This window comes from Loxodonta africana, chromosome 4, assembly GCF_030014295.1.
Source record: "Loxodonta africana isolate mLoxAfr1 chromosome 4, mLoxAfr1.hap2, whole genome shotgun sequence".
Classification (NCBI taxonomy): Eukaryota; Metazoa; Chordata; class Mammalia; order Proboscidea; family Elephantidae; genus Loxodonta; species Loxodonta africana.
In genome coordinates this window covers 191,422,058-191,566,236 of record NC_087345.1, presented here as the reverse complement: position 1 = coordinate 191,566,236, position 144,179 = coordinate 191,422,058, and the positions used below count along the sequence as shown (strand labels likewise).

General features: G+C 38.8%; 1 protein-coding gene across 7 annotated transcripts; it reads right to left on the bottom strand.

Annotated features, from left to right (window-relative positions):
• Positions 1-36,864: 36,864 nt before the first annotated feature.
• On the bottom strand, positions 36,865-142,608 carry EPC1 (enhancer of polycomb homolog 1). Of its 7 annotated transcripts, none has more exons than XM_023539796.2 (15): positions 142,320-142,608; positions 67,230-67,389; positions 55,618-55,763; positions 55,002-55,208; positions 54,632-54,780; positions 53,564-53,723; positions 50,720-50,896; positions 50,544-50,633; positions 50,313-50,461; positions 48,489-48,841; positions 40,840-40,958; positions 40,673-40,759; positions 39,568-39,709; positions 39,098-39,461; positions 36,865-37,374 (listed from the first exon to the last, which is right to left on the bottom strand). In XM_023539796.2, exons 1-15 carry the CDS (start codon positions 142,320-142,322, stop codon positions 37,302-37,304), a joined length of 2,379 nt encoding a protein of 792 aa, XP_023395564.1. In that variant the 5' UTR covers positions 142,323-142,608; the 3' UTR covers positions 36,865-37,301. The 7 variants fall into 7 exon arrangements, 3 of the variants coding, with proteins under 3 accessions (XP_023395564.1, XP_003420770.1, XP_003420769.1); XM_003420722.4 differs by lacking the exon at positions 142,320-142,608 and adding an exon at positions 112,849-113,310; XM_003420721.4 differs by lacking the exons at positions 40,673-40,759; positions 142,320-142,608 and adding an exon at positions 112,849-113,308.
• Between the last annotated feature and the right edge of the window lie 1,571 nt (positions 142,609-144,179).

Here is a 144,179-nt window from a genome sequence, read left to right as displayed (position 1 = left end):
TTGTGAATGTCCAGTTTTGAGAGAGAGTGCCACATTATACTCCAAATAGGCAGTGCATATTTAAATAAAACAGCAACAGCATGAGGCAACTAGCTGCTTTGAAGGAAGGTTGGAGACCAGGGGTCAGATCTCAGGCAGCCACTTTAAAATGCTGCAGAGCAAGAATCCATACTCCAGTAGGCAGGAGGAGGAAGGGTGTCCAGCAGAATTAGTTGACTGTCCTCTGGGATCTTTGAAGTCTTACACCTGTTCCATACCTTTATCACCTGCTCAGGCTTTACCTCCTGGGAATTTGCTTTTTCTTTACTGAGGCTGCTCTGCTCCACCAGGAAGGAAAAGGCAGGGGGTCTATCATGGGCAAGTCTAGGGGACTGAAGGGTCATCCAGTGGGCAGCACAGAAGGACTGGAGATGCTGATCACATCTCAGAGAAAGAATGATAGACTTCCCTCCTTTCATGATTCTGGCCTGGGATGAGTGATATGGTGGGACTTGGAGCTCTACGTCAGCATGTTCCCAAATGGGTGAGCCTTGACTCGAGTCTAAGGGGACATCTATGACCTTTCTGAAACCCTGGTTCTGCATGGTCATCCAAGGCTCAGGTGCTGCCTTTTCCACCACCTTGCTTTGCAACAGTGAAGAGGCCTTTCTACCGGAGCCTTTTGAATATACACAGTTCAGCAGATAATAAACTAGAGAACGTTTTAAGTTCTTTCTAAATGAGCTCTAGAGTTCTGCTGTCATTGAATCTGAAAGCCTTTCTCCCAAAAGGAAAGAAAAAATGGAGAAGAAAGAAAATGTTTGCAGCTGGAGCTTGAATTAGCAGTTTAGTCTGCAAAGACCAGAAAACACCTGGCACCAGCAGACTTTCTATTGAATTTTATACAGCTTTTGAAAGTAGGCCAACTCTTAGCTGGCTGGCAAGATCTAGTTATGTATGGTTGTCTTCAAATTTTTATCTAAGCTCAAGCAATCATGCAATATTCTATGTATTTTTTAGCAGAGAGAGGAATGTGCAAAATTACTGTTGTATCTTCCCCAGATCAAGCTGTAGTTTTGATAACTCAGGAAGCTTGTAGCAGATACTAGATAACACCTGAATCAGAGTCCACAGCTAAAAGGGACTTTAGACTATAGAGTCTTGCTACGCAGAATATAGTTCTTGGACTAGCCACACCTTCTAGGAGTTTGTTAGAAATGCTGAATCTTGGGCCCTACCCTAAGTCTACTAAACCAGAGCCCGCATTTTACCTAAACTTTTAGGAATGCTGACTAAAATTCGAGAAGCACTGCTATAGAGCATTGTTTGTCGGAGGGTGTTCTCTAGACCACACTTAGCAGAATCACTTGGGGAATATTTATTAAAAATACATATTTTGGGGTCCTGCTAGAGTTAGCCTAGACCTCCTAGAATTACCCCCACATGATTCTTGGCAAACTAGTTTGAGAACTAGTGCTGTAGGTGTATGTTTAAAAAGCTACACTGGATAGAGGAGACAACATAGTGGTGGAAGCAACCATACGTTCCCATCCTCCTACAATGAAACCAGAAAACACCAAGCAGAAATAGGTCTCAGAACTCAGTGATCTCAGAACTCTGGAAATTCATCAAATAATTACAGCCTCTAAGCTAGCAGTGAGTTTGGGTGGGAAGCTAAGGCTGGGTCAAGAAAGAGGTAGCTTTCAAAAAGTAGGGCACCTTTTCTTTCTCCCTTAGATGCCCTTCTCTCTCCCCACTTCTGTAGCAGCGGGTGCTGTGGGTTAGGCTGGTGAGGCTGTGGCTGAGGTGATGAACCATGAACCAGAGCTGTGCTCCCAGACAGGGATCTGCTCTGTGGCTTAAGGGTGTATGGAACAGACTTTGCTTTTGCTGGTGGAGTGTTGGGTCCACCTGTTCATATCTGAGAAGCTGCAGGCCTCCTGATTTGGCCAGCCTCTGCACTCCCACAGAACTGGGGGGAGGGGGCACTGAGCAATGCCCTCAGGCTGTGCTGTCCTTAATCACCTGAAATTAATTAGCGTGATCTATGCATACCTTAGGCTTCTAAGGGCCGAAGGAGACAGGCTGATATAGGAGTGTTTTGCAGGACTTAGAACTTTCAAAACCACTGTAAAATTACACAAAATGGTAGAGAATGGAATTCTAGAGGTCTGACCCTCTACCAAATGAACAGTCACACTTCAAAGGGCAATTGGAGACCGTTATTTTGAAACCCTGGAACTGGATCAGCCAGGGGAGTGCTTGATGAAGGGACAAAGTACTGATCTTTCCTAGCTGGACCAGGTGCACCAAGAGCTACCACCCCCATTCCTCTACTCCCCACAATGGCGGGGACAGCACCATGCTCTTTGAGCAGCTGGCTGGTGGCTGCACGTGCAGTGGGGACCTAGACTGCTGAGATTTGGGGTTGCACAGGTTCCATGGTTGAGTTGCTCCAGTGGTGCCGTGAGGGATGGATGTAGATCATCACACTGGCTTCAGCCCTATTGCAGAAGCTTTTTTCTCAGATGGCACATTCAAAGGGCCAGTGTGCCCTTTGGAGGAATTTGCCAGGCCATTAACCAGCTGGCTGTAGAGATGACAGAATTGGAACACAAATTAGCTTGGAAAAATCATTTAAAACAACAGTCGACTGCAGTCTTCATTACTTAATGACAGCAATCCCTGAAGAGTAGGAGAATCAGATCTTTCCTTTTTTTTTAGAAATTTTCTCTAGTTTTTTGGTTTTTATTTTTTCTCTGGAGTAAAAGGAAATATCCGTCAAAATACTAGTTGAGCATGGGCTCAGGAAAGGAGTCCTTAGTGTCCGTACACATTTTGGAGACAAAAGTGGTTAATGGAGATTTCTGAGCAGACAGATTATTACATCCTTTAACGATTAAAAGCAAACAACAAAACTGCAATCCCTGGAGAAGAGTAAGAATCTGAATTTCAGAATTGCCATATATCGTGGATTGAATTGTATCCCCCCAAAATATCTGTGGATTTGGCTAGGACATAATTCCCAGTATTGTGTGATTGTCCGCCATTTTGTTATCTGATATGATTTTCCTATGTGTTGTAAATCCTACCTCTATGATGTTAATGATGCAGGATTAGAGGCAGTTATGTTAATGAGGCAAGGCTCAATCTACAAGATTAGGTTGTGTCTTAAATCAATCTCTTTTGAGATATAAAAGAGAGAAGCAAACAGAGGGACAGGGGACCTCATACCACCAAAAAAGCAGCACTGAGGCCACAGCACATCCCTTGGACCCAGGGTCCCTGCGTTGAGAGGCTCCTAGACCAGGAGAAGATTGATAACAAGGACCTTCCTCCAGAGCTGACAGAGAGATAAAGCCTTCCCCTAGAGCCGGCACCCTGAATTCGAACTTCTAGATTGTGAGAGAATAAATTTCTCTTTGTTGAAGCCATCCATTTGTGGTATTTCTATTATAGCAGCACTAGATCACCAAGACACCATATTATAATATACAAATCCTCCAGTCTCAATAAAAGAATCACGAGGCTTAGAAAGAAACAGAAAAAGATGGCTACCTTGAAAGAACAATAGAGAGACAGAAATTGCCATATTGAAAGCCTCACATATTGGACAGATTAAGCATCCATTTTGGGAAGGAAGAAGTAAAACTATCTCTATTCACAGATGATGCCATCAAAATTAAAAGCTTCTGTGCATCAAAGTATTTTAACAACAATGTGAAGATATAACCTACGGAATGGGTGAAAGTATTTGGGAACCATGTATCTAATAAGGTCTTAATATCCAGAATATGTAAATAACTCCTACAACTCAACCACAAAAAGACAAACAACCCAATTAAAAAATGGCCAAAGGACTTGAATAGACATTTCACCAAGGGAGATATACAAATGGCCGATAAGCACATGAAAAAATCCTCAAAGTCATTAGTCATTAGGGAAATGAAAACCAAAACCACTTCACCCCCACTAGGAGGGCAATTATCAGAAAACAGAAACTAACAAGTGTTGGCAAGGATGTGGAGAAATGGGAATCCTCATCCATTGCTGGTTGGGTTTTAAAATGGTACAGCTGCTTTGACAAACAGTATGGCAGTTCCACAAAAACTTCAACATAGAATTATCTTGTGATGCAATTCCACTCCTAGGTGGAGTTGTTTCTTAAGATAGTTGGACTGAAACAGATACTTACACAACAATGTTCATTGCAGCAGTATTCACAAGAGCCAAAAGGTGGAAACAGCCCAAGCGTCCATCAACAGATGAATGGATAAATAAAATGTGGTATGTGTGTATATATATATTTTATATACATACATACAATGGAATATTATTTAGCCATATAAAGAAACAAAGTTCTGATACATGTTACATACAACATGAATAAACCTTGAAAACAGTATGCTGAGTGATATAAGTTAGCCACAAAAGAACAAATACTGTATGATCCCACATATATTAAATACCCAGAGTAGGCAAACGTATAAAACCAGAAAAACTTGTTGCTGTCAAGTCTATTCCAACTCATAGAAACCCTATGGGACACAGCTGAACTGCCCCATAGGGTTTCTAAGGAACTGCTGGTGGATTCTTACTGCCAACCTTTTGATTAGCAGCCGAGCTTTTAACCACTGGGCTACCAGAGCTCCAGACAAATGCATAGAGACAAAAATTATTAGTGGTTACCAGGGGTGGGTACAAGGAGACAACGAGGGAGGGTAATGCTTAAGGGTGATGAAAAGCCTTGGAAACGACAGTGGCGATATTTGTACAATTTTTGTCACTGAATTGTTGATGTAAAAATGGTTGAAGTGACAAATATTTTGCTATATATATTTCACTATAATAAAAATTAAAGAAAAAAACTATGCTGTTGATTCTGATACTCGACTACCCAAAACCCTTTCTACTGGGAATCACAATTCTAAGAATGTGAGGTTTCCCAATAATCACACAACACAAAAAGAGAAATAAGAGAAATGAAACTCTGGGCTAGTGGGATTTGAAGCGCCTTTAGCCCTGCATTTAAAGCAAATGGCTGCTAGCTGAAAGGTCAGCAATTCAAACCCACCAGCAGCTCCACGGGAGAAAGATGTGGCAGTCTGCTTCCACAGAGATTTACAGCCTAGGAAACCCTATGTGGCAGTTCTACTCTGTCCTACAGGGTCACTAAGAGTCAGAACTGACTCGATGGCAGGGGGTATAGCCCTGTCACCGAGTCAGAATGGATTTTTAAGGATGTTTCCATCATTCTCATTCCGTTCTCTCCATCTCAATTCCCCTCTCTCTCTCTCAAACACAATGAGGTTGAAAAAAGAAAGGGAGTGGACAGGGAAACAACCTTCTGAGGTGTGAACCCTAAGCTGACACGAAGCCCAGACATTTCACTGGCTTTATCTCTGAGCAACAGCTGAAGGACTCATCAGGTCTGGGTGTGGCTGTAACCGCCTGTCCATGCACCTCTTTATGCAGTAGTGTTAACAACCCTGGCCGCTTCTTCCTCAAACAGTTGGCATTGAGTAACTGAGGCACATGAGTGAAGAGACCTAAAGGGACTGGGGAGATTTTTCTGACCAGCTTGTCAGCTTCTTTCAGCCATGGCTGAGATGTTACCCTTTGAAAGCCACTTCTCTGTGTTTCCCACTGGGTCCTATAGACACCCTGCTGAGTCCATGGAGATACCCTGGGCACACCTCTTCAAAGGCTGTTGTCAGGTAACACTAGAAAGTGGATTTGTTGACCAAGGAATGGAGCCTAAGTAAGGTCAGGAGCCCTGAAAGACAGAGGCTTGAAGCGTCGGAATAAAGCGAGGGTATTTTTTTTTTTTTTTTTTTTTATGTGGAAAGGGGAAAATAGGACTTCAAAGTGGTTCAGTTCGGTTTGAACCTCTGCTGAGAATTTGCATTTCTACCCCAGATATACTGAAACAATCTACATTTAACAAGGTCCCCAGGTGATTCTTATGCATAATAACTTTTGAGTGCCACTGCTCTGCTAGTGGTTCTCAGAATTGGCCCCTAACCAGCGGCACTAGCATCTCCTGGGAACTTGGTAGAACCGCAAATTCTCAGCAGGGGTTCGAACTGGAACAGACTGGTTGGAAGCCCTGGGGGAAAAGAGACACCAATGACAGATGTCATTTATTTTGTGTCCTGAAGGCCATAAATGATAACACATAATAGAGAGCTACTCTCCCCTCCTCAAGCCAGCTGTGAGGCCTGGATAAAGGTGACCAAAGTTAGCTGACCTGGATGCTGGAGCTGGAGGAGACTGTACAGATGAGGACACTGAGGCCCAGAGAGATTAGATAATCTCAGCGAACCATAGGCAAGGCTGTGGCTAGAACTGCGTCTCTGGACTTTCTAACATATCTGCCTTCAGTCAGGAAGCCAAAAAGTACCATCTACAAGAGCTGAGTTCTAGTGTTGCAAATAATAATAAATTTTATATCTGTAGCCAGGTGACAGATGCATATTGACTGAGAGAATAAGCTTTAGTGTCTGACTGGGGTTGAAACCTGGACACTCTATTTATTTGTTTACGTGACAGGACAAGTAGTAATTCTCTGAGTTTGAGTTCATACATCGGTAAAATGGTGACAATACTGTCTGGACTGTAGAAGAGTTGTAAGGATTAAGTGAGGTCCAGGAGTACATCTGGTGTTTCTCAAACTTTAATGATCACCTGGGGATCTTGTAAAAACACAGATTCTGGTTCAGTGATTCTTGGAGGTGGCTGAGAGTGTGTTTCTAACAAGGCCCAGGTGATGCTGATGTAGTTGGTCCATGGACCACACTTTAAGTAGCAAGGACATAAAGTACTTACCAAATGGGAGTCTTAAAATATTTTTTAGTTTGTTACTTTTAAGTTAGAAATCATTTTATACCTACAAAAAAGTTGCAGAAAAAAAGTACAAAAAAAATTCTCCTAGACCCCAAAACCAAACCAGTTGCTATGAAGTGGATTCTGACTCACGGAGACCCCATGTGTGCCAGGGTAGAACTGTGCCCCACAGAGTTTTCAGTGGCTCATTTTTAAGAAACAGACCATCAGGGCTTTCTTCTAAGGCACCTCTGGGTGAGCTCAAACCTCCCACCTTTTGGTTAGCAGCCAAGCTCATTAACCCTTTACACCACTCAAGGGCTCCCAACCCGTCACCAGTTTCCCCAGGTGTTAACATTTTACATACAGCCACAACACAGTGATCACAACAAGGAAGTCGCCACTAAAACAATGTTATTAACTAATGTACAGATGTTTTTCAAATTTCAGTAATTTCTCCACTGCTGTCCTTATTCTGGGCCAGGATTCAATCCGGGATCACACATTGTATTTAAGTCACCGTGCCTCCTTTCATCTGGGACAGTTTACATGGGAAATTTCCCTGAGAGACAGAGATGGTAACAGTGGTATTTCACTTGAATCCCTTACACTTTGTTTTTATTCAGTGGTTCTTAAACATGGGTGTTCAGCAGAATCACTTGGGGAGCTTGTTTTACATGCTTACTTTCAGAGAAACTGATTGAGTAGGGCTTGGCTGCTTTTTGGGAATACACATTTTTACTAGCACACCATGTGATTGATGCAGACCAGACTTTGAGAAACAATCCCCAAGAGTGGCTGACTCAGTGTTCAGCAAACACTTGCCATGTGATCTCTCATTATACGGCAACTTTTCTAGAGACTGTCTATGTATAGACTTGCTTTCCTATCCCTACCTCTTGTGTAACACAAATGAAAGCACAATAACACACACTCTTTTGCACTTTGTTACCAACATGACCTCCCATTTTCCACATTTTCTGGGCTATGCAGGTTTGCGCCTTCCCAAATTCTGCCACAAGGGGGCACCAGTGACTTCCTTCTAGCACTTAACTGACGTTTCCAAAAGTGACCGGACAGGCCGATGAACAAGTACTTGGAGAAAGGGTCATCGAATGTTTTATCAGCCAGACTTTACCACATTTGGCCACAGAGATCTGGGCCTTTGTGCGTTAGGGAAATTCCCAGAACCACGGATCTCAGGCCATATCTCTGTCAGGAATAATTGAAGAGGTGTGTTTGCACTGAGATGTGGGCTGTGTAGGCTTAGCCCCAGCTCTGGGGACTGCTCCCTGAGAGGTTTGGCCTGAGCTGTCCTGAGCAGAAAGGACAGCTGTGAATAGTGCAGCAGCTATGCAGACGCTCGAACACAGAACTGCTGGCTCACACACTTTCCCCACGAGGGCCTTGTGATGCTTTTTACTTTCCTCTCCCCAGGCCTCTTGCTCCAAAAGAAGTCAGCGAACAGAAATAACATTCTCACATGGTCATCAATACTAGGGTAAAATCACCACAAAGTTATAGTAAAGCAAAAAGATACTATTCACCATATGTTCAAAGAGGCAAAAGTAGGAAAACAGACAAGCATGCTGCCAGAGCCATGTCTGTCTGAGTCCGAGGAACATTACAGAATCACCAGTACGTGTTAACGTTACAAATGGGTAAAATCGTTGAAAGCTTCACCTTTTCACTTTTAGATTGACTAAAAACTGCTAAATCACTGTGATTCTACATTTTGAATTGTCTTTGTTAATAATCATTGGTAAAAGTTTCAGTGAAAGACAGTCAGGAGGGTCTTCATTGGTCCAACAAATCCTACTATTTATTAACTGCTAACTGAAAAAAATGAGTGGAAAGTATGTAGGTCTTTTGTGCTCTGTTTGATTAGTTTATGTGAAAGATTCTCTGAAAGATGTTTTCCAAGGTTGTCCTAGCTGTTGTCTTTGTACCTCAGGGCCCAGGTGATGTGACCTTGTCAGTCCAGCTCCAGCTGAGTCACATTCTTTACACTCAAGGGCAGGGAATATGGCTCCAATTTTATCTCCTATGTCACTTCCTCCTTTGGATTGGAAGTTGGAGATACCACATTGATGATCAATACCTGAACTTAGTTGGGTTCCTAGATGGTGGCCATGGCAGGCACTTTAAACTCACGGTGCTGATTTTCTGCAGGATACCATCTGGTTCTCCACCAGGACCTTAAATAAGAGTGATGTTCTCATCAATCACATTGTCAAAATGAGCAGACTCAATGTATATCAACATTTTAGCGCAAGGCCTTCTTTTGCCTTTTAAGTGTGTAAGACAAAAGAAAATAAGTTTTATTATGCATAATACTGTCAGGATGCAACTAAGAGTATTACTATACCTTGCAATAGTGATCTAGCCCATGTACTTATTCTTGATGGTAACCAACCAAATAAGTCTGGTGTTTGTGAGTGTGTTATAACGTGTAACCAAGTGTTTGCTACAGCACAGACTACACCTTCTTGGGCAATAAAGAATCTAAGGCTATTCTGTTATCTCATGCCACCTTGGCTTAAAGAGGTCAGAGATTACCGTTGTGTTTCCATCCCATCAGCAACTTCATATTCTATTTTCCCATATAGTAATAGATAAATTTCTTAAAGATTTCTCCAGCTCAACTATACCAGAAGTAGGAACTAAAGCTCTTAGAAATAACCAACCCCACCCTGAGTGTTGGACCAATGGGTTTTCTTCTAACTCGTTTTACGATGTGTAACAAACTAACATTACCTTTCCTATATTTACTAGCATCATTATGAATATCTAAAGGTAATCCTAAAGTTCTTAAAGTGCATTGCCCACACATTCACCAGGACTCTAAAAAAGAGATTATACATGTGAAGTCACCGTCAGTGGAAAAAGACCATTTAAACTAGTATAATTGGATTTACCACACAAAAACAGTGCCAAATCAGGGATTCAGTGTTGGTCTCTGCTGCTGTCAGACTGGGCACTCAGCAGTAGTTGTACCCAAGTTGGCCTTGGTGAGTGAAAGTCTGTGCTGCTGAGTCCATGCATAAGCTCCATCCCTGCCACCACGGCCACTTTGTTCATGAGTCCATTGGGCAACAACAGGAGCGGCTGGGGAAAGAGGATGACTGGTATCCACAGAATGTGTCATTCTATCCTCCTGATCATTAAATTCCTCTGCTGAGGTCAATCTTTGGTGGGCATTCACATGAGACACACAAATCTTGAATCAGTGTACAATCACACATCTCGTAGAAGGGAAAAGTGATCACGGTCCTTGCAGACTAAATTATGACATATGGCTGAATAGTTGATACAGCTCTGAGGTGTATTGCAGGCCTTGCCAGCTGAAGGAAAACTGCTTCTTCTGGTCCTTCAAAACAGGTGTGGAGAAAAAGGCATTCGCCAGATCAACAGCTGCAGCCCAGGTACCAGGAGATGCATTAATTTGCTCAAGCCATGAAACTACATCTGGAACAGCAGCTGCAATTGGAGTTGCCACCTGGTTAAGTTTTGGGTAATTTGTCATTCTCCAAGATGCACCTGTTTTTTTTGCACAGCCAAATAGGCATGTTGAATGGGGGTGTGGTGGGAATCACCACCCTGCATGCTTCAAGTCCTGAGAGTGGGAGTAACCTCTGCAATCCCTCCAAGAATGTGGTATTTCTTTTGGTTTACTATTTTCCTATGTAGGGGCAGTTCTGATGGCTTCCACTTGTCTTTTCCTACCATAATAGCCCTTACTCCGTTTGTCAGGGATCCAGTATGAAGGTTCCCCCAGTTGCTGAGTATATCTATTACAACTATTCATTCTGGAACCAGGAAAATCACTGCAGGATGGGGTCAGGGATCCACTGGACATGAGCCAGGACTCCATTAATAACCTAACCTCCATATGTCCCACTCTCACTGGTGGGCCACTCTGACATTTCAGGGATCCTGGAATTAGTGTCAGTTCAGAGCCAGTATCGAGTAATCCCCCCAAAAGTCTGATTATTTCCATTTCCCCAATGAACAGTTACCCTCATAAAAAGCCATAGATCTCTTGGGGGAGGCTGGAAGAGAGATTAACAGTATAAAATTTTGGCAATGTAGTAAGGTCCTTCCTCAAGGGCACCCAGTCTCCCCTTCATTCGGGGGTCGTGGGTCTTTAAACTCTCTCAAAACTGGGTATTGATTGAGGGGCTGTGACTCTATATTCTGGCAATTTGAGTTAGACTGCTGTTCACTTGAGCTAGTATTCTTCTGCTTGTACAGATCAAGAAAACGTTCAGTAGATTTCCTACCTATTTTACTACTAGGGACACCATGACTAAGTAGCCAATGCCATAAGTCCATATGAGTAAGACTATCCTGATTACTGCTTTGACTCTGCTGTCCATTACAGTAACCACACCCACGTTGTCTTTGACAGTTGAGTGCCACCACTTGGTCCCTATTACCACGAGGTCCAATCAGCCCCATTGTATTAAGGTGTCTTAATTCAGTCGGGGAAGCTCTTACTGTCAAATCTGATTTAAGTAAAATAGCAATCATACCAGTCTTCACAAATTTTTTCCTCACCATTGTGGTAAAATGTGAGTCCTCTGGGCACTCCATGTGTGGGTCTGTGAGTCTAACCTGATGTCATTGATTGAATTGTATCCCCCCAAAATATATGTCAACTTGGTTAGGCCATGATTCCAAGTATTGTGTAGTTGTACTTCATTTCATGATTGTAATTTTACTTAAAGAAGATTAGGGTGGGATTGTAACACCCTTACTAAGGTCATATCACTGATCCAATGTAATGGGAGTTTCCTTGGGGTATGCCCTGCATACCTTTTTTATCTTACAAAAGATGAAAGGGAAGTAAGCAGAGAGTTGGGGACCTCACACCACCAAGAAAGCGGTGCCAGGAGCAGAGCACGTCCTTTGGACCCAGGGTTCCTGCCCAGAGGAGCTCCAAGTCCAGGGGAATATTTATGAAAAGGACCTTCCTCCAGAGCCAACAGAGAAAGTCTTCCCCTGGAGATGACGCCCTAGCTACTAGACTGTGAGAAAATAATTTGGACTTCTAGCTACTAGACTTTGAGAAAATAAATTTCTCTTTGTTAAAGTCATCCACTTGTGTATTTCTGTTATAGCAGCACTACATGACTAAGACAGCTGATAAGTCCACTCTAACACACCATTTTCCCTAAGCCTTTGGATACCTTCTTCTACAGTATACCAAGGCAGGCCTGGTACTTCAACCTGATTTAGCATTGGCCACCATGTAATCCATGCTTCAGGGACCCACTCAAATAAACTATTAGATCCTTTCCTAACCTCTCTAGCTGAAACACTGAATGAAGAATCTGTGCTTAGTGGGCCCATATCAATTAAACTCAGACTGATCCATCTTTATGTTCCTTGCACCATTATCCCACATCTGTAATAGCCATTCCCACACATATTTTAATATATTAGAAAAGTCAAGCAGTTCTTTTGGTGGGTAACATACCTCCTCCTGGGTCACACTTTGTACTTCACCTTTTGGGGCTCTCTGAGACTTAAATCTAGTTATAAGTTTAGAAGCCAAAATGGGTGGTGGAGATGTGTTTGAATACATTCAATGTTGTCTTGTAAGGCATCTGCCTCAGGCATTGCCCCAGGCAAAGACTCAGACAAAGTCTGTTTACACACAGCTGGGTTAATCTCATCAGATAGGGATGGAGGGGCTAATGGTTTTACTGGGGAAGGTGGCTTAGCAGACAAAGATGGAGTAATCTCTTCAGATGGTAGTGAGAGGGATGTTTTGGTTGACAGGAGTGAGTCAACAGAATTTAGGGGCTCAGTGTCCCAAGCTTCCTGGTTCTCTCTCCATATGTCCCCACCTAAGATTTAGGATCCCATTTCTTCCCAATCAAAGTCCTCACTTTGACTTCAGACACTACTTAAGGTTGGGAAGTCAGTTGGCTTTGTAATTCAGCCACTCTTACAATAAGACCCTGGGTTTGGTTTTCAGCAATATCAGTTCTGTTACCACAGGAAATAAGGCTTTCTTTCAAGACACAAGTGGAAATTTGAGGTTGTTGATGTGGTGCTTGAGCTTTGACTGTGATGTCCTGAGCTCATCTCTGTCTTTCTCCACTTTGTCTAATGAAAGTAGGACCAACCAACCAACTTTCTTATACTTCTCATTACAACAAAATTGTAGAAAGTTATTAAACATGCAATCACTGAGAGCCTCACCTTTCACCAATACCTGATCCATTGGTGGTGATATTTTGCGTATTTCTATTGCCACCTCATGCCATGGATTAGCAGTGCCCTCTTTACTATTGAAAGCAGAGTCACCAACATCTTTAAAACTAATCAGACTTGAGAACCACTTTAGAAAATTCATCCTTACAATTTTGTTTCTCTAGAACCACTCCCGGTACCAAATGTCTTAGGATGGGTTCTCCAGAGAAGTAAAACCAGTAAAGCATATACATATACGTAGAGAGAGATTTATGTCAAGGAAGTGGTTCATTCTATTGTATTGGCTGGACCATTCCAAGTCTGCGGATCAGGCTGGAGGCTTCTCCTGATTCATGTAGCTGCAGGGGCTGGTGAACTCAAGGTCGGCAGGTCAGACAGCAGGGCTGTGGCTCACAAGCTGTGAAGACCAATGTATCCCAACATCAGCAAGCAAGACCACAGGTAAGCTCCTAGTTGAAGTCCCAGGAACTAGAGGTCAGAAAAACAGGAGCCAGCTGCAGGACCCAGAGCAAGCAAAAGCCCAAGAACCTTGACAGAAAGTCCACCTGTATTGAATGCAGGCCACACTCCCAAGAAAACTCGCTTCCAGCTTATTGGCTACTCACAGCAGATCCCATCATGAAGGTGATCACATTATACCAAATCTCATCATGGAAGTCATCACATCATTATATGACTGTCAAACTATATGGTAACTGCCAAACCGCTGAAAATCATGGCCCAGCAAAGTTGACATACAACCTTAATGATCACAGGCCATGATTAATTAATAAAAATAAATACTCTTAAAAGTGAAAGACCTGATAGAAATTAATTATAAGGATAATGTAAAGCTAAATAATGTCAGTTTAAAAAAAAAAAAAACTTTAGACAAAAATATTTCTAAATGTAATGATTAAACTTATTTTCAAAAAGCTTCAGATATGATACATAGTAATCTTGAGACATAATATCATATAATCAGGATATTCCAAGAACAGAACAAGATTATCAAGTCTCTAAATACCTGAATAGTAATTAAAAAAAAAAAATTCATAGGTAAATGATTTGAACTTCCTAGTCAAACCATCGGTTTTATGATGCTAGATTCAAAAAAATAAATTGGAACCAAGTTAGCAATTAAAAAATAATAAAATCATGACATAATATTAAGTGTGTGTGTGCAAAAACATAAGAGGAAACACTGACATATACATTTTAACCCAAAGAGAATCAAGCACTTTTCTTGGTTAAGACAAGCTCCATGTAGTTTATTAAGTAAAACTTTTTAGCACTTTTCCTTCATAATTTTTTTTTTTTTTTTGGTGGCTTTCCATCAAGTTTCAAAGTTGTCAGGAGTTTATTACAGGTCATCAAGAAACAAAACTTATTTATCCAAAGGTCTTAAGAGTAAAAACCTTAGCTTTTTTTTTTTTTTTAAACCATGTGGCTTGGTTTTTGACTCAGGAATCTTATTCTAGTGAGGGACTGAACTTTTGCCTTCAAGGCGAATTACACAAAGAAAAAATTACCCCTTCAATTCAGTAATCAAAGAAAAGTTTGTTATTTTTAACAGTGAGAAGCCCAATTCTTTGTTTTATATGCTATTTAACATTAAATTTAAAATTTTAAAATTTAATTTTAATTCATCATTAAAGCTCCTAAAAATCTCATAAATTAAAAATTAAATTTTAGTGAGACAGATAAAACTTGACCATTATCAATTTCTTTTTAATAAACCTCTCAAACGTTGTCTTTGTTGCATATCTTTTATAGTACATCCCTTTAAATGGCAAAAATGAATACATTCGTTAACAAACCCAAATATATATATACATATATCCTTTCTTTATGGCATAAAAAGCAAAATTACATGAACTTAAATTATGATGAATATCTACTAACTCAATTTAATATCAATAAGTTACCCAAAAGGTCCTGGAAATTATTTTAAGCCTGTATAGCACACAACATATCTGTTGAAATAAAGTTTGTTTATATATTCTAAGTTTTCACTCAATTTTTACTCTTTCCCATCTTTTCCCCAGTCTAATTTTAGCCCTCAAAGATTTTATCGGCTGGCTTTGGAAACCACAAAGCCTCTGCTCAGCCTACCAATTCATTGATATAGATATAACCTTAAGCCTCTGGCTAGGGTTGGAAACATTTTTTTTCAAGCCATTTCAGGCATTTCATTGTGCTTTCTATTTCATGGCTTCTTAGAGTTCCCCTACAATAGATTTATGATTGAGATTCACCCAATTTCTGATAACTATAGTAAGACAGTACTTTTTTCTTATTTCTTTTATCTTAAAAAGTCTCCACCTAGTTGGAAGGGGGTCTTTCAATAGCTTCAGTGGAGTTATATGACCTCAGAGGCTGGGGACTCTGAGAGGCCTGATCTTGCCCCATCCTCCCTATTTTTGACTCACAAGATTGTCATTTCAATTAATTTACCTATGTCTAAGTTGGCCTAGGCATTTTTGAAAGGCAAAAGATAAATAATTTCTTTCTCTTCTACTATTCCCTTGGAGCCCTAACTATTCTTTGGTAAGCAGTTTTGCTTTCCTTTCTCTTTATCACAACTTTTTATCTACTCAGAAAATACCAAAGCTCTTGAGCAATCCACCCCCCGCCCCCCGCCAGGCTTGACCTGGAAACCCTGGTGGCATAGTGGTTAAGTGCTATGATTGCTAACCAGAGGGTCAGCAGTTTGAATCTGCCAGGCGCTCCTTGGAAACTCTATGGGGCAGTTCTATTCTGTCCTATAAGGGTTGTTGTGAGTCAAAATCGACTCGACGGCATGGGGTTTAGGATTGACCTATGCCGCCTCCTTTTTCCCACCTGGAACTACTAGTTTTACTTAAGACAAAATTACTCTTTTTCCTTAATTAAAACACATTTCATAATATCTAGTTTAAGTTACCTAGAAAGATTTTGATTTTAAGATTGGCATAGTACAGAACATAAAAATCTTAGTGTACTTTTCAAGTAGACCGATTTATATCAAAGTTTTTCCAAGTAGTTGCTAAAGTCTAAATCATAAGACAGTTTTTCTTGGATGAGGAAAGAACTGAGGCTTTAGGCCAGCTTTAAACAAAAAACAGCAACTGTCAGCCATAGCCTCCAACCTGATACAAGGCAGAAACTAAGATACAATGTTCTAGACCAGAAGCAAGTTTTCAGGACAAAGGGAGACAGAAAGACCAAATAAACTCACCAAACAATACCACAGAAAACAAGGATTTGAGAATCCTAGTTTCTTAAAATGTATACCGGAATTTTTGGTGAGATCAACTCAATTCAACAACAACAAAAAAAAGTTAATAAAACTTATTAACTTGCCAGAGCCTCAGATGAAGGAATATTAGACCTTTTGATAAAACCTGAGCATCAAACAGAAGTTCTCCAAAAAGGAAAGAAAGAAAAACACAAATGGAAGCTCACTTCCCCAAAGTGGTCACTGAAATTCCAAATTACTTCTAGTATGTTCAGTTTACAGCATTTTTGAATATGAACCATAAACCAGTGTCTCAGTAGAGGGGGGAAATCCAGGCTCATTTATCAAAGATGTTAAGCTCTACGATTCAAACTTTTGGTTTCCTTCTTTTCGAACATAATTCATTCCGTTGGGTCAAGACTTAGTCTCTTATTTTAGATCTTAAATATGCTAGTTCCTCCAATTGGAATGTACTTTAAAGTAGCTACTGATGATTTTAGTTTTATCATTGTGATTCTTTATTGAGAAACTATCATAAAACAGGTCAGGAGCTGCCACCTTCCCCTGTGAATTTGGCAAAACAGAGCACTATTTTCCAGATTTTCTCTAAGTCACAAAAAGAACCCTAATGAGGAAGGCTGTGGGGTTTGGACAGTGTTTTGTTTAGACCAGCGTGTACCTTTGTTCATGACAGTTTGCTTGTGGGTAGCAGGCAGCCTAGTGATCTAGTGTCTTGCGACCACCTTTTCCTATCATGGGAGCCTTTAACGCTCATGATGAACACCGGCTACCACCCTAATGGCTTTTACTGGTTGATCCATGCCTGAATTTTGTGGCTTATGGTGACCCAGAGCTCTTTGAAAATAGAATTACCTCTTTAATGTTTCAAGTGCCTGAATCCAGACACTGAACTGCAGTTCACCAAAAGAGTTATTAAATGTCACTCTTAACTAAAAAACTAACTAAATAAAAACTCTGAGATTCTCCTTAATGAAACAACCGGTTTTCAGACAAATATGTTGAACAAAAGAAAACATGAGAAAGGGAATAAAAAAGAATAAACAGTGACTCATTTTCTGAGCGTGCTTATGCCATTAGTGTCAAAGGGACACGGAGTGCGAATGTGTGGGGTCCAGAAGATAGGATCTCTCTTCGCCAGCTTCTGCTCCACAGTCTAGATCTTCTCGAGTTTGACTGGATTGATGGTTTCAGAAAATCCTGCCAGCTATACCATTGATATTCCTAGGGAAAAATCATCACGACGTTATAGTTAAGCAAAAAGATTTTATTTGGCATATGTTCAAAGAGGCAAAAGTAGGAAAACAGACAAGCATGCTGCCAGAGCCATGTCTGTCCAAGTCCAAGGAACATTACAGAATCACCAGTACATGTTAACATTACAAATGGGTAAAATCGTTGAAAGCTTCACCTTTTCACAGATTGTCTAAAAACTGCTAAATCACCGTGATTCTACATTTTGAATTGTCTTTGTTAATAATCATTGGTAAAAGTTTCAGTGGAAGACAAGTCAGGAGGGTCTTCATTGGTCCAATAAATCTTACTACTTACTAAACGCTAATAGAAAAAGATGTGGAAAGTATGCAGGTCTTTTGTGCTGTTTGATTAGTTTATGTCAAAGGTTCTCTGAAAGATGTTTTCTAAGATAGTCCTAGCTATTGTCTTTGTACCTCAGGGCCCAGGTGATGTGTCCTTGTGACCTCATTAGCGCAGCTCTGGCTGGGTCACATTCTTTATACTCAAGGACAGGGAATACAGTTCCAACTTTATCACCTAAATCAATATCCACTCTCATTGTTCCTCTAGCAGGGACTTAGCAAAGAAGGGCACCTCTGTACTGATGATTAGTTTATTTTCAATGGCAAAAAAATGGCCAAAATATAAATTTATGCTACACCCACTGGTATGCTGGTAGATGTTAAACAACCAGCTCTCCAGGAAAAAAGCCCAAACCTATTTGTAGTGTTTACCAGATTCAGTGGCATAAACTCTTACATCATGGCTGATTTCAAGTTACAATGTGATGGGGTGAATACGGAGTTAGCAAGAGATGTGGATAGCACACTTTTATGTAGTATTATTGCCATATAAATGCAATAGATGTCATAACCTCAAGAGCAAAGGTAATAGTAAAAGCAGTAAAATAACTAGAAGTGATGATTTTTCAATGTTTTTATATAATTTGTTTCATTGTAAGTTTATATAATTTAACTTTTTTAAAGTTTTTATTGTGCTTTAAGTGAAAGTTAACAAACCAAGTAAGTCTCTCATACAACAACTTATATACACCTTGCTATATAATCCTAGTTGCTCTCCCTCTAATGAGACGGCACGTTCCTTCCCTCCACTCTCTATTTTCATGTTCATTCGTCCAGCTTCTGGACCTCTCTGCCCTCTCATCTCCTCTCCAGACAGGAGCTGCCCACATAATCTTGTATGCCTACTTGATCTAAGAAGCTCAATCCTCACCAGTATCATTTTCTGTCCCATAGCCCAGTCCAATCCCTGTCTGAAGAGTTGGCTTTGGGAATGGTTCCTGTCTTGGGCTAAAAGAAGGTCTGGGGACCATGACCTCTGGGGTCCTTCTAGTCTCAGTCAGACCATTAACTCTGGTCTTTTTATGAGAATTTGAGGTCTCCATCCCACTGCTCTCCTGCTCCCTCAAGGGTTCTCTGTTGTCTTCCCTGTCAGGGCAGTCATCAGTTGTAGCTGGGCACCATCTAGTTCTTCTGATCTCAGGCTGATGTGGTCTCTGGTTTATGTGGTCCTTTCTATCTCTTGGGTTCATAATTACCTTGTGTCTTTGGAGTTCTTCATTCTCCTCTGCTCCAGGTGTGTTGAGGCCAATTGATACATCTTAGATAGCTGCTTGCTAGTGTTTAAGACCCCAGAAGTCACTCTCCAAAGTGGAATGCAGAATGTTTTCTTAGTAGATTTTATTATGCAAATTTGACTTAGATATCCCCTGAAACCATGGTCCCAAAACCCCTGCCCCTGTTGGGCTGGCCTTCAAAGCATTCAGTTTATTTAGGAAGCTGCTTTTGGTTTAGTCCAGTTGTGCTGACCTCTCCTTTATTGTTTATTGTCTTTCCCTGCACCTAAAATGGTTCTTATCTACTATCTAATTAGTGAAAACCCCACCCCCTCCTCCCCTCCCTACTCTTGTAACTATCAAAGAATATTTTCTTCTCTATTTAAACTATTTTTTGAGTTCTTATAGTAGTGGCCTCATTCAATATTTGTCCTTTTGCAACTGACTAATTTCACTCAGCGTAATGCCTTCCAGATTCCTCCAGGTTGTGAAATGTTTCATGGATTCATAATTGTTCCTTATCGACTCATAGTATTCCATTGTGTGAATATACCGTAATTTATTTATCCACTCATCCGTTGATGGGCACCTTGATTGTTTCCATCTTTTTGCTGTCGTAAACAATGCTGCAATGAACATGGGTGTGCATGTATCTGTTCGTGTAAAGGCTCTTATTGAGGATATATTCCAAGGAGTGGGATTGCTGGATCGTATGGTAGTTCTATTTCTAGCTTTTTAAGGAAGTGCCAAATTGATTTCCAAAGTAGTTGTACCATTTTACATTCCCACCAACAGTGTATAAGTGTTCCAATCTCTACACAACCTCTCCAAAATTTATTATTTTGTGTTTTTTTGGATTAACACCAGCCTTGTTGAAGTGAGAGGGAATCTCATTGTAGTTTTGATTTGCATTTCTCTAATGGCTAATGATAGTGAGCATGTCCTCATGTGTCTGTTAGCTACCTGAATGTCTTCTTTAGTGAAGTGCCTGTTAATATATTTTGCCCATTTTTTAATTGGGTTATTTGTCTTGTTGTAGTTGAGTTTTTGCAGTATCTTGTAGATTTTAGAGATCAGGTGCTGATCAGAAATGTCATACATAGCTAAAAACTTTTTCCCAGTCTGTAGGTAATCTTTTTACTCTTTTGGTGAAGTCCGTGGATGAGCATAGGTGTTTGATTTTTACAAAAACCAAAACCCGTTGCCGTCAAGTCAATTCCAACTCATAGCGACCCCATAGGACAGGGTAGAACTGCCCCGTAGAGTTTCCAAGGAGCACCTCGTGGATTTGAACTGCCGACCTTTTGGTTAGCACTCGCAGCACTTAACCACTAGGCAACCAGGGTTTCCGTTTCATTTTTAGGAGCTCCCAATTATCTAGTTTCTCTTCTGCATTGTTAGTAATGTTTTGTATACTGTTTATGCCATGTATTAGGGCTCCTAACATTGTCCCTATTTTTTCCTCCATGATCTTTATCATTTTTTATATTTAGCTCTTTGATCCATTTTGAGTTTGTTTCTGTGGATGGTGGAAACTATGGGTCTTGTTTCATTTTTTTGTAGGTGGATATCCAGTTATGCCAGCACCATTTGCTAAAAATACTGTCTTTTCTCCATTTAACTGTTTTGGCACCTTGTCAAATACCAACTGCTCATATGTGGATGGATTTATGTCTGGATTCTCAATTCTGTTCCATTGGTCTATGTATCTGTTGTTGTACCAGTACCAGGTTGTTTTGACTACTGTGGCAGTATAATAGGTTCTAAAATCAGGTAGAGTGAGGCCTCCCACTTTGCTCTTCTTTTCAGTAACGCTTTACTTATCCGGGGTCTCACTCCCTTCCATATGAAGTTGGTGATTTGTTTCTCCATCTCATTAGAAAATGTCGTTGGAATTTGAATGGGAATTGCATTATATCTACAGATCACTTTTGGCAGAATAGATATTTTTACAATGTTAAGTTTTCCAATCCATAAGCAAGGCACGTCTTTCCACTTACGTAGGTTTCTTTTGGTTTCTCACAGTAGCGTTTTGTACTTTTCTTTGTATAAGTCTTTTACATATCTGGTAAGATTTATTCCTAAGTATTTTATCTTCTTGGGGGCTACTGTAAATGGTATTGATTTGTGATTTCCTCTTTGATGTTCTTTTTGTTGGTGTAGAGGAATCCAACTGATTTTTGTGTTTATCTTTTATCCTGATACTCTGCTGAACTCTTCTATTAGTTTCAGTAGTTTTCTTGAGGATTCCTTAGGGTTTTCTGTGTATAAGATCATGTCATCTGAAAATAGAGATACTTTTACTTCTTGTCAATCTGGATGCCCTTTATTTCTTTATCTAGCCAAATTTCTCTGGCTAGGACCTCCAGCACAACGTTGAATAAGAATGGTGATAAAGGGCATCCTTGTCTGGTTCCTGATCTCAAGGGGAATGCTTTCAGGGTCTCTCCATTTAGGATGATGTTGGGTATTGGCTTTGTATAAATGCCCTTTATTATGTTGAGGAATTCTCCTTCTATTCCTATTTTGCTGAGACTTTTTATCATGAATGGGTGTTGAACTTTGTCAAATGCCTTTTCTGAATCAATTGATAAAATCATGTGGTTCTAATCTTTTGTTTTATTTATATGATGGATTATATTGTTTTTCTAATGTTGAACCATCCCTAATACCTGGTATGAATTCCACTTGGTCATGGTGAATTATTTTTTTGATATGTTTTCAAATTCTATTGGCTAGAATTTTGCTAAGGATTTTTACATCTAAGTTCATGAGGGAAATAAGCCTGTAATTTTCTTTTTTTGCAGTGTCTTAACCTGGTATTGGTATCAGGGATATACTGGCTTCATAGAATGAGTTTGGGAGTATTTCTGTCCTTTCGTATGGTCTGAAATACCTTTAGTAGTAGTGGTGTTAACTCTTCTCTGAAAGTTTGGTAGAACCCTGCAGTGAAGCCATCCAGGCCAGGCTTTTTTTTTGTTGGGAGTTTTTTGATTACCTCTTCAATCTCTTCTTTCGTTATGGGTCCATTTAGTTGTTCTACCTCTGTTTGTGTTAGTGTAGGTAGGTAGTGTGTTTCTTGGAATTCATCCATTTCTTCCAGGTTTTCAAATTTGTTAGAGTACAATTTTTCATAGTAATCTGATATGAGTCTTTTAATTTCAGTTGGTTCTGTTGTAATATCACTCATCTCATTTCTTATTCCTGTTATTTTCTTCCTCTCCTGTTTTTCTTTTGTCCGTTTGGGTAATGGTTTATGAATTTTCTTAATTTTTTCAAAGAAGCAGCTTTTGGTCTTGTTAATTCTTTCAATTGTTTTTCTATTTCATTTAATTCTGCTCTAATTTTTATTATGTGCTTTCTTCTGTTGCCTGAAGGTTTCTTTTGTATGCTCTCTTTCTATTTGTACAAGTCGTAGGGATAATTCTTTGATTTTGGCCATTTCTTCTTTTTGGATGTGTGCATTTATCGATATACATTGACCTCTGAGCACTTTGGCTGTGTCCCAATGGTTCTGATAGGAAGTGTTTTCATTCTCATTGGATTTTATGAATTTCTTTATTCAATCCTTAATGTCTTCTATAACCCAGTCTTTTTTGAGCAGGGTATTGTTCTGTTTCCAAGTGTTTGATTTCTTTTCCCTGCTTTTCTGTTATTGATTTCTACCTTTATGGCCTTAGGGTCAGAGAAGATGCTTTGTAATATTTCAATGTTTTGGATTCTGCTACAGCTTGCTTTATGACCTAATATGTGGTCTACTTTAGAGAATGTTCCACGTGTGCTAGAAAAGAAAGTATACTTGGCTGCTGTTGGGTGGAGTGGTCTGTCTATAAGGTCACGTTGGTTGACTGTGGCATTTAGATCTCCCGTGTCTTTATTGAGCTCCTTTCTGGATGTCCTGTCCTTCACCGAAAGTGGTGTGTTGAAGTCTCCCACTATACTTATGGAGCTGTCTATCTCACTTTCCTATGCTGTTACAGTTTGTTTTATGTACCTTGTAGCCCTGTCATTGGGTACATAAATATTTAATATGGTTATATGCTTCTGGTATATTGCCCATTTAATCATTATATAGGGTCCTAACTTATCCTTTGTGGTGGATTTAACTTTAAAGTCTATTTTTTTCAGAAATTAATATTGCCACTCCTGCTCTTTTTTGATTGTTGTTTGCTTGATATATTTTTTACACCCTTTGAGTTTTAGTTTGTTTGTGTCTCTAAGTGTAAGGTGTGTTTCTTGAAAGCTGCATATAGACAGATCCTTTATTTTAATCCATCCTGCCACTCTGTCTCTTTATTGGTTCATTTAGTTCATTTACATTCAGTGTAATTATGCATAGGGATGTATTTAGTGCTGTCATTTTGATGTCTTTTTTGTGTGTTGTTGATAGTTCCTTTTTTTCACTTAAGTTTTTGTGCTGAGTAGTTTATATATTTTCGTTTCCTCATATTTGTTGTTGTTGATTTTGTTTCTGCTGAGTCCCAATTTTTTTCTTGTATTTTATTTTGATGTGTAGGATAGCTTGTCTCCTTTGTGGTTACCTTAATATTTACTCCTCTTTTTCTAAATTTAAAACTAACTTTTATTTCTTTGTACTGCCTTGTCTACCTCTCCATAAGAAAGATCTACTACTACATTTCTTGTTGTTGTTATTAGGTACCGTTGAGGTGGTTCCTACCCATAGAGACCCTATGCACAACAGAACGAAACACTGCCTGGTCCTGCTCCATCCTTTCAATCGTCGTTATGCTTGAGCTCAATTCACCTCACTGAGGATCTTCTTCTTTTCCACTGACCCCGTACTTTGCCAAGCATGATGTCTTTCTCCAGGGACTGAGATCCTTGCTTCTAAGGAGCATTCTGGTTATACTTCTTCTAAGACAGATTTCTTCGTTCTTTTGGCAGTCCATGGCATATTCAATATTCTTCACCAACACCACAATTCAAAAGTGTCAGTTCTTCTTCGGTATTACTTATTAATTGTACAGCTTTCACATGCATATGATGCAATACAAAATACCACGGCTTGAGTCAGGCACACCTTAGTCTTCAAGGTAACATCTTTGCTCTTCAACACTTTAAAGAGGTCCTTTGCAGCAGATTTATCCAATGTAATGCATCTTATGATTTCTTGACTGCTGCTTCCATGGCTCTTGATTGTGGATCCAAGTAAATGAAATCCTTGGCAACTTCAATCTTTTCTCCATTTATCATGATGTTGCTCATTGTTCCAGTTGTGAGGATTTTTCTTTTCTTTATGCTGAGGTGCAATCCGTACTGAAGGCTGAGGTCTTTGATCTTCATTAATAAGTGCTTCAAGTCCTTTTCACTTTCAGCAAGGAAGGTTGTCATCTGCATAATGCAGATTGTTAATGAGTCTTCTTCCAACCCTGATGCCGTTGTTCTTTGTATAGTCCAGCTTCTCAGATTATTTGCTCAGCATACAGATTGAATAGGTATTGTGAAAGAATACAACCCTGACGCACACCTTTCCTGACTTTAAGCCAATCAGTATCCCCTTGTTCTGTCCTAACAACTGCCTCTTGATTTATGTAAAGGTTCCTCATGAGCACAATTAAGTGTTCTGGAACTCCCATTCTTCAAAATGTTATCCATAATTTGTTATAGTCCACACAGTCAAATGTCTTTGCATGGCCAATAAAACACAGGTAAACACCCTTCTCGTATTGTTTGCTTTCAGCCAGGATCCATCTGACATCAGCAATGAGACCCCTGATTTCCAGTTCTCTTCTGAAACTGGCCTGAATTTCTGGCAGTTCCCTGTCAATATAGTGCTGTAGCCATTTTTGAATGGTCTTCAGCAAAATTTTGCTTGCATGTGACATTAATGATATTGTTCTATAATTTCCACATTCAGTTGGATCACCTTTCTTAGGAATACGCATAAATATGGATCTCTTCCAGTCAGTTGACCAGGAAGCTGTCTTCCATATTTCTTTGCATAGATGAGTGAGCACCTCGAGCGCTGCATCTGTTTGTTGAAACATCTCAATTGATATTCCATCAATTCCTCAAGCCTTGTTTTTCACCAATGCCTTCAGAGCAGCTTGGATTTCTTCCTTCAGTACCATCGGTTCCTGATCATATAATACCTCTTGAAATGGCTGAACATCGACCAAATCTTTTTGGCATAATGACTCTGTGTATGCCTTCCAACTTCTTTTGATGCTTCCTGCGTCGTTTATTATTTTCCCCATAGAATCCTTCACTATTGCAACTCAAGCCTTGAATTTTTTCTTCAGTTCTTTCAGCTTGAGAAATGCCGAGCGTGTTCTTCCCGTTTGGTTTTCCAGCTCCAGCTCTTTGCACATGTCATTATAATACTTTGTCTTCTCCAGCCGCCCTTTGAAATCTTCTGTTCACTTCTCTCACTTCATTAATTCTTGTTTTTGCTTTAGCTGCTCGACACTCAAGAGCAAGTTTCAGAGTCTCCTCTGACATCCATCTTGGTCTTTTCTTTCTTTTCTGTCTTTTCAATGACCTCTTGCTTTCTTCATGTATGATGTCCTTCCACAACTCATCTGTTCTTTGGTCATGAGTGTTCAATGCGTCAAATCTGTTCTACAGATGGTATCTAAATTCAGGTGGGATATACTCAAGGTCATATTTTGGCTCTTGTGGACTTGCTCTGATTTTCTTCAGTTTCAGCTTGAACTTGCATATGAGCAGTTGATGGTCTGTTCCACAGCCCCTGGCCTTGTTCTGACTGATGATATTGAGCTTTTCCATGGTCTTTTTCCACAGATGTAGTCAATGTGATTTCTATGTGTTCCACCTGGCGAGGTCCATGTGTATAGCCGCCGTTTATGTTGATTTAAGAACATATTTGTGATGAAGAAGTCATTGGTCTTGCAAAATTCTGTCATTCGATCTCTGGCATCATTTCTATCACCAAGGCTATATTTTCCAACTGCTGATCCTTCTTCTTTGTTTCCAACTTTTGCATTCCAATCACCAGTAATTATCAATGTATCTTGATTGCATGTTGGATCAATTTCAGACTGCAGCAGCTGATAAAAATCTTCTGTTTCTTCTTCTTTGGCCCTAGTGGTAGGTGTGTAAATTTGAATAATAGTCGTATTAACTGGTCTTCCTTGTAGGCGTATGGATATTATCCTATCACTGACAGCATTGTACTTCTTCAGGATAGATCTTGAAATGTTCTTTTTGACTATGAATGCAACACCATTCCTCTTCAAGATGTCATTCCCAGCATAGTAGACTATATGATTGTCTGATTCAAAATGGCCAATACCAGCCCATTTCAGCTCACTAATGCCTAGGATATCGAAGTTTATGTGTTCCATTTCATTTTTGATGATTTCCAATTTTCCTAGATTTATACTTCGTATATTCCAGTTTCCGATTATTAATGGTTATCTGCAGCCGTTTCTTTTCATTTTGAGTTGTGCTGCATCAGCAAATGAAGGTCCCGAAAGCTTTACTCCATCCACGTCATTAAGGTTGACTCTACTTTGAGGAGGAAGCTCTTCCCCAGTCATCTTTTGAGTGCCTTCCAAGCTGGGGGGCTCACCTTCCAGCACTATATCAGACGATGTTCCACAGCTATTCATAGGGTTTTCACTGGGTAATGCTTCTCACAAGTAGACTGTCGGGTCCTTCTTCCTAGTCTGTCTTAGTCTGAAAGTTCAGCTGAAACCTGTCTTCCATGGGTGACCCTGCTGGTATCTGAATACTGGTGGCATAGCTTCTAGCATCACAGCAACACGCAAGTCCCCACTGTAGGACAAACTGGCAGACACGTGGGGGAGGGAGCCTGAGAGAGGAAACAAATGAGATGAGCCCTGTGATTTCCCCAGCTTACTACTTGGAGGGAGTTTCCAGGGTGCACTGCAGGGAGAAGGAACTCTGGAGAGCCTGGCAATCTCACAGAGTGAGGAGATGGAGTTGGAAGTTCAGAGGCCAAGGAGCTAGTGCTTGTAGGACAAATACCACAGAGGAGAGAGCTGCAAAGAAAGAGAACTCCAAAGATTTGCAGAGGCTCCCCTTGAATATTCAACTTTGTGCACTGTGTACAGTGTATGCGTGTGGTGGAACTACTCAAAGGTGAGGGAAACTACTAGAGAGATTTAGAGGAAACATTTTCTAAGCTTACACAGGAGTGGGAACAATTCTTGTTCCCACTCACCAGGGTGTAGAAAACCTCATAAATCTTGAGGCATCAGGTAGAGTACTCACAAGCATATTGCCTCTTAGTTGGGCAAAATAGCCCCAGGTTAAGGTGGCTAAACATTTACGCTTCCAATTACAGAAATTCTAAATACATGGAAGAAAACTAATAGAATTGAAAGGAGGAATAGACAAAGCCACTATTAAAATTAGAGATTTCAAAACTCCCTTTGTTAATACATGATAGAAATAGTAGAAAATCACTGAGGACTTGACTTGAACAACACTACCAACTAACTTGACCTAGCTGACATTTATAGAAAAACTGCAGAATGCACAGGAAACATTTACCAAGTGTCTTAATTTGCTAGTTCTGCTATAACAGAAATACCACAAGTGGGTGGTATGAATAGAAATTTATTTTCTCACAGTTTAAGAGGCTTGTTGTTAGCTGATGTCAAGTCAGTTCCAACTCCTACTAACCCTATGTACAACAGAGCGAAACATTGTCTGGTCCTGCGCCATCCTCATGATTGCTGTTATGTTTGAGCCCATTGTTGCAGCCACGTGTCAGTCCATCTCACTGAGAATTTTCCTCTTTTTCACTCACCCTCTACCAAGCATGATGTCCCTCTCCAGGGACTGGTCCCTCCTGATAACACGTCCAAACTATGTGAGATGAAGTTTTGCCACCCTTGCTTCTAAGGAGCACTCTGGCTGTACTTCTTCCAAGACAGATTTGTTAGTTCTTCTGGCAGTCCATAGTATATTCATTATTCTGTGCCAGCACTGTAATTCACCGGCTCTAAGACTCTCTCTCTCAGTTCTGGGGGAAATTCCTCGTCTAGCTTCTTTAGCTTCTTCTCAGTGTTCCTTGGAGATCTCCATGTGGCACATATCTTCTGCTTCATTTGTGCTTACTTCTCTATGCCCAATCTCTATTTATTTCTCGAAAGTGAGTAGGTTTAAGACACACCCTACATAGGTATGGCCTCATTAATATAACAAAGAAAACCCTGTCTCCTAATGGGATTACATCCATAGGTATGGGGGTTAAGATTCTAACATTTTTTGGGGGGCGGAGGTGGGGGGACATAATTCAACCTATAACACCAAGATATACCATACTGTGGGCCATGAAACAAACCTCAATAAATTTGAAAGGATTTATATAATACAGAGTATTTTCTCTGACTACAATAAAATTAGTATTCTTAGCAGAAAGAGATCTGAAAAATTCTCAAATATTTGGAAACTAAACAACAAAACTTTTAAATATCACATGGGTCAAAGAAGAAATCAAAGGGGAATTAGAATGTATTTTGAACTAAATGATAATAAAATATATCAAAATTTGTGAGATATAACTTTAACAGTGCTTAGAAGGAAATTGGTAACATAAAACACATAATACAAAAAATAAGAAATAAATCAATGACCTAACCTTCCACCTTAAGCAGCTAGACTAAGAGGAGCAAACTAAACTTCAAGTGGTCAGAAGAAAGGAATAGCGGTACTGAAGGAAGAAGCCTAAGCTGGTCTGAAGGCATTGGCAAAAAACAAGGCTCCAGGAATTGATGGAATATCAATTGAGATGTTTCAACAAACAGATGCAGCGCTGGAAGTACTCACTTGTCTATGCCAAGAAATATGGAAGACAGCTTCCTGGCCAACTGACTGGAAGAGATCCATATTTATGCCTATTCCCAAGAAAGGTGATCCAACTGAATGTGGAAATTATAGAATATCATTAATATCACACGCAAGCAAAATTTTGCTGAAGACCATTCAAAAACGGCTGCAGCAGTATATTGACAGGGAACCACCAGAAATTCAGGCTGGTTTCAGAAGAGGACGTGGAAATAGGGGTCTCATTGCTGATGTCAGATGGATCCTGGCTGAAAGCAGAGAATGCCAGAAGGATGTTTACCTGTGTTTTATTGACTATGCAAAGGCATTCGACTGTGTGGATCATAACAAACTATGGATAACACTGCGAAGAATGGGAATTCCAGAACACCTAATTGTGCTCATGAGGAAACTTCACATAGATCAAGACGCAGTTGTTCAGACAGAACAAGGGGATACTGATTGGTTTAAAGTCAGGAAAGATGTGCGGCAGGGTTGTATTCTTTCACCATGTCTATTCAATCTGTACGCTGAGCAAATAATATGAGAAGCTGGACTATATGAAGAACGGGGCACCAGGATTGGAGGAAGACTTGTTAACAACCTGCGTTATGCAGATGACACAACCTTGCTTGCTCAAAGTGAAAAGGACTTGAAGCACTTACTAATGAAGATCAAAGACCACAGCCTTCAGCATGGGTTGCACCTCAACATAAAGAAAACAAAAATCCTCACGACTGGACCAATGAACAACATCATGATAAACAGAGAAAAGATTGAAGTTGTCAAGGATTTCATTTTGCTTGGATCCACAATCAACATCCATGGGAGCAGCAGTCAAGAAATCAAAAGACACGTTGCACTGGGCAAATCTGCTCCAAAGGACCTCTTCAAAGTGTTGAAGAGCAAAGACGTCACCTTGAAGACTAAGGTGCGCCTGACCCAAGCCATGGTATTTTCAGTCGCATCATATGCATGTGAAAGCTGGACAATGAATAAGGAAGACCGAAGAAGAATTGACACCTTTGAATTGTGGTGGTGGCGAAGAATGTTGAATATACCGTGGACTGCCAAAAGAACACAAATCTGTCTTAGAAGTACAACCAGAATGCTCCTTAGAATCAAGGATGGACATGTTGTCAGGAAGGATCAGTTGCTGGAGAAAGACATCATGCCTGGCAGAGTACAGGGTCAGCGGAAAGAGGAAGACCCTCAAGGAGGTGGATTGACACAGTGGCTGCAACAATAAGCTCAAGCATAACAAGGATTGTAAGGGTGGCTCAGGACAGGGCAGTGTTTCGTTCTGTTGTGCATAGGGTCGCTATGAATTGGAACCAACGGGACGGCACCTAACAACAACAACTCAGGCTCCCTGTCCTGTGCTGCCTGATATCTATCTAAAAACTATTGTTTTATAAACTTTGTTCAGTTTTTTAGTTGTTTCTGATCTCTTTTACTCTATCTTGGCCAACGTTGAAAGTCCGTACTTAATTTTAAAAAATCTTTTACTTGATTTAGGAATACAGATTTTATAAACTGTATTAGAATTAAGTTCATAAAACATCCCTGATGAAACGATTAATTTTTGTACAAATTAGAGTGAGTTACTAAAATTGGTTTATAACCAGCTTTGTGTCCTCACTCTATTTTTATAAAAATACTCTCTTTTGTATGTGATTAAGCTTTTTTTTCTCATGGTTTAAATTCTCTAAATGTCCTACACTGGTTCTATGAATCAAGTATTGATCTCCAGAGTTTTTTTAAAAGTTACAGAATATAAGATGGGGTTTACTAAATGAGATTTAATAATTACGGCTTTCCAGCTCATGCTGCAAAGTCAGAATGATTAAACTGTTAGGCTGTCATTTATGCCTAATCTGTTTTCCATTTCCCAGAATAGCCAGCAGGTAACATGGACTTATTCCTTCACTTTATAAAAGGGAGAAAGTCGTAGAAATTTCTTCCACCTTTCAATCTTATGGAGAAGGAATATTTTCTCCTTAACAGTGAGGCCTCTTTTTCTCTTAGCTTTGAATACACAGTCCTCCACACATACATACTTTATACTTGTCCTCACTGAAGCTAACCTGACACTGAAAAATATGGCCTATAATTATCTATGTGGGCTGAGTTCAAATGCTTTGGACGTATATGCCACTTGGGCAGTTACTTTATTCCTCTGAGTCTAATTTCTCATCTGTAAACTGGGAATAATACTAATACTGCTTGTATATGGAGCGCATGGGGTGTTTCACCATCTACATGGGACCAGATAGTTATAGTAGCAAAACTTGTAAAATGATTCTCAGTGGCCTTGGTTGTGAGGATTACATGGGATAATGAAAAGTGCTCAGAGCAGTGCTGGCACTTAATAACGCAGTACCGTCGAGTCGATTTCGACTCATAGCGACCCTATAAGACAAAGTAGAACTGCCCCAATAAATGCTAGCTGCTACTAGGGATACAGTACACAATGCAAAAAGTGGCAAAAGATGACAGTCTTTGTAAACCATGTTAACAAGTTTGGAATTCACCCCAAGTCTTCCCTCAGTATCCACAGAGGATTGGTTCCAGGTCTCCCAGGATACCCAAATCCTCAGATGCTCAAGTCCCTTATATAAAATGCCATATTTGCATATATAACCTACACGCATCCTTCCGTATACCTTAAATCCTCTCTAGATTACTTATAATACCTAATGCAATGTAAATGCCACGCAAACAGTCATTGTGCTGCATTTTTTAGGGAACAGGCCAGGAGGTGAGCAATGCTCAAACAGTGAGTGCTGGAAAGAGACCGAGGCTCTGTTAAATGGCCGAGGCCTACAGCAGGGCGTGCCTACACATCCTTCATTTTGAGTGGATTCAGCATAGAGCTCAGCACATGACAAATTCAAGTTTTGCTTTTGGAAATTTCTTTTTCCTGAGTATTTTTGATCTGCAATTGGTTGAATCCATGGATATGGAACCTGCAGATACGGAGGGACAACTGTAATCAGATTTTAGTTTAAGAAAGGTTTCTCTGGCTGCGGAAAGGAAAGGAGAAAGGTTAAATAAGGCTGATTGAGGTTAAGTAACTGTTGCCGTAGTTTAGAAGAGATTATGGTGGCCTGAACAAATGTGGAAGCGATGGAAACGGAAAGCATACAGACTGAACCCAAGCAGGAGGTTAAAAAAAAAAAAAAAAAAAAAAAACCACGAACTTATCGCCTCTTTTATTTAGCCACCTTCCTTAATTCATTCACTATAAACTTATAGTTTGTCCTCTAATCATATTTTTCTATAATCAAGAGGGAAGAGGGGGCTTTTTTTGTTTCTACAATTTCAGTATTTGGTGAACAAACTCAATGGTCATTCTAAGTATATCCTGTCTCATCTTTCCAGACCAAAGAGCAAATGTTTTCAGTCTATACTCAATGCAATTCTCTGTATCTCCATGATCATTCTAGAAGCTTTCCCTGAAAACTCAACAATGTAATTTTTTTTTCTTGAGGTAAACAAGCCAGAATTAAGAAAAAATAAATAAATAAGTCCAGCTATTTACAACCATGTTTAATACAAGGGTAAATTTGTTGTTACTGTTTGTACTGTTTGTGCTTCTTTTTTTTCCTATCTGGATATTTGGAGCCAGAGAGGTGCCATGGGGTAGGGTGTTGAATGGTGGCTGTAAATATATGCCCATGTGCTAATCTCCAGAATCTGTGAATATTATCATTTAGGGTAAAAGATGTGATTAAGTTAGGGACCTTGAGGAGTTTACCCTGGATAACGTGGGTCCTAAATACTATCATACATATCCTTCTAAGAGAAAACCGGAGGGGGTTTTGAGACACACACACAGAAGCAGATATAAAGAGGGAGGCAGAGATGGGAGGGATGCAACCACAAGCCAAGGAACACTAGGGAGCTGGATAGTCACAAGAAGCTGGAAAAGGCTAAGGAACAGGTTCTTCCCTAGAGCCTCCAGAGGGAGTGTGGCCTGCTGACGTCTTGATTTTGGCTCAGTGAAAATGACTTCAGACTTCTGGCTTCCAGAACTGAGGCAATAAATTTGTCATTTTAAGTCACCAAGTTTGTGGTGGTAATTTGTTACAGCAACTACAGAAACTAACACACACGGGTAGGAATAAAGTCTTCCGTCAAGTCTAATGTTCTACAAGTAGACCATACTAAACCTGTTTTGTTTTGTAATGCGATGTAGGGCAGCTCATTCTCTAAGACTAGCTTCTCTTTCAGAACACGCTATTTTACATTTACCTATATAAAGCATTTTTTTTTGCTTTGATAGCTATTTGTTCAGAATATACTCTTATGAGAAAATATTGGAATTGTGATCTGGTTCTTCCAACAACCTGTTCTATAAATAATTTTCAAGACTGGATAAATGTTTATTTCAGAAAAATCTTAAGTACGAGAGTATTTTCCTATCTAATATTAGCTTTGGAGCCCTGGTGGCATAGTGGTTGAGAGCTCAGCTGCTAACCAAAAGGTAAGCAGTTCAAATCCACCAGTCGCTCCTTGGATATCCTATGGGGCAGTTCTACTCTGTCCTACAGAGTCGCTGTGAGTTGAAATTGATTCGACGCCACCTAACAACCACCACCGTAACATCAGCTCTAACTTTAACACCGTGTTTATTTACTTTTGCCTAGGTATCATTCAAGGCATGTTCTACTAGAATGTAAGCTACACGAAAGCAGGGACTCTGAATATTGCTGTTTCCAACATCTACAATAGTGCCTGGTATGGTTAAAAAATATTTTTTGAACCAATGTGCTATACATCTATCCGTTCCTCTCTGTGATTTTCAAACTTTTTTAATAGCAGAACACTTTTGCTGAAAGAATACTTAAATAGAAACCACTATGTAAAAGTAGATCTGCTCTACAAAGGATTAGAGTCTGGAGCCCTATTGGCCTGTGACATATTACATATTTTAATATTGTAGCACATTATAACATTCATCGGGGGGGGAGGGAGACCCTAAATTTGGAATTCAGAAAACACTACTCCTATAGTCCTTTTGGAAATATGAAATTTGTATGGGTAAAAAGCCATTCAGTTTGGAAGGTTTGGGGGCTTTTGTTTGTTAAATTAGTAAAAGCAGAATACCATAGTAACAGAATTAACAGTATCTAATTTAGGGAATTTTTTAAGAATACAATAGGAACGAAGGTTATTAAGGAAGCTGTATTCAAAATCTGTTTCCAGGCCTATCAACTAAGTAGTGGGAGGCAAAAACTAGCAGCTTTGGAGTCTGGCAGGTAGATGAGTTCAAATACTGGACTGCTACTTAATCACTGTATAACCATGAATGAATTACCTAACCTCACCTATAAAATGCTGATAATTCTAGTATCTATTTAAAAGATTGTGAGGATTAAATAATTACTGTGCATGAGGTAAGTTACGCCGTAAATACTCAATAATAGTAGTTATTAAGACTAGATGTCAAAAGTTCTCTGATGACCTACTTTCCAACTTCCCTACCGTCTTAGTGTTTAAATTGCTCTTTTGTATTAAGGTCTTCACTTTAGTCTATTACACTGGCAGCGGAGCACATAGAAAAACAGTAGATTTAGAGGCTGACAACTTAGTTTTGAGCAATTTCCTTATTTTAAAGTGTACATGAAACTAGTTTGTATTTTCTCTACATGTCAGAATTGGCGTGGTCAAATAAGAGAATAAATGCTGCATGGATGTTAATTGTTACTTGTCCTTTGCCACCTTCTCAGCCCCAATGCAAGTCACATTTCCAATTCACGACTGGGTGTGCTTTATGAGGACTCATTTTCTTTTCCACAATCCATTTATAAATCTGCCTGTGGAACTAGGCCTCATTCTATCCACTGGGTTTATTCTAGAAATTTTAATCTTAATTATTCTTTTACATTTCAACTAGCTATTTTTAGTCACACAGATTAGCCACTGCAACTGAAAGGTGGTTTTATATCTTAAAAAATACAGAATGTAGAACAGGATGAAGAATGTAGCACAGAATACACAAAAGTAGTTATCCAAATTGGAAGCCTATTCTTTCGAGACAGGGAATTCTCTTAAATATAAGGATTACTAAAACATCCAATCACTGATTACACTGAGATTTAATCCCACTCTCTTGATCTCGTCCAGAGTCATGGCTTTAATCCATGAAGATGACGATTCTCCTTCAAACTCCAGGCTTTCGCATGCAACTGTCTATTCGACATCTCTCGTTGGATGTCTAACGGGTATCTCAAACTAACAGTCAAAAATTGAGCTTCTGGTCTTCCCCCAAACCCACTCCTCCCACAGTGTTCTCCAACTTTGGCCCGTTGTTCAGGCCAGATACCTTAGTCATCCTTAAATCTTCTCTTTCTTGTGTACCTCACATCTATTCAGTGAGCAAATTTTAGCTGGCCAACCTTTTAAATATAAACAGAATCTAACCACTTCTACCAGCCTTGCCACTACTCTCATCTCTTACTTGGATTATTGCAATTAGGTGTCTAATTTGGCTCCCCATCTGCTCTATTCCCAACACAAAAGCCAGAGTGATCCTGTTTAGATCACACCACTCTGCTCAAAATTCCTTTCTTGAGTAAAAGCCAGTCATTAAAACCACCTACCAGCCCTCCACAATCTGGCTCCCCATTACTCTCCAACCTCATCTTCTAGTGCTCCTTCCCTCCTTCACTCTGCTCCAGCCACTGCTGCTCCTTTAACGTACCTCAGGATCTCCGTGCTTGGCTTGTCTGCCTGGAATTCTTCCACCCCAACTTCCAGTCTCTGATCAAATATCACCACCTCTACGAGGCCATCCTACTTAGAATTGCAAAATCCACATCAACCTGGCACTGCTTTTCCCTCTTCCTCACTTTACTTTTCTCCTTAATTGTTAAATACAGTTTATAGTTTCCTTGTTTATTTAGTTTTTCTCCCTTAACAGGATTATTAAGCTCCATGAAGGTAGGGATGTTTTCCACAGTCATACCACCTAAAACAGTCCTGGGCATAGCAGGCATTCAATAAAAAATTGTGGAAAAAAAAGGAATTAAAAAAGTTGCCACTCCCCATTCCCATCCCCTCTTTTACTCAATGATTTTAATTAATGTCACACAGAAGTTCCTGAAGTGAAAATAAAAGCACAAGACCACTACACGTGAGTTTGTCAACATGTAATGCCCTGGGTTTATTTTGTGAGAATTCTATCACAATATTTCCAGGTGGGATTAAAAACCTTAAGGATAATGTATGCCATTGGACTGGGCATTCAGACTTCGGTACTGACAAAGCACTAGTAGTAGTCTGTAAAGTACCATTCTCTTCACAGAAGAGAGGTCAAATATTTCCAAAGGAAGGCACCCGATATTTGTGGTTCTGGCCTTGCAGCCTTCTGGAGAATCTTAAAAGGAAAAAAGCTGGCTGGCTGTTTTTAGAAACTGGAATGATGATACACGTACAGCAATTACTGCATTCTTCTCCCTTAATATCCTTTTTGTAAGAACAAGTAAAGAATGAAGTCTTTTAAACAATTCGACAATAAAAAAAGTACAATTTTTTTTTTCTTTGTGCTAAAAAAAGGGCAAGACAACATAAACTCCAGTTGTAAGGACTCCATTTGCATACTTGATTTAACACTTTTTGGTGTGGAAGGAAATGGGACTACTGGGCTGTTTGTAGAGCAGCAACGTAACATTAGTGCTTTAAGTACCAGAAACCACCCACTGTTCTGTGGGCAAGTGGGGATGGGAGGATTCAAGAGACTTCATTTTTACCTTGTTACTTGTCCTAATGAGAGTGGACCAGGAAGATCCCCATTTAACAGTACATTCCCCATTTTTTTTAACTGATGCCTTTTTTTTTTTTTTTTTTTTGTAAAATTCTGTATGTATGTCACCATTTTTTTTTTTTTTTTCCACATGATACACAGAAAACTCAGGGACCCAGAGGGGAACCAAGTTATGTTATACCATTTACAAAATACCAAGGAGTCCACGGCTACCTAACACATTTACTACAGCACAGGAACCAATGAAGGTACAGTGTACAAAAAACTGTAAACACGGCACAATAAATAGATAAAACAGCAGGTTCCGCACCATGCACATGATGACACTTCATCTCTATACAATCTCACATCTCACACTCTTTGTTGCAATTTATTTCCCTCCCACCCCCCACCCCCAAGTGCAAAGCATCACAAATGAACATTTCTGTATTCAAGTAACATATATACAAGGGTATTACAAATATGCAGTACTGTACAGATAATTGCTGTATTCTTAATTTACAGATGTTGATTTTTTCCTATTAACAGTAAGAAAAGAAAAATCGAAGCATGAGAGATGAGCATTGCTGTCAAGTCCCCACAGCTGCCACGGAAACGCATGTGCTGCATTCCATCATCCCTTGCATTCAAATGCTACTGACGCACAGCACCTGATCAAGTCCCCAGGCCGCAGCTCGCCCGCCCCGAGGGAGCTACGTCACCTCCATCGCTACTGTGTTGTCTGCTATGTTGTTCAGTGCTGGCTTTTCCGATTCATGATTTTCCCTGTCGAAATAAAGTTCAATTAGTTATCTGAAACACACAAATTTAAGGGACCAAGACTATCTTTCCAATAAAAAGCATAATTAATTTTAATAACAGGAATAAATTTGCATGTTTTGGCAGTAAGGTCCCAAGTAAAGAAACATGAACCTTTATAGTATATTATCAGGAGTACACAACCAGAAATCAGGCTTGTATCTGATATAAATTCCACAGTCAACTACATTACCAACAAAACTCTGGTAGCACTTACGCAGCCTTGACGTTAAAAACAAAGAATTACCAAGTTTTCCTCCCTGTATTAAATTTATAAGAATTTTTAAAAAGAAACAAATGTGACCGAGGTTCATGTCAGAACTTCAAATCAGGGTTCATTAAGTGGGGCTGAGCAGGACAGCTACTGGAACTAGTAGTACGCAGAAGACTAGAGTTTTTGTTGTGCTATCACCTAGATTGCTGAGTGTCCTTGGAGAAGTCAGTTAACTTCCCTGGATCTCAGTTTCCTCATCTTTAAAACAAAGGAACTAAAATAAGTGATTTCTAAAGTCCCATCCACTGCTAGTGTTCCATGGCTATACAATTTTATCACAATGAAAATTGTGCTACTCTACAGCTACCACCTGCTGCTACAAACCCTGCTCCTCCCTCTGGGTCACTTCTGGCTGCAGAACTCTAAGTCTCAGTCTCTCATTCAAGGTGCTCCATGGGCTGGCCTCCTCCCGTCACTCCAACTTCAACTGTAACCTTCCAAACCTCTAGACAAACGATGTTCCTCGTTAATCTCTGAATACACTTATATTTTCCCAACTTTCTATTTTTACTTAGTCTACTCCACCTGCCTGAAATGCCCTCTTTCCTTCTCTTCTCTGTCCAACCAAACCCAACCTCCGATTGAATCTGATCTCATTTTGATGGACACTCCCAGAATATACCTGGTGTGAAAAGATTTCTCCTTTTACTGAAATTACAGTCATCATCTATACAATTAACAAACATATGATGCTTTGTGATACCTTCAGAATGGTTTTCAGCTACGCAGAGTTAACATTATTTAACTTCCCACACCTTTATGCTTATCTTCTAACTGAAGTGAAAACTCGTCTTTCTCTTTTTATTTCTCCCATAGCACCTTGCAAACAGCAGGATTATAATTATCATTAATATTTAAAACAATATAGAACCTGAACAAACATTCTATATGGTTTACTGAGACCCAAGAAGACAAGTTAGCATAGAAAATCACGGTCTAATTAAAAGTTCAACTGGCAGGAGTACTGTAAGCCTTTATAGTAATTTACATTATTAAGAGCAACTTAGCATACTAGGCATGATTCTATCAATTCTAACTCCCTACACTGTAAGCTGTGAAGGAAATTATACATAAAAGAAATACTCTGAAGAGAGCTCCTAGCTTAAAGGCTGAAAATCAAAGCTGGAAGAAAAATGAAAGCATTATAAGCTATTATTGTATTAAGAAAAGGATAGCCAAAACATGTAAGCAAATATTTTACTGTATCATCTGGTTCAAATTCTCAACTAACACTGAATTATAATATCCATCTGTTTAGTTCTTGAATAAATAAGCAATCAATTCTCATTTATACTTCTTTAAATGGATAAAAGGGGAAAAAATGGAAAACACAAAGAATTGGCTAAGAGCAATGTCAGAGAATTTAAGTTAGATCTCTGCATTTTCAAACATTTTATCCTTAAAATAACTACTCACCTTGGGACTGAATCTACAGAGGATGACGATGGAACCTTGGAAACTTGACAGTTTGCTGCGGCAGCCAGCTTTAAGGCAGATGATGGAACAGCACTTAAAGTCCTAGGTATATGTCGTGCATTCAGGGGGGCAATAGAGTTTACAGTGGCAACTGATGAAGGTACAGTTAATCGAATGTTGTTCCCAATCAGAACCTGAGTTGTTGCAGCATTGGCAGCAGTTACTTGATGACTCAGTGCACTGTGGGAACTTGAAGTCTGTGTTATATTTGAAGGCTGTAACAAAGTCGAACCTACTGTTGATGGACTTGTATGTACAAGTGCTGTTGGTGTAGTACTACTGAGGTGTAAGCCCTTGTACACTCCTGGAAAGACAAAGAAAGAAATATCTAAGCAATGTGCAACTTTGCTGTTTGTATTACAGATATGCTATAAATACAATCGAAACAATTTAAGGATCCTTCTCCTTACCTGAGGCTGGAAGGACACCATTCACCCCAATTCCAAGCACCACATCATCTTTCATCCTGAATCCCATCAGTTGCTCTGACGTCACCAAAGCAGAAGCAGCAAATTGAGCGCTAGCAGAATCCAAAGTCTTGGAAACAAAACCCTAAAAACAAAACGCAAAACAAATCTAATCAGGACCACTTAGTCTCAGTTAATATTAAAGCTACACGGGTATACGAAATCAATTTACATCTGAAACACAGTGGCCAATCACTAAAATCTCTACAGCTCTTTAGGCAGTCAGATATTTGAGGAACAGTAAGTGACTTTATGGAGCGCTGGTGGTGCAGTGGTTAAGAGCCTGGCTGCCAACCAAAAGGTCGGCAGTTCAAATTCACCGGTCGCTCCTTGCAAACTCTGCAAGGCAGCTCTACTCCATTCTATAGGATCTTTATGAGTGAGAACCAACTCAACAACAAGTGACTTTATAGCACAAGGGTTGTGACTTTACAACACAAGGCTTATAAACTCTGATCTTCATTATGACAATATATAACATGTACATGTCAATTACCAAATAAATCTATCATGTAGAAACTGCCAACCTCTAATACAAAGTGTTGGACAAAAACTATGTTGGTAAAATATTTCAGTGTTTTGCAAAAATGCATAATAATAAATACATAGATTTTTTTTCACCGTATATATATACACATACAACCAAAAGCACCATTGGGGTAATAAAGTAGTTATCTTTTCAGAAATGGAAGTAATAAGAAATATCATAACTTGGCCTAGAAATTGAGAGGCCCCTTGAATTTTTTAAAATTAATTTTTGCTGTAAGATGCTTAGACTCAAACCTCAGTCTTTAAGCCATAAATATGTTTAAATGGCAAACATTTATCATGCTTGAGGTTTACAGGTGATTTTTCTTTTATGAGTAAAAAAAGGTTATTTTAGCATTATAATAATAAAAAAATCAATAATAATGAAAATACCCAAGATTATGACCCGGGTAGGTACATTAACGAACTTCTGATCAAATGGGGTCTCTACCTCATTTAACTACGCTTTTAAGTTTTACTTTCTAAAGTAGGGAGCAGAGTCAACAGCTTCCATACTCACCTGAAATGTTCTTTCTAAACCCTGTATAGAGTGGCTATGATGTAGATTCAGGCGAAAGCCACTTTTCTGCTGGTTAGATGCAAGGTTCTATGACAACAGTTGATAATTAGAGATGAACTCTGGTGGGAAACAATGAGGGATAATCATAAGACAGACAAATCCCTCACCTGTGAAGTGTTGGTGGAGGAATTACTATTTGCTTGCTGTTGATGAATTTGTGCAAGCTGCTGTTTCTGCATTAGTGCCAGCTGCTGTTGATGTTGCTGGTATTGTTCGGCTGTAAATGCTGAACATAAAACGAGGAAAAACACTTTTATAAAAATGCATAGATATCAAATACATCTTACAATACCAAAACACATTTTAGCATTAAAAAGATTTGCTCTGAATTAAAGCACTTGACAATGGCTCATAACCTGCTAAAGATCATTCCCAAATTTCGGCATTTCTGCTACCACATTTTAGAAGAGTGGCTTGAGTTTAAAAGAAAAAGAAAAATAAGCTTCCTAGTTAACCACACAGCAAGGAGAACTGCTCACGCCTGAGTTTCAACACCACTATTTCTATAAAGCTGTGACACTTGTGTGAGACAGTGTAGACAGGTAACACCAGCCTTTTTTAATCCACAGGTCTGGAATTCAACTTTAGACTGTGCTGGAGAACAAATCTGATAATTGCCATTTAGTCTGCATTTTATCCATATTATTGTCCCAATGCATTCAGATGATCCCTAACACTTCTGTGTATAAATAGCAACTGTTGTACATATTTAAAAATTTTAGTCATTACAAAAATTTTCCTTATATTATGAAAGATAGGTTGTTGGTTTATTATCCTTTTTTTTTTTTTTTTTTAAGAACCCATCCTTTAACAGGAAGGAAAGAGGCTCCAAATGTTAAGGTTAATTACTAATTTTCCCCACCCAATTAACCCACCTGGAAAAAATCCAGTCAATAAGAACGGAGTTGTTTATGTTGATTTACTGTACAGAATGATGACTGAGGAAAGACACTGTGTTATGCTACTTATGTTTGTCTATGGAGAGCTCAGTTCTAAAAAAAACAAACAAAAAAATGTTCATTTATTACCCTCCAAAAAGGTGTGTGCAGTTTTTAAAAAGGAAACCTTTGTTTTTTGCCAATTAAAAAAAGGTGGGGGGGAAGCACATACAATCACAATACATCTGACTTAAGGGCTTCCTTAAGAAGCCTATAATGTCTGGCTAAGAATTATTTTAAAACAAAAAAGGGGTAATTCATGCATCCCTGGGTACCAGGGAATCTATAAGTCATACAAATTTCCTCAATCTAAAGTTTAATGTTTTCAAAATACTGTCATCTTATTCGTTGCTACTATTGTTAATTGCATTTTGATAAATTCGTTAAAAATATCATTTCATTAAGTTTTACACTTTTCATTCCTAACTAATGAAGAATCTTTCTCTGTCCCCCAGGATATTGCTACTGCCTAAGTACAACTAGAAAATGTTTAGGTATAAATCCTAACATATTTTGAATGGATCAGAAAACTATGAAATAATGTAGAAGTAAATCTTAGAAGTTATTAGTGTCTACATAGGCTGTTACACTTGAGCTGAACTCAACTCTTGAGCAACAAAGGCAAAAAAAGTGATTTCTCACTGGAAGAATTCTGATTTTCTCTTTTTTTAATATTACAAACATGTTCAGTTGGTATCTGTATCTTGATGATTTTCTTTCCCTATTACGTTTGTGGTTCTCAAATCTTAAATCTCCAGGGAATACGTCTATTGATAAGAAGCTGATCCCTAAATACTGTCATAGAAGTAACTTTCTGTTCAACGTGAATATTTCCATATCACAGAAATGTGATCTATCAAAACGTCAAGACTCTACAAAAACTAATGGTACCCTGAAAAATGTTCATTATTTAAAACAATGCTTACTCTTAGGTTTAAAAAAAAAAAAAAGTAAAAAAAATTGTTTAAACCTGAGAATTCCTAATTTATTAGATATTATTGCCAGATAATTAGATATTATTAGGTACTACTGAGGTTTTTTTACTGAGGTTTACTCTTAAATAACATTAATTTGAGTGAGTTGCCTAAGTCTTGAATTGCCTAGTAGCATCTCCTAGATCCTCAGTAAATTTTTTTTAAAAACACATCCTTTTATCTAGAAAAACAATAACTTAGCATTTCCTGAAGACATATATACATGCAAAACAATTTACATGAATAAAAGTATCCCTTTATAGAACTTTGCTGATATTTGCGTACATTTTAATTTAAAATTTAGTGATAAAAAACTGGAAATCAATTTGAATAAAGGTTCCAAATATTTTTGCCCTAGTTAAATCAGTATCTTAATCCTGAGTTTCTGAGGGTTCTGTGAATCTCACTTTTTAACAACTGTTAATTTCTTCCTAACATAGATTTAAGCCTGTTAGTTAGCTATCTCTATACTCCATAGTCTAGTCAGGAAATTTTCTCTGGAGCATTTTTGGTAAATGATCAAGAAGAAACACACAGGACAACTTAGAAGCTCAAAGTGATGGTAATAAAAACCTCAGGCCCAGGAGCCAAGAGACTCTTTTAGTCCTCAGCTCCAGCATAACTAGCTGAGTATTTAAACTTTGGGGGTTCAGTATCTAAATATGAAAGAGATTAAATTAGGTGATCACTAAGGATTTTTTCAGCTATAAAATGTAAGATTTTGTAATTCCAGCGAATAAAATTCCAACCCAACAAAGAGGCTGTGTGAATAATCGAAAAGCTTGGGCTAAAGTAAGCTAGTAAATGTGGGCAAATATAAGCTGAATTGAGTTTTAATTATTATATATACAGAAAACTGAGATCTCAGATCAAGATGCTGTTAAAACTCAGAAGTCTAGCCAAATGCTAAATAATGGAAATAAAACAAAGATGGCCAAACCTTTCTAAATCTCTAGGAACGGACTGAAGTAGCAAGGTAGAAGGTTTTAGGTTATGAGTCTATCTTGAGATATGGTGTGGTAGTCAAGTCTGCGATTCACACAAAGACGGGCAAGATGGTTATTTTGACAGATGACCAAATCCGGAACCAAAGTCGTTTCACAGAACCAAACATTTTTAGATCAGGATGAACTCTTGGTGATTTTCTCTTATAATAACCTCCTTCTAGAGACAAAGAAACTTTGGTCTGAGGTCACAAAAGTATTTAGTAGTGTAAGGAAAAATGCCCCCAGAAACAAATGATATTTTAAATTTAAGAAGAAATAAAAATTTAAGATTTAATATTTACAAGAAATATTCAAAGTTTTAATTTATGACTCAAGTGCTTAAGAATAAATCTCATATACAGAGCGCCTGACAAACAAGAATCTATGTAGGGAGAATGGTCACGTGAGGAACATGATTAAAAGCTCAGCATTTTTCAATTAGAACTGGACGAGGGAAGAAGGAAGCATAACAGGATTTCAAGTATCTGAAGGACACTGATGTTGAAAAGCAAGAAAACGTACTCAGTATGCTTCCCAGGGCAAAATGCGAACGTGCAGGTTTAAAGAGCCGGCTCTGGGTGGAATGTAAGGACCAACTGTCTAACCAAGTTTTCCAACCGCAGAAGAACCTGATCTGGAAAGTTGTGGAATTTGCCCTTAATAAAAATGTTTAGCAACAATGGACTCCAACATTAACAATGATCGTGAAGATGACACAGGACCAGGAAATATTTTGTTCTGTTGTACGTTAAGGTTTCTATGAGTCAGAGGCAGCTCAGTGGCAACAAACGATTTTAGACAGGGGTCAAAAACTATGTTTGGTAGCTTCTAACCAATTCTTCTGGGTAGGAATTTAGATGAAATAACCCAAAACTTTATGAGTCCACTTCTTATCCCGGGAAACCATGGTGCACCAGTACCGGGTCAGGCTGCTGCACTGTGAGCAGCACTCACTCCTATAGCCTGAGAAGATCAACTGACACGATCAAAGGAGTGGGGGCGGGGGCAGGTGGGACAAGAGCTTAGGAAAAAAAATGATTTGAAAATACAGTTTGGGAAGATTGACTGTAAACTACCAAAATATATACTTTGTAAAACACACAAACCCCACCAAAAAAAAAAAAAAGGCCCAAACCCAAAACAGTTATTTTAAAAGACACTCCTGAATCAGAAATTTCTTTGAGCAGTACACAGGCAAAACATTCTTTTAATACAGGAAAAAGTAACTTTAAAGAAATATATAATGAAATGATTTGTCAGATACTTATTAAAGTATGATCTATGCAGGAAGCTTGAATTGATAGGTTTGAGGTTCATAAGTAATCTGAAAACCAAAGTTTACTGTAACTCATTTGGTGGCAAAACCTGTGCAGACCTCAACTCCCTGGGTGGCAAATCACTGGAACATGAGATCATCTGTAGTTTATTTATCCCACTGGGTATGGATATTCCTGCATGTCACTGCACAATTGAAGAACTATTCATGTATTTTACTAGGTGTCACCCCAGACTCTGCTGGGGATATTATGTGATAAACCTACTTTCTATTAAAGTTAAAAAGGAATTCTGAATTTTGATGCACATCAAGGATTAAAGTCCTGCAGATTTACAAAATCTAATGATTAAAATATTCAGTGCTTATCTCTGGATTTTCTTTTCCACAGTAAGACTCAAATTTTATGTTGCAAACTAAGTAAACTGGATTAAATTAAGTAAGCTACTGCTATTGAGACTCAGCACCGTATCATTCTAGCTATGTATCTCCTATTCGCTTCTGAAAATAAACCGAGTCTATAGTGCAGATACGTGAGTTGAGAAAAATGACCTCGAATGTTGATGAGGACCCCTGGTGGTGTAGTGGTTAAGAGCTCAGCTGCTAACCCAAAGGTCAACAGTTCAAATCCACCAGCCGCTCCCTGGAAACCCTATGGGGCAGTTCTACTCTGTCCTATAGGGTCGCTATGAGTCGGAATAGACTCCACGGTAATGGGTTAATGTTGATGAAGTTTCACTGGGAACTAGAAATTCAGATCTTAAATATATAACTGTGGTTTTAAAATCACTGTTCCACTGCTTCCAGTCTTTCTGAATTATATACCAGAGTCCTAATTATTAAAATAGATATTCTAATATCAGATATTCCTCAAACTCAAACACATGGAAATACTTAGTCACTCATAAAACTAAGTTTTTGAAAGCGGTTTTATGGATAACACTAGAAAAGTGTATTTGGAAACTGTCCAGATCGTGTATCAACTAAAGATTATTAAAAACACATGATTTCTCCTTGAATACTAAAACTTAGTCCTAGAATTTCTGAATACACATAAGTCTTCCCCACTTCCTCCACACTGTGTTATTCTGCTGTAAAGTACCCAGAAGACGAGGCACTCTAACATCTGACTACCCCTTCAGCCATTCAACCATGCAAGACTGGCCAAGACTGGGAAGCAAGCAAAAAGCTGCTGAGCAGTTGAAACAGAAGCTACAAAAGTTGATGTGCTAAATGAATGGACCCCTCATGCCCTCATTTAGAACATTCTATTTATAAGTGAGAGTAAACAGGCCCTTTTAGATGATTATTTAGAAAAGGGAAAAACAGACCAGAGGGCATCACTATGTCATACCGTTAAGTATAAATATCAGTATTTATCACAATGATCAAATAATCCAAACTGGTCTAAATTATAAAAATTATAACCCACATATTTGGCTTAAGCAGCAGGGAAGTATATCTACTGGACTTGTATCTGACACAATGGTTAAGTTCTAAAGCCAGCATGGTCAAAATTAAACCTTGAGTATTCCTTTAGAGAGACCCATCTCTTTCAATAAGCCCAACACAGCCAGTTTTCCTACAGGCCATCAGACTAAATCAAATTTTCTTTGGTTGAGTACCAGATGCAGTGGTTGGGTTTGTACTTGTGGGCCATGCTGTAGAGGAAAAAATTTATCTTTAAAACTACAATTATACTGAGCCAGGTGAGGTGCTTACACTATTAATGAAGTGGTAACAGAGGGAGTGGCACTGAGGGAGGGAACAGTAGATTCACTGCTCCCATTTCAGACCCATTGGAGAGAATACGTTCTTTTAATGGAGTGGTATTTAGAATCTTGTATACCATTTAAACTGCTAAATTTTTCTTTTTTTCCCCAGGGGGTATAGTTAAATTCACTTAAGCTGAATGCACATACGATACGACTCTACTGTAATATACTTTATGAAGCGTATAGAGGTTAAGTTTTAGGCTTCTGGAATATTCACAAATATGAAGGAATAAATAAAGTGCTACCACATTAATAGCCTATAGGTATTTACTCACTATGTAAACAGGAAGATCCAGCAAAATTTAGGGAAATTTATTGAGAGCTAAAAATGGAAACAATCAAGAGCAAAGGAAAAAGATTTTTTTGACAAACCTATTTTAGTTTTATCACATATATAAAGGAAGGAAATGATTAAAAAGAAATACTAATACAAGGTTTCTAAAGTTTTTTTTTTTTTTTTTTTTCTCCCAGCAAAATTTTTTGTAAAGTAACACTGCTCAATGTCCATCTTTTAATGTTCTTTGGCAAACGGGAAGGAATTTTCAAATTTTTATAATATTGATGCTTACTTAAGTAGTATAGCAAAACAATTTAAATAGAAAAGAACATTTTAAGATCCTAAGTTTGGTAATACGTTTTAAAATTTCTCTATTTTAAGGGGTGAAGGAAATGGAACACGCCTATTTTGTACGATGTCTCAAAGAATTTTATACAGCTTAAAAAGGAACACATTTTCCAAGTTTACATTTCAAAATCTCTACACTCACACTGTATGTAAGCCTTCATATTGAAAAGTTCTTCTTCCCGATTTTTAAGACTATAAATGCATAGCCAGGCTCTTTGTGACATAAACTCTAAAATTTAACAGGATTATAAACAATCTGCCAGACCTTGAGAGCAGTGGCCAAATATCTGTTCTAAGCAGAATAACTTCAATTGACTTCTGATTGCTGAAGTGTGATTATATTTCTTATGAGCTGAAACATTTGCATTTCATAGACATATTATTTTTTAACCATGAAATAAATCAGTTTATACAACATTTCCTGAAGTTCTTTAAGAATAAAGCAACTGTTCATATTTATGAGAAGGTTTCAATGTAACCCTACCAGTGACTAGAGGTACAAAATAAATGTAGTCCTTTCAAAATCTATATTTAAATCACTTCAACAAAAATCTGTAGTAACAATTTTTACAGTGAATTTCTGTTTCAAATAACACAGGTTTATTTAGCTTTAAAATAGGAAGCTAAGATTATATGAATATTTTAAATGGATAGCATTTATTTTAGACATTTCACAATGTAGCCACAATGGTAAAGTAGGTATCTGAAAATATTTTCAAAAATATTAAAATAACATTTAACTTAAATATTCTTTTCTGAAAAATTAGTTTCTTATAATTTACTCTGAATTACTGCCTCAGCAGATAAGGCTATGCCCATCTACCACCTTTCTGATTTCTACTTTTAAGCAGATCAGGTAAAAGACTAAAGACGTGTCTAAGCATAAAACAGTAAAAACTTAGGGCCTCTTGTTTCTCATATTATTTGAAAATATAATTGATAAATCTTGTCATTCACGGAGTGCGTCCAGGACAAACGTCATACATTTGACCATAAACCCCCTTTTGAATACACATACACTCAAAACCCCTATAGTGACACAATTCAAATAAATATTTAGACCTAGGTTTTTCTTCTTTTCAGTTTCAAGGCCGGGGGGGGCGGGGGGGAACTACTCTTAGTGATAAATGTGACAGGCCACAAAAGGTGACATTTGTATAGAAATGTACACAGTAACAAACGTACCAAAGTGTGCTGAACCACTGCTACTTTTACTCTGCGTAGAGGTACTGCATGTCTGGGTCCCAAGTCGTGCTGCTCCTGTTCGATTTACACTCCTATGTAATTTCCTACAGGAGAGTTCATCACTGTCACTGTCATGTAAAGATGGTGTCCGAGGCCTAAAATGCCGCCACCTACATGACTTGATATTGACTAGTATCTGACTGAGGTCTTTAGAGAAAGATGTGTCCGAGGTATTTGTTTCTGAGGTATTGGCAAACTGATTGACTGGAGAATGTTGTGGAGAAGAAAGCATTTCCAAATCCAGATGGCGAAACATACTGTCATAGTCTGAATGAGCTCTGTCCAGTAAGACCCTATTAAAGACAGGCAAGAAATGTACATTTAAAATAGTTATTCAAAGATTATGTAAGAAAGGTTTTTCTTTCTCTCCATTTCCTCTCCAAAACCAACCCATACTGAATATTTAAAAACTATAAAGTTGCCTATTTCAATATTTGGCTCTACAGGCTAAAATGTCAATTTCTGATACAGGTTCTTCCTTTTGCTTTATAATGATCCTATTAAATTAAGGTAACCCAATACCAGTCACCTTAAAGAACAAGGTACACTGTTCATTTTATAACAGGAAGAGTCTTTCAAAAGCTCTATGTTGATCTGCCAATAAGTTACTGATATTACATGAGAGTATTCTTTCCCAAATGTGTTTTAACTAAAGATTTTCACTTCCATTACAAAGCACCAAAACAAACACTTAAAAAAAAAAATGTTGCTGACACACTTGTTCTCTATTTAAGCAGGTTTCACTTTTTTTGGTGGGGGCCGGGGGGGGGGAAGAGTGGGAAGAGAAGAAAAGCAGTAAAAATGTATGTGATCTTTGAGGTATTTTATATCATTAAAATTATCTATAGACAAAATATTAGCGATCCACTATGCTAGGGGATATACATAACGTGTATAAATTACTCTATCTCAAAATTCTAACACTAATTAACACTAATAGAATAAAACACAGCCAATGTAGAGAATTGTCCCTGCTACTGATGCCAACATGATAATAGAAGAAAAAGGGCTAAATAATATTAGTGCCCAAATAATCCTAATATTTCAGTGATGAAAAATTGCAATTATGAATTAAAAACAAAAGCAGCATATCTAAGCTTTTAATTTATTCCACATTAGACATTTAATAGCATTCCTCTCTTTGATTCTACGTGCTCTGCAATTCCTCCCCATCTCCCCATACAAACAACTTCTCACATAAAAAGGCACATAGACTAGGAAGGACTTCTATCAGGTCTACACACAGGAAGAAGGGCAACTACGTTTTGACAAACTGGGGTGTCAAGACCAGGTGATGCTTGGACCCTGAAGGCTTCTCATTGACAAGTTAATAGTTCAGTATACTGGGCTGTCTATTTCACATGACACTTCTTGGCCTATTTAATTCTTTTTTCAATTTCTCCCAGGACTCCTAAAACAGCTTTTTGCAGTTTAACTTAATACAATTTGTTCAATCATGATTTATACTTATCTTTACCTACTACATTTGCTCAGAATTCTACCCTTTGATAATTTATCTGAGGTTTTCAATCTTAAACAGAAAAGCAGATCCATTAGGGTCCAATACAGTTATGCATTAAAAGCTGTGGTTGTATAAGAACCAGGTGGCAAAGTGGCAAAAATATTTCAGCCAACGTATCAGTTAAGAACAGAAAATGGAAACTAAATGAGCTGTTTAGAAAGATGACTTCAACTGAAACTTCAGATATGATTATCCTACTCTCTAAGATATCCCTACACAAAATAAAGGCAGAAAGAGCTTACCTTCCACCGCGCCCAACCCGTCTCCGTGCAAATCCAATACACCTCTGGGGTACAGTGAGGGTAGTTAAGCAGTATCTATATCGCACATCCCCTAGTCCTCCATCTTCAGGACTAGTCCAAGGCCAGTTGCCAGTTTGGTCTAAATGAGGCTTTAAAAAAAAAAAAATCTAAATTATCTCATTTTGTCAGTTAAAGGTAGTTTGTTACTTACAGAGGGAACCTGAAACTTACAGCATAGTACTGACAGCCTGCTTTCCTACGGAAAGCAAAGGGACCATCAGGATCATTCTCTTCCTCAGCTTCTGAAGAGCCAGACAAAACCTGTAAATAAGATAAATGAAGTGGGTCAAAACATGTGATTTACTATATCCCATCTTTACAGTCAGAGAACGATGCCTATATTTCACCTGGGAGAGAGGTTCTTCATCCGAGCTGGGAAAGTCATACTGATTTAAATCTTTAGCATTGAAGACTGGCAGTGCAGCAGGACTCGTCTGTTGAGGAGTAGCAGCAGCAGACGATGGTAAGACTTTGGGCTTCTTTTCATATTTACGTTTCGGTCGGATAAGATCAGCTTTATCTTGCTATAATAAAGTCATGAATTAAAGAAACACGAGAAACCACATTCAATAAACCTGCAGTTTTGGGGGGAGGGTTTAAAAAGCAGTTTATTGCTATAACTAAAGGCATTCATATTCCTAAGAGACCCAAAGACTCTCATATTTGGCCTTTCCATATTGTAACATCTTAGAGAGGCTGTCTTCTGTGAATGCACAAATATGTTCCCACAATCTAAACATAATCCCATAAACTATTTTGTTTCAATTAAAGTACAACAAGGGAACCGAAGTTCTCCAGTTTATTAAATCCTGTAACTGCAATAGATATTTACTGCTGGTTGCTCTGTCTGCTGGAAACCCTGGTGGTGTAGTGGTTAAGTGCTACGGCTGCTAACCAAGAGGTCGGCAGATCAAATCCGCCAGGAGCTCCTTGGAAACTCTATGGGGCAGTTCTACTCTGTCCTACAGGGTCACTATGGGTCGGAATCGGCTCAACAGCTGTGAGTGTGGTTGTGGTACTCTGTCTGCTTCTTAATTTTCTATAAAAATTCTAATACAGAATTTAAAAAAAAAAAAAAAAGGAGAGCTCAGTCCTTACTCTCCAGAAATAACAAACCAGTATGGGGAAATACGAATGGGGAAATACCAATGAAAATGATTTTACATATACACAAACTATAAATAACTGTCAACACAGTGAAAAACAAAGCCTTAATGCCAAGGAGTTATAAAAATAGAGTGACAAGGATTTGCTAACTGAACAATGAAAGCCTTCCAGAGCAGGCTTTTATATTGAGTAGTTTTAGAGGATAAAGACAAGAAATCATTAAATATGGGAAGCACAATAATAAAATACAGAGATGCAAGAGTGAATGAGTTGATGGAACAAAAACTATGTTAGACGCGTGTGCGGCTGATCACAACAAAGGCTAGGAGAAGCATGAAATTGGTATGTAGGAAACAGGCAAGCGAGACCAGAGACAATTTGCTGGGAAGGAAAGGATCATGGCAAACACCATAGTTATGTAAATATGCTAAATATTTATATCAAATTTTATGTAGTTTATGGCATTATGCTTTTTTTATTATCAATGGTCAGCTAGGACAGTAATTTAAGGCTGCATTATTACCTACTAATTTTCTTGTAACTCAAAATCTTATTCAATGAAGTCTGGGACTCAGTTACTTAAACTACAATCAAAATTACCAAGATAACTGAACAACCCCATTAAAGACTTTGTTTTAATTTGGAGGAACTCAAAGTAAAGCACTTTCAAGTATGATACCACAATTTCTGGAATGTATAGAAGAAACTACAGAACAGGACAATTAAGAGTTTAGTATCAAAATATAAAGGCTGAGGGATAGGACTGAAATAATTTAAAAGTCACATAGGGTGCAGACAGGAGACCACAGACTTAAATATGAAGTAGGAAAAACCCCAGTAAATTTTAAAGGCATACTTAAAAACCAAACCCATTGCCGTCGAGTCGATTCTGACTCACAGCAACCCTATAGGACAGAGTAGAACTGCCCCAGAGTTTCCAAGGAGTGCCTGGTAGATTTGAACTGCTGACTTTTTGGTTAACAGCAGTAGCACTTAACCACTACGCTACCAAAGGCATACTTATGACTAATAAGTTATAAACATGGAACACAAAAACTACATAAATTTAAATGTGTTAATGGATGATATATCTCTATAGGTTAAAAAAAAAAAAAAAGCAATATTTTGGAGCATAATTCCAACTTTCTGCATTGTCTAGGGAATACTGCCTTAATTCTCCGTAATGGATTTTTTTTTTTTTAAAAACAAAAGCGTCCATGTTTCCTCACAAAATGTTCCCTGGCATTACTCTAAATGACAGGAACATCAGGCTGGGGAAATCATTACTATAACTGGTATAGCAATTTGTACATTTGGGTTTGAAGGTTCGTGTCATCACATTAAAACAAATGACAGGACCACGACATTAAACAACATAGGAGAAATAACAAAGACCGATGGCAAAACGACCCAACTCCTTACATTGAACTGGTATGGGGAATTTTTAAGTTTCATGATAAAAACTTTATATGAAAAATACATTACTCTTTCTCCAGATGCACATTTTCCAGAAAGTGCTACTGAATTTGTTGCCCTCTCTTATTTCCCTCAGTTTTCCTTAACTCATTTTATTTCCCTTCGCTGATTTTATTCTTCACAAATTGCTAAGTATTTGGTTAAGTATTAACCTGCCAAGTTATTTTCCACTTCTAAATCATTATCTACATCATAAAATATTAGAGACTGAGACATCTTAATTTCCTCTTATACTGCCTTCTTCCACTCCAACACTGGTGTGTCCACAAAACACAGCTCATCATATATCAGGAGGGATTTCATATCCCTGCCCCCAAGTTTCCATATTTTGTCTGAATTATTTCAACACTTCATAATCTTACAACTAAGAAGATATTCCTTTTATTAGGTGCAGTAATAATATCCTCCCTTCATAAGATAAGCAAAGAACAGGACCAAAACAAAATTTTAATTACTGCTTTTTTTCATAATGTGCTACGATTAAAATTTTTGCAGCATATTTTTGGTTAAAGTTTACGTGTGTTTTCCTTTTTCACTCTCACTTTAATGAGAAAGTATCATCCAATACGACTCCCATCAAATACGACTATCACAGAAGTTTGGGTCACCTTATTAACTTTAAACTCCTTCACATCCAATGCTTCCTGATGTCTAAATTGATTGCTATTAGTAATAGGAATGATGGGAATGGCATAAGTAGGTTTCACTGGCTGTCTCTGTGCCATAACCTCAGACACAATCTCTCCATTGTAGTCACCCAAATTATACCTGAAATTATAAAAAAGAAAGTTTTTACAAAGTTAGTTTGGTAAGTACTTATGATTATTAATAACAGACTAACTGTAAACACTGGTTAATCTTAAAGATAAAATTACACCTAGATCTTGACTATTTGTTGAATGCTGATTAAAATTAAAAACTATATAATTCTGTTTGCTTCTTCCTTCTACTTTTTGGTTTATGTCTTTATCTTAACACCACAAATAGATGACTGTGACAAAAAACAAAGGTTTGAATTTTAACTTAGCAATTTTGGTTAAAGACTTGGTGGGGTAGTTGAAACTAACATCTAAAATGGTACTAAGGAACTTTTTGTTAATATAAATTGCCTGTGCTATAAAACTAATCTTTCTGAAAGGAATTACAAGAAATTTAACAGTAGTTTTCTTATGAATAGACATTAGGGAATAGGGCAGTGAGGCTTCCGTCCAGCTTTCACCGTGTATCACAATGAATGGTTATTTGAATGGTAAGACTAAAGGCCTTCCCACAACCATTTCGTTACACTTCTCTATTAGAAAAAGGCAGTTATGTTTAAAAAAAAAAAAAAAAAGATCAGTTATTATCAAGTGAATAAAACAAAAACCTTAGAATTGACAAATGTTCTTTCTCTTCACCCTCACAACACTGCACACAACTCAAATAAGGGCAAAAAAGATAAGATTCAAGATGAAAATACCTGGTATATCTTAATTTTACCGAACAGTCACTTTTAAAGAAAATAAGAGGAACACATGTAAATTATACAAAGCACAGTATCACGTCACACGTATAAGCAGTCTCTAACTCTTATTAAAAGAAGCTATTCCTGGAGTACAGATAATTGCTTAGGAGATAACTCAATGTACAAAATGTTAATGGACCGTACTTCCCAATGCTATTAAAACGTACTTTACCTCTTCTCCATAATTTCCAGTGTCAAGTGCAAGAGCTCCCTCTTACTCTTTTCTCTTCTCTTTATCATTTCTAGAATAGTAACAGCCCGACTTAGATCTCGACGCAACTTAAGCATTTTTTCATAAGAGGCTTCATCATTTTTGCGATTCTGCAAATACGAAGTTGCTTGTTTAGTGTCATTAAGCTTTTCCAACTAGTGGTATTCTGAGCATAGTTACTGCTATACCTTAAGGCTGACTTATTTTAAAGTAATATAACTGTATAGGAAGTTGTATTTAAACAAATTAGTCTTCAGGTATTAAGAAGTCTTAACTGTAAACAATTTCTCCTACATTAAAGAGAACAGCATTAACCCCCAAATTCACTTACTTTTCGAGTCTGCATTTTTTCAGTGCGTCTTCTAAAAGCTACATAAGGATCATTTGTGCTGGAACCATCACGCTTCTCTTGTTTTACTGATGGGATAAGAGATGGTCCTCGACAGTTTTTTCTCTTTTTAATCCAGTATTCATAAACTTCTCTAATTAATTCATCATCTTCTTTTAGCAGCAGCTTGGCTTCCTGCAGACTGACTGGCTAAATGTAAAATCATTATGTCATTTTCACATAATACATATATAAGCTTCAAAAGATCGTATTTCTAAATTGAAATGACAATCAAAATAACCGTATAAACAACAGCAAGCTTATGTGAAGTATCTTATACGTGTCAGTCACTGAGCTGAGTGTTTCATATATATTGTCTTCACAACAATCTTATGATGTTTATCATCTTTATTTTACAGATAGGGAAACTGAGGGATATAAAAGTTTAAATATGTTGCTCAAGATTATACAAGTTAGTACTTGGCAGAAAGGATCTGAACTCATGCTTGTCAACTCCAGAGCCTGCTTGCTTAACCTTTTCCCAACATGCTGTTTCCATATAGTTATATTTATATAAATACATGTATACACACATGTTATGTATACAATGAAGCTGTACCTGCTGACCACTGCCTTTTTCTAGGCGATCAATCATCTCTTCAAACTGCAATGGGCAGATGTCCATTTTCTTTTTCAGTTTATTCACAAACACTTCATCTTCAGAATCCAAATCATAATCAGGCTGTTCAGCATCCAAACTAAAAGCTGACAGAAGGAACCATAAGCAATCATTCACCATGTGAATTCACTGACAAAAACAGATGTCTGAATAAAAGCAAGACCTAGATTTTCTAAAGAGATAAGTTTTTTTTTTTTTTTTTGGTTTTCAGAATCACAAATAATCTGAGTTTACAGATAGGTTTTCCACATTTAGACTTTAAGAAAGGAGACAGCCCTTCACCAGTGGTGTAGTTGTTAAGTGCTCAGCTGCTAACTGAAAGGCTAGTGGTTTGAACCCACCAGCCACTCAAGGGGAGAAAGATGTGACGTGCTGCTTCTGCAAAGATTACAGCCTTGGAAACCTACAGGCAGTTCGACTCTGTCCTGTAGGGTAACTAACTCAGAACAGACTTGATGCAATGGGTTTGGGTTTATATTAACACAGATAAGTGTGATGAAAGACAACAGATGTTATGCTCCTGCTGCCCATTCCCAAAAGCAAAAAAACTAGACGACCATTATAGATTATTAAATGCACTGGGCTGAACCACATTTCTGTAGTTCAAAAGTGATCAAATATCAGCTCTTACGCATGTTCTGATATAAAATAAAATGATAAGGTCTTTAAATAAGACTGCTTCCAGAATACTTCTAGTTTATGGATTATCTGACTACTTTACCAAAAAAGTGATATTTAAAGCTGAAGTGTCAGAAGCCATTGTTAATAACAGTAACAGCTACCACTCTGTGAGGACATTCCTGCCACAGAAACTTATTCATCCATGAGAACCACTGTCATGTGATAGAAACGAAAGGTATTTCTTAGATTTGTCAGATTAGGGGAACAAAGGCAAGAACCACCGTTCTATACCAAATACCATTCAATTACATATCAAAATTACACTAGATTGGTATTAATATGAGAAGAAATGTTATTAAATAGCTTGATATCAAAATTTGTCCCCTCTCTCTTAATTTCTTCTATCTACTAGCTTCCAATCACTTTAAAGTCAAAATCCTTAGAGTGGAATAAGGCCCTTTTGAACCTAGTCAACCCAGTCTAATCAATAATGTATGATCCAGCAATATTGAATTTCATATAGTTTATGCAGCATGCTATTTCACGACTTCAGGCCTTTACATTAGCTATTTTTTGTCTGCTCACATAACAAATGCTTGACTAATTTTTCTAAAATCCATCCTGACAGCAATTCTTCTGGAATCCTTTGACTACTCCCCACCAAATAAATGGTTCCTAATGAATTCTATATTTTTCAGATGCTATGAACCCTTTCCACCACTCGTCTGTCAGTTCATCTTACTGTGGTGGCTTGCATGTTGCTGTGATGCTGGAAGCTATGCCACCAGTATTTCAAATACCAGCAGGGTGATCCATGGTGGAGAGGTTTCTAGACTGAGGAAGACTAGGAAGAAGGGCCTGGCAATCTACTTCTTAAAAAAACTTGTCAATGAAAACCTTATAGACAGCTGTGGAACACTGATATAGTGCCAGGAGATGAGACCCTCAGGTTGGAAGGCACTCAAACTACAACTGGGGAAGAGCTGCTTCATCGAAGTAGAGAAGACCATAATGACATAGGCAGAGTGATGCTTTTGGAACCGTCATCTGCTGATGTGGCATGACTCAAAACGAGAACAAACGGCTATAAACATCTGTTACAATTAGGAAGGTGGAATGTACAAAGTATGAATCAAGGAAAACCATAAGCTGTCAAAAATGAAATGGAATGCTTTAAGATCGATATCCTAGGCATCAGTGAGCTGAAATGGACTGGTATTGGTCATTCTGAATTGGACAGTCATATGGTCTGTTAGGCCAGGAATGACAAATTGAAGAGGAACGGTGTCAAATTTGTTGTCAAGAAGAACAACTCAAGACCTATCCTGAAGTACAACACTGTCAGGAACAGGATAATATCTATATGCCCACAAGGAAGACCAGTTAATATGACTATTATTCAAATTTATGCACCAAGCATTAATGATGCCAAAGATGAAGAAATTGAAGATTTTTACCAACTTCTGCAGTCTGATATTGATCAAACATGCATTCAAGATGCATTGATAATCACTGGGGATTGGGATGCAAAAGCTAGAAACAGAAGAAGGATCAGCAGTTGGAAAATATGGCCTTGGTGCTGGAAACTACACCAGAGAAAGCATGAACGGATTCTGCAAGACCAACAGCTTCTTCGTTGCAAATGCCTTTTTTCAACAACATAAACAGAGGCTATACACATGGACCTCTGCAGATGGAATACACAGGAATCAAATTGACTACATCTGCAGACAGAGACAATGAAAAAGCTCACTATCATCAGTGGCAACAAGGCCAGGGCCAACTGCAGAACTAACCATCAATTGCTCATATGCAAGTTCAAGTTGAAGCTGAAGAAAATTAAAACAAATCCATGAGAGTCAAAGTACGACCTTGGGCATATCCCACCTGAATTTAGAGACCACCTCAAGAATAGATTTGATGTACTAAACACTAATGACCAAAGACCAGATGAGCTCTGGGATGACATCAAGGACACCATACACGAAGAAAGCAAGAGCTTGTTAAAAAGACAGAAAGAAAGAAGAGACCAAAACAGATGTTAGAAGAGGCTCTGAGACTTGATCTCCAACACAGAGTAGCTAAAGTGAAAGGAAGAACTGATGAAACAAAAAAGCTGAATGGGAGATTTCAAAGGGCGTCTTGAGAAGACAAAAGTATAATGAAATGTGCAAAAGCCTGGAGTTAGAAAACCAAAAGAGAAGAACATGCTTGGCATTTCTCAAGCTGAAAGAACTGAACAATAAATTCAAGCATCAAATTGCAATACGGAAGGGCTGAAGGATTCTGTGGGCAAAATGTGGAACTATGCAGGAAGCATCTAGGAAGATAGAAGGAATACACAGTTACTATACCAAAAAGAATTGGTCGATGTTCAACCATCTCAGGAGGTAACATATGATCAAGAATTGATGGTACTTAGGGAAGAAGTCTAAGCTGCACTGAAGGCAATGACAAAAAAAAAAAAAAAGGCTCTAAGAATTGATGGAATATCAATTGTGATACTTAAACAAATGGATGCAAGGCTGGAAGTGTTCACTCGTCTGTGTCAAGATATTTGGAAGACTAAACTGAGAGAGTAACAAATGGTGCTGGCATAACTGGATATCCATCTGCAAAAAAATGAAACACGACCCATACGCCACACCATGCACAAAAACTAACTCAAAATGGATCAAAGACCTAAATATAAAACAATAAAGATCATGGAAGAAAATATAGGGACAATGCTGGGGGCCCTAAAACATGACATAAACAGAACACAAAACATTACTAACAATGCGCAAACACCAGAAGAGAAACTAGATGACTGGGCACTCCTAAAAATCCAACACTTATGCCCACCCGAAGACTTCACCAAAAGAGTAAAAAGACAACTACAGGCTGGGGAGAAAAATTCTGGCTATGACATATCCAATCAGCATCTAATCTCTAAAATCTGCAAGATACTGCAAAACCTCAACAACAACAAAAACAAATAACTCAATTAAAAAATGGGCACAGAATATGGAAAGTCACTTCACCAAAGAAGACATTCAGGTAGCTAACAGATACATGAGGAAATGCTCACAATCATTAGCCATTAGAGAAATGCAAATCAGAACTACAATGAGATTCCATCTCACTCCAACAAGGCTGGCATTAATCCAAAAAACACAAAATAATAAATGTTGCAGAGGTTGTGGAGAGACTGAACACTACTGGTGGGAATGTAAAATGGTAATAATCACTTTGGAAATCAATTTGGCACTTCCTTAGAAAGCTAAAAACAGAAGTACCATATGATTCAGCAATCCCACTCCTTGGAATATAGCCTAGAGAAATAAGAGCCGTCACATGAATAGATATATGTGCACCCCATGTTCACTGTAGCACCGTTCACAACAGCAAAAAGACGGAAACAACCTAGGTGTCCATCAACAGATGAACAGATAAACAAATTATGGTATATTCACACAATGGAATACTACGCAACAATAAAGAACAAGGATGAATCTGTGAAACATCTCAACGAGGATAAATCAGGAAGGCTTATACTGAATGAAATTAGTCGCTAAAGGACAAACATTGTATGAGACCATTATTATAAGAACTCAAGAAAAGGTTTAAACACAGAAGAAAACACTCTATGACAGTTATGAGGGTGAGGAGTATTCACTAAGTAGATAAAAAAAGTAGTAGTAGACAAGAATTATCTTAGGTGAAGGGAAGGACAACACACAATACAGGGGAGGTCAGCACAACTAGACTAAACCAAATGCTAATAAGAAGTTTCCTGAATACAACCAAACACTTCGAGGGACAGAGTAGCAGGGGTGGGAGTCTGGGGACCATGGTTTCAGGTGACATCTAGGTCAAATGGCATAACAAAGTTTATTAAGAAAATGTTCCGCATCCCACTTTGGTGAGTGGTGTCTGGGGTCTTAAGAGCTAGCAAGTGGCCATCTAAGACACAGCAATTGGTCCCAAACCACCTGGAGCAAATGAGAATGAGGAACACCAAAGACACAAGGAAAATATACGCCCAAGAGACAGAAAGGGCCACATAAACCAGACTCCCTTAGCCTGAGACCAGAAGAACTAGTTGGTGCCTGGCTACCACCAATGACTGCCCCGACAGGGAACACAACAGAGAGCCCTGATGGAGCAGGAGAAAAGTGGGGTACAGAACCCCAATTCCAGTAAAAAGACCAGACTTAATGGTCTGAGACTGGAGGGACCCCAGAAGACATGGCCCCTGGACTCTCTGTTAGCCTGAAACTAAAACCATTCCCGAAGCCAACTCTTCAAAGACTGGACTGGACTGTAAGATACAAAATGATACTTGTTAAGAGGGTGCTTCTTAGCTCAAGTAGATACATGAGACTAAATGGGCAGCTCCTGTCTGGAGGCGAGATGAGAAGGAACGAAGGGGCAGGAGCTGATTGAATGGACACGGGAAATACAGGGTGCAAAGAAGGAGTGTGCTGTCACATTACAGGGAAAGCAACGAGGGTCACATAACAATGTGTATAAAAATTTTTATATGAGAAACTAACTTGAACTATAAACTCACTTACAGAACAATTAAAAGAAAAAAAAAAGATATTTGGGAGGCAGCTACCTGGCCAATCGACTAGAAGAGATCCATATTTGTGCACATTCCAAAGAAACTTGATTCAATGGAATGCAGAAATTATTGAACAATATTATTAATATCACGCACAAGTAAAATGTTGCTGAAGACCATTCAAAAGTGGTTGCAGCAGTATATCAATAGGGAACTGCCAGAAATTCAAGCCGAATTTTGAAGAGGACATGGAATGAGGGATAATCATCACTGATATCAGATGGGTCTTGGCTGAAAGCAGAGAACACCAGGAAGATGTTTACCTGTGTTTTACTGATTATGCAAAAGCACTTGATGGTGTGGATCATAACAAATTATGGATAACACTGTGAAGAATGGGAATTCTTCATAAGGAACCTGTACATAGACTAAGAGGCAGCCGTTTGAACAGAACAAGGGGATACTTTGTAGTTTAAAATCAGGAAAGGTGTGTGTCAGGGTTGTATCCTTTCACCATGCTTATTCAATCTGTATGCTGAGCAAATAATCTGAGAGCCTGATTATATGAAGAAGAATGTCGCATCAGGATTGGAGGAAAGCTCATTAACAACCTGTGATATGCAGAAGACACAACTTTGCTGAACGTGAAGAGGACTTGAAGTACTTACTGATGAAGATCAACGACTACAGCCTTCAGGATGGATTACACCTCAGCATAAAGAAAACAAAAACCCTCATTACTCGACCAACAAGCAATATCATGACAAAGGGAGAAACACTGAAGTTGTCAAGGATTTCATTTTAATTGGATCCATATCCAATGCTCATGGAAGTAACAGCCAAGAAACGAAAAGACGTATTGAATCAGGCAAATCTTTAGCAAAAGACCTCTTTAAAGTGTTACAAAGCAAAGATGCCACTTTGAGGACTAAGGTGCGAATGACCTAAGCTGTGGTTATTTTCAATTGCCTCATAGGCATGTGAAAGCTGGACAACGAATAAGGAAGACTGAAGGATAGATGCCTTTGAATTACGGTGCTGGGAAAGAATACTGAATATACCATGAACTGCTAGAAGTATGAACAAATACATGTTGGAAGTTCAGCCAGAATACTCCTTAGAAGCAAGGATGGCGAGAATTGGTCTCACATGCAAGGATGGCGAGAATTGGTCTCACATACTTTGCACGTCACCAGGAGGGTCCAGTTCTTGGGAAAAACTGTCATGCTTGGTAAAGAGAAGGGTCATCAAAAAAGAGGAAGACCTTCAATGAGATGAACTGACACAGTGGCTGTAAACTGGGCTCGACCACAGCACTGATTGTAAGGATGGTGCAGGAATGGACAGTGTCTTGCTCTGTTGTACAGAGGGTCGCTATGAGTTCAGATTCCACTTGATGGCACCCGTCAACAACATGAACCCTTTCCCAGGAAAGATGGACTGTCCATATAAACATTCTGCATAAACTACAGGCAATTCAAACATGGACCCTAAAGGCTTATGTCGCCAAGGATAAAAATTTCTGTTGTATATCACTCCTTTCTTTACACTATTTCTGTACATACTTTAGAATCTGCTTGCTAAAACATCAATGCCCTCTGTTAGAATGTGACTGGCCTCAAGTGTGGGCATTGTGTCTTCTTATTTATCTTTATACCTCTAGTGCAGAGATGGCAAACATGTTTAATCTTGTAGGACAACTCTGGTAGTGACTACTTACACTGCTCTGTTGAAAAGCATTCTGATGTTGCATCTACTCAGAGGGAAAAAATTAAGGAAACCTCTTCCCGTAACAGCCATCCATTAGTGATATCTGTGATAGATACACGAGGAGACCATCTACCTGCCAAACACCTGCCATCCCTCCCCCGTCAAGCTTAACATAGTATCTGGCAGAGATATCCAAATAAGTATTTGCAGAAACGAACGTACTATTTTACCAAATGTCTTAAAAATGGAATGTTTTATTTTCCATTCATATGTATATCAGTTCTATGACATTCATAATTAAAATAAAGGAATATTCCTACCACTTAATAAAAATCTCTAGATGTCAACATCCCTGCGCTCATGTTACTTGCAACCATAGGCCCTCCACTGACCTTCCATGACCTAATTCTGTTATTGTTATGTAGACAGGGCTTTTGGAGACCTCAGAGTAGATGAAAACTGACTGCTGTATTAAGATTTTTTTTTTTTTTTAAATACCTAACCAAAATAATCCGGGCCTGTGATGTCCGGTATGTGAACCAGTAGCCACATGCAGCTAATTTAGATTAATTCAAATTAAATAAAATTTAAAATTCAGTTCCTCAGTCACACTAGCCACATTTCAAGTGCTAAATAGCCACGCCAGGCTTTTTTGTACTGTACCAGACAGCACAAATGATAGACCATTTCCATATTACTGTATTAAAGGGTGCCAATCTAGATAATTCAGAAAGCCAAACTGATAGGGACTGACTGGCAATGCTCTGCTGCCTTCTTACAAGTGTAATTTATATATTTTTAGGATTTTATTTATGTATTATTTTGGTGTCCCTCCACTATCAATTTTGTTTTTTTCCTTTAGATTAAATCACATGCCAAATCACAATTACAAAGCTTAGTTATTCATAAAAATGAGAGAAGCTCCCCTAACAGAGTCCAGACTGCAAGGGAAGACTCCTACCATGTGAATCAGAGAGCTCAGTGTTCTTCCCAGAAAAGTTATCAAGTGTCTGAGGGTTAGTTTCCTCTGGCCTCTGCAAAGATTTTTTTTTTTTTTTAAGTTCATGCAAAAAAATCTAAAATTCTAAATATGAGGAGAGCCAAATCTTGTTCAGATATAAAAGACAGTAACCCTTGAGAAAAGCTAACATGTTAAGAAACTACTTCAGGATTTCATTTGACCAAGTTCCAAAAAAGGCTGTTAGTCATTGGTAGGCACATTCTAAGGAATCCGCCAGGTCTGTAATAATAACATTCAGGGCCAATGACCCTAACACAATTTACTTTCAGACAAACCTGCAGCTTCCAACTGAACAACTCAGCCAGAGCTGGTAAAGATGTTAACAGGTTTATCATGGTATTACAAATGGGAGTCTCTTTTGGGTCATGTTATTGAATATGTTCAAAGTAGAAAGCAAGGTCTAAAGGAAAGCAGGCAAATGGGTCATCTCCTCTAAGTAAATTCTGCCAATTAAAATAAGACCTAGCCAACCAGTAATTATTAAATATAGGGATCATAGAAGCCAGCTCCTTTTAAAATATTCTGACAGGGAAAAATCCAGATACATGTGTAGTCAAACAAAATACAGTATAAAATGTTATATACAGATATAGACAAAAGTGTAATATAAAATAAATCTAAGTGAAAAGAACACAATAGTACATATAACTAGATTATCTTAAAGGTAATACAGAGTGGTACAAACCATAACACTTGCCCTTGTACTCAGGGTCTGCCCTCGTACTCAGGGTCTAGTAATAGAGGTGAAACACATATATAAATGTGTATGTAACAAGTACCACATTATGGCTCAAACTAAGTGTGCATGTCCGTAACTTTATACAGCATTTTAAAAATAAATGAAGCGAATAGTGAAAGGATATTTGGGACCACATATATGGTCCAATGCATTAACTGTGGCTGGGACGCAGAGTACAATCCTCGATCAAAAGGAAGGAACCACGTGAAGCTGAAGAGGAACGCCTCACAACAGGAATGGCAAAAAGGTTTCAACTCAAGCACTAACTCTAAACGACTGGCAATATCTATTTGAGAAGCTGCTGAAATAAATTCTGAGCACCAGAATAGACTGCTATAATAGATTAGTGATGTCTACCATGGGGTAGTATTTGACATCCTTACCGAAGACCTTAGAAGACAAAAACGTATCAGTGGCTGGCTAGGTCATGAAATTCTCCAACCTCTTTATATTTAAGTCACTTCTAGAATGTACATAGGGACAGCAAATGGGAAATCCCAGGTGTGAAAGGCAAATGTTCTTTGTAGATAAAGTTCTGTAGTGGATGCCATAGAAAGTAAGACAGAGAACAGATTAGTGGTTTCCAGGGTTATGGATGGAGGATGGGATGGGTGTAGCTATAAAGGAGTAATAAAGTCTTGTGGTGATGGTACGTACAGTTGAGTATCTTGACTGTGGTGGCTAACAACCTTGTGATAAAACTGCATAGAGCTAAACACACACACAAGAACTTGCAAATAATTAGTGAAATGTGAATAAACTCTAAAGATTGCACCAATGTCAATTTCTTGGTTTTGATATCGTACTACAGTTGTGTAAGAGGTTAACACTGGAGGAGCCTGAGGGGAGCGTACGTGGGACTTCTCTGTATATTTCTTTGCAATCTTTTGTGAATCGGGAATTATTTTTTTAAAAATAGATTAAAAAATTCAATGCTAACAGACACTAATTTAGCAGCACTGTCTTTGTTAATATTCCAAATGTATACATGTTTTCAACCGCTGCTGGAAAATCAAAAACAAACGAACGCTCAAACCCATTGCCATTGAATTGATTTCAACTCACAGCGAACCTACAACACAGAGTAGAACTGTCCCAGAGCATTTCCAAGGAACGGCTGGTGGATTCAAATTGCTGACCTTTTGGTTAACAGCTGAACTCTTAACCACTATGCCACCAGGGCTCCTGCTGGAAAGATACCTCAGATTTGTAGTGAATAAATTTCCACCCCTCCAAGTAAGTTACAATTCTGCTGCCATTTTATTTAATTATAATGTTGAACTACTTGTTTCAATGAATTACTATTATTTATTATTATTATTTGATTACAATGTCAGCAAACTCAATTCCATATAGTACCTTTTGACTTTTCTTACAATCTGATTCACCCATTACTAGTAAAGTGTGTTTTGTGAATTCTTATAATCAGTAAGTAGTCCATGTGTAAAGCACACATTCAATTTTTTTCTGAGAGTAATGACAGTGTAAACTGATTACTGTAATTTTACCATAATCTTGCTTTAACCTAAAAGCACACAGCCTGTGACTATGGAAGAGATGTGGTCTAGCTTATATACTTTTCAGATCCACACTGACATGAGTTTTCAGAACTACTTTTTGGATTCTATTATCTATAAAATTTGTTTAGAATGTTTATGTCTGTGTCTTATATATAATTAAACACATGAGTGGGAAAATCTGCACATGCCACTTAATTGGTTCACTTAAAAGTAAATAAGAGAATTATTCTAAAAGAAATTAGTAAGGTTATATGCAAGTTAAAGATAAAAAAAGTCACAAATCAGAATATCACAATGGTAATACAGTAAGGATAAGGCCTAATATGAATACTAAGTCTACTTTTTCTTTCTAAAATCTTTAAGAAATAATAAAGTAAGTATTTGGAATCCAGGACTGATAAATGTGGATCATATGTTAAGAGAGTTCAATGTGAGTTTAAAAAGAGACTTAGAACCAGTTTCCTAGTGTCCTTAGAAAGACCAATAAAAATGAATAGGTTTACATCACCCTGAAAAATTTTAGACAGTTCCCTAGAGAAATCTCTTGATCATAAAGGTCAACAAGAGAACAATCAAGGCTGTATAAATTTTATCTTACCAATCTTTGAAATATTTGTTTCAAAGTTGTCAACTACTTGGAAATTGGCGAATGAAATGAATAGATTATCTAAATTCTACAAGTTCTCAGCTATTCACCAAATGTGAGAGTGATCAAAAGATTATTTCTAATAAGAAACTATCACTATCAACAGAAGTTCCCAATTGGAACATTAAAATTTTAAAAATTAGCAACATTCTCCTAGTAGGAACACAGTTTTTTTAGAGTTGGCAACCTATGGGCTATGTACCAAATCTGTCCTGTCATCTGTTTTTGTCAATAAAGTTTTACTGGAACACAGCCATGCCGTTTATATACTGTGTATGGCTGCGTTCACATCACAATAGCAGAACTCAACAGCTGTAACAGAGACTTAATTAACTGCAAAGCCTAAAATATTTACTATCTGACCCTTTACAGAAAAAGTCTGCTGACCCCCGATATGAAGAAATTCTTTAGGACTATTACTATATTACTACTTCTGAACAGAAAAACAAAAACCCACCATTTCTTCATCTGAGACGTAGCGTTTATCCTACTTGTCTAGCGCACCATGAAGATCCTATGCGGGGATTCAACTGAAAATCTAGGATGATAAATGCTATCTTTTTTGCCAGACAAAAATCTCAAACAAGTATTTTAAAAGTTGAAAAAAAGGGGGGGGGCCTTCATAACTCTCAAGCTGGTCAATGAAATAGGTACTGAAAATAGCCATGAAAAGAGAAAAATCTGTCAAGAGTTTTATGTAAGACAATAAACACAGAAACATATTCATTAAATCAGTAATTACTTACGCTGTATGTGAATGAGCTGCTTTGGCATCTTAAATTCCCCAGGATATATAGATTCATAGTAAGCAATGTTACTTTCTGCCTCTGGAACTGGTATAACCATATTATCCCTCTTCTCGCCATACACCTGCTGTGCTGAAATAGCCCGCTGAAGATGATGCTCCTAAAAGGGGGGGAAACAGGTAACTTCGTATAATAAAGAGAAAGAAACACAACATCCAGACTTATAAAGAAGTTTTTTGTTTACCTGTTTATTAAATAGAGTGATTTTAGTAGGTCTTGAAATGATGCTAACAACACAGCCAGGTGTAAAACATTTTAAGTAGATAGAAGATTTTGTTAGAAATACTGAATATTTACTCAACTTAAGAAAAGGTACACACCAAAATTGACAAATTATATTGCACAGAGATTCAAAAAAGTTGACTAAAGCTGTTAAAGTTCACATTTTATAAATGAGATTCCAAGAAAGAGGGTTAAAACATTTGCACTTACTGTATGAAAAGGTCATTCAGACTATGGATAGAAAATATTTTATTCTATTCATACAGTGCTTTGTAAGTTTAGAACTAATATGATCTTTCCAAAGAAGGGTAAATATTATCTCCATTTGTACTTCAACCTCACAGATTCAAACTCTGGTCTTTTGTTTCAAGTAACGGCCTTTCTCACGAATTTCCGGAACCCTTTCTGAACAGTACTACAATACTCAGGCGGCCTGGATTGGGACGCAACTCCAACCCAGTGATGTGACTTCTGGCATGATGCTTCACTCTTCTAAATCTGTTCCCTCCACTGAGGGAAAAACAGAATCTGCCTTGTAGAATTGGCCAGAGAGTTAAGATAAATGTTTAGTATAATGCCTGGCAGGTACTCAAAATTAACTTCGGTTTAGGCACCACCCTGGAAGGTTTCACCAGTTTGTGATACCACCAGTTCCCACCCAGCCTTAGCAACACTGTATTTTGATACACAGTTTACCAAACTTAAGCTAATTTTAAAAATATATATATAAATTCACGACTTAAAAAAAAAAAACAGTATGAAAATGAAAAAGTTCCAGTCCTCACAGGTAGCCTGTTAAAATGTATATATTTTTCCAAAAATTTTCATATGTAAACATATACACAAGTTTTTATGTGATTCACAGATAGGAGACAACGTGCAGCGCTTCACTCCTAGCTTTGGTTCACTTGATATATCCTGGAGATCTTTCCATAATGTTACTTCTACTAAACTCTAATAGCTGCATTGTATTTCACAACAGAGATTTTACAGATACTAACTGATAGGGGAAAAAAACTTGGAAGCCTAAAAGCCTAGCCCCTTCTCAAATGCTGCAAAAACCACCCTCACACTGTGTACGTACACAGACGTCTCTATATACTTGTGAAAATATCTGTAGGACAGCTACAAATGGAAGTGCTCAAAGGCTGAAGAAGAGAATGCAACAACATATATTCCCATCATTTCTGGGGTTACCTTCTCAACGTAATCTTTTGAATTTTAAAATCTTCACCCACCTTGTTATTTTAAGGTGAATTTTTTACACAATGAAGATTAAGTTTTCTTCCTCCCAAATGCTGCTGCTTTCTTGTTCATTTTCCAAAGTGTTTTTTTTTTCTCATTAATGTTTAAGTACTTGGATTATTTCCTTTTTAACATTAAAGAAATTGACCTCTTGTAATAAATTTTATAAATATTTTCTGCAGCTTAAAAAAAACACTATTTTACAGCATTTCTTTTTCAATGCAGGAAAATCCTATTAGCCAAATTTATCAATCCTTCCCTTCATGGTTCTGTTATGCTTAACACAGGTATGGAAACCCTGGTGGCGTAGTGGTTAAGTGCTACGGCTGCAAACCAAATGGTCAGCGGTTCGAATGTGCCAGGCGCTCCTCGGAAACTCTATGGTGTAGTTCTACTCTGTCCTATAGGGTCGCTATGAGTCAGAATTGACTTGACGGCACTGGGTTTGGTTTTTTGGTAACACAGGTATAAATTGTATAGTCACAACTACAATACGTTAAAAAAAAAAAAAAAACCTTCTTTTTTAAAACTCAATTTGATCTTTGATTCTAAGCCCTCGGGCTGCCTAATGGCTCCTGGGAGCTGGTAGAAACTAAGCGTGTGTATGCGGAGAGGGGGAAACATGGGGAAGGGAAAGAATGGAATGACTGACGGCTAGCTGAATTCTTTCATACATACGTATACCCTGTTGTCATATCCACTGGCCCTTAGTGTTCACTTACACAGGGGGCTTTTTTAAGTCTCCCCTTCAGAATACCCTCCAACCTCAACAGACCTACCCCTCTCTATCCCCAAGGCACATTACTCCTAGTTTGCATTTAGTTCCCAGCTCAGAGCCCTTAATCTATCATTTTTATGTATGGCTGAACACGTGAGAGTAATGGTTTATCTTTCTATATCCTCTTGCAAATCTGTCCTGTGTCACACTTAGTGATGCCTCTATCCTATAGGGTCGCTATGAGTTGAAATCGACTCGACGGCACTGGGTGGCACTGGGTTGGAACACATCATTCAAGAATTTGTTAATTAGTTTTGTTCCACTAGTTCTGTCACCTGGTCTAAATGAGAGGTGGTTATTGATGTGAAAAGAACATGCCAACATCTGAGATTATTAGTCTGACAAAAAAAGAATACTTCATTTATTACGCCATCACTCCCTCAAGATGATGGGGAAAAAAAAATCACTTTTGTTTTTTCCTACTCTAAGTTTTTTTATTATAGTTTTAACATCTGAAATTTACTTTTGGGGTACATTTGACAAATGACAAGCCACCTGTCCTAATGCCATGTATAAAATTATTCGCCCCCACAATGATTAAAAATGCCCCCTTTATTCTATAGTAAAATTCTCTCTGCACTCGGACGTAATTCCATGCTTTTCTTTTTTTCCTGTGCCAGTATTTAATGTGCTTTAAACCGGTTATTATGAAGGCAATTCTCCCTTCATAATAATTCTTTTTCAGAATTTTCCAGCTATCGTTTATTTTTCTAAATTAAGTATAATGAAAATTAATTTTACAGCTGTGAAACAGACCCCTAAGGAGTTTTTATTTTTATAGGCAATATATCAGAAGTACAGTGGTTAAGACCATGAAATTTGTAATTGAGAGTGCCCTGGACCTGAATATTGGTTGGCTCACAATTTACAAGCTTTATGACTTGGGACAAGTTATTTATTCTCTCTCAGCAATAGTTTTATTATCTGTAAATGGGCACTATATATCTCCCATATGAGACTGGTATTAAGATAAAATGCCTAGGACGTATTAAAAAAACAAAAAAAGAAACCTGTTGCCATCGAGTTGCTTCCAATTCATAGCGACCCTACAGGACAGAGTAGAACTGCCCCATACGATTTCCTCGGAGCGGCTGGTGGATTCCAACTGCTGACCTTTTGGTTAGCAGCTGAGCTCTGAACCACTGCGCCACCAGGGCTCCTGGGACATATTAAGTACCCAATATACAGTAGCCAGTGTGTACCTTTGATATTAGAGAAGGTGAAGAGTTTTCCACATGCTTAATTACCTTTATATTCTTTCGTGTGACCTTATTTTATATCCATTTTTTCAAAAGTATGAAATCAAATTTTTGTTTATCAATTTTATACTGAATACTTCTTTAAAACAATCTTATTTGTTGTTTTTGTTGGACAAAATATTTCAATTTCCTCATAGCTTCAACAGTCAAAAAAATTATCTCCCCTGAATACACAAGCACCTACTTTTACCATATTTATTCAATCTCCATGCTGAGCAAATAACCTTGAAAAGCTGGACTATATGAAGAATGGTGCATCAGGATTGGAGGAAGGCTCATTAACAACCTGCAATAGGCAGACGACTTGACCTTGCTTGCTGAAAGTGGAGAGGACTTAAAGCACTTACTGAAAATTAAAGACCACTGCCTTCAATACAGGGTACAACTCAACATGAAGAAAACAAAATCCTCACAAGTGGACCAACAAGCAACATCATGAGAAATGGAGAAAATATTGAAGTTGTCAAGGATTTTATTAACTTGGACCCACAATCAACACCCATGGAAGCAGTTGTCAAGAAATCAAAAAGACTTATTACAGCGGGCAAATCTGCTGCAAAAGACCTCCCTGAAGTGTTAAAAAGCAAACATGTCACTTTGAGGACTAAGCTGCATCTGGCCCAAGCCATGGTATTCTCAGCTGCCTCACATGAAGGTGAAAGCTGGACAACGAATAAGGAAGACCGGGGAAGAACTGATGCATTTGAGTTATGGTGTTGGAGAGTACTGAGTATACAACGGACTGTCAGAAGAATGAACAAATCTGTCTTAGAAGAAGTACAGCCAGAAGGCTACTTAGAAGCAAGGATGGTGCGACGACTTCTCATGTACTTTGGACATGTCATCAGGAGGGACCAGTCTCTGGAGAATGACATCATGCTTGGTGAAGTAGAGGGCCAGTGAAAAGACAGAAGCCCCTCAATGAGATGGATTGACACAGTGGCTGCAAAATGGGCTCAAACATGACTGTGAGGATGGTGCAGGAGTGGGCAATATTTTGTTCTGTTGTACACAGGATAGCTATGAGTTGGAACCAACTCAATGGCACCTAACAACAACAAAGGGGTGAAGTAGGAGCCCTAGTGGCTCAGCAGTTAAAGCACTGAGCTGCTAACCGAAAGGTTGATGGTTCGAACCTACCAGCGGCTCTGTGAAAGATGTGGCAGTCCGCTTCTGTAAAGATCATAGGCTTGGAAACCCTATGGGGCAGTTCTACTCTGTATTACAGAGTTGCCGTGAGTTGGAATTGACTTGGCGGCAATGGCTTTGGTTTGGAGGGATGAAGTATCATGATGTGTGCAACATACTTCCAATCGGTATGTAACTTCAATAGAAAATACAGGATTTAGAGAAGAAAATATTGCAAAATAATAACTGCTGAATCTAGATTTGGTATACGGATGTTCATTGTACTATTTCCATTTTTCTGTAAGTCTGAAAATTTTTATAATAAAAAATTGGATAAAGAATAAATACTAAGTGCTCAAGATGTATCTCATACACAGCAAATAAGGTTAGTTCTTCAAAGTCTTAAAAAAATCATTCTTCAACAACTAGGATAACTATACCCTTAGAGTGTTCCTATCTACTTCCTCCCCATGTATGTACAAGGACCCTATGACAGGAAGGAGACCAAACAGAGAAGGCCACTGTGACTGGAGCACAGTGAGGGGGAAGACTGATGCATCTGCAGAGGGGATTAACAACAGATCATGCAGAATCCTATGGGTCATGTTAGACTTGTCCTTTTTCTAAGAGCAATAGTGGGTGTGTAGGAAATGGACCATATTCTATAAATTGGAGTGTGTGTAACCATTAAATGATTGAGAATGATATTTAACAATACAGAAAAGCCATCAATTTTTTTATTAAGTAAAAAAGTCTGAAAACCGTATGTTCAGGATACTTGTGTTTAATTTTTGTAAAAGAAAAAGACACAATTGAGCGTCCCTATACATAAAAAGGAAGCCTAGTGGTGCAGTAGTTTAGAGCTCAGCCTGCTAACCAAAAGGTCGGCAGTTGGAATCTACCAACTGGTCCCCTGCAACCCTATGAGGCAGTTCTACTCTGTCCTATAGGGTTGCTGTGAGTCAGAATCGACTTGATTGCAATGGATTTTTGGTTTGGTTTACATAAAAAAGTCAAACACACACACACACACATATATAACTTTAGAACAGCAATCTTTCTCCCTGTACTTCTTCACCCCTTCCCTGCTTTACTTCTTCATAGCACTTACCACCATATGATATGCCCTATAGTTCGGGTGGGTATAGTTTATTATTGCCTCCTCCTTACATCCTACCCCCCTAACCCACAGTCTAAGCATCCAAGGGCAGAATTTTTTTTTTTTTCCTATTTTGTTCACTGCTATATTCCTACCCTAAAACAGAGCTGGGCACAAAGCATGGTGTTCAAATATTTGTTGAATGAATATGTATATATTTGTGTATGCATACTTATACATAGAAGTTTCAAAGTATATACACCAAAAGTTAACAAGACTAAAACTCTGGATGGTACAATTTTGAAACTCTCTCTGTACTTTCTTTTCTAAAATGTACTTATATTTTTTAACAAAAAATTCAGCACATTTCACTAAGTAATTAGCTAAAACAGTATTTTCTAAAAGACAATCATTTATTTGGTTCAGTAAACCTTTTTCTACTTAAGTCAGTTTAGTTCAAGAGTAAAACATTCATTATACTTGTATAAAATATTTTTAAAATCCCAAACTATATGTACCTATTTCCATGAAGTAACATTAAATAAGTGAAAACGAGGTTTTTACTTTGAGTAGGAAGAAGACACAGAATGATAAAGCCGAGCTACATAGGAAATAAATTAGAATGAGTCAACTATTCCATAAAAATTTACTAAATGCTCTGAATTAATGCTTAAGACGATGCAACTGTCAATTACACTTATATAAAAAGTGTTCACAAGTCCCCTGAAGACAGGGTCTACTAATGACATTTTGAAGAAATCCACTTGCAGCATCAAGTAGTGATGAGCGTTCCCAGACTGTGTTCACTGGAATCCTAATTTCAAATTGCTATCAATGGGTAGAACAACAAAGAGTTCAATAAAACAAATACATAAAGAACAGAGCCTGCTGGGTTCTAAGCTTAGGTTTTCTTATTTCTGGGCATATTCATGTAAAGTGTGGCTCTCCACAAGGGAGGATAAGGCTATTCCAAGCCTAGGACCACAGAATCCCTTTTTCAGGGACTATCTATAAATAGCTCACGAAGAATTCTTGCAACCCGGTTTGGAAAATGGTGGTACAGAACATCTGGGTTTACGTTTGTTTATTAATTATTTTAGTCCACTTTTACTGAGTGCCAGCTACGTGCCTGGCACTGGGAACACAACGGTAAATAAAACAGACAGGGTCTCTGACACCGTGGAGCTTTACAGTCCGATGGGGGGAGGGAGGGAGCAGACACTAACAAAATAGTCCTAAAAATGAAGTGAAAGTGTGATAAGTGCAATAAAGGAAAAGTACAATGTGCTACGGGAAATAGCAAAGAGATTTCAGGGACTGTAACACTCACTAATGAAGGAAGTGATATTTAAGCTAAAATCTGCAAGAATAGTTGTTACATGGAAGACTATTTTAAGAACAGGGACTAGCTAGCTATGTTTGAAGACCTCTTACTAGCTTTACGACACTGGGTGGGTAAAGCTTCCTTATATTATACATAAGAATATAGATTTCCTTGGATGCAATTTCAGGGTTAGTCATTATTAACACCAAGAACAATTAAATTTTCCATAAAATAACAGAGGTATAAATTCTCAAATCAGCCTGTTCTTACAGGGAACAAAGTAAATAAAATGAAATCATCTAAAGAATTCTTAAATAGTCAATCTTACAGCAAATGAAATCAGATGAACTATAATTTATGACTAAGCAAATAACTTTACAAAAAGCCTCTGTTTACTATAAATATTAACTATAGATATACACGTTTTCCATACACAACCATACGAACAAAAGAGGTGGCTCAGGAAAGCCTAAAGAATGATCTTTAGAAAGTGCAGAGGCACACTTCCACGGCTCCTGGAACCCTGTCTCACAGTGCTGCGTTCCACAAGTATTCACTTCTGTCACTTCCGTCTGCCTAGTGTGACGCACAAGCACAGGGTTTAGAAGCGGATACCCAAGCAGAATCTTAGCTTCATCACCTGACACTCAAATTCAGAAAGCTACCCTATCTCTTTTTATTATTTGTATAACATATACTTTTTTTCTTACCCATCTTTCCCCCTCTTCTCTCCAAAAGGAAATGCTTTTTCTTTTACTCTTGTTACTTTTGCTTACTCCATAAAATTTTTTTGTTGCTTTTTCAGGTTGATTTTTACATTCTCTTTGTTAAAAACATTGGTAATAAATGCAAAAGGGTTAACTGGCTCTAAACAAGACATAGCACTAATATTTGAGAAGTCAGAAAATACCATTTTTATTGATTAAACAAGAGTGACATTAGCTCTCTGTAGAGAAAATCTATTTGAAGGAACGGTATGTAAAAGTGTCATAAACACCTGTCCAACGAGGAACACGAATAGGTTTTAAATTTGTTCTATGACTTTACTCACATAGATGGATACCTCTATTGATATTTCCATTCCCCCCATCCATCATGGGAAATATCCACTTGTTCTTCAAAGCCTACTTTAAAATTGTGTTTTTTCTGCTTCCCCTAAGTAGAATGACTTCCTGAATTGTGTTCTACAGTACCACATTCTATACTTAGGACGTGGTGCTGTAATGACTCGTTTACATTTGATCTCCCCACTGTGCACTCCAGAAAATTAGAGACCACGTCTAATTTACCTTTGTATCTTTTCGTTCAAAAGATGTATTATTCTCTTGTAGTATTTGGGACTGTAAATCACTTTAAGGACAAGGACTAAATAAGATTATTTTTGTAACCTACTCAGCATCTAGAACAATATTTTATGATATCCATGTCCCTAAACAAAGATTAAATTATATTCACTTATCCATTATATTTTTAAGCAAATAATGATCCTAACATTTAGCCATAACAACAATTAAGACCACATTTATAGCCTTTTGGATTCTGAATTAAAAACAGTTTTACAAGGCAGCAATAATGGTTAAAATTCCTTCTGGGGAAATAAGTGATAACTAATTCTGTAAAAAGCTACTGAAGAAGTTTAAACTATGGTTATTTATGCTAGACTCTGCTGCTACTTGAACAAAAGGGCTGGGCAGGGTCACTTTCCTATTTTCCAATGGCATTTCTAAGAATTAAATTATTAATGCCTATTCAGGAACAATGCTCCAGCAAGTATTCCCTAGTTTTTCTGCATCCAAACACCCAAATCTTACCAGGTTCATCATAACAGCCTTCTAACTGGTTTCTCTGCTTCTACCTTTGTCTATTCTTCACAGAATACTCTTTTTAAAACAAAAGCCAGATCATGCCACCCTTCTATTCCCATCTTGCTCAGAATAAATGTCAAAGCCCTTATTATTGCTTTCAAGGCCCAACACGATTTGTATTCCCCTTTCCTCATTACCTCTCTGGCATCATTTACGATTCTCCTCCCACACACTGTGCTCTAGTTGTACAAGATTGCTTGCTCTCTGTCAAACTTGTAAGGAACAGCTTCTCCCTTATCTCCTTTAAGTCTTCATTCTGAAGTCACCTTCCCAGGCAGACCTTTCCTTACCAGCTCTCCTACTACATACCTACCAAACCCACTGCCTTAGCATCAATTCTGACCCATAGCGGCCCCGTAGGACAGAGCAGAACTCCCCCAGAGAGTTTCCAAGGCTGTAATCATTATGGAAGCAGACTGCCACACCTTTCTCCTGCGGAGCTGCTGGTGGGTTCAAACTGCTATTCTTTTGGTTAGCAGCAGAGCACTTTAACCACTGCGCCACCACGACTGGCCGACAACACCAAATAATGGTGAGGTTGTGGGAATAACTAGAATTCTCATACAACGTTAATGAGAAAAAAGTCTAACTGATTCTTTTTTCTGTTTTTACACTGAGGGGAAGCCATTTTAAAGTTTACAGCTCATTGGCATTTAGCACACTCACAATGCAACTATAACCTCTACCCAGTTCCAAATCAGTTTCCTCACCTCAGTAGGCAATCCAGTAAACACTAAAAGCAGTCACTTCCCACTCCCCTCCAGCGCCTGGCAACCACCAATCTGCATTCCTGTCTATGGATTTACCTCTTCTGGATATTTCATATAAACAGAATACAATATGCTGAATAATAATCCAGTGTATATATACACTACATACATACACCACAATTTGTTTATCCATCCTTCTGTTGATGGACATTTGGGCTGTTTATTTGGCCACTGTGAATACTGCTGTGATGAACATGCACGCACAGGCATTAGTGTCTGAGTACCCGTTTTCGTTTAAGCATTTGTTGCTAACCAAAAGGTCAGCGGTTCGAACCCACCAGCTGCTCCCTGGAAAGCCTACGGGGCAGTTCTGTCCTGTAGGGTTGTATGCATGGGAACCACCCTGACAGCAGTGTGTTTTGGGGATTTTAACTAGGGATGGAATTGCTGGATCATGTGGTATTTCTAAGTTTAACACTCTGAGGAGTTGCTAAACTGCTCTGCCAGCAGCTGAACCACCAGCAACGTACAAGGGCTTCAATTTCTCCAAACCTTACTAACACTTGTGGCTTTGAGGTCTGGCAAATTCTTATAAAACTAAACATACATATCCTATATGGCCCAGCAATTTCATTCTTAGTATTTACCTAAGAGGAATGAAAACATAACCCCATAAAAATACCTGAATAAGAATGTTTATACAGCTTTATTATTAACAGCCCAAAACCAGAAACCACCCAAATCTCCATCAAAAGGGGAACAGATGAACAAACCGGCACAGGCGCACAGGGGTTTACTACTGAAAATTAAAAGGCACAAACTACTTATTCACACAACATAGCTAAATAACTGCAAAAACATTATGCTGTGTAAAAATGGTTTTAGACAAAAAGAATACATACTTGTTGACTCTATTTATGTAAAGTTTTAAAACAGGTCAAACTAATCTATGGTGGGAAAAAAGTGAAAACAGGAGCTGCCTCTGGGCAGGGACTGATAGGTGAGCAGCGTGAAGGAATTTTCTGGGATGATGGTGTTAGCATCATCCTTCACGCTGCTCCCCTATCATCTGATGGGGTGGCTGGGTTGCACAAGTATACGAATTCATCAAAAATAAAGTTAATACATACTTAATAAAGGTGAATTTCATTGTATACGAATTTTATCTCAAAAGAAAAACAGCAAACACTGAGCTCTAATTAATGATACACATACTGGAATATTTAGGGAGAAATGTACTGATATCTGCAATTTACTCGGAAACGCATCAAAAGAATCAGATGAATTGATGAATAGAGAGATGGAAAGAAGTGTGATAAAATAAGTACCGTAATATGTTAATGGTAGAATACATCTGGTGAGTATATGGGTGGTCGCCGTAAAATTTTTGAGTTTGCTGTACATTTGAAAATTTTCTTAGAATGTCATGAAAAAGGAAACCCTGGTGGCGTAGTGGTTAAGTGCTACAGCTGCTAACCAAAGGGTCGGCAGTTCAAATCCACGAGGCGCTCCTCGGAAACTCTATGGGGCAGTTCTACTCTGTCCTACAGGGTTGCTATGAGTCGGGATCGACTCAATGGCACTGGGTTTGGTTTTTTTTCTTTTTGTCATGAAAAAACTGAACCTCTCCTCCTCACTTCAGAATACTCTAATTCCCATACCCTGTTTTATTTCTCTCTATAGTTCTTCCCCCAGGCGTCTGTCAGTCTGTTGTACTGTGGGGGCTTGCGTGTTGCTTTGGTGCTGGAAGCTAAGCCACTGGTATTCGAATACCAGCAGGGTCACCCACGGCGGACAGGTTTCACCTGAACTTTCAGACTAAGAAAAACTAGGAAGAAGGACACGGTGATCTATTTCTGAAAAGAATTAGTCAGTGAAAACCTTACGAATAGCGGTGGAAAATAAGGAAGACTTGAAGCACTTACTGATGAAGATCAAAACCACAGCCTTCAGTACGGATTACAACTTAACATAAAGAAAATGAAAATCCTCACCAGTGGACCAATAAACAACATCATGATAAATGGAGAAAAGATCGAAGTTGTCAAGGATTTCATTTTACTTGGATCCACAATCAATACTCATGTAAGCAGCAGTCTAGAAACCAAAAGACGCATTAAATTGGGCAAATCTGCTGCAAAAGACCTCTTTAAAGTGTTAAAAACCAAAGATGTCACCTTGAAGACTAAGTCTCCTGACCCAAGCCATGGTATTTTCAATCGCCTCATATGCATGCAAAAGCTGGACAACGAATAAGGAAGACTGAAGAATTGATGCCTTTGAACTGGGGTGTTGGCAAAGAATACTGAATATACCATGGACTGCCAAAAAAACAAACAAATCTGTCTTGGAAGAAGTACAACCAGAATGCTCCTCAGAAGCAAGGATGGCAAGACTACGTCTCACATACTTCAGACACGTTATCAGGAGTGATCAGTCCCTGGAGAAGGACACCATGCTTGGCAAAGCAGAGGGTCAGCAAAAAAAAAAAAAAAGGAAGACCCTCAAAGAGACGGACTGACACAGTGGTTGCAACAATGAGCTCAAGCATTAACAACAATTGTGTGGATGGCGCAGGACCAAGCAGTGTTTCGTTCTGTTGTACACGGAGGCCCTTGAGCCGACTCAATTGCACCCAACAACTACAGTACTTACCACTTTATAAGCTATATGATTTACTAGTGTTTTATTATTGTCTATCTCCTTTTAGCAAACTATAAGATCCACAAAGGTCGCAATTTGTTTTTTGCTTTGATTCACCCCGGGGTCTAAAATCCTGTTTAACACTCGCGAGTACACAATACATATCAAGTGAATAAATGATCAGTGAACTGTACCAGTTGCTTAAGGTCCACAAACTGCTATGCTTTGGAAAAGACTTAAAAAAACAAAGATTAAATTTCATAAAATCAAAGGAAAAAGTTTAAGCTTGTACACATATTGCTTTGTTATTTAAAGTACTCAGGTGACTAGATAAAAATAGTTCAGGAAGGATACCAAAACTTAAATCCGTTGCTGTCATATCAATTCGGACTCATAGCGACCCTAGAGAGGTAATATTTAGCAAGAAAAATGGCAATTTGATATAATTTTTCACAAGAAATAAATGGTAAAAAGTCGTAAGACTATTACTTTTATTTTGAGAGTGTAAAACAATAATTCTCTGCTAAGTTCTTGTTAAAAGAGTCCAGTCCTGTTATTTCTCTTCAGAGTGAAGTATTTCCAAATTTTCTATCTTACTGACAAACTAATGAAGGCTTAATGTATAGTTGCTAAGTAGTATAGTCAAAAGCAGCTCTAGGCAAGAAAATGTTTCGTTTTGATCCTTGCCTTCTCATGTCCCTTATTTGTATCCCTTAAGACTTAGAAAAGGCTCACAGAGCTCTTATTTTTGGTTATCTTTATGCTGATGATTTCTATACCCCCTTTTTAACTGTATCTCTAAGAGCTGGTCTTATTTCGAACTGTCACTTTAACTGAAGCAGTCAAATAAAACACAAACGATGTTTTTTCTCGTTTTTGGTGGTAAATCGTCCTAAAGCAGCAGCACTGAATAAACTAAACATCTAACTTGTCTAAAATTAAATGTGTTTATATACTCCAGTAAAACAAAAGCTATACGTATCAAGGCTTAGTCCTTAGCCCTTGTATATACTCACCTTTGCAATTTCATCTATCATGACTTCAACTACCATGTGTAGGCTGATGACATGATTCTAAATCTTAATTTCTAGCCCAAAACTCTGCTGAACTCCAGATACATATATAAACACCTCTTACTATATGCTCTGCAGATATCGCTCAGAAAACAACCATTCCTCATCCGTGAACACTACACATGTTCCCTCTCCTGTATTAACTATTTTAAAGAACTGTACCATCGCCTATCCAGTAACCCAAGCCAGAAGTCTTGCTTTTTCCAGTCCCCTCCAGCTTCCTCCTCTATTTCCAAATCAGGTACCAGACCAGATCCTATAGATTCCTCATTCTTTTTAGATCTAGAAATAATTCAGTGTTTTTTCACATTGGGTATATGGCATGAACTGGTCTTACCTCATATCACATTACTCTCCAATCCCCTTCTACTGTTACTGCCAGAGGTCGTTCTAAAAGTCTGATCATACCACTCTGGTACGTAATCCTTGGCTCTCTATTGCCTTCATGATGAAATTCAAACTTGTTGGCATGGCAGACGTGGCCCTTAACAATCTAGCTCTAGGTAATTCTTCCAGCCCAACACCTTCCTACTCTCTACCCTGAATTTCACACTGTAGCCACAGTGAGTATTTGGAACTTTCTATATGTGATGTTCCCCAGCTTCTAAGTCCTTCTACACCCCTTCCCATTCTTTACGATTCTAGGAGGTTATCTATCCTTCTTTTAGGAAGTCTTCCCCAAATGCTCACCCCCTGCCCCGATGCGTCAGCTTATCTTTTTAATGTATTGTAACACTCAACTATAGAGCAGGAACAGCATCTTCACTGTGTCAATAGTTCTGGCGGGATATCACGTACACAAAAAAGATATTAAAAACTATTTGCTGAATGAATGAATGAGTTTATGCTATGCTATACTATGCATCGTCAAAGAAAACAGGAGAGAGAATTATGGGCTGAAATAGAGAGGGATTCTGGGAGAAGCTAGGGTCGGATTGGAACAAGGAAGGAAAATAAGATGTTTAGAAAAAGAAAAGGGAGACGATGTGAAAAAGTATGTAGTTTAAAATATCCTTTATACATTTATGCATGAGACTAACAAGAGCAACACCATTTTAGAGTCAGAAATAAGCACGTTGAATATGGAAAAAAGAGCCAAACCTGAGAAGGCAGAGAAAGGTTGGAGATTACAGAGCTGAATAAATATGGTGGCTGGAAAGCCTTGACTATAAGCTTGAGAGCTGGTACTAGGTCACATAAGTTTACCAGCTGGATATCATAAAACAATGCTTCAGGAAGATCAGCATCAACGGTATTTACACAGTTGAGAGTGGGGTGGGAAAGGCACAACCTGGGACTGACAGACTATGTATGTCAGAGGGAAAGGAAACAGGTGCTACCACAGTTTATTTTTTGAGAAAAGGAGAACAGGGCAATCAAGAAAATGGAGACACTATTTGTTAAGATCAGAATTTTGACAGAGTGGGAGAAACAGTATTTCTTACGTGGGGGTACGGGGATACGAAGAGGGTAAGGTTAAGAGGAGGAAAGGAAGAAATGCTCTATTTGGGTTTAAGCAATAATCGGTTTGAGTTAGACCCATAAGCATTGTCTTTTTGTGTCTTTTCTTTGAGTGGATATCTAGGAAGTAAAGGGAAAAGAATCAATTAATTGTACTCGACTGAGCGAAGCTGTTGTGAAGTCAGCAGAAACCACATGGCACAGCAGAGAGTGTAGGTAGAAGGCAGAAGGCTCTCCAAAACACTGGCTCCCAGCATGACACGACCCACCCGATGCCACTGCAGTACCTGCTATTGCATCCGATAGCTGAGTCTGAATCACACTTTTACACTTCTTCTGTTTTTTGGTTTTTAAGCCTCTCACTTCAGGAGATTCAGGTTCAGGAGATAAAAGAAATTTACTTTTTAAAAGCTTCTCAAATAATTATGTGAACAACCAGGGTGGAGTACAACTAGTGTAAGAGTATCAGATGGTCAAGGACAGAACCACTGGGGACCCTAGACAGTTAGAGAAAAGAAAAGATAAGGTCCAGTCTGAGAGAACTGAGATCAACAAGGAAGGTGCTGTCTCAAAGTTAGATGTTTTTCTTCCTTCTTAGGATTGGTCAACTATATCAAAATAAGCGCAATTAAAACCTGGAGAAAGTGGTGAAGCTTACTGGTGGATGCAACTACTACAGACAGTAAGCTAGGCTGCACGGACTTTCACTGATGCCGTAAGAGTACTTGCTTAAAGACTTTACTTCACATCCTGACTGATTAGACTTTATATAACATTATCGCAACGGTAGGGTCCCTGGATGGTGCAAACAGATAATGCGCTTGGCTGCAAATCGAAATGTTGGAGGACGAGTCCCCCCACAGGCACCTCAGGAGAAAGGCCTGGTGATCTCCTTCTGAAAAACCAGTCACTGAAAACCCTGTGGACCAAAGTTTTACTGTGACACACACGGCGGCACCATGAGTCGAAGCTGACTCAGTGGCAACTGATTTATCACAATGGTAACACAGAAAACAAGTAGAGGTCATTTTAAAAAAGTATTTTCATAAAGATTCAATTGACATCTTCATGAAGCTGAAAAATGAGCAAGTCAGAACTCAGAAAAAATTTCCTGAGAAGAATTCCACATTCCCCTAATATACCAGCCTCATACATGCCAGCAGGGACATGGCAAGACAGGGAAGGAAGAAAGAAAGACTAAGAACAAGTTCAGGAACGCTTCTTTTTTAAAAAAAGGCATTCATCTTGGATAAAATATTAACCTACCTGGAAGAAAGGACTTCATGAAATCCTTTTCAGTTCTGAGTTACGGCCTTAGGCTTTATTAACATGCCCATTATTCATCTTCTCAGAACTAAAATAATAGCTAACTTGCACTGAGCATTACATTTAAGGCCCGAGCTTCACATTTGTTTCATTAAATGCTCAGAACAACCTTAGAAGGTAGCAACTATTACCTCCATTTCACAGGCCAGTAAGCTTGTCCAGGTTTATTCAGTTAGCCGCATTCACACAGCATGTACTCTTTAACACCTTCATTACACTGACTTCTCAAAAGGATGTAGATGCCACCAAAAAATAAAGAACCAAACCCGTTGCCATCCAGTCGATTCTGACTCATAGCGACCCTATACAGACTGTTTATTAGTTGCGAGAGAAAAACAGTAACTATACTGTGGAGATCCTGGAGCACATGCTGACTGGGTGGTCTAATTAAAATTAACATCTCCAGTGAGAGGCAGATGAATGTGCGCCCCCAGATGTGATGCCCTGAGAATGACACAATATTCTTCATGTGATATTCTAGCCGGGAATGCAAAACTTGACTCCAACCACAAGGCGACATCAGACAAACTCATAATGGGATCATGTATTGTATTTTTCAAAAATGTCTACATCGTAAAAGATAAAGGCTAAAGAAATGATGAAAGGAGACTAAAGAAGCATGGCAATTAAATGCAGTAATTGATTTTAGATACGATCTTGTGCTGGGTCATTTTTGGGTCAAACCACAAAAATAGAATACAAACAGTAGATATTTACAAATGTTAAATTTGCTAATGTTTACAAGTGGACTGTGATTATGTAAGACAATATCCTCATGCTTAAGAAATACCCATTGGAATATTGAGGCAAAAGGCCATGATGGATGTAACTTACACTCAAATGGTTTAGAAAAAAACATGCATGTGTCCATATGTGACAAGCAAGAAAACAAAAAGCAAATGGGGCAAAATGTTAATAACAGGTGTATCTGGGTAAACAGTATATGATATTCTGTGTACTACTCTTATTCTTGCAAGTATAAGTTTAAAATTATTTTCAAGTAAGTTTTTTTTTTTTCCTAAGCTACAAGTGAGAGTAAATTAAAAACAGAAAAAAAGGATGCAGACTCTTTAGATGTAAGAGGAGGAGATGCAAGTACTTCTTACAGAACTGCTGTCAAGGAAATGTATAATTGCCCAAGTCAGTGAAGGACTCTGACCCTTGTAATTTCTTTATATGTAAGAGTGAATATGGACAAAACTAGATAGTCTCAGAATACTGTTTTCTGAAAAGTAGTTCCAGGGATATTATCAGCTGTTATGTGAGGAGTTCTGTGATTAAATTAAAATAAAATTCTAATGTTAAGTTGTGGTATGCAAACACCATTCTGTTCTAAAATAACAAACTATCAATTTTTGGAAACGTAATCTTGTGATCCCTTTTACTGTTCAACTCATACTGAGGTATTTCTCACTAAGTTTATTTTTTTTACAACAGCTGTATTTTTACGATAAAACTCCCTTTTATAGATAATGATATAGATCTGAGGTGGACAAACTACAGTCTGGGGGCCAAATATGGCCTACCACCTGTTTTTGCAATAGTTTTATTGGAACATAATCACCCTCATTTGTTTACAGACTGTCTATGGCTGTTTTTGCCCTACAATGGCATTACTGAGTAGTTGTGACAGAAACAATACAGGCTGCAAAGTCAAAATTATTTACTAATCTGTTTACAGAAAAAGTGTGCCAACCTTAATACAGATAGAGCTATTCATACTCTGTCTAATTTTTGAGATTCAGCAGTCTAGCTGTGATGAGATGAAGTCCGCTCTACTGTTTACACGTGGAAAATGACAGAGAAGTTGTTTACCGAGCACAATTTTCATCACAATGCTCACAGCCTGTACTAGGTACTCAGTCCTCACTCTCATGATACATCAGATGCCCATTCTACAGGGAAAGTGCAGCTCCGTAAGATTAAATCACTTTCCCGGAGTGGCGGAAGTAGGATTTGGATTGAGGTCTGACTCCAGAACCCCACAGTCTTTCTACTGTAGCTTAATTCCTCCTTTTTGTCTTCTTTTGCTTTCCCCATCTACGGTTGAGATCTGGTTGGTACACAGCGGAAGACTCAGAATACTAAGAGAGAAGCAGAAAGGATCTTAAACAGCTGAAGAGATGAGCAGTGGCACCATGGCTACAAGACCACTGGGAAGCAGCCAGTCAATATAGAGAACTACCAGATTTCCTGACTTCACCTACAGGATTCTTTTTAGAGTACTTCTACTACATAAAGCCTAGCTGCCTGGTTAATGCCAAGATACAACTGTATCTAATCTTCATGCCAATACTATAAAGGCATCTACAGTATTTTATAAAGTACTATTAAAAAATGAGAAAACTGGGGCCCAGAATGGTTAGATTAATTTGACCAGCAGATTTCCTAACTTCACCTAGATGATTTGCTTTACAGCATTTCTAACAGGTTAGAGCTCCTAAGGCTCAACTGCCAGTAACGCCCTGGCATTCTCTACATGAAGAATGGAACGAGGAAGATAAGTCATGAGAGAGCCAAGGCCAGGTACGTATGCTCTCTGTGTAGCCGCTAATGTCATCATCCCTCCTGTACATAAACCTGGAAAACCCGCTGCCATCAAGTCGATTCTGGCTCATAACGACCCTACAGGACAGAGTAGAACAGCCCCCCAGAGTTTCCAAGCACTGCCTGACGGATTCAAACTGCCGACCTTTCGGTTAGCAGATGTAGCTCTTAAGCACTACGCCACCACATGTACACAGGTTTACAATAAAAGGTAACGTACTTTTTTCTATAGTTAGTATTGTTTTAGGAGCCCTGGTTGCACAATGGCTAAAGTGCTCAGCTGCTAACCGAAAGGTCAGTAGTTTGAACCCATAGTTAGTATTGTTTTAGGAGCCCTGGTTGCACAATGGCTAAAGTGCTCAGCTGCTAACCGAAAGGTCAGTAGTTTGAACCCACCGGCCGCTCTGAAGGAGGAAGATGTGGCAGCATGCCTCTGTAAACATTTACGGCCTTCGAAACCCTATGGGGCAGTCCTACTTTGTCCTACTGGCTCGCTGTCAGTCAGAATCAATTCAACAGCAACGGGTTTTTTGTTTAGTGTTATCTTGTGGAATGTATATAAAAATAGAAAAACATTAACCATTTTTTACTCATTCCCCTGAATTTATAACACTTTGCTTATATCTCTCACATGGTTATTTACCACAGGAGAAACAAAATAATATAAGCTTTCTTTTCCCAGAACATAATCAGAAATAAGAGTTTTCCTTTAAGAAGGGAACAGACTTTTAAAGGGACTGGCTTAGCCCCAGAAGTCCTTAATTTAGTTAGTGACTATTATGTATCTTCCTTAAAGACAGAGAATACTAAATTACTTCATTCCCCAAGAGATACAGGACCTATGGTGATGACCTGAACAGACTGAAACAAAGTCTCAAATTAGACATCTGACCATGCCCTGTTCTTCCATGGAAAATAACAGATGTAGCTATTGTGTTTTCCTGCTGGTCAATGCAGCAATCAGGGCTTTCTTGTTGGTACACTGTTTTAATTGCATATTGTTTTATCCATCTGAAATACAAACCTTGAGGGTTTGTATGAGTGCTAAAATTTTGTGTATGTTTAAGATAACCATGGAAAACACTACAACATGACTCGTATATTAAGGATAGCTCATACACTGTAGTTATTATTCACTTCAGACAACTAAAAAAATCTTACAGAATCTTCTCCCTTTTCTTAACATGAAGTCCCTTGCTTTCACCAAAATTATAAAACAATATACAATTTCTGATATTTGACACAGAAGTTGTCTATCTTCCCTCTGTAGTGGTTAAGAAATAGAGATCTGACAGGCACAATATTTTGTTGCTTAATTATTTATCTGTTTCCCTAATTTATTCAAAACTTACCCTACCTATTTTTAAAGTAGTTAACAGTGGTAGATGAAAATAAACCATATTTCATAATTTCAAAATTATTTAATACTACTTGGTGTCAAATTCTTTACTGATTCACTGTAAAGTGTATGGTGGATGCAAAGTTTCGGACTTTAATAGAATATGCTTTATCAGTAGGAAGATATACACTATATTCCTTTTGATAAAGTAGGTATTGACTTTGATATATTAAGATATACTATTTAACAGCACATACATTGATGTCAGAAATCATGATTGGAATCTCAATTCTGCCATTTAGTAATTGTGACTTAACTTGTCTAAACCTGTTTCCATATTAGTAAAATCAGGTAAAGGATAAAATGAGATTAAAAAAAAAAAAAAAAGGATGTAAACCTCTTAGCACCATGCCTGGCATACACTTAGCTTTTTGTAATAAAATCAATTTAACCTCTGTGAGTGTTAAGTTTCCTTTTTGGTAAAGGAAAGAAAATGCTACTTTTCCCTCTAATGTTTCTATAAATTAAGGAAGATGAATAAGCCTAGAAGGAGGGTTCAAATCATGGGTATGACCAGCATACTCACTGTGAAAACATGTGAATGGATTAAAGAGCCCCAGAGCAGAGAACCAATTAAAATTCTGACACCCAGTAAATGCTTTCGGTTGAACAAAAATGCTCAGAGGAAAAAAAAAAAAAAAAAGACTAAGGATTTAGCTCTTCCTCCAGTAAGTTTCGGCATTTAGGAAACAGACATCTGGTAAAAGGACTCTGAGAACAGGCTATTGGCACACTGAGCTGAATGGAAATAAACACATTAGAAGCCTATAAAGTCGTGCTGCCAACAAACAAAACTCAAGAGCCAGATTAGAAATCTGCCTGATTAAAAGAACCCGTAGGTCTCTATCCTACAGGCAGGAAGCAAGCTGTAAAGCTCTTTAGCCCCCAAACCCACTGCCGCTGAGTTGATTTTGACTCACTGCAACCCTATAGGACAGAGGAGAATTGCCCATAGGGTTTCCAAGGCCATAATCTTTATGGAAGCAGAGGGCTGCAGCTAGTGGGTTTCCACTATGGGTCTGAACCACCGACCTTTCAGTTAGCAGCAGAGTTTAATCATTATGCCACCAGGGCTCCTTCTTTAGCCTCCAAAGGGGGCATATTTTCCAATGCCTACTTTAGATATGGCTAAATAAGATGGTGGAAAAGGAAGAATCTCCCAGATATCAATATGAAGTGCTACAAAAACAATGGACTGTGAGCCCCTCCAGTGGAGGACACTCAGTGCCTAATCATTTTTTCCCATGTCCAGGCAAAAGGGCACTTGTAAAGTCAGCCCATCAAGATTTTTGAATTGTTATGGATCAAGGACTGCTGCAATTCTCTCAGTCTTCTGCTAGACAAATTGGAGCGTTTATTGTAGTTATTCTATCCCTGTTCTACCACTGTATATTGGATGTGTGCGCAGTTACCATTTTTTTCACTTCATTCAAGAGGAACCACATCCATACCTGATGTTGAGACTAATGTGCATTACCTGGAAATCCTAAGGCTTCAAGCTTGATGCTGTAATTAGATGAAGCTTTGGGGCTGGCTTCACTGCAGAGGATATGAGTATATTTTGCTTTCAAGTAGGAAAGCGATCCAAACCTTTGGTTAACTGGAAGGGCAGATCTGTCACTGCGCTGTTTGCCAAATATTCTTCCTCTCTGCCTTCTGGTTATACAGTAAGATTGCACCTCCTGGTGCCCTTCAAGTTAGGCGGAGCCATCTCACCTATTCTGGCCAATGTGCTGTGAGCCAAAGTGACATGTAAGTTCTGGGCCGGAGCAGATTAACAGCTAATGTAAGATACAAGATTTTCCAGAGTTCGCTCTCCTCCGCCACAGAGTCCAGCAACGTTCAGGATAGAGACCGCTGTCAGCCTAGACCCTGGCCTGAAGGCATGTAGAATGGAACTTTCAAATCAACCTAATGGACAACGCGGCATTAGAAAGAAAGAAATCTTTGTTATAAAGTCACTAAAACTTAGGAATCGTCTATTTACAGGACAACCTTGCCTATTCTGGCTAATAAATGGAGGGAAACCGTTAACTCACTGAACTTTCAAGTCAGAGGCAAACTTATAAATCGGCTAGTTCAAGTCCCTTCTACAAACGATAATGAGGTCTAGCGGTCAAATGACTTGTCTAATCACACAGTAACCGCATGGTAATCTGATGGAATCATCATTATCCTTATGTAATTATAAATTACACTGGGAGCCATGCTTCTAATCCCTAAGCATAGTTCTGAGAATGAACTAGACACATATGAATAAACAATAGGTCAACCCAGTCATTTATTCAAAAAATAGTTGAGGCATTAAACTCCAATCCTAAAGGTACCTGGAGCTTGGAGTCATGTGGGAAAGGTTAATAAAATAACCACATAAATGAAACAGAATTTAACAAAAGCAATTGCTATGAAAGATATGGTATCAGGAGAGCCTGTAACAGACCTGTCGGGGTGGCACGGGGCGGGGGGGGGGGGTGTGATATCTAAGGAAGTAACCTCGAAGCTGAGATCTGAAGGATCAGTGGGAGATTACTAAACCAAGCAGTATGGGAATAATGTTTCAAAATGTAGGAATAAACATGAAAAATGACCCTAGCTAGAGAGAACATGAAGCTTTTGCAGAACTGAAAGACAGGGGCCAGATTATGTAAGGCCTGGTATGTAAGCCATCTGAAGAGCAGTGGGAGGTCTTTACAGGTTTTTAAGCAGGAGAGTAACATGATGAGATCTCAAGTTTTCCAACGATCATTTTGGTTACAGTAAGAATACTGGGGAGTCCTGGTGGCAAAGCGATTAAGAGCTCAGGCTGCTAACCAAAAGATCAGCAGTTCGAATCCACAAGCCACACCTTGGAAACCGTACGTGGCTGTTCTACTCTGTCCTATGGAGTCACTGTGAGTCAGAATCGACTTGATGGCACACAACAACGAGAATACTGGGGAAGACTACAACTTGTTTTGGGAAGACTAATTAGGAAGCTACTGAAATTTAAGGAAGAGATGGTAGTGCCTTGAATTAGGGAGGTAACAATGGAGACAGTAACAAATGAAATATTTAGGAAATAATATTGGCAAGGCTTGATGACAGAATGCCTATGCTATTTAAACACTGGCATTTCTACTCAGGGTATGTTTTAACTCTTAGTAGCCTATCTAAACTTTCGTACTAGTTCTCTTTATTTTTCCACTGTGATTCATAGTAAACCTGAACACACTAAACTGAAAGGTCAGCATAACACTGATTTGTTTTGGCTAACAAAAAACTCAGAATTTATATCATAAAGATGCCTTTCCATTACGCCCCAGTAATCCTTTTAGAAGACACACGTATATTAGGAATCAGTGGTCATCTTGTTCTACGCATTTCATTTAGTAGATAAACCATTAGATTTTATTGTTATCTCCTAACCAATAAGGTAAGCTCTTAATGAAAACTTTCTGGATCCGAACTTTACAGGTTCCAGATGCTTCACTCACACTTAGATTTATTTCAGAAAGGATTTAAGGTAGCTGGACCCAAAAATACCCACCACCACCCACCGCCATCGAGTCGATTTCGACTCACAGGGACCCTATAGGACAGAGTAAAACTGCCCCACAGGGTTTCCAAGACTGTAAATCTTCATGGAAGCAGCCTGCTACATCTTCCTCCCAAGGAGCAGCTGGTGGGTTAGTTATTACCTAATTTCATACTAGTCATACAAAATATTAGGCATCCTTAAGAGGTGTTTTAGATATGAAGCAGAATTAAGGGTCAATTAAGAAATTTTATATGAAAAATTCCACTCCTAACAAAATAAAGACCAGGAAAAATTGTTAATCCTGTATATTTCCGAGCATATATTTCTTTATTCTGTCCCATCTTCAACACAAAACAAAGACGAACAGAGCAAAAATGTTTGTTCCATCACTACAATAGTTAGAAGGCATTTCTGAAGTCATGTACATTTTATAAAACTAGAGCAAAAAAGATGAGACAAATGATGAAATAAAACTCAACAGATGTTTATAAACTGCATATAGAAAAATAAAATACAAAGGAATCAAGCAATACATTTTTATGGAAGTTGATTCTACAATACTTCCTGGTATACAGAAGAAAAAAAAAAAGACTGCAATTTTATTTCACTAGAGTTCCATTACAAAGGAAGAATCCACGAGAGGAAAAAGTCATAAAGAATTCTCACATATGGTATCAAGATGCCACTATCGTAGATTAAAAAGAAACTTCAAGGCAGTAATAAAGAGCAAGGTAATTGCAACCACAATCTTAGTTTTCAAAAAAAAAAAAAAAAAGATTTCGAATCAGAGAAAATGACTTGTAAAAATTTTAAATTAGAATCAATGACTTTAATTTTACAGGATATATTTTACTTACATTTGCTTCAAATGAAAAAAAAATGACACGGCTTTCAGGAGCTTCATAGTAAAAGTTGTCTTAACATAATTTTATTAGACTCAAAGTGGTAACATATAAACTACTCAAAGTAAAAACAAGTATTTCTGATCCTTACAACCAAGACCTAAAAAGACCACCTCTTACTGTATTTTATTTACCATATGAATCAGAAGCCCTCTGAAGGAAAAGACGTGTTTCTGGACTCCATTCTACTTAGCACTGTACTCTGGCTTAAATTTTGGACTTCATTAGACTATCTCATGCCGTTCCCAATCTTACAAAAACGCACAAAAACCATAGCTTCAATGCTACTTTATTAGCTTTACTCCAAAAGCTCCAAGGCAAGAAAACACAAAACAGGTATCTGATTACCATTTTACAAAAGAAATAATCAAGTGCCTAGATTTTTTCACAACTATTTAAACATTAGTTCAAGAAACACTTGTGACAGAAGAATATTATGTCTTTAAGATACAGGACAGCACTGTTTTTGCTTTCAAAGGGCTTGTGGTGTAGTAAAGAAAACAATCATATAAATTGTTTTAGTTCTAAAAGTTCAGGCGCTGTAACAGAGTTTGGGAAGGGTAAGCCAAGAAAGGTTATATAAGAGCTGACAGAAAATGGGTTTGTTTAATGGGCCTGGGGAAGACAAAGACTTCTGGGATAAAGAGGTGGCAGTATAAGCAAAGGCAGGGGTGTGAAGCGGCATGATTCATGAGAATATTAAATACAATAAGTAGTTCAGTTCACTGGGGAGAGGGCCTGTGGCAGCCAGCCTCCAGGACGGCCCCTGGTGATCCCTGCCTCTTGATATTTACACCAACGGGTAATCCCTTCTCACACTGTACCAGGCTTGGTTTGTGTAACTAACAGCATATGGCAGATGTGATGGTATGTCATTTCCAAGATTAGGTTATATGAGACTGCACTTCTGTCTTGGGCACTCTTTTTGACTCGCTTGTGTGTGCTTTTATTCTTGGATCCCTTGTTAGGACACTCAGGTAGTCGATGGAGAGGCTAATGTGATACGGAATGAAGGACTTAGGCCAACAAGGAGAGTGAGATTGGAACTCCAGCCGAGATGACTGCAACACTCAACAATACCTTTTCTGCAAACCTGAAGCCAGAACCACTCAGTAAAGCTGTTCACAGTTCCTGATCCTCAGAAACCGTGAGATCTTCACTGTTCTAAGCTGCTAAATTTTGGATATAGTTACACAGCCCTAGGTAACTAAAATATATGTTGCTACGGAGAGTTCCCACTGCCATAACAAAAGCCTAAAATGTTGGGATGGTTCTGGAACCAGATCATGGGCTTTTAACAGAGTATGAGCCAAAATCTAACATGCCTTGAAGAAGCTGTTAATAAAAGCGTCATGGTGTTTGATGAGGCTACAGGTGAGGGCAGGAAAGTGAGCTAAATGTTATCAGAAACTGCAGGGAGGGGTTTTCTGGTTATTTGAAGGGGCGAGAAGTTTAAAAACACTGTTACCTTCATTGAAAATTTACCTAATGAACTGGGTGGTTTAGCTAAGGAGATCTTCAAACAGAGATCTCAAAGTGCCCCTCACTTCTTCTTGTTATATATATATATAGTAAAAAAAAAGGAAGAAATGAACTAAATGAAGTACATAAAAATGAGCCAGACCTTGGTGGTTTGAAAATTCTTAGCCTCTCCAGATAGCAAATGATGCTAAAATTTAGAAATGGCTTCTGAGCAAAGATCAAATCTAGGGCACTGCTAGAAAAATGCGGTCCAAAAACTAAGCTGAGGGAGTTACTATAAAGTCTTTTAAGACCTCAGAAAGATCAAAGATGGTGCCTCAGAGTATTCTGTCAGTCAGACAAAAGGCTTACTAGAAAGATGGATGCATTTCATGGATCCTCTCAAAAGGGCTCTTAGGAAGCTTAAGGCTGTTTGTTTCTTAGCAGAAGTTCAAAGTAGTAAAAGGCTTATCTCAAAGAGACTTGTGGGTATGGCTTCTGACTAATACAGTGGACTCAAAAAAATGCACAAAACACCCACAAAGTTCTTAAAAGAATTATATATGTAGAAACACTGCCAGCTTGAACTAAAGGGACAGAGACAACATTAAATTATGCCTTCAGATCCCCCCCCCCCCCAACGTCTGGCAGGAAGCAAGCTAAGAAAACTACTCAGCTGCAGACATCAGCTACCTTTCATGAAAAGAGTGAATCACAGAACAGAACCAAACGCCTACAGGGCCGAGTCGAGAGTCTCTGGTGAATTATGCCCAGGAATCAAGACCAAAAGAGGGAACTTTCAACATTACCTGACTGGGTTTCAGAATTGCTGTGGACAAAGACTCCCTTTGTGCCTGCCATTCCCCACCCCCTTTTGAAGAGGAATATCTTATTGCAGTTATTCTATGCCTGACATATTGTATGTTGCGTGTGTGGAGAGGCAGATCATGTCTCTCCAGTTTTACAGGTCAAGAAGAATTGTACTTGAAAAACTGTACTTAAGGAACTACATCCGAGAAGCCTCAATGTACCTGGATCTGATTTAGGTGAGATACCGGACTCTGAATTCATACTCAAAAGGGATAAGATTCTTGCAGGACTTGGGAGGGGTGAGTATATTTTGCACGTGGGAAGGATATGCAGGCCAGGAAAACTGTAGTAGCCAGTCCTCAATGATCTCTGCCTTTTGATATTTACACCCTTATATAGTCCCCTCCTATATTTTACCAGGGTTGACCCAGGTGGCCAAAATAGCACATGTCAGAAGTGATGGTATGTTATTTCTGAAATTAGGTCATACAAGACTGTGGCTGTCATCTTGAGTGTTCTCTTGTTCGTAATCTTTCAGATCACTTGCTCTGGGGGAAGCCAACTGCCATGTTGTGAGAACACAAAGATAGTCAATGGAGAAACCCACATGATGAGGAACAGAGGTCCTCAGCCAACAGCCAATGAAGAACTGAGGTTTGCTAACGACCATGTGAGCAAACTTTGAAGTGGATTCTCTAGACCCAGTCAAGCCTTGAAAAGACTGCAGCCCCAGAAAAGTTTTACTGCAACTTCATGAAAGACCCTGAGCCAGTGGCATCCAGCTAAGCTGCTACCACTAAGAAATTGTGTGAGATAATTACTGTTTGTTGTTTTAGGCTGCTAAATTTTGGGGTTATTTGTTATTATGCAGCAAAAAATAAGTAATATGGGTTTTGCAGAGGGGAAAGAAAAAAGATTGGAAATGGAGACACAGGCCAGATTATGCAAGGGTCTGGTACACCCATTAAGGGATTTTTGTATTTTATTCTATCAGAAAAAGAAGCAATTTAAGGATTTTAGATGTCAAAGTAGCAATTGGACTCACATTTTAGAAAGATCACCCTGAAAAATTTGAGGGGGCTCCAACTCTGAAAGCTAGAAGCAGAGAGATCAATTGAGAAGCAATTAGAAATCTTTCTCAGTAAGAGGGCATCACAACCTTTTTATAGGAATTCTTAGATTCGAATGCATTGATTTAAGGAGCAGCTTTGAGAATTAAAAAAAAAAAAAAATCACTAAAACGTGCAGAACCTGTTAAAAAGTGCAGAACATTTTTTAAAGCTAAAAAATTCTTCAAAAACCTGTTTTATACAGCCTTTTTTTAAGCATCCCCTGAGAAACCAAACATGTATTTAACAATTTGATCAAGTTGACTTCCTTGTCTACTTAAAGTAAAGCCACGTTTTTTGATGCCTTGCTTATTATCGTATATCATAAATACAACAGGAAATATAAGAAACCCAATATCCATTATTGATACACTCTGTCATCTAGTGCTGTTGTAACAGAAATACCACAAGTGGATAGTTTTAGCAAAGAAAAATTTATTCTCTCACAGTTTAGGAGGCTAGAAGTCCAAATTCAGGGTGCCGGCTCCGGGAAAGGTTTTCTCTGTCTCCCTCTGACAAGGTCCTTGTCATCAATCCTCCCCTGGTCTAGGAGCTTCTCAGCGCAAAAATCTCAGGTCCAAAGGATGAGCTGCGCTCCCAGTGTGGCTTTCTTGGTAGTATGAGGTCCCCCTGTCTCCCTGCTTGCTTCTCTCTTTTGTATCTCAAGAGGTTGGCTTAAATTGTAGATTAATCTTGTAGATTGAGTCTATGTAATTGCTGCTAATCCCATCTCATTAACTTCATCGAGATGGGATTTACAACACATAGGAAAATCACATCAGATGACAAAACTGGTGGACAATCACACAATACTGGGAATCATGACCTAGCCAAGATGACATGTTTTTGGGGGACACAATTCAATCCATGATATTTCACCCTTGGCCCCCTGAAATTCATGTGTAAAAAAGTATTGACCCCATAATATCAGAGCAATAGCAAAAGTCTAATTCAACTCCAAAATCCAAAAAATTTCTCTTCATCTGTGAAACCCAGAATACAAGTTATCTGCTTCCAAAGTACAATGGTGGAACAGGCACAAACTAGACATTTCCATTACAAACGGGAGAAATTGGAGGGAAAGAAGGCATAGCAGGCACCAAACAAATCGGCAGCACACGTTACATTAGCCCTCAAGACTTGAAAGTAATTCTCTGTTCTCTGAGACCATTTACATAATAGCCCTGCCCTCCAGACTCTAGGTATTGGCCATACTCTCCAGATTCTGAGTGGAAGCCCCCTTGGCCCTGGGCTTCAGCTCTGCCCTCCAGGCCCACTGGGACAGCAACTCTGCTCCCTCGGCTTTAGGCGCACCATTCTCCTAGTCCATCTGAGTTGTGACTCCACCCTTAGAAACACCCGAGGCCATGGCTCCACCCTTTGAGAACCCAGACGTAGTGGCCATAACCTTTGAGACTGAGGCAGCTCTGCTTCCTGTGTTCCTTGGCCTCTCTGCCCAAGTCTGCCACACTCAGTAAGTGTTCCAAAGCTCTGTAGTTCCACTAATAAATGCCTATAGGCACCCTACTCTGCCAGTAAACTTTGGCCAGAAGGCACTCAGCTCTCTTGCTCCACGGGTTGGCAGGCCTAGCTCCACCAGTAAGTACCTGGAGGCACCCCACTCTCCGCCAGGAAGCCTCCTGTGCGAAGGCACTCAGCGCTCTCACCCCGTGGGCTGGCATCAGTGCCATCGAGCGCTGGTCCCTCGGTTCTGCTGCTGCCGCCACCGCCGCTTCTCTGCCACTTCTCACCGTCTACGCAATCTCCAGTGTAACAGCTCTCCTCATCTCTTTCTGAATCCTCTATCCATCAGTTTCAAAACTGTTTCCATATTTTAGGTACCTGTTAGAGCAGCACCTCACTCCCAGTACCAAACTCTGTCTCAGTCATCTAGTGCTGCGAGAACAGAAATAGAAGAAGCGGAAGGTTTTAACAAAGAAAAATTTATTCTCTCACAGTTTAGGAGCCTACAAGTCTGATTCAGGGTGCCAGCTCCAGTGGAAGGTCTTTGTCATCAATCTTCCCCTGGTCTAGGAGCGTCTCAGCAGAAACCTCAGGTCCAAAGGATGAGCTCTGCTCCTGGTGTGGCTTTCTTGGCAGTAGGAGGTCCCCCTGTCTCTCTGCTCATTTCTCTCTCTTATGTTTCCAAAGAGATTGGCTTAAAATGTAGATTAATCTTGTAGATTGAGTCTATGTAATTGCTGCTAATCCCATCTCATTAACATCATGGAGATAGCATTTATAACACACAGGAAAATCACATCAGATGACAAAACAGTGGACAATCACACAACACTGGGAATCATGACCTAGCCAAGCTGACATGCGTTTGGGGGGGATACAATTCAATCCATGACACGCTCCATAAAAAAATTACTTGTTATGATGAAAATATGTTGCAAACTGTTCAAGCTACCTAAAACGCACACACACGCGTTTTAAGAACTAAGAATGAAACTAAAATATAAAGAAAGATCTGAGCACTTACTATATATAATGCAGGATGCTGCCTACACGTTACACAGGATCTCATTTAATTCTTAACCACATGTGAAGAGACATGGGTAAGTGGTACAACCAGAACTTTAATTAAAACCTAACTTCACAGCTCATGTCTTGAACCCAGTAGAGGTAGCTGTTCTCAACCCTATCAGACCCAATGCTCCCTCTTTTCATATGCCTTCACTATTATAGTTAAGCACATTTTTCAAATAATCAATCCAAAGACTTAACTGTAGAACAAAGAAGAAATAAAAGGAAAGCAATTTGTGACACAGATATTTCAGTGTATAACTGCTTGGGTCTGTCTACCCATGAAGACAGAATGAAGTCATCACAGATGCACATATGTCTGTAGAGAATCACTGTGAATCCAACAGCTAAGAAAGCAGACACGATACAGCTGAGTAGTACTGTCAACTCAGGACCACAAATGGTGCTTGATGGACTGATTCCCAAAATGGTCAACAGCTCCTAAAAAAAGTTCTGCACCAAATAAAGTACAATATCCCCACAGTTTATACAGAAGTTGCATTCCTGAGAAACTTAGTATAATCAAAACTACAAAAAATACTTTACTTGTAAGGCTGAATTAAGTCCTAGACTCAGATTATTAGAAATTTTCACCTACAGGAACATTCTAAGGGATAGTCAAAAGTCACATGGACAATTCTTTGTTTTGCGAGATTATCTTTTGCATGGTGAGATTTATATCATTTCTAGGCCCCTCTCATTAAATGTCAGTAGCCTCCTCCAGTTGTTGTGACAATCAAAACAAAACAAAAAAACAAAAAAACCAAACCAAACCCAGTGCCATTGAGTTGATTCCGACTCATGGCAACCCTATAGGACAGAGTAGAACTGCCCCACAGAGTTTCCAAAGGAGCGCCTGGCAAATTGGAACTGCCGATCCTTTGGTCAGCAGCCGTAGCACGTAACCACTACACCACCAGGGTTTCTGACAATCAAAAGCACCCCCAAAATTTCCAGAATGTCCTCAGGGTAGGGGCACAGTACAGCTCCTGTTGAGAACCACTGCAGGAGGGAGAGGTCTCAGATATTCAATAATGACCCTTAAGAGGTCCATTTACTGGGTCATGAAAGTTTACAAAAATCTTTTTTTATAAAAATATTCACACAACTTTGCAGGCGGAGTGATAGATATTCCTTAGCCTTCATCTAGCCACCAGTCTCTATCTAGGAGGGGCTGCCCTTCCTTCAGGCTATCACACCATCACTAGCTGCAGGAATGCACCCATGGAGTAATTCAAAATATCCAGGAGGAAGGGATTTTGAACTGTTCGTTCATCTGAGATCAGCTGGATAAATCCCATCACTCTTCCTATCCATTACCAACAGAGTCCAAGGCTTAACAGCATCACCCTGGCTCTTACCACCATTCTGCTCTCAGTATGTCCTAATCTGACCCAATCTTCTACCTTTCCCCATCTCCCCAAACCCTGACATTTTGTTCTCTGGAATAAAGATGTATCCATAAGCCCTTCTCTATATTCTCAAATTCTTTCTTTCAATGTTCCCTTCACCATCTTGCCATAAATAAAGCCTAGCAGTATCTTTCAGAAACAGTACTACCTGCAGCCATTTCGAGCAGCTGTTTATCTTTCCATACCCACATACTTATACATGGGGTCACTGTTCACCCTCCTTGCTTGCCACTGCCAGTCCTATACTGTCTCTTCTTTGTTGTTCTTTCAAAAAACACAACTTCTCGAAAGTTCCTACCATCACTCTTCCTGTAACTGTCATACACATTCAGTTGCTCTCAGCCACAGAGCTCACTGACTTCCTCCCCACTACTACACTTCTGACGTCAGTAATGACAATATCTATACGGACTATACACACCCACGCTGATCTTTTCCTCTATTCCATCTCAGTCACCACTCCTGTTAAACCCCAGATCTTGCCTTCACTAAGTGTGCCACCTCCAAAATCTAACACAATAATATACCTCGCATTTTTAATTTCCTCATTTCTCTCTTCTTCCTTTGTATTTGTTGGGACAACCTCAACCCTAGATGGTGATGATGTTGTGTGCTGTCGAGTGATTCCAACTCACAGAGACCCCATGCGACCAGAGGAGTACTGCCCCATAGAATTTCTTGCCTTTAATCTTTGTGAAGCAGATCATAAGATTTTTCTCCCTCAGAGCCACTGGGTTGGTTTGAATGGTCAACCTTTCGGTTAGCAGCTGAGCACTTAACCACCAGAGCTCCTCCTAGATAAGCCATACTATCTACCTACTTTGTGCTTGAACTTGACTAATGTTACTGCATTCAACTGCCCAAGTGAGCCTCCTGGTCTCATTTTAAATAAACACAAGCACTGGACCTTCACCAAATCCAGTAATCTTAATACATTTCTCTAGTACGTTAGCTTTCCCATACATACCTTCGTTCCTGAAGGTTGGTCCCTCCCGCCTCATTCTCAGGTGATGACTTCACCTCACACTTCATAAAGAAAATAGAATCATAGGATAAAACTACATCATCTTCCCATCACCAATACAACCAAATGACCTGCATCTTTTCTCATCCTTCCTTACTTTTCAAATGGAAAAAGTATTCTTGCTCTAATTAGTAACCAAACTACCCACTTGTGCTCACGATCCCATTCCCTCTCCCGCTAAGGCCTTAGCATTTAAAAAATCATTTGTTCTTCCTGCATCAATTTCATCCTTTTTCAATATTATTTTAAGTAGTATACTAGCTCTAGTAACTTTTATGATAGAATTAGTAGAAAAAAATGTTAAAACAGCTATTACCTGGGTAATTTCTAGGTCTGCTTCTGTTGATCCCCCCACCCCCCACCCCGTTACAGGCTCAAACAGCAAAGATTGTGAGGATGGCACAGGCCCGGGTGGTGTTCTGTTGTTGTTACAGAGCTGCTATGAGCTGGAACTGACTCCATGGCACCTTAACAACAACAGGTTATGGGTCGTATTTTCCAGCTTCTTTGTGCATGCTGGTAATTTTTGATTTGATGCTAAATACCATTTGAGCTTTATACTGTCGGTTCTTTTAGTATTCCTTTAAGTATTTTGGGGCTTTGTTCTGAGACACATCTAAGTAACTAAAATTAGTTTGATCCTTTTGAGGCTAGATTCTAATCTTTGTTAAGGTGAGTCCAGAACAGTCTTTAGCCCCACTACTGAAGCATTAACTTTTCTGAGAGCTCTACCTGAAGCCCTATATCTCCCCATTCTTGGCTAGTGGGGGTACAATATTCCTGGTCCTTTGTAAGGTCCCAGAACTGTTTCTCCTACTTCATTCCAGTTGCTTCTTCACCAGCCTTGGTAGTTTCTCACATACATTCTCACATCGATGTTCAGCTAGAGACTCAAGGAGACCTCTCTGGAGCTCTGGTACTCTGCCCTGAGCTCTACCACTCTGGCCTCCCCAAACTGTTAGCTCAGTCTCTTCAACTGAATGAGGGTGCCAGGGTCTGTTTGGGATTCCTCCCTTCCTGTGTTGCAGCCTGGAAACTCTCTCTAGGCAGTAAACTAGGGCTATCATAGGGCTCACTTTTGTTTATTTCCCTCATCTGTTTATCTGCTGAAATTCACCAATTCTCATTTTTAAAAGAAATTATTTGTTGATCCCATAGCCCCCTCAAGCTACTGCCGTTTTTTCTTCTTCCTTTCATGGCAGAGCTACTCCAAAGAGTTTCTATACTTGTTATGTCTCCGTTTTACATCATTCATTATTTTTTCTACTGCAACTGGACTTTCCTTGCCATTACTATACCGAAACAGGCCAATGGCATATATCTAATCAATATCTAACCAAATTAAAGTCATTTTTCCTTACTCAACTCGTCTTCTCAGTGCACATGGTTAAGCAATTTCCCTCCCTCTCCTTCCCAACCTAATAGCTCCTCCTCTCCCTGAGCCCCAGGACACAGCTTTAAATACCACCTACATGCCATAGCCATCCAGTTTTATGGTACGAGCCCATTAGTTCCAGTGATACATTTTCATCACATACCCAATTAAATCTGAAGAAGAGGCATTTTGAACTGAGTCAGTCCAACCTTTCCATTCCCCCCCCCCCAATTTTCTCTACTCCAGTAAATGGCCCAAACAACTGTCTATCCAACTGTTCAAGCTAAAAACCGGGGCTTATCCTTGATGTTTTCCCCCTATCCAGTACATTTAAACCATTAGCAAGTTCCGTTGGTGCTACATTCAAAATGTACCTCAAATCCATCCATTTCTCTCCGTCTCTACTATCAACCACTCTAGTTAAAGACACCATTCACCTCTCACTCCTGCTCCATACAACCCATTCTCCACATGGTAGCCAAAATAATTCTGAAAAAATCTAAGTCACATCATGTAACTCCCTTGCCTGAAACTCTCCAATGGTTTACTTCATTTCAATGACCTGGATCTCCTGACTACCTTTTGAGTCCTCATCTCGTACAACTCAATCCCTTGTTCGCTTTGTTCTAGTCATACTGGCCTTGTTTCTGTTAGTACCTCCAGCCCTCTGCACCTGTAGGTTCCTCTGCCTGGAATACTCTTTACCCAGATCTTCACAGGGCTCGCTCATGCCCTTCATTTAAGTTTCAGGTCAAATGTTCTCTTCTCTGAGAGGTCTTCCTTGACCATCTATCCAAAGAAAACTCTATCCTCCTCCTTCCACTTGAAATACTCTTACCTTGTTCCACTGCCCCATAAAAGTCATGTTATTAATTTTATTCATTTTATTTTCCTGTCTCCTCCCTTTAGAATCCAGTCATTCAACTAAACAAATACCAAATACCTACTAGGTGCCAGGAACTACTTCAGGTGCTGAAGACACATGAGTGAACAAAGCAGACAAAAACTCCTACCCTCCCAGTGCCTACATTCTAGAAGGTAAGATCCATGAAAAAAAGAACTCTGTCTTGTTTACTGCTGTATCCACAGCACCTCTAACAATCCCTGGCTCACAGCAAATGTACAAATATTTCCTGTAAAAATGAAAAAAACTGATTTATCTATATTTCCCAGTCTTTGTATGATGTACCCCTATCAAAAATCTCTACTTGGTTATCTGAACGATGACTGAATTCTTACTTCAGACTTTACATGTTCTGTTCTACCTTTGGCCTCTATACATATTTGTAACCATTACTACACAATTTTGGCTCTAATCTCAAATTCTCATAATAATAAAAGCGTTCTCTGACTACTACACCCATCTCATAGCCTTAAGTTCTCTAGAATTTGGCCCATTTTGAGCCTTGCAGGACTAAACTGCAAATTATCCAGGCACTCTTACTTCTGCATAAACTATGTTTGCATAATACGCAAACCGAGTCATTCACTAATTCAAGATTTAATGCCTCAGAAACATGAAATACATTTGGAAACAGTATTTAAACATACTGGTAACACAATATACTCATTACAGTAGGGAAATAAACTTAGGCCTATCTCTTCATTTTAAGGAACCCTGGTGATGCAGTGGTTAAGAACTCGGCTGCTAATCAAAAGGTCAGCACTTCGAATACACCAGCTGCTTGTGGAAACCCCATGGGGCAGTTCTACTCTCACCTACAGGGTTGCTATGAGTTGGAATGGACTCGGTGCCAACAGGCTTAGTTTTTCTTTTTGGTTTTGGTAGCACAACGGTTAAGCGCACAGCTGCTAACTGAAAGGTTGGTGGTTTGAACCCAACAGCCTCTCCACAAGAGAAAAATGTGGCAGTCTACTCCTGTAAAGATTATAGCCTGGAAAACCCTATGGAACAGTTCTACTGTCACATGGAGTCACCATGAGTAGAAATAGACTCAAAAGCACCCAACAACAGCCTCTTCATTTTACGGTTAAGAAAACCTGGATGTGGGTGCACATACACGCACACATGCGCACACACACACACAGTGTCAGAAGATGGATTAGGACTTAGGTCTACTAACTCCTAGTTTGATGCTTTTCCCAATTAATAATTGCCTAAACTTAAAGACACCATTTTCCACAACTATATCCGGCAGCTCTTCAAGAATAGAAAACACCCCAAATACAAAGGAGTATATGAAATAAGTAATTTTGAGCACCAACAAATAAACAAGGCCGTTCTAAACGTTCAATTAGTGTTTGCAAATAATTAAATACACTTGTATGGCGTTTCTACAAACACTACCTTACTCCTTAGAGCTATACTTTAAGGAAGAAGTGCGTTACTACTATTTAACACACAAAGAGAGTAGGTGCATTCCAGGGGGCTGAGCGGCTTCTTAAAGTCCACAAAGCCAAGGTACATTTTCTCAGAGAAAACACAACTGCTATTTGTGATTCCAAATTATCAGAACAATTCATCCCAATATACAAAAAGATTTGAACCTATATTAAATCATCCACAACACATTTTAAATCTCAGGTTATCTCTGCCACTGGGTTCACTCTAAAGCCACTTCCTATTTTCTGTTCAGCTACCTAGTACTTGCTTCACCTAGGGAAAGTCAACCGAAATTTGCTTTAAGAATATGTCTCAAAGTTCAGCAACCTATGTTACAACGCATATCCAAAGCTAATACACTTTAAAAACAACCGCCATTACAGTGAATAACTGAGGAAGGGCTCTATCTTTTAAAGAACTGATTACATTCCTGTTCCTCAATGCAACAACTCATATCTGTCAACGCAGATTTATTCAGTACAATTGTTTTCATTTTTAATCCATTACAGTGGGGCTGGTGAATGAAATTCACTTCACGTACTTAAAGGTGCAAAGTTCCCTTTCCACTATGTTTGAAATACTGTGATAGCACAAAATCATTACCTATAATCAGTCTTTGAAGACTGTCACAATTTATAAATGTGCTGAAAACACAGACTTCAAGTAACTAAGTGAAAGCAGTTCTAGCAAACTGTTTAAAACATTTTAATTACTTAATTGCTTTCTCACTGATTTCTCCTATAATTTGAGATTTATTTTTATAGAAAAGTTATGTCACACTTTAAGAAGTGTACTTTTAAGAATATATTCTAGTTCTTCCTGTGGCTTCTCTTCCAAGAAGTAGAATACTATACCATCATTCCACGTTATCGTTCCTTTTAAAATGCCACCCTCTGCTTTGAAATTACTGGGTTGTTTTTTTTTTTGCCAGTGATTTTTTTAAAAATAATATTTATTGTGCTTTAAGTGAAAGTTTACAAATCCAGTCAGTCTCTCACACAAAAACCCATATACACCTTGCTACACACTTCCAATTACTCTCCCCCTAATGAGACAGCCCGCTCCCTCCCTCCACTCTCTCTTTTCCTGTCCATTTTGCCAGCGTCTAACCCCCTCCACCCTCTTATCTCCCCTCCAGGCAGGAGTTGCCAACACAGTCTCAAGTGTCCACCTGATCCAAGAAGCTCCCTCCTCACCAGCATCCCTCTCCAACCCATCGTCCAGTCCAACCCATGTCTGAAGAGTTGGCCTTGGGAATGGTTCCTGTCCTGGGGCAACAGAAGGTCTGGGGGCCATGACCACTGGGGTCCTTCTAGTCTCAGTCAGGCCACTAAGTCTGGCCTTATGAGAATTTGGGGTCTGCATCCCACCGATCTCCTACTCCCTCAGGGATTCTCTGTTGTGTTCCCTGTCAGGGCAGTCATGGGTTGTAGCCGGGCACCATCTAGTTTTTCTGGTCTCAGGATGATGTAGTCTTTGGTTCATGTGGCCCCTTCTGTCTCTTGGGCTCATAATTGCCTTGTGTCCTTGGTGTTCTTCGTTCTCCTTTGATCTAGGCGGGTTGAGACCAATTGATGCATCTTAGATGGCTGCTTGCTAGCGTTTAAGACCCCAGACGCCACCCTTCAAAGTGGGATGAGGAATGTTTTCTTAATAGATTTTATTATGCCAATTGACTTAGATGTCCCCTGAAACCATGGTCCCCAGACCTCTGCCCCTGCTACGCTGGCCTTTGAAGCAGTTTATTCAGGAAACTTCTTTGCTTTTGGTTTAGTCCAATTGTGCTGACCTCCCCTGTATTGTGTGCTGTCTTTCCCTTCATCTAAAGTAGTTCTTATCTATTATCTAATTAGTGAATACCCCTCTCCCACCCCCCCTCCTTCCCTCCTCATAACCACGAACGAATGTTTTCTTCTCAATTTAATCTATTTCTTAACTTCTTATAATAGTGATCTTATACAGTGAAATTACTGTTTTAACCAACTTCTGTTAATAATTAAATGCCCTTAACTTTTCTGGAAAATTGAGTCACAAATGTAGCCAGAATCTATACCTTTATATATACAAACTAAACTCTTGCCATTACTGATAATCACTTAAAAACAGGATCTTATATGTACGGCTTCTATATGTTACTTCATCACTGCTGCTGTTGTTAGTTGCCATCAAATCAATTGACTCCTGGCAACCCCATGTGTGTAAAGTAGAATTGCTCCACAGGTTTTCAAGGCTGTGACCCTCAGAAACAGATTGCCAGGCCTGTCTTCCAAGATGCCTCTGAGCAGGTTTGAACTGCCAACCTTTTGGCTAGTAGATGAGCCATTTGCCCCACCCAGGAATTTTTACCATTACTACTACTAAATACTATGATATAAAACAAAACAAAACAAAAAACCCCACTGCTGTCGAGTCGATATAGTAGAAGGCAAAATATAAAACTAAAACCCAGTCCATTTTTAATAAAATACTAAGTGTTGGTTTATATTTAATCCTATTCACAAATTCACGAACCTTTAAGCATGGCTTTTTACCCTTTGTTTACAAAATGTAAGCTACCCCATATTAACTTTAACATTGTTGCTAATTACAAAGCACATGCTTCCTAAACATTAGATACATAAGACCTTTTGCTTTTATTATTTTGTCATTTTATAAGAAAATGGGGTCTAAGTTAATGGTACTAACCAAAAAAATTTAAATATCAAACTGAGTATCAAATATAAAACTAAATATCACTAAAAGTAAACACTAACTCTTTAGACAACTAGGCACTTAAGTTTTCACGATTCCTTTTGTAGTTAGTTCTCACTCTCTTCCCAGGCTGCTTACATCCTTTTTCAGTTTTCCTCCTACTTAAAACAAAACCCACTGCCATCAAGTTGATTCCAACTAACAGGAACACTACAGGACAGAGCAGAACTGCCCCCATAGGGTTTCCAAGGCTGTAATCTCTACAGACGCAGACTGCTGCATCTTTCTCCTGAAGAGTGGCTGGTAGGTTCGAACCACTGACCTTTCAGTTAGTAGCCAAGTGCTTAACCACTGCGCCACCAAGGCTCCTTGCCTCCTACTATTAAGTCTATTTAATAACTGTCATACTGAGACAAGGAGCTCTGGTGGCGCAGTGGTTAGGAGCTTGGCTGTTAACCAAAAGGTCAGCAGTTCAAATCCACCAGGCGTTCTGCAGGAGAAAGATGTGGCAGTCTGCTTCCATAATGACTACAGCTTTGGAAATCCTATGGGGCAGTTCTACTCTGTCCGATAGGGTCGCTATGAGCCGGAATTGACTCGACAGCAATGGGTTTGGATTTTCGGTTTATAGTAAGATAAAACCAAAATGACTCATTGTGAAATTTCTAGGACAGTAGATCACAACCCTCAGCTTTCTGCCCTGCCCTGGCCCGTTACAATGGCTTTGAGAAGCTGACGACAAATACGAATGTTCTCCCTAGAAAAATACCATCACCAAATTTTATATGCATATTGTGGAAATTCATCAACACTCAGAACCATTTTCATGTATTCCACAGCAGCTCAACTTGGAAACTACTATTCTAAAATATCTTGGGCACAGTAGAAAGCTGAAATTGGATTTTATTACTGCTTCTTAATTCTTTGATTTTATCTCAATTGTTTCCTATTTAACGCAAAAATCTCAAATCCTCTCCATTCGTTCTAAGCCAAACTGTCTGTAAAAACTAAACTTTGCTTCTACTGTAATCGAGAGTTCACGTATTTCCCTTCACTTTAAAGACAGTGGACAGGATGGAGAAATCTAGACTGATTTTCATAGCTTCAGAGAGAACGGCTCAAAATTTCGGTTTGCAAAACTGTAAAGGGGGTGGGATTCTCGGATTTCTTTTTAAAAAATGATAAACTTTTAAACTTATCATTTAAAATGATTGAGTCTTATTTCACAAAATAGCAAAACTAGAGATTCTTTTATTAGAAGTTTTGAAAATATCAGTACTTAAACTGTTTCTTCTCTTTTCAGAATATGTACCCACCACTGCTGTTGAGTCGATTCCAACTCATAGCGACCCTAGAGGACAGAGTAGAACCGGCCCATAGTTTCCAAGAAGCGCCTGGTGAATTTGAACTGCTGACCTTTTGGTTAGCAGCCGTAGCACTTAAACCACTATACCAGGGTTTTCCAGGATATGTACAGTATTTCCAATTTAATTAGACGTTCTCAATGTCTGATTAAAACCCAAACAAAAAACACCTGGCCACTTTACAAATGGTCCTTACCTTGGCCTTGATAACACTGTAATACTGGGCCAGAAGAGAAGGATGCAGGTCTAAGACAGAAATGGTAGCAGGCTATTCTGTCTGGTGTTGGGCCGAAGGACTCATTTATCTCATATTTGGAATTGAGAGTCTACCGCTTTCCTATGCCTTGTTAAACCAAGGTGTTGGATTACGATGGTTAGACCTAAGTCTCAGAGGTGGCTCTGTCGGATGCTATCAATGTGAGAGCATCTTAATTACATCGAATAGCCTACCCAAACCAATCCAGGTAACAGTAGAAGGTTAAATCTCCAACTCTTATAAATGGAGCCACACACCCTAGACATCCCAATGAAAAGTTAAAACTTCTAAGGGAGCCAGGAAGCTCCAACTTGCTAATTATCACTTTAAAACTGACTTTTTCAGAATGTCTATCCTAAAGCGTGAAGTATCCATAAAGAACTGTAACAACATAAAATTCCAACTTTAACAAGACTAAATCAATGTTAACAAAAGCACTTGAAAGTATTCATATTTTTTATAAGTTACCCTTTCAATTAAATGTGATGTTGTGCCACTGAACTTCAACTTACTATGAGGCAATATCTTCTCCCCCTACCCTCTCCTATCCTCATCTGGGTCTAATTTGTTTAAATTTTTGTCTTTTTTTTTTTTTTACGCAAAAAGTGACTCGTTTATCTCATATGCAGAATTTAGAGTCTATTGCTTCCCTATGCCTTGAAAATGACTTCTATAATTCAGCAAATACAAAGCTTCCATCATTTGTTATTTTTGACTTAGCAAGTTACAACACATTACATTCCACAATTCAGACTTCTAATCCCTAACTCCTACGATATAGAGTTGTTTTCCAATCCTACAACAGTAATTAAAAAATAACTGGCAAATGACTAAGCTTCTAAAGTTGAGTAACATTGTTTACCTCCAAATTAATTGGGCGGGGGGAGAGTGGAGTAAGGGACTGCTACTTAAAGCCATTCTTTAAAATTAAGAAACATATCTAACTAGGCCAGTTTGTTCAGCTTATACTAGTATTAAAATGGGTTACATGGAAGTACATTAATACTGTTATTTTTTCAGTGCTAAAACCTAGATTTCTATCAAATTTACCACAGAAACAAAATATGTTAACAATTACTAAGCATATTTCCATGACAATGTTGCAGATACACTGTGATCATGAAATGCTTTATTAATGAGGTGGTATATAATAAACTGTCTTAATCTAAATCTGCCCTATCTTTCATGACCAACGTAGGATTATATACTTTTTCTAAGTTAGATATTAAATTCAGGTTCTAGGTCACTGGAACCTAGTAAACAGAATAACTAATGTGTCAGTCCAATGGCAGAAGTCTGTCTTAACCCCTCGTCCCTCTTCTTTATAATACAAAATCCTTCAGCAAACTGAAATGTTTGTCTTTCTAAGGTTAACTCAGAATTCAATTATCTTTGTTTATGCCTAGCGTACACTTTCAATATTGTATAACATGCTATTTTCAATACCGTGTTATGATCTACATGGCCGACTACTACTAGCATGAACCACGGGATTGTACAACAGCTTGTTTACCTGGTACTTTTCACATTCTTCTATTGAGTTCAGTATCTATTCTTCAGGTCTCTGCTTCATTTTCTACTTTGAGGAGGCAGCTCTTCTCCAGTCGTTATCTGAGTGCTTTCCAACCTAAGTGGCTCATCTTCCGGCACTGTATCAATGTTCCACTGCTATTCATAAGGCTTTTACTGGCCAGTTTTTTTTAGATCGCCAGGTCCTTCTTCCTAGTCTGTCTTACTCTGGAAGCTCAGCTGAAACCTGTCCACCACTGGTGACTCTGCTGGTATTCAAAATACCAGTGAGATAGCTTCCAGCATCACAGTAACATGCAAGCCACCACAATATGACAAACTGGACCGATAAGCAACATCATGCTAAGTGGAAAAATATTGAAGTTGGCATGGATTTGCTTTTACTTGGATCCACAACTGATGCCCACGGAAGCAGCAGTCAAACAATCAAACGATGTATCACATTGGGCAAATCTGCTGCAAAAGACCTCTTTCAAGCGTTAAAAAGCAAAGATGTTACTTTGAGGACTAAGGTGTGCCTGAACCAAGCCATTGTATTTTCACTCGCCTTATATGCAAGCAAAAGCTGGACAATGAATAAGAAAGATAAACGACTGATTCATCTGAATTCTGATGATGGTGAAGAGGAGTGACTATACCATGGACTGCCAGGAGAATGAGTAAATCTGTCTTGGAAGAAGTACAGCCAGAATGCTCCTTAGAATCGAGGATGGCAACACTTGGTCTCATGTACTTTGGACACGTTATCAGGAGAGATCGATTAGTCTCTGGAGAAGGACACCATTCTCGGTAGAGGGTGAGTGAAAAAGAGGAAAATCCTCAATGAGATGGGCTGACACAGTGGCTGCAACAACGGGTTCAAACATGCCAACAACTGTGAGGATGGCGCAGAACCAGGCAGTGTTTGTTATACATTCTGTCACTACAGGTCGGAACCAACTTGACGGCATCTAACAACAACGTGCTTCTCTGGTCATACAGTTTCAGTTGGATGTAAAGTGGAACAAATTCTAAACAGATGATGAAAAGGATAGTGTTATGGAAAAAATGTCTTGTTGTTGCAGTTATGTGCCGTTGAGTCGGTTCCGACTCACAGAGGCCCTATATGACACAGAGTAGAACTGTCCGTAGGGTTTCCAAGAAGCAGTTGGTGGATCTGAACTGCTGCCCTTTTAGTTAACAACCAAGCTCTTAATCACTACACCACCAGGGAATGATATCTAGTGCACTATAAAATGTGGAAATTATTTCAGTGAGCAAAAATTACCTGTAAATTTAAGAAGCACTGATGCTTCAGTTAAACTTGGCTCTGATTTTAGATTGTAGCTCTTGGGACTGCTCAAAGTATTCCCAGAAACAAAACTAAACTTCTAAAGTGTACTGTAGTGCTACCCAGCTTTAATCAAGGGTCTGCCCTTGGCTGCAAAACAAAAACTAGAAATTAATTTCAAAGACCATGTAACACCAACACCCCATCTTGAAAATATTATCTGTAAAACTTAGAAACAAAAAACCAAGACAAGATTCTGCAGTCACAAGTGCTTTAATTTTTAAAAACAAATCACTTATTTAAAAATAAACAAATGGCACCATTCTACTCTAAAGTTGATACAAGCCAAAAAAAAAAAAAGAGGTACTGTCTCATAGATAAGGTGCTGAAAGTCAGTACTGCACTAGACAATCTCAACTACTACATACACTTAGCGCTTAGCTTATCTTTAAAGTTAGATTTAAGACACTACCCAAAAGTAACATTTAACTGCCACAACTATTTTACTTTAAAAGGTTAAACAACCCAAATGGTTTAAACAGTTTTATTTTCAAAAACATTACAGAGCATAATTACTACATTTAAAATTCTTACAGTACCAAATGAAAGCATTACAATTTTCCACAACAAATTTGCAGCAGACAAATCCGCGACTCCTTGACTTCCTTGAACTGTCAATACACTGCGCCCTGTTTAAATGGCTGAAAACCAAGGTATGCAATTCCTTAGGATTAGAAGTCATCAAGTTACACTGTCAAGGATCTGGGGGAAATGAGAGGGACATTCTATTATCCTTGCGTCTGAACTCAACTTCCATAACACGGTAAAGCCACAGATATGGCAAAATGTCTATTAGCTGTAAACAGTCATTTAAATACTGAAACCCACCCACTTCAGACATTTCAATCGCCTTATGTTAAGACGTCTGTGAACACAGTGATTTAATTTTCAGCTCAGTTATGGATGAGAAATGACCCTCTTTCGAAATCCACATCTATGACATTTACTTTAAATCGGGTCTTTTCTCCCCTTAGGCTGAGACCAGAAGGCAGGCAAACTTACATGTTACAGAAAAAATAACAAAGTTACAGCCTTTCGAAGAGCCACGTACCCCAAGCAAATCGGCAACATACTCTGAAAGATCAAAGAAAAAGTCAGGGGGAGCAGTTTATCACCCCTCCGACTAACTGGCACTGGAGAGGGACGGATGCAAAAGTCCCAGAAAGGGAATACTGCAAGTCGGTCAAACCTCCCAGGAAAGTAAGTCGTCGCGGCCGATGTGCAATACCCGCGACAGACCGACCTGCTGTCAACAGCACCGGCACTTCCGAGGCCCCCGCTGGCGGACGCGCGGCCTGAGCCCCACGAGCGCTGAAGGCACCAAACGCCCCGCGGTGGCAGGCCCTGCGCGCCCCGGCGGCGGCAGCGGCGCGAGGCCGAGGCGACCCCAGAGCGCCACCCAGCGGCCCGCCAAGAGGCCTGCAGGCAGGTCCTGCCCGGCTCCCAGCTCGCCGCACCCCACCGCCACCCAACCCGTTCCCCTCTCCGGATGCGAAGGGCCCAACCCAAGAACTAAAGACCACAAAATGGCTGCCGGCAGCTTCGTCACGTGACCCCTTTGTGCCTTTCGGGTCCCCCGGACTCCGCGGGACCTGGGTACGAGTGGCCAGTGTCGGCGGCTAGCCTTAGAGGAGGCCCTAGCGGGCCGCGGCGGCCGGGGGTCGAGGCCGGGGGAGGCGGGGTAAGGGCCCGGCCGGCGACTGAGTGTCGGCGGGGAGGAGAAGATGGCGGCCATTTTGTGTGATTATGGTGCTCCGTCGCCGCCGCAGGCAGCAGAGGGAGCGGGGCCTGGCGGTGGGTCGGACAGGGGAGTTAACACGTACCGACTCCTCTTCCTTCTCCATTCCGGTGGGCATCTGCGGCACGGCCCGGTTTATCGAGGCGTATTCGTGCAGGTCGGGCAGATCCTCACAGCGGAAAACCGGCAGCGGCTTCGAGGCGTCTAGCGCCCGCGCCCGAAACGACAGTTTACTCATCTCAGGCGCAGCAGATACCTCTCCGCTCTGGGGAAACGGCCCCGGCCAGCGGGATCATGGAGAACCGGGGGTTCGGTCCCCACTCGCCTACCGCTGCCGGGGACTTGAGGGGCGGAGCGCAGAGCCCGCCGTCCGGGCACTAACAGCAGCCGGGAGGGTGGGAGTCTGTGCCGCTCCGCTCCTCTCTCTCTCGCTCTCTTCAATACGCCATGGCCAACATGGCGGACATTAAAACTCCACTGTGCGCTCTTCAGCCAACCCCAGCCATTCCCCACACTGCATCGCGCAGCGGCGCGGGCACGCGGGGGGGGGCGCGGGCTCGAGACCGGGCGCCGGCACGGAGCGCGCGTCCCGCCAACCCCCGGCTCCCGCCGGCCACGCTCCCCGCGCTCGCTGCTCGCGGCCCCCGCCCTCCGCGGCCCGGGAGGCGGACAGGGCCGCCGCGCGCCGGGACAGCCGGACGTCGGGACGCTCAGGTGTCCGAGCCGACTTCTCGCTGCTCAGCCCCCTTTCGCGCACACCCTGTCTCGCGCCCGCGCCCTCCTATCGCTGCTTCCTGAGGGGTGAAGGTGCGGAAAACCGGTGTCCGCCCGCTCCCCGGCTTTTCGAAGGACAACGGGGAGAGAAATGCGTGTGGCTCTTTTTGCCCTGCTCCCTCCGGGGCTGCGCCCGCGCGGGGTCCGGGGGCTCGGGCACCTGTCATCGCAGCAGCCCGGGCGCTTTCCCCGACGGCGGCCGGCGCGAGGGCTGGGCGATGCCCAGGGCTATGCCCAAGCCACTTTCGGTGGGGCTTGAAAGGCGTTTCAGAAGTGATGCGCACCGATGCTAAGCTGGGTGGGTGAATGCATATCTTAATTATCCCAGCGTTTTATGTCTTTAAAACAAAAATGCACACGAAATTAGGAGCAAAAAGTTACTTTGGATGAACGTGTACTAGCAATTATTTTTACGTCTAATGAAACTTTGGGTTATATTATTTGATAGGCGCCCCATAAAATCATTGGTCAGTTTCCCACCCACTGGGCTCATAAAAACGGTAAGCATCCTACACTTGTCCCAAGTGGGTTTTTTTTCTTTTTTTTAATCCTGCATATTAACTTTTTTGTCGTAATTAGAGCAAACGGAATGGTTATTGGACACTAATCTCCAGGAAAAATTTTAAGCGAGATCTTCAAACTTTTCAAGTCTATATAGGGAGCCTTGGTGGTGCAGTGGTTAAAGCGCTCGGCTGCGAACCTGACCGTCAAGGCTTGGAACCCACCAGCTGCTCTGCAGGAGAAAGATGTGGCAGTCTGCTTCCCCAAAGATTTACAGCCTTGGAAACCCTATAGGGCAGTTGTACTCTGTCCTAATAGGGTTGCTATGAGTGTGAAATCGATTCGACGGCAGTGGACTTTTGCGTATTCTTTATATTCAGCTCCCAGTTTTCTGTGCCGAAAGATAATGCTGCTTCAACATAGCCATGGGCTCACACTTATTCTTATCATTTGTTCTCTGAAAAAGTTTATAAAATCGAATCATATAAAGACTTGTAGTGTTTCTGCCCTGCCCCCCCCAAAATAGGAATAACTGAATTATTAGAAGAAATGTAGATGGCTGTGATAGATGGCTGACATTTGGTTTTTATTACACCACATGGCAAAAACCAGTATCCAGAGACCTCTTTCCAGTGGAATGTTGTTAAAATCAAAAAAGATTGCTGGGGTGGATTTGATACGTTTGGCAACAAAGTTTCAAGTGTTAGCCAAAATACAAAAGTGTTTTTTTAAATCTGCTTTTCCGCTGGAGGCCACATAGTAAAAATAATCAGTGTTCTTAAATGCTGGGTTGGAATGAACTGTTATTAGCTTAGGGCACATAGGCACACTGCTATTTTCCAGGTTGCTTTTTTTTAGCTACACTCCATGAAGTGGGGAGAAGACAAGGAGAGACATAGATTGCAGTTCTCCAAAATTATTCTAAAATTACAATAGTAACAACTCACCCTGTGAGGCAGGACTTTCACCTGCATTTCTTAAACCAAGACTGCATTCACTCAGTGAGTATTTAGGGAGCGCTTACTGCCTCCCAAGTATGCTGCTGATTGCTTGGCACTCACAGGGCTCCAGTAAGAGCCTGCACAGTGGGGGAGAAAGACCTGTGAATGACAATTGCCACACTATGTGGTAAATGTTATGAGGAAAGCCGAGGCCATCATGGGAACAGGCTGCAGTGGCACCCAAATCATGGGGAGTGGCTCCAATGAAAGCATTCAGGGAAGGCTTTTGGAGAAGATAATATCTGAGAAAAATTTTAGGATAAGTATGCGTTAACCTTGCCAAAAAAGAAAAAATGAGGAGAAGAAAGGTATCTTAGGCAAGGGAAGCAGCATCTGTAAAGGCTCAGGGTCACAAGAGCATGTCAAAGTCTGGGAACCTCAAGAATTGCCACCAGCACTGGGAATGGAATGTTGTTGTGTGCAGTCCAGTCGGTTCCCGCCTCATAGAGACTGTATAGGACAGAGCAGAACTGCCCGCAGAGGGTTTCCAAGGATGCGAGGTTTAATGACTCAGAAAATACTGGCTGAAATTAGTATAATATTCCTCTCCAGCTTAAAATCCTAATAGTAGAAGTCACAATTGGAAGACTTTATAGAACAAAATAGGATCTTAAGTCATGAGCAAGCCAAGGAAATGAATAATTTCTTTTACTTTCATTAAAATAATTATCTAAGTTCCTTATTCTCTAGAAAGTCTAGACTTGCCCTGCACAAAGGTTCAGAGATACGCTTACAATTTCAGCTGCCTTTTTTTTTTTCCTTTTTTTCTCCTTGCAGATAATACATCTGCTAAGAGATACCTGTTTTTGTATCGGTTCTCCACCCAGTTTCTCAATGCCCTGGATTTTTAACTCCCAGATTCTACTGCGTTCCCAAGGAGACAAAGGCTGGAGTCCCAAGGACCTCATGAGTTCAGTTCACTTCCCTCTCTCCTAAGGAAGAGGAGTGCAGCAATGAAGGCCCAGGTTTAATTTTCTTCAGCTTCCTTTATCCTGGGACTCCCTGGGTAGTGCAAACAGTTAAGCAAGCACTGGACTAACAGAAAGGTTGGTAATTCGAACCCACCCAGAGTGCCTCAAAAGAAAGGCCTGTCCATCTGCTTCTGAAAAATCACAGCCTTGAAAACCCTACAGAATGTAGTTCTACTCTGCACACATGGGATCACCATGAGTCCAAATCAACTCGACAACAAAGGGTTTAGTTGAGTTTTTTGTTTGTTTGTTTCCTTTATCCCACGGAACAATTTCTTACACTTGAACTTTCTTTTCTATTCCTAACCTGTAAGTTACCTTTTTCTAAATGTACCAAACAAAAGTGATGTGAAATTCTAAACATTGCAAAAAGAAAAAAGTATATTACTGCAAAACTGAACTAATATTTCCTCAAAGGGAAACTCTTGTTTGGTTGGGAAGGGATCTGCAGTATTTAAAAATAGCTTTATTTCATGCCACAAATATTTATTGAATAACTAAGCAACACACAGTGCTATCGTTTCGGAAATACAAATAAGATACTAGTAAAGAGATACCTAGATAACCAAATGCAGTGCTGTAGGGGTTCAGAAAAGGGAGCAGTTGGTTCCAGCTGGGTTCATTCGACTTCACAGACAAGGTGACATACGATTTGGTTTTGAAGGATGGCAGCTGGACATGGGAATGAAGTGGTAGAAGAAAGGGTATTCGTGGGAGGAAGAAACTGTATGAACAAGAGAGTGGGAGGAGGCAACTGCCAGGTAGGTTTGAGGATGTGAAGGTTTACTCTGGCCAGCATTCAGTGGGTGACAAGGACAACTCTCCAGGTATGAGGTAAAACTGCTAAGAAGTTGGGTGGAGGGAATATGAGTAGACAGTAAAGAAACGTAAGTTTTTATGGTGATAATAATTACTTATAATAGCCTCACCCTTCAAATGTGATTTGTTTTAAATACGAAATTTCTGTTAAAAAAAAAAAAAACTTACAATGTGTCAAATGCAAGTACGCTGCTGCTGTATATAATAAACCTAAAATATGGCTCTAAATATTAATTTATGCCCAGTAGGTTATATCCATCCCCTAAATCCTATTATTTTTTCTTTGAAAATGGTTCTAGGATTTGACTCTACGTATTTCCATGCCCACTGTCTTAAACACAGACCATGCTCTCATCACTTCACACCTAGAAACAACCTCCAATCCAATTCCTATTTCATTCATTCATTCCTTCAATAAACCTTTCTTAAAGTGTTTGTTTGTAGGCAACTATGACTAGTGGTAACCAGTAGTGACTGGTAGAGGCTGTGGGTTCTGGGGATATGAGCAAACACACTGTGCCCTTGGGGTTTTACAGCAGAATGCCTGCCACCAAATCCGGGTACCAAAATTTCTACTTCCACTCTGTATCCTCCTTTCTCAAGTCATAGACGTATAATTTCTCTTTGTTTTGCTCATTAAATAAAATGTAAAATCCTTTGGTGTGGTTGTCAAGGCCTCACATAATTTTGTCTCACTCTCCCAAACTTTCTCCCAAACCAACATCTTTGTCATTATTGTCCCAGACAGTCCCTTCGCTTTGACCTGGTAAGTCTCATCACTGTCTTCAAAATTCATCGAGTCTCTTCTTGCCTCCAGGTTTTTATTCATTTCTTTCTCCCTATCCTCCCCCTCTCTCTTCAGATTGCAGTCTACTTCTAGCTACCAAAATCCTGCTCCGCAGGAATGTTTTCAGGATTAAATGATATAACCCAGGTTCTAATGGATTCAATTGTGTTTCCCAAAAAGGTATATTGAAGTCCTAACCCATGGTACCTGTGAATATGACCTTGTTAGGAAATAGTCTTCGAAGATGTTATCAGTTACGCTAACATGAGGTCATACTGGGGTAAAGTGGGTCCTAATCCAATCTGGGTGGTGTTCTTGTAAAAGAGGAGAAGGAACACATAGAGACACACACAGAGGGAAGACAGCCATATGACAATGGAGGCAGAAATCAGAGTAATATAGCTGTAAGCCAAGGACTGCAAGAAAAGAGGAGAGAGGCATGGAACAGATTCTTCCTCAGAGCCCTCAGAAGCAATTAATCAACATGACTGATACCTTGATTTTAAACTCCTAGCCTCCAGAACTGTAAGCCAATAAGTTATAGTAAATACTCAATAAACCAGACCAAACCCCATGGCCGCTGAGTTGATTCCGAATCATAGCAACCCCACAGGACAGAGTAGAACTGCCGCTTAGAGTTTCCAAGGAGTGGCTGGTGGATTCAAACTGCCAACGTTTTAGTTGGCAGCCATAGCAGTTAACTACTACATCGTCAGGGGTTCCAAACACTCAACAGACATAATGTTATACTTCAAAATCCAATTCATGTATCACCTCATCCATGAAACTTTCTTTGACTAATCAACCTCTCTGGGCCCTAATTTCCTAATACAAAGAATGAGGGAGCTGTTAGGTAAACTCAAAACAATACTCTCAAGCCTACACCTGTCTTCTCATCTCTAAAGTCCTATTACACTTTCAATTAGTAAAAATAATAACTACCATCTATTGCATACTTAAAGGAGCCCTGGTGGCCCCATGGTTAAGTGCTTGGCTGCCAACCAAAGGGTTGGCAGTTCAAACCTACCAGCCGCTCCACGGGAGAGAAGCCCTGGCGCTCTGCTTCTGTACAGATTACAGCCTAGGAAACCCCTTTGAGGCAGTTCTACTCTGTCTCACAGAGTGGCTAGGAGTCAGAATCGACTGGACGGCATACAACAACAACATTACAGACTTAGACTATGTGCCAGGCAATTTGGAAGCGCCCTACATGCATTATCTCAAATTATCTTCATGATGGTCCTATGAGGTGTGTCCTGTTGGGCTTAGAAAATTACATGACCTGCCTATGGTCACAATGCTACTAAGAGGCAATGTTGAAATTCAAATCCCTGGCTGTCTGATCCCAGGGTGAAGCCACAGAAGATAGACTGAAGTACGGCATGAACCAGAAGTGAGGAAAATGAGATATCGAGGCTTGGCAATGAAAAGGAGGAGAGAGACAAAGACGTAGTTAGGAGGCAAGGGTTTTTATTGTTTTTGAAGATGGGAGAAACATGGACACCTTCGTGTGCTAACAGGAGAGGCTCATGAGTATGTTAGCCTTAGTGACATCTTCCAATGAGGCAAGAAGGAAGGTGGGAAAGAATGGATGATGTAAAGAAGTCATATTCTCTTCAATGGAACAATATGGTAAAAAAAAAAAAAAAAATTCCTAGTACCCTTTTTGGTAACAGGAGTCCAAATTCTTCATTTCCTCAAGCATTCAACAAATATTTATTGAATGTCTACTAATGGCTAGGCCAAGTGGTTTCGGCTGGAGAAAGAATGATAAGCAAGACTAATGTGATCCTCAGTCTCACTGAGTTAATAGCAAAGTTATATTGCATTTGTATTTAATTGGGAAAATGTGAAATTCATTTCCTTAAAACGTGTATGCACAATTATCTCTTAACATTAAAAAGTGGTGTGGTGCTATACGTGAAATGATTTGCAAAAGTACTAAATACTGAATTTATATGCTTGTAATTGAAGTAATAATCATTTTTTCCTCAACTTTCTGCTTTTATTTTCCTTATAAGCTTTATAAAGAAATGGCAGCAAATAATTCTTCCAGAATAACATGTAGGAAAATAAAAACTAGAAGTCCTTTCTGATGTGCTTTTTCTTTCATTTAGGAAATGCTGGAAAATAAATATTACAATTGCATTGCAATATTCTTAAGAGTGCCACAGAAATGTGAACTACTGATTTCTCTAAAGAGTTGATTTATGCATAGAATTCTGTACATGGTGGTTAAGCACTGTGTTTGACATGCAGCTACCACCCATCTGTCAGTAGGGGCTTGCATCTTGCTATGTTGCTGACCAGGTTCCAGCACAGCTTCCAGACTAAAATGGATTACAAAAAAAGCCTGTTGATTTACTTCCAAAACACAGCCAGTGAAAACCGTAGGGATCACAAGGGTCTGCTCGAGAACCAGTCATAGGGACGACCAGGCAGCATTTCGCTCCATTGTACATGGGGTCACCAAGAGTCGGGGGCCAACTGGACAGCAGCTAACAAGATAAACAAAAAAAAACAGACCCAGTGCCGTCGAGTCAATTCCGACTCATAGCCACCCTATAGGACAGAGTAGAACTGCCCCACAGAGTTTCCAAGGAGTGCCCAGCGGGTTCAAACTGCCGACCCCTTGGTTAGCACCCATAGCACTTAACTACTATGCCACCAGGGTTTCCGGCAACAACATGTTGATATCAAATAAAGGCATTCAGAGGATATCCAGCTATCCAGTCCATTCCTGGGGGCCCGGTGGTGCACTAGTTAAAGTGTTTGGCTCTAAACCAAGATGTCGGCGGTGCGGATCCACCAGCCACTCCTTGGAAACCCTATGGGGGCAGTTCTACTGTATTCTATACAGTCACTATGAGTCAGAAGCAACTCAACGGCAACGAACTTTGCGTTTAGTCCATTCCTACCTTAAAAGAATAAGGGGAAAATTATCAATCCTCGTGAACTGTAGCAGGATGGACTTAGTTACTTCGGTTTAATTTTATTACTAACATGAACTTAAACAAGTGAACAAAGGAATAAACAATGCACGATTCTGAATGGAACTCTTATAAAGATGAATCCAAGTTTTTAAAAATCTACAGAATGTTTCCAACAGTATAAGGATTAAAAAAAAAAAAAAAAAGAATGCAATACATTTTATTTTGTAACGTAAAATCCTAAGGACTACTCAGAGCATAGCAAAGATTTCACCAAAATTTAGAACCCTCCCCCCAAAAAAAGGGGGATGGGTAAGTTTGACCACTTTTAGAACGTGCCTGCCTTAATTCCTAGATGCTATATCTGCTCTTGTCCTCACCAGGCTGGCAGGCAGCTGTGGAGTCCTCAGCGGCAACATTTTAATGAAGACACTACCAAGCACAGTTGCAGGAGAAGTGGTTTGAGGCAAAAATAGGAAATCATTCTGACTTGAACAATAACAGTTTAGTGCTTAATAGAGGAACTATTAGTCTTTTCCATACCATACTTTCCACCAATTTGACAGAAGAATAAAAATCTGTTTAGGAAAAAAAAAAAAAAAGGGAAAAGCATTTGGTAATATTTAACTTGATTATGTTAAATCACTCTTGACCCATTGAGATACTGTAGCCCAGGTGCTAGTCCAGGGTTGTTAACGGGAAAGAGGATAAAAACAAGACAGAAAGAAAAGATACCAGCCTTTAGGTGACTTACAGTTGAATAGACACAACACAAATATATTACTTGAGCATTAATTTTAGTAAAGAACACATACAAATCACTGTTATAAATGATATATGAGGACTTGGGTGATGAAACTTGGAGGAACAAGAGAAGAATTCTTAATGAAGTAGAAACGTATATTGGAAGACTTAAGTCAAATTTTTTAGAGGGTAGTAGACACAGATTCAAAGGGAAGAGGACATTCTAGCAAAAAGGAATATTGTTGAGTTGTAGTTGCTATTGCTTCTATGACTTGAATAAAGAAATTATTTTTATTTACCTTCTGAAACTGTGGTTACAGAATTATCTTGCTTTCAATCTAATAAATGAATAATAGTGAAATAAAATGTTTTACTTTCACTATGTTTATTCTTAATGACACTTTGAGTAACATTGTGTCAATTGCGTAAACACTCTGAATCCAATTTCTCCTGTCTTCCTTGTTGGGGAAGGGAAAGTGGATAATTGCAGATACGGGGAGTGAGATTATAGGTGTGAAGAATGATTCATGGAGCGAGAGGAAAAGAGCACTGAGAATGGAGCCCTGATGAACTACAACATCTAGGAGATGAGCAGAAGAAGAAGAGCCAGGCAGGAAAAGAGCCAGAGAAGGAGAGAGGGGAAGTCAGGAGAGAAACCAAGTGAGGTCAGCCTTTCAAGGAGGGAGGTGATCAATGAGGAGGGCCAAAAAGAATGAGGAAGTCACTGGAGATCCTATCAAACACGCCTTCTATAGGATACTGTGGGCAGAGAATCGACTGGTGAGTTGAGACGGGAATTGTAGGAGTCATAGACTGAGTAGAGCCTGAAGCACATTAATTAATCATTTAATCATCAGGTCATACCCAGGTAAAAATTTGAAGTAATTTCCCAGTGGCCTCCTCTGATACTTTCCAAGGTACTTGCTCATGGAAGTGAGACCCCTTTGAGGCCAAAAGTAATTTAGCTCCATGACATAGCCAGGGACAGAGAGTAGCTAACATCAGCACCTCCAACATTCAGCAAAGAAAACATTCCATGATTTCATGAGTCTTTACAACATCCTGGTAACAGGAGGAAGTAAAACACATTTTCTACTTCTAAAGTTGCAGAAGCTAGTAAACAAAAGACCTGACTTGTCTAAGTGAATTACTGGCAAGGGTATAAGCCACATCCAGATCTAAAGACTACTTCTGAATTAGATTTCCCAAATGCTAAACTCATAAGCCCAAAAGCAAAACAAACAAAAGAACACTGCTACACTGTGGTAGTGCCTATATTTGGATGCGACTACGTTTTTTTGGTTTTAATTGATTTATTCCTAATAACATTAACATTTTGGTGTGCTTTCTTTTCCTTCCAGTCTTTTCTGGTTTTGTTACTTTTAGGTATTGCTTTTCATCTGCTTGTTTTACAATATTGGAATAATACTGTATATTCTGTTTTATGGCTCTCACTTCTCAATTAATATCCTAACTTGAGAATGTTCCCACCTCATTAAATATCCTTATAAGAACATTTTTGGTAGAGATACTTATTTTATGAATGTACCATCATTTATTTGTTACCCTCTTACTTTCTGTTCTGTTCCATAATATGTAAGATTGCTATGAGTTGGAGCTGACTCGATAGTATCTAATAATGACAATTTTTCTTTATGATAAACAATACTTATAATCTTAATAGAACATTTAAAATAAACATTGGGCTTAAATTTTTATGGCTTAAAGTATAGGACAAATATCTGCTGTCTTTTGAATAATGATAGTGCCAAGTCTACACAAATGAAAGTTGATAATTTTACCGATCAATCTGAGTAGATGGAAAAAAAAAATCTAGTCTGAAAAATGAGCATTTCTCCCAAGGTATTAGTTATTTTCTAAGTACTTTCCACAAAACAGTAATACTACTTGTTTTGTTCTAAGAACTATGTAGTCTAATAAATTAGAGAAAAAAAAGTGCCCGTTGTATTTTTCTCTTTAAGAATCACAATGTATAGGTTCAGAGAAGTCCTGCAGAAAAGAAACCCATTTTCTAATGTTTGACACAGTATCTCTCGAATTTATCTGGCCACGGAACCCCTTTTCCATGTACACAGTCAATTATTACCTTAGCTGTACCTGAGCATACATCGAGAAATCCCAGTGTAGGCAATTCAAGGTAACAGTAGTTTCTTTAATCCATTTAATTACTTTAAGAAATATATGAACTTTTAAAAAAGTACAAAAAAGATCTTATAAATGTAAAGTATCACTTTTTATTGCCACTTAAGATTTTTATCCCACTAAAAACAGGGCAAAATAAGATATTTAAATATAAAACTGAACAGAATTCTAACAGGTATTAGAATCGAGCAGATTTCCACACTATGGCAATATAGGCAGTCCCTGGATTACGGGTGAGTTCCACTCCTAAATCTGTCTTTAAATCAAATTTGTATGTACATTGGGACAGTTAGGTACCGTTTGTATCTAATGTTGATCCTAGTATACAGTGTACCTTTCTACACATAAACAACATTAAAGAAACACTCCAGATACACTAAAACATCTTTAACATAATAATACGGCAATAATAATCCGCTCGTCACAAAGCAGCCCCTGTTATTAAGCCATTGTAAGTACCTCAAATTTTTAATATAATAGGCTTTACGGGTTGATGACCACGGGTTGGTGACCACGGGTTGGTGACCACAGGTTGGTGACCACGGGACTGCCTGTATACCAAAACCAAACCCACTGTCGAGGTCGAGTCTGTTCCAACTCACAGCGACCCCATAGGACAGAGTAGAACTTCCCCATAGGGTTCCCAAGGACGTAAATCTTTATGGAAGCACTGTCATATCTTTCCCCTGGAGTGGCTGGTGGGCGTGAACTGCCAACCATTTGGTTAGCAGCAGAGCACTTAATCACTGTGTCACCAGGGCATTTAATTAATTAAAAATGTTTGATCACATTTTCTTTCCTCAAATTTCTCCATAGATCATTTTACTTTTCTGAGCTTTATTTTTTGCATCTGAGTATGATACATAACATTGTCTTAAAAGGCCTCAAAACCCTTAGGAAAAACAAACAAACAAAAGAAACCCATTGCTGTTGAGTCAATTCTGACTAACAGCGACCCCAAAGGGTTTCTAAAACTGTAAATCCTTACAGGCCGCCACATCTTTCTCCCGAGGAGCCCCTGGTGGATAGAACTGCTGATCACTTTAACCACTGCACCACCAGGGCTCCTTCTTAGGAAAAGAAGAAACTAAAAAAATCTTCAAATGAAACCAAAGACCTACAATATAAAACTAATTTATATCTTTTTGTTTTATTTTCATTTAGTCGTTTGGCACCCTTCACATGTTTAGATTACAAGGACCTGTCTAGCATCTTTTCCCCTGGGCAGGAATACCACATGATTCATCAGGAGGCTGCCAGTGACTGCTCAATCTTCAAATCTGGTCAAGCAAGCTCTCCAGGAGGTCAGCCCTTCTCTGCTCAAGTTGCTACTGTTTCCCTCAGGGTGAGTGCCTTGTGTAAAAACAAGTGAAATATAAGTAGCAGCTTGCCTTCGAAGTAGCAACATCTTGTAGTGAGATGTAGCATGACGTGCTCCAAGGAACACTGGCTTCCATGTTTGAAGACCTGGATTCTACTCTAGTATCTACTACTTACCAGCACTATGGGAGTCTCTGGGTGGTGCAAACAGTAAAGCACTCAGCTACTAACCTAAAGGTTGGCAGTGTGAACTCCCCCAGAGGCACGGTGGAAGAAAGGCCTGGCAATCCGCTTCCGAAATGGCCAGAGTCAGAATTGACTTGATGGCAACTGGTACCGGCAATCTGACCCAATAAAATGACTTAACTCTAAGTCTTAAGTATTTCATATGTCTAGTCTAAAGAATACTTGTTCTCCTCCCTCTTAGGCTATTATGAAGAACGAATGAGATAATATGATGAAAACTTTTTGAAAGTTGATTTTATTGGTTAGGAACTAGCATACATAAATCCCTCCAAAATAACACATTGGAACAGAGTTCTCACTTTGTAGTTTACATGTATTACACCATTTAATCTCTACAAACTCTTACAAAATAGCTCCAATGTAAGATTTCAATAAGTATTGGATACTGTTGTTATTTTTTCACAAAAACAAAATAAAAACCGAACACTTTTCTTAAGATTAAGGAATCATTTCCAGTCAATGGTGGAAAGTAGCCCTCAAGTAGGCTGAATTGGGGTCTTAAATAATTTCATTTTAACACAAACCCTAAACTGGGCTTATACTGACCAATACTTTTCCTTGAACAAAAACATCAGAACCCAAGTCTTACAAAGAAATAAATGCTATCCTGATATAAAAGTGTTCTTTCTTGAATAATTTTTCAAATAGTAACCCTTCCTCTCCCACTAACGAAGATGTTAATGAGCACTCACACACACACACATACATAACTTATTTCTTCACATTGGACTTGTAGGGCACTCTTGTGTATCTCTCTAGCATCTCATTACTCCCTTACCCTCCTTTCCATTTAACAGAACTTTCTTTGCCTTGATTTTATGGAATTGTTCCATAATATATGCTTTTTCAAATAAACTAAACTTTCACAGTCTACTTGAAAAGCAATGGCTCTTCAACAACTAATTTTGAATTGTACTCTCTAGAATTGCCTTTCTTAAAATTCCCTCTTTTCTTACTTTTCAGTGAGAATAAAAAGCAAAACAAACATTTAAATATATCGAAAAGAATCTAATTTTATAATTGTATTGCCTCCATCATGTGGGCTTTCGAGACTATTATGAACAAGCAAAAAACCTTTTAAACCCTGTCGTATTTTTAAATTGCATCATGAATTAATTAAAAATAGTCTATGTGAGGCTACCTCACTTGTATAAAATAATTATTCACGAGCATTTCGTTTTAAAAGAGGTAGATTTTAATCCTCGCTCTGCCATCAGCTAGACATATGATCTTCATCTTAATCTCCCTATGCCTCGGTCTCTTCAACTTTGAAAAGAACTGAGACTTGATCCTTCCCAAGCCTGAAATTTTATGAGTATCTTGCTTTTCTATTGTTGCTGCTGGCTGTATGTTGAGTCAATTCTGACTCGTATCGACCTCATGTGACCAAGTGAAACTGTCTCAGGGCTTTCTAGGCTGAATCGTTACAGGAGGAGACCTCTAGGTCTTTCTCCCATGGAGATACTGGGTGAGTCTGAATTGCCAACCTTCCAGTTAGCAGCAGAGCACTTAACTGCTGTGGCATCAGGGCTTCTCGCCTTTCTATAATTAGCAGAAAAAATGGGGGTGCATAATTTTTTTTAATGTCAAGTGATGAGACAAGATAATTTATTTTGAGATAAGTATGCCTTTAATATTTCCTGACTGTACATTTAATATAGTACAGAAAGCCCTTAAGATGAGCATAAGAGCAAATGAAGTCTTGGAAGACATGCCTTACAGAGACTGTTTTCCATGAGTGAGTCAAAAAGGCTATGCTTTATTAGTTAGTAATTAATTAACAACGCTTGACACTTAAGCAAAAGTTTCTCACAAGATGCTTGGAGGAAGTAGCTTTGCCTTAAGGGTGGTTAAATGTGATCTGAGGAAACCATGTGGCTCATAAGTACATTATTAAAACTGGAAAATAAAGATCTGGAATGACTGTGAAATGAAAGACGCAAACTCCAAAATAAAGGCTGAAGCAAAATGATCAAAATAATTAAGTCTGGTAATTAAAGTCTCCAACTGGTCTGATGCTCCTACAGGAAAAGGCCAGGAGATTTCCATGTAATAAATTAGGAAAATAGTTAGCATAATAGTATTGTCTTGGTATGAAAAAAATACTTTAAAAAACTAAGACAGTAACAACAGTAACGATTTGACCAGTTGTAGAAAATATGATGACAATACGGAAAGAGGACATTAAATCTTATATCAAGACTTAGATTGTTTCATATAGTTCACCAAATTTTCCTGATCTTGTTTTATTTATTGGGCCCCATTTTTGTGCAAGCGTTGTATTATGAACCACAGGAGATAAAGGGGTAAAAGAAGATGTAGTCGTTGCCCTTAAAGGGCTGTAAAGACAAACGCAGTACATGCACAAAGCACACCCTGTTTTGAAAGGCAACGTTTAAAATAACTTGGTATCTTCATACTCTCAGATTTATAAAAGGATTAAAATCAAATATCAGGAAATGCTTCATAAATTTACTTTAAAAATTAATTGAATTTCAGTTTTTATAATAATTAAGAACTAATTTTCAATAAAACTAGCATACACAAAAAATTTATTTATCGATTCAGATTTTCATGAATGAAAACTGGAAATCAATATTTAATAATTATGGAATAATCAGACCTTCAATTTGTTTGGCCATTTAAAGTGACAAGTATGAAGTATTATGTTAATGCATGAAAATAAGCATATAAGATAGGGATGAGTGAGGAAATAAAAAAGGACAAGCCACGCAGTGATCACGATCTCATAAACATATACGATGGACATTGAGAGAATCATGAAGGAACAAAGAGAGAGAGAGAAGTTTTTTCCTGAAGAACGCAGTGTATAAAGCAGTTTGATACTCCCTCTGCTACACACTGGAAAGAGAGATTTCTGGAGGGTGTAATGTAGCATTCACAATATTCACAATGGCAAATTCTAGAGCCCCCCCCAATAAATCTATACAGAAACTTGCAATTTTCCACTACTGATATCACCAATCATCCACCTTTTTAAAAATGTTAGTAAAAAGTGAATTTCACCAGAAAAATCTGATTAAATTTAGTGCAGATAGCTTTGGATTTCAGGGATAAAGGAAAAAAAATTCATTCAAAAGTCCAACAGTTTCATAATCATAAAAAAACCTGAAATTAAAAATTCCATATTTTGGTGTGCAAAATAGAATGTATATCTTCAATTTAAAATGTTATTTAACTAAAATTTTTATTTTCAATAATTTTCCCAGTATTTTACTTGTTCCTCTGTAAGGTTGCTATGAGTCAGAATTGACTCAGTGGCAATGGGTTTAACATTGTGCAGCTGAACAAGTGAACTTAAAGTGGAATCTTAAAAGGTCGTAGAAAGATGTGTATTTCAATTGAAATCCACAGGTTTACATCAAACACTGAGTTCTACTCATTTGAAAGGAAATAATAAGTAGAGAACTGTCTATTTCTATGCCCTCAAATAAATGACAATGCATTCTGCCATTGTTGTTAGGTGTCATCGAGTTATTTTAAACTATTTTAAATGTTAGCTGCTGTTATTTTTCTTTTCTCTTCGGGTTTCCATCCAGTTTTGGGAAAAGAATACTGTTATTATTAATATAAGTAACGTCATAAATGTAAGCTCATAATTGTCAAGAAATGTTTAAAAAGTTGAATCAATTCTTTTAACTTTTAGATGCCCTCATGCTGCCCCCTGCTGCTCAATGTCCACACTTACTACAAATTGTCCCCAGTTTTCAACCTTTCCTACTTCTCATAAAAACTTACCAGGCTGGAAATCCATACTGTTGGGGCTTTCCTCTAACAGGGTAATGGATAAGCAGCTAGGAGCATAAGAGGGAGGTCGTTTCCTCCTACTTATCCCATCACCATTTTCTGGCCAGTTAACAGAAGCATTTAAACTAGTGTGCTGTGGACTCTGGATTCCACAGTTGAGGATTTCAAACCCTCCTGGTGCTGATCTGTGCTGGTTCCAAGCTACCTCTATGGGCCTATGGACCTTAGTTTCTAGCCCCCACATCATAGCCGACTCTGTACCCACACTGGACTTCTCCCTGATGTTTCCAAACACCATGCTATTTTCTCTCCTCCTTGTCTGTGCTCTTGCTGCTTTCTTTACCTGGAATGTCTTCTCTCAATCTCTACAGGTTGAAAATCTAACTATCATTCAAGGCTCTGATCAAAACACTCTTCTCAGTGAAGCTCATCGCAATTCCCAAATGCTTCTTTTTTTCTGTTCTCTCTTTAATTCTTTAATACTATAAAACCAAACCAAAACCATACTCACTGCCGTCGAGTCGATTCGGACTCATAGCAACCCTATAGGACAGAGTAAACGGCCCCACAGGGTTTCTGAGGAGCACCTGGTGGATTCGAACTGGTGACCTTTTGGTTAGCAGCTACAGCATTCAACCAGTAGGGTTTGTAAAATGCTACGAAAAGATAATTTATTTTGAGATATGTACTTTCTATGGAAACGATGCCTTTAATATTTCCCGACTGTACATTAATATAGTACAGAAAGCCCTTAAGATGAGCATAAGAGCAAATAAAGTCTTGGAAGACATGCCTTAGAGAGACTGTTTTCAATGAGTGAGTCAAAGGGGCTATGCTTTATTAGTTAGTAATTAATTAACAACACTTGACACTTAAGCAAAAGGTTCTTACAGGATGCTTGCAGGAAGTAGCTTTGCCTTACAAAAACAAACAAACCCACTGCTGTGGAGTCATTCTGACTCACAGCGACCCTATAGGACAGAGTGGAACCGCCCCATAGAGTTTCCAAGGAGCAGCTGGGGTATTCGATTTGTGGACCTTTTAGTTAGCAAACATAGCTCTTAACAACTACATTACTAGGGTTTCCAGTTTTGCCTTAAGTGTGGTCATATGTGATCTGAGAAAACCATGTAGCTTACAAGCACATTATTAAAACTGGAAAATAAGAATTACTATGCAATGAAAGATGAGAACTTCAAAATAAGCCTGCAGCAGAAATGATAAAAATAACTAAGTCTAGTAATTAAAGATCACCAAATAGTCTGATATTCTCACCGGAAAAAGGCCAAGAAATTTCTACATAATACATTAAAATAATTAGCATAATAGTATCGTCTACGCATTGAAAAACACTTAAAACAACAACAAACCAGACTGTAAACTCCTTGAGGAAAAGGACCATTACTCATTTTTATTTACCTTAAGAGGTTCAGCACAGTGATTTGTTGTTGTTTTTTTTAATGTAGTAGAAGCTCAATAAACATTTCCTTAATGAGTAAAAAGCAGAAAACAAAAACACCTTAACTCTCAGAAAGGCTATCTGACTCACTGACTTTTAAGAGTGCAGGAGAGAGAATGATCTATCCCAGAAAGACCCTCTAATACTAAAATATCCATACACCTGAATGGGGTGAGGTTTTCAATTCCCATCATACTGTGTAAGGTCCACTTTGATCTCTGAAACAGGCTTGTCTATGAAAAAATCAATTTGGAGCACATATTGAGTGCCTAGGACATATTGGGTACTATTCTGGGCACTTAAAAACATTATCTCATTGTATTCTCACAACAGCTGGATGAGATAGCTAATACGTTGTTTCCTAGAAAAACAAAGTGAGGATCTGGGCAGTTCAGCAACTGGCTCAAGGTTATATAGGTAGTAAATTCAAAGCTAGGAACTCAAAGCATGTGTACTTAGTGTTCTCACAATGTTTTCAGTAAAAATGGGTATGGTTAGGCCTCTGGCTAGCTACTCTGGAATTTAAAAACCTTGCCAATAAAATAACCTTGGAAATGTGCTCACATAGTCAGAAAAAGCCATGAAAGAGACTCAGCATTCCATCAAGTATGTGTAATATTCTGTAAGAGTTGATCATCCTATAAGAGAGAATGTGAAAGAATGTGGGATTCTGCAAAGTTCAAAGATCTCTAGATCTAGAAATAAAAGACAGGTACATGTTCTCAAAGATTAAAAAAAAAAAAAAAATACAAACTCCAAGTCAAATATTAAGTCAATTGATGTAGTCGCTTGGGTGGAGATTATAGATGTTAACCTGATTTGAAAATAGGTGAAGATATGATTCACATCTTGGAGAAGTAAAAAACAAAAAACATTGCCTTTGGGTCATTTTCAACCACACAGCGACCCTATAGGATGAGGTAGGATTGCCACATAGGGTTCCTAAAGCTGTCATCTTTATGGAAGCAGACTGCCACACCTTTCTTCCCTGAAGTGGCTGGTGGGTTCAAACCACCAGCCTTTTGGTTAGCAGCCGAGTACTTAACCATTGCACCATCAGGGCTCCTTCAAAGGGAAGGAGGCCTCATGAATACCTTTTTTTTTTTTTTAATACAGTGACGATAAATAAGGCTCAGCATGTCCCACAGACATCTCAGACAGGATCCAGTCGTATTCCAACCAAAACTGCTTGCTTATCAGGAAACCTCAACAGAGATGGCAGACCAAAAAATTCACTCGGGAAGACAACACCCAAAATTATTTCACAGGGCATAACTGTTTCCTTAGCAAGTATCTTTTAACTTGCGAAAGATTTAGAATAAACACAGAAATGTTTTTTAATATTTTGTGTTAATCAACCTGTGCATATTTGGTAGTATTAAGTAACTATACTGTTGGAACATGGAGTTAAGAGGTCAGCCTATTAGACTTACAATTTTAAGTAGAACTCCTAAGTTTATATGTTAGTATTGAAACATTTAAGAGAACTTGAGAATCACCATATTTAGAAGTTAAATTCATTAGATTTGTATGGCTAACTTAAGTTCTTGAAAATGTTTACTAAGTACCAAAGAGGGAAATGGTATGTAGTAAATTTATAAATGTGGTTTAAAACATTGGGAGGTTTTTAACTAAGGTTATAATTGAGATCAAGTATTTAAAAGATGAAGTATTGTCTCTAAAAGTTGTGAGACTCATATATATACGATTTGTAAACAGCTTTTAGATATGTCATTTTAACAAATTTTATACTATTTTTTAATAAACACATTAAATTTGAGTAGTCTTTCAACGCACACAACTCATTGTTGAGGGCATCAAAAAAAAAAAAAAAACGACCGAAGAGGCGTGTGATACAACAGATTCCTTTTACATGGCCTTTCTAGCCATGGTCTTGTAACTCCCACCAAATGATTAGCTGGGACTATGTGGACAAGGTTCTTGTAGCCTACCATGGGAAATGGGAATAGCTTGCTAATAATGCGAATTTAAAGTGCATGTCATCCCTGTGGGGGTGGGACCATGCAAATAATGTTTACGGGACCCTAATGAGGGGATTGGTCAGTTTCGCCATGCTGCTAGGCTTAAAATGAACCATGCCAGAGGTGGACAACAGAGGAAGAGACAGAAGCGGAGCAGGTCCTTTGGGCTTGGGATCCCTGTGCTGAGACCCTCCTAGACCCAGGAGACAGAAAGAGACCTGGAACACCAGAGACAGCGAGACGGCGAGAAGCGGTAGCAGAAACGGCGGCAGCAGAACCAGGAAACTGGCAGGAGATGGCGAGGTGAGCTTCCTGGCCCATGGGCCCACAGAGCAAGAAAGATGAGTGCCTTCCAGCCCAAGGGTTACTGGTGGAGTGGGGTGCCTCCGCATACTTATGGGCAGAGCTAAAGAGCTTTATAACACACACCTGAGCAGGGCAGAGGCCGAGAGCCAGAGAGAGGCCTGCTTGCAGGCACGGCTGAGAAGAGGGTGTCCAGATCGAAGAACTGTATCCTGAATTGTAATCTGTTACTTCCCTAATAAACCCCATAACTGTGGTATGGTCTGTGAGTTCTGTGTGACCATTACAACAAATTATTGAACCCAGCAGAGAAGTAGAGAGAGTGCCACGGGAGGTTGGTATCAGAATTGTAAAAAGGTTAGAGGGTGGAGGTATGTTTGACCTCCCCCTCAAAGGAATCAGTCTTGGGCTGTTGATCTTGATTCTCCTTCCCCCTTGTGAAGTTTGGTCAGATGCCTCTGCCCTGCCATTTTTACAAGGTGCTGTAGGGCTGCTTTTCTTCCAGCTAAAGCTGGTGTTTGCTAGGCAGTCTTCACCCAGGAAAACTGGCTCGACTGTCCAGTTGTTTTTATATTTGGATCTCCCTCACTTCCTGGGGGATGGATCATAACTTTTGAAAGATGAGGATGAGATAGCAGCAGTAGCCTACTGAAGCCCTCAGACTTTTGGTTTAGTGGCTTCTTCAATATCCATTAATCTGTTTGTATAATTTAGCAATTCTCATCCCTAGCTGCATATTGGAATCCCATGGACAGCTTTTAGAAAACACCTACACCTAGATTCTACCCTAGAACAATTAAATTGGAATCTCTGGGAGTGGGACCATACATTTTCTTTTTTTAAGTTTCTGGGTGATTCTAGAGTACAGGCAGAGTTGAGTGCCACTGGTGCAACCGTCTGAGCCTCTCATGGTCTGAAGGACCCAGGGGCATTCTTGATGAGCACTGGTCAGTTAAAACTTTCTATAATGAAGGAAATGTTCCGTAAATGTACTCTCCAATATGGTAGCCACTAGCCATGTAAGGCTATACCAAAAACAAACAAACAAACCTGTTGCCATTGAGTCAATTCTGACTGATAGTGACCCTATAGGACAGGGTAGAACTGCCCCATACAGTTTGTAAGGAGCACCTGGTGGATACGAACTGCTGACCTTTTGGTTAGCAGCTGTAGCTCTTAACCACTACGCCACCAGGGTTTCCATGTATGGCTATGGAGCACTTGGAATGTGGTTAGTGTGACCCGGGAATTGCATTTTTAATTTTAATTAAACCAAATTTAAATTAAGTGGTCAAGTAAGACTAGTGACTACTGTATTGGATAGCACAGTTCTGGCAGCATTAGGTCACTTAAAGTGATCTGAGTCTATCACTAAATGGGTCATGAATGACTCTTTTTGATACTGAACCTCACTGGTCCCAAATTTGCAGAACTTGCCTCTTCAGGGTCCTTCATACCAGCTTCTTGACTAGACTTTCAGTGACACAGAAGTGTATTTTGAAACATATTGGCTTCTAGGAATGGTAAACCAAAAAAGCCAAACCCGCTGTCGTCAAGTCTATTCGAACTCACGGTGACCTTATAGGACAGTAGAAAAGGCCCATAAGAGTTTCCAAGGAGTGCCTGGTGGATTCGAACTGCCGACCTTTTGGTTAGCAGCTGTAGCTCTTAACCACTATGCCACCAGGGTTTCCTCTAGGAATAGTAAGGGCATATAATTTGCTGATCTTTTTTTTTTTTCTCTTTAATGTTGGCAATTTGCTTCTTGGACTTTATACTTTAATGAAAAATGAGCAAAGACCTTCAGAACTAAAACTTTCCTAAGTATCAAAGCTTAAATACGGAACAGTGAAGCAATTACTCTTGGAAAAGGTCCTCTTCACTTCGTGGCACTTTATAATGTTTCTCAACTGGAGTTTGTGGCCTCTGTATGGAGGGTGGAGAGTTTCCAGTGGATTGGGCCTGAGCTACGGAGCTAAATATAGGTCACTGGCACGGCTGCCACCCTTTCCCAGTCGCACTGAAACCATGTCTTATGAATGAATGTGGGACATTAGTAGTTGGTGGGACAAAACTTGAGAAAAAGCAGCAAAATGCCCCAGACACAGAGGGCATTTTCAGATGTAACTTGCTAGTGAGCAAAACTAAGTTCTACTGTTTTTCTACCTTGAAAAACAATTTATAAATTATGGATTCCTATTTTTTTAAAAAGAGTTAAAAATACACACTCGTGAATTTTTGGCAAATAAATTTCAAATATGATATCAATGCTAGGTGTAAGAACAGCCCTCCTTCATATCTTGGCTTAATTCTCACTTTTTCAATGAGGCTACCATGACCACCAAGGAGTCCTGGTGGTGCAAAAGATAAGCCTTCAGCAGCTAACTCAAAGGTTGTTGGTTCGAACCCACCCAGCAGCTCTGTGGAAGAAAGACCTGGTGATCTGCTTCCATAAGATTACAGCAAAGAAAACCCTATGGGACCATTCCGCTCTGTCACATGAGGTCACTATGTGTCAGAATCTACTTGATGACACCCTACAATGACACCCTGTCCACCCTATTTAGCACTGCAATATGTATGTATTTATATATTTATGCATTTGAATTAACTAAATGGAACCCATTTGAAGTTTTTGATCTATACTTCAAAGCCAAAATATTAGTTTTTGCAGGTGCGCCCTGATTCTCTAAAACAATGGTTCTCAGAAGGTGGCCCCTGGATCAGCAGCCTCAGGGGCGCCTGGGAGCTTATTAGAAGTGCAAATTCTCAGGCTCCCCCCCAGACCTACTGAACCAGAAACCCTAAGGGTAGGCCCCAGCAATCTAGGTTTTAATTCAGCATCCAGGTCATTCTGATGCCCACTGACGTTTGAGATCCACTGATCTAGAATACAGTGCGCCCCCCAAAGTGTCCCAGAGGGAAAAACTTCTATATATCCCAAATATGGTAAAGACCAAAACATTTTAGCACATAAAATTGGCCTTACAAATTGTTAAATGGAACCCAATATTCTATTTGGACCTAATGTTATGACTTGGGAGTTTACCTACTTCAACAAGGCCTTACTGAATCTTTAGTCTTCGATCTTTTTTTTCCTGTAAAAATTCTACTTCTGAAAGAATTTCATGAGATGTCCCTGAAGAAATGAGATGCAGTACAAGCAGATTCAATATATAAAAAAATTTGGATACGTACAATTGATAAATCAGGAGGGTAATTACTTATTTTATGAAAACATTACTGTATTTATAAAATAATTCACAAAAGTATAAATTTAAACAGTAGTCATGGGCTTAACCATTTAGGCCAGTCACAGACTCCTAGTGTTACCATACAGTACATTTAAGATATGTCATAATGTATAAATTCTACAGATGACAAATTTACAAATATCTAATGTGGCAACATAGAAGAGTAGTTAAATACACAGGCACTGATTTCAGACTGCCCAGGTTCGAATTCCAGCCTTTTTATTAACTACTGTGTAACCTGGAGTAAATCTTAGGTATGCAAACCTCTCTAAGCCTCAATTTCCTTGTCTGTAAAATGGGGATAATAATTGCCCTATTTTTTAGGTTTATTGTAAGGATTAAGGAGATAACAAGGTGGCATTTAGTGTACAGGCTGGAACATAGGAAATGCTAATCAATTATTTCTTTTTAATTAGCCACACCTGTGACCAGTCTAAGGCGGCCTGGTGGCACAGATGTTAAGTGCTTGGCTACTAACCGAAAAGGTCAGTGGTTCAAACGTTATCAGCCACTCCTCGGGAGAATGATGTGGTAGCCTGCTTCCATAAAGATTTACAGCCCTAGAAACCTTATGGGGCAGCTCTACTCTGTTTTATACGGTCACTATGAGTCGGAGGAAACCCTGGTGGCATAGTGGTTAAGTGCCACGGCTGCTAACCAAGAGATCAGCAGTTCGAATCCGCCAGGCGCTCCTTGGAAACTCTATGGGACGGTTCTACTCCATCCTATAGGGTCACTATGAGTCGGAATTGGCTCAAAGGCAGTGGGTTTGGGTTTTTTTGGTTGATGAGTTGGAATGGACTTGATTGCAGTGGGTTTGGTTTTTTTGGTGACCTGCCTGGTCTCTAGGAAACAGACATTAATGTTTCATCACTCAAAAATGTTTATACAAAGCAGGTAAAGTTTATACAAGGCAAATAAGAGCTAGCCATATTGAGCACTAGAAACACAGCAACTGTTTCCCCTTCCATTTCTTACCCAGACCAGTCAAGGTAATTTCAACCTCTTTGTCAGTGATTGGCTTAGGCATAAGAATGTTCTACAAACCCGGCCAATGAGCTGTAAGGAACAATGTACTCTAGGGCTTCTGGGAAAGGGTTTCTTCCCTTATAAAAAGATGCATAAGAGAAGAGAAACTCTCTTCCCTTCCTGCCTTTGTAAATTGTAATATCAGATGTGATGCTCAGAGCTGCAGCCATCTTGTGTCTACGAGGAAAGATACTGCTAACACTATGGTAATAAAAAACGATAGACCCTATCATTGTTGAACTATTGAACCAAACTTTGAGCTGACTTGTCTCCTGATTACTAATTTAGGTAAAATAATAAATGTTCTAATTGTTTCTGACACTATCAGTTGAGTTCTGTGTTATCATGAAGGCAAGCTACGTGATGTCTTGGCCTACTCAGTATGGAGAAACCGGCTCTGTGGAAAATAATTTGGTTACTTGATTCCTAAAGTTATCTTGAGCCACATATCTTTATTGAATATTTCCATCTCCTCCAACTCATCTGTATAGAAATTACATCAATCTTACTTTCCTGCTCTATACCCAATGTGTTCATCTAACCACCAGCTAAATGTCTAAGTATATCATCTTTATGTATAAAAATATTTTTTATTTAAAATTTCTGTTATGTATATGTGCATATATATACCACTATAAATTATTCTGAAAAATTTTTAAATAAAAACAAATATTTAAACTCTAATATAATCCTTCAACAGTTCAATTTTATTTCCCCACTTCATCTTCACAATTTATATTTATATTGACATTTATTTCATGATAATGTGAGAAAAATAGGACAAAATGATACTCTGTAAGCTTTAAGTTTTCTTCAAATGGACCTCACAAGGATATGCCCCAAATTACTACTACCAGAATGCTCCTCTTAGTCTCTCTTCTCAAGCAAAATAAGTTCATGTTTTATTTTTCACTTTGAAATACTAATACACTTTAGGTAACCATCTATTTATGTAGAATTCATTAGGGCTATATCTAAAATATGAGTACCCTACTCTCTCAGTGTGTGACTATTTGGTGCCCAAATAATGGTTCTTCAACGGAAAGACTTGGTCAAATCCTATATAAAAAGATTTAATTAAAATTTTTGTACTCTAGAAATATAATTCCACTTTCTTTCCCAAATGAGAACCTGGTAAATCTAAGACCTTAGGTTTAAAGCCTCTTTTAGAACTTTGAGGAATCCTGGTGGCACAGTGATTAAAGCACTCGGCAGCTAACTGAAACGTTGGTGATTTGAACCCACCAGCCACTCCACAGGAGAAAGATGTGGTAGTCTGCTCCCATAAAGACTTACATCCTAGGAAACACTATGAAGCAGTTCTACTCTGTCTATAGAGTTGCTATGAGTTGGAATTGACTTGATGGCAATGGGATTTTTTGGTTTAGAACTTGAAACCATATTGGACTATAAACTCCATGAGGGCAGGGATCCTTGCCTGCTTTCTTAATATCACATCCAACTATCTTAGCATAATGGGCATAATAGGTGTGTGTGGGGGAGGGTGGAACAAACAACCCCCTGAAATAAAAATACGTGCCAAACAAATGAAGCATAAAACATACCTTTCATCTTTTTCATAAAGAAATCATTATCTTTACTTCACTTTCCCTTTAGGTCATCCATTTGAGAATTATTTTGAAAAGAAACAACAAAGTCATGACACAAACACCTATTTTGTGTATTATTCCCCCCCCCCCCTCTTTGGAGCCCTGGTGTGTGGTGGTTAAGCATTTGGCTGCTAACCAAAAGGTCAGCAGTTTGAATCTACCAGCCACTCCTTGGAAACTCTATGGGGCGATCTACTCATAGGGTCACTATGAATTGGAATCCAACTTGACTGCAATGGGTGTGATTTGGTTTTGGTTCTCTTCCTTTGCAAAATCGTGCTGAGTACAGTAGTGTATCTGCATAGTTTTATGGAAAGTAAATGATATGTCCAAGACATAGCAGGGGTATGCATGCATGAGAAATGGATGGAATTAGAACATACGTGGTTTCAAATCTGTATTGGACATGGTTACCTAAAGGAAAAAAAAAATAGCTCTTTTTCCTCTTTTTAAGAAAGTTCACAATACAGGATCAAAGGAAAAGGGGAGCCTAAGATGGAAATGGGGAATGGGCAGGCACATTGTGGGGAATGGAACCAGTGTCAAGGAAAACTTTGCATACAAACTATCAAATGGACAACTAATTTGCTAGGTAAGCTTTCCCTTAATGTACAATTAAAAATAAATACATAAATAAATCATCTGATCTCTGGGAGGAAAAAAAAAAAGAAAGTTCATTCCAGGATATACTAGATTGGTCCTTGCTATTTTATGTTAGGTCACCTTAGTGATTCTGAAAATTTTGTTTCTTCCTTTTGTTACCTCTTCTTTCCTGACGGGTTTGGCTAACCTGATAATTTCCTCAATCTTTTGCAATACAAATGAATACAAATTAATAAATTAGGAAATTATATTGGTTCATTATAATAGGTTTTAATATAATTCTCAGTTTATTTCTGTTAAGGACCAAGATTTATATTTTCAAGTTCATTTATCTGAGATGAATTATTTAATATTTGATTTGCAGATTCTCCATGTCTTTGGCATCATTTTATTTTCTTTCTGCAACCTGTTTTTTGGCCATTTCATTACTTATTAACCCCTCCCTCTGGGAGAAGGATGGGCAGAGCAGGGTGCGGGGGGGGGGTGACATTTTAATATAGTCAATTGTGCTACTTGTTAATATCTCTGATAAAGTTGTGTGCAAGAAAGAAATAACTGTAATTATTGAGTGAAATGACATTTTAGGATTAAAAATGTGTTAATTGTTCATGAACTAGCAACTGTTACCATGGAAAACTGAGTTAGTTCTCCATACACAGCTTTTAATAAACAAAGGGTTTTTGTTTTCCCCATGATAGAAAGCATAATTTATTATAACAATTCTAATTATAATCACACCAAACTCATGAACTAAGTGTCTATAAAAATGTTATCAATTAAAAAAAGAATTAATTTCCAAAGAATCAAGAGCCAAAATGCCCAAGGTGGATTTAAAAATGGAGAATTATGTAAAATAGTTGATTTGCTCTTGCTTCATAGATTTAGATCTCCTTACTTATGTAGTGATGTAAGTTACACATAGAAGAACATCTTTAATGTAAATATTTATAGATGATTTTACAAAGTGAAGGTTAAGTGTGATGGTTACTTCATAATCAATGATGTAATAGCCAGTGATGTAGGAGAACAAAGAGCATGGCACAGCTACAGAGAGACTTCAGAGCATCAGTTTGTTTGTTTAAATGGCAACTATATCATATAAATATTTATAATTTTCACATATTAATAAAACAGAAAATATCACCATTCTGAATAGCAGAAAAACTCAACAAAAAAAATGTTGGAAAGTATATATTCTTCGGTAGATTAACTTCAGAGAACTAAACTCTCCAGCATAACCACGGGGTTAGATAATATATTTCCACCTGCAGTATTTCATTCTATAAATAATCTATAATGTCAAAAACCAGTCTTGATATGGGCATTTAAATTTTACAAACAGATAAAATGTTACAGTAAGCATTTTCACATTTTTATAGTCTAGCATTAAAAAAACATAAGCCTAATACATAATTATTTTTGAAGTTCAAGGAAAGGGCCCAGTAAAGACAGATTACAGGAAAACAAAAATCAGAATACTGCTCCTAGTCAGTTTTACATGTTCTTTTGCCTCAAAAATTTAAATGATTAAATACTGAAATGAGCCATTTATGCATTTCAAAGGAAACAAAACCTCTTACTAATAACTCCTGAAAATTTCAAACTCTCAAGACATAACGTACTAAATTACAGGAAAGGTGGTCTAGGATATGATTTCAATTATTTTTATTTTATTTGGCAAAACAATATGTTTTAAAGTACAATTACTCCCACTTTCTTTCTGAATGAAGGATATACTTACTATCTGTATAAACAACTGAAATATTTACAGAGGCCAGTAAAACCTATGTCATACCCTAATACATTTTTGTTCTTGGTAGGCTTTGGGCCTAAATTCCATATTCTTTAATCAGAGAACTCTCAATAAGAAGAAAGATTGAAAAGATCTAATCCTGCACTTAGATATGTGAACATTAATATTTTGAAAGTCAGAAGCAGTAGCACACATATTCTTATGATCTCAGTCCAAAATACTCGCTTTTCAAAAAACAAGGAAATACATGAATTCAATTGAAATGAAATCAACAATGTAGGCATTGCTATGCTTCAAACTACTAGAAAATTCTCAGGAGAAACTTAGAATAGTTATTTAAGAAATCCCTAGGATCAAAATGAAATTCAACTTTTACAATGTTCTGTGAACTAAAACTCAACAATTTTGTTAAAATTGAGAAGACGTATCACACGTGTGATTTTGCAACATAAGGAAAATATTGTTGAAGAAGGAGAGTGTAAACCAAAAGCTTATTATTGGAGAATTCTGATCTAGAGATAATAAACGAGTTCAGATAAAACAAAACTGCAAACTGCATGCCTGTCGCTGATATTCCTTGGACTGGTTGTGACGACATGTCTGTTCTCATCCACAGTTCATGGTTCACAGAAAACATTTAGATAATACAACTGAATAATTCCCCCTGACCAAATTCAACTTTGTTTGAGGAAATAAAAGGATAAGATAATAGATCAAATCTTGCCCCACCTTTTTTTTTTTTCCTCCTTTTTTCTTTTAGTGAAACTGACATAAATTGTTAAGGAGCACTACAGCGCCACCAACACAGATCAATGCAAAACAAAAAAGATCTCCCACCGTGTGCAAAAAGAAAAAAAAAAAAATCAGAAAAATGCCCCAAATTACAAAATGTCTCCCAAATGTACCTTTTTGGAGAAAATCAAGATAGATCTGTAAAGGCTATATAATGAAAAGCTTCAAAGAAATAATACCACAGAATACAAGTTTAGATCCGGTCAGCAAATAAAAGATTCACTATTTAGTAACAGCCATAACTTAATATAAACCCGGTTATGTCAGTCTCCACCTTCTTTATACCAAGGGTAGCTTTTCTGTAGTTTGTATCCAAGTGATCCATCATGAGTACCACAATAGGCCTTTTTTAAATTTTTTTAAACTACATCTATAGTTTGCTGATGACTTAGTCCTGGACAAATCAGGTAATACATAATTTTTATAAAGAAGATCTGCACGTATTTGGCATTACCAACATTGCTGGCACAAAACAAGTCCATCTTGAAATATCTGAGTTCCCTTGTAGTTCACAGTAATTAAAGTATAATTTATATTATAAATATTTAGCTTTAGCAATGAAAAAAAAACTATTTTTTTTCTTTTGGTAAAAATTAACCAGACTAGATTAGGTGGAATGTGCAGAGATCAAAGCTAAAGAAAAATACAAAGATTGGTTTTTGTTAGAGGAAACACAATGAAAATCCTTTTCATCCGGTGGCTCATTCAAAGACTTAATGACATAAATGTTTGAAATTACAAACTTACCATTACTGTAGGCGGCGGAGACGCCAGCTCGTGAGAAATAATTGTAACGATATAGGCTGGATACTTGGGTCCCTAGAAACAACAGCCTCCATGCAGCATATGGATCTTCAAACATCTTTAAAATATTTGGTAAATAAAAAGTAAGACTTTCTTCCATGATCGGTAGCTGAATGGGGTGGCTTCCCCCAGGATCTGTGGCCGTTTGGGAAGAATTGGAGAAATATCCACAGAAGATTAAAAGCGGAGGAGGCAGCCGCAGCCAGAAGACTCTGGGGTTAACAACTTTGCAATGGCAAACAGGCGTGTTCTGATTGGATAGGAGGGCAGTGTCCCTCCAGTCTGCACTACCCCGCTCCCCCCGCCTCCTGCAGCTCGGAAAAAAATGCAGTGTGTGTGCCATTTTACACTGGGCTTTTAAAAGCACAGCCACCCGAATGACAAAAGTCTAGGCTCGCTATTAAGTGACACTGCAAAACAATAGCGCTCACGACTGCCTTTTAGCTCAGCTGAGAAAAATGCCCTTTTAACGTCTTGAGGAACATTCGTTTCTTGTAGATGGGTTTTAACAGAAAATAATGCTTTTCTTAAGTAAGTTGTTTATCACTTAAAAATCATCAGTGTGTATCTGGTTACAGATATGGCCGTTTAGAAGCTATTTCCATCAAAATATTTTCGGTTAGACTTGTTAAGGTGCCTAAAGAAAGCAATCATCCTTGAACAAAATTCATGATTCCTTTAGCTCGGAGACCTTTGATTCTTTGGGAAAAAAAAAAAAATTCGTTAGCCGTAATGACTGCCATTTGTGTGGAAAATTTAAAACAATGATTTTAGTGGTTATATTAAAAACAATAGACATACTTTTTTTTTTTCTCCTTAAAAATTTGTGTTTCAAAAACCCCGACTGGCTGACAGAATTCTACCACTCTGCCTTACAAACAAAATGGCTGTGGTACTGAGTTTTTTTGGATCCTCCCACTGTACCTCCTCCTGGCCTCCAGGAAGTGGTAAAAATCCAAAATAAATACAGTACAGTACTAAAAGTACATTGTCAAGTCTGAGCTCAGGGGAAACCTTTGGTAAATGGGGCTCAGAAATGTGCTGGTTTTTATTAGTTTTTTTAAAAATTGTTTTGAAAAGAACATCAATCACTAGAGATTTACTTGACTGTAATTTGAACTTCCTGCTTTACATATTTATAAGGTCTCTCACCTATCTTGGCAGGCTTTCAAATTAACTGGGCTGGGAAACCTGATGCTCTGTCTCTAGGTGTGAGCTGAGTCAGGTATTCCGTGGTTTCAACTGGGCTTTTAAATAAAGATGAAGTTTAAAATTAAAAAAAAAAAAAGCTAAATGAATGCAACACTGTGATTGTAAATTTAAAGTCACAAAAGTCAGCAAATATAGTAATGTGTCAAATACTGCATATATGTGTTAATTGGACACATTCAGTATTAAATTCTTTGCCAGTTAAATTTCTAATGAGGCAAGAATAGACGAGGGTTTAAAGGACATAGAAAGGGGTGGGAAATTGCCTTCCTCCATATACACACTTTGTCTCTCTCTCTCTCTCTCACACACACACACACACATTTATATATATACATATACACACACAATTTTATTTTCTATAGTTTAGAATATTTGGTATACTTTGCATAATAAGCATATTTCTAATTATATATTTTCCTATGGGAGAATTTTCTTTGACGTTTTTCCACCATATTCGTGATATACATACATAGATGAAAAAAGATGTTTTTTGTTTTTTTTTGTATATATATATACACACACACATACATACATGTATACAGTTTTTTCGTAAAGATAAAACAGTGGAATGTGTTGGGAAAACTATCTCAT

What these genes read in the sequence shown, in the direction of transcription:
- EPC1 (XM_003420722.4), bottom strand. Translation starts at nt 113,001, where the DNA reads ATGAGTAAACTGTCGTTTCGGGCGCGGGCGCTAGACGCCTCGAAGCCG. An exon ending in CAGGCTGTCAGTACTATGCT is followed by an intron (nt 50,462 to 50,543) that starts GTAAGTTTCAGG and finishes TTTTTTTTAAAG; the next exon opens with CCTCATTTAGACCAAACTGG. An exon ending in CAGTGGTTCAGCACACTTTG is followed by an intron (nt 40,959 to 48,488) that starts GTACGTTTGTTA and finishes TTTTATGTTCAG; the next exon opens with CATTTACAGCCGAACAATAC.